Here is a 144,179-nt window from a genome sequence, read left to right as displayed (position 1 = left end):
GGTCTCTAAAAATTATGTGTGTGTGTGTTCTAATAGGAGCAACTATTCACTTAAAGAAGAAATTATGGTGCATGTGAAACCTAAATGTCTTTATCTTAAAATCCTCCTGTTCTCAAATATACTAGGTTTTTATTTGCATAACAGTGTTATATGTCAGTTTTGCAGCAACTAAATGACCATTCATTATGTTTTATTATTTTTATGCATTTAACTGGTATCAGAATTGACGTCAACCAAAAGTAAACTAATTTGAGGAAGTTATATCTTTTTATTAAGCCATCTGAAATTCCTAATACACTCAGATTATGTTCTTTGATGGTTTATGTAATGAAGGGGCATTATACCCAGTAAAGATCTATTAGATGGAGTACTTGTTTCAGTCCCTAAATCCATCCCAACTTTTAATGCTATGCACACAAGATTTTTTTTTTATAGGAAAAAGAGAGATATTCTGTGGCTTAAGTACTTGCTGAGTCAATATCTTTCGCTTACATTTAGGCAAATTAAAACCTAGTGTCCATATAGCTTCTAGTACCTAAAATTAACAGCTGACATGGCTCAATGCTTGTGAAGTGGAACCAAGTTATAGAGGCCTAGCCTTGTGGATATTTTTGAAATTTATGATTGTTGTCAGTTTAGGAACTTTGTTTCTATATTCACAAGATTGTAAGTGAATATCTGCTCAGATAACACCTGATTGACAAAGAAAGGTTAATTCAATCCCATTTAAGTATTAGAGAACAGATGATCAGGTAAAAGGCAAGCTGAAAAAGTTCATATCAGAAACTTCTCAGAGAGAAGGGGGTGAGTATAAGTCTGTTCATTCTCACACTTGTGCTCTGAACAATAAGACCTCTCTTACGATTTTTGTGTCTTTCAATTACATTTGAAGGATAGCTCGGATCAGAAGAGAGCTCATGAGCTCTCCAGTCCAACCTCTGGCTCACAGCAGGGCCACTTCTGAGGTCAGACCTCAAGTTGCTCAGGGCTTTGTCCAGCTGGATCTTGAAAGCCTCGAGTTTGGGGACTGCAAAACACCTCTGGTCAGACTGTCCCACTGATGGGCTGTTTCCAGGGAAAAAAAGCTCTCCCTTATATCCAGCCTGAACATCTCTTTTCTCAGTTCATCCTCATTGTATCTCCAGCCTGCCTACGTCTCTCTGAATAGCAGTCCTGCCACCAAGTATATTGATACTCCCCACCCTCAGTAATTACCTGTATTATAAGTATATATCATTCCAGTCAGGCTGAAGCTGAGTTTATGTTTTCTGTGTGGATAACTTTGAGATGTTTCACACAATATGAGTTAACAACCTGTGAAATTGTCAAATCTCTCTTTGTTAGTATCACCACCTCCTTTCCCTTGAATGAGACCATTCCTTTCAATTGTGTTAAGATTTAATTTATTATTTCTTCATCCTTAGATTCCTTCAACAAGGTGACAATTTGGAAATTGGAAGGTATATGCAGGAGCCCAGAATTAAAACAATCATTAGACTTTCTGAAATAACCAGCTCTCTTCCAGTTCTTTTGGGACAACCCGTAAGATTTGCAAAGCTCGAATTAGGACATGACTTCGAATTTCACCTCAATTACTGTTTGGCAACATTTATTTCTCTCTTGTATATTTAAGCAAATTATAAAACCTTATTTCAACAAAAATCTTTTGATCCCTCCCCTACTAAGAGAGGGTCATGCTTGCAATTTTTCGCCTAAACTTTAAACTCAAAGGTTAAAATATGATGTTTAAATGGTGACGGAGAAGTCTCAATGAAGAAATTGGGGTCTTTGACCTCAATCTCTGCTGCTTGGAGTGGGAGGGAGGAGAATCTTTCTGTGTTTGCCAGCTTGAACCACAGTAACCTGCACCTGACAATTTAAACTATTATGTTTTGACCATTTTCAGATCACACCAGAAACATCAGTCTGTGTAAATAACACATCACAGTAAATTGTCTCCCATTTAAAAATAAAATCAGAAAAATAACTACTTAATTACAAAATTAAGTACACAGACTGTCAGAAGTTATGTATAATGTATATTTTTAATAATTTAATCTCCCAACTCCTAGATGAGTCTCATTGTATTTCCATATAAGATTTGGTTATCCTGTGTGTGGTCAAAGGAGACCTGGCAGGGTAGTGATTAATATCAGAAGAGTAGGCAAGTTTAGACCAAGATGAGAGGATTAAATGATTACATGGAAGTCAGGAGCGAAGTGAAACTCTTTGACTTGAAAGCCATTAAAATCCCGTTAAACTTGTGGAAAGGGTTTGGTATTTTCAATATAGTTGTTTGGCAAATGTTAGTCTTTGTTATTTGAAGTGTAGATAGTGGAAACTCTGAAGTAAATTCATAACTTTAAGACAAATCATTTTACCAGTATACTAAATTATGTATTTCTAGCAAGAAAATTGCATAATCCATGCCTAATTTTGCAGTCAGACTGTTGTGAATTAGAAAAAGTTGTGAATTAGAAAAAAAAGGAGGAAAGACAGGCATTTATTAATAGCTAACTTTGCTTCCAAATACATTGAAATGTATTGAAATACATGCTATTACATTCAATTATGTTTTGTTTTTCAGAAAAAAATGTGAATTTAAAGATGAACATTTCAGCAAATACTTTCAAAGTTTTCTAAATCCTGGGTTTAGACAAATTTCTTTTACAAGCTTTCATGACATCTCTAAAATCAAGTTTGGCTACTGAATAAGAAAATAGTAACTCCCATAGCAAATGAATGATTTGCTGGAATTCTGCTGTGCCTCAGTGAGAAGTAAAGGCAATTTTTTAAATAAGACAATACCTAATTTGTTTTCTTTTGTGCAGCTTTTCTCAGTAAGGTCAAAATTAAACACATATTGTGGTACAATAAGAAGTCATATTTGATGATTACTTAATTGTGCTTCAAGGCTTTTTGTAGCTCCAGTTGACAGTTTGTACATATTTGGAAGGGATGGTTTTTTTCTTTGTTCTAGTTTCTCTTCAAAGTTATAGCTGAGGTCTTTTGTCACAAGTCTCCTTGCAGAGAATCCAAGCTGCTCCCTTTTTGTTTCCAACACTTCATTCATGCTTCCTACACAGCTCAGAGGTCAACAGGTTGGGGCACAATAGTTAATGAGACAACAAAGAATAGTTGGGACTTGTAGAGGAGACCACCTTAAGAAGTTGCAGAAGTAACTGGAAATTCAATACCAGAGCCAAGTTATTATTTTTTCTGTTGTACATTCATTGATTAAGATAATTTTTTGTTGTTGTTTTTTTGTTGTTGTTTTGTTTTGTTTTGTTTTTTCCAAATTAAAACTCATTTGAAGTATCAATATCTTAGGAATAATATTCCTCTCTCTAATGTCCTGAAAATTTTTTTGAGTCATCCTCTTAAAAAATATGTGAAACCAGTGCACGATAATTTTTAAATTATTTTCTAGCTTGAAGCATAATTAGCAAGTAATCTACATGAAGACATACTTCCTTTGCTCTAAAATTCATTAATAATGCAGTCACATATTCTTCAAGGTTATATATGAGACTTGAAAATTGTGTTATCATGCATTTTATTTAACAAATGAAAACAGAAGGAGGTCATAGTTCACATAAAGTTAGACAAATATGAATATGATCAGCATTTCCTTCACTGCACTTTTTTCAAGGAAGGGAGAAGCAGAAAGGACAATGTAAAGAGGAGCAGAATAGAGCTGAAGAAGAACAAAACAGGCAATTTTTTAATTTTTTTTTTTATTTTTTCTAAAAAAAAAAAAAAGGAACAGGTTTTGAGGAAGAAGAGAAGTGGAGAAAATTAGGTGCTGCCATGGTTCATCTAATTAAGCATGTTAGTCACTGAGGATAGTAATATGCGTTAGAAGGTATCATCATATTTACTTCCCTTTACTAAAAGACAAAAAGAAAACAACTGGTCCTGTGTTACAGGCAACAAAATAGGAGGTATAGGTCCATACTGTTCCACAAAGAAGTAATTCATAGTATATCATTCAAATTCACAAGTCCACATCTCAGGTCTGATCTGTTGCAGGATTTTACTGTAGATCTTCTATTAGAGAATAGAAATAAGAGTGCAATTTGAAGTCAGCATCCTAGGGCATTGAGGAGAGATGAATTTGTTTGGATTATTTTCTACCGTTAGCCAAATGTCTTTGAAGTGATAGCATTTCTTCAAATTTCAAAAATTAGAAAAAATCAAATGCAGAACTTGAATACAAGGGGGAAATCTGACATGTAGAGAGTATTACCAGTACTATTGTATCATCGCTAAGCAGTCTGCAGTTGGACATCTCATTTTTTAAGTATTGTAAACCTTTGTTTAGAGCAATAGTGGCCAATGTTGTCTAATTACTTAAATGATTATTTCTATGTTAGAACCTGATATAAAGTCTTGCCACAAATGCAAGATTTTTTGATGGCTTCCTTTCCTGTGTTTTTGTAGTATGAATGATACTTTACAAATATTGGTGAAGATAGGAGGAACAAAATAGCTAGACAAAAACACTGAGACTATAAATCACACATACTAACAAAATAATTTATTAACCCAGTCAAGAGTTCCCTGTGGACATCTTTTCTCTCACCAGGTGCAATACTGATGGACACTGAACAACTCTACACAGAGTAACAAGGTACTGTCTGCATTACATACAAAATTCCCTCAAAGACTGGCAGAGAGAATTATTTGATTTAGACAGGGAAGTTCATCAGAATGCTTTGCATGCATTCCAGATACCACAAGCCATCATACTGTAATTTGTTCTTCACATGTTCTTTCTTGACAATAGAAGCTCAAAAAAAAAGGACATTGTTTGGCACCACAAGATTTCCCTAATGAGCAAAGATCTATGGGTTGTACTCATATACTAATTGAATATGCTAAATTGACAATGAGAATATGGAAACGGGTATCACTACCAGTACAAAATGATTCAAGCAATTTTGGAGTCAAAATGAGAAATATTTTTTAAACCACTTAGACCTTTGCAAAGTGTTTACCAATATTTTTAATTTTTGACAGATTTAGTTTTGATCACCTGCTAAGGGTATACAATGGGTAGTTTTGGAATTCCTTCTTGGGTGTATATCATCCTAAGAAATGCTTGTTCACCAAAATGAAACCAAGATTATTATTTCCAAATACACTACACTTCACAGTTACAGTATCCTTTCAGGTATGCAAGTAAATAAATAAAATAAACTGCACTGTCTAGAGCTTTGTAAATACACTTAACTATCAATTAAATACAGGCTATATTGCGTTGTTTGTATATTGAAGAGTTAATTCCTCTTTGTGTATTGTTCTACTAGTGTGAAGCTTCAACTAAAAAATTAAAACTCAGTAATAAATTAGTCTGATAAAGAATCTACAGTCTTCATGTCTGTTGTTAGTCCATAACACAGGAATACTGCCAGGTGATGGAAGTCTTTTAGCAAACTTGTTCCTGAGCTGAAGCACTACTAAAAATGTGTAAAAATAACACCTAGGTTTCCAGTAAAGTAAAACATTATTGATGTCTGGTTTATCTGTCTTTTACTAAACAAACAAACAAATAAATACATATTTTCCACTGAATAAAGAATAGTGCAGCACAGACTAGAGATCATATGTCTGTGTGACTATACAAATAATATGGATGGACAAATGACCAATCAAATGCATAACAGATTTTTTTTTTCAAATAACTCCTTAAGAGGTAGTCACAATATTAAGTAACAAGACTCTTCTGAATGCACTTATGGAACTCAGTGTGATTTCTAAGAAGCAACCAAAATGAACTTTAATAAGTGCCAACAGCTTGGCAAAGAAATAGAGGTTCCTAGACTATGCGTGCAGTAAGTGAAATTTGGGGATTAAAGTAAAGACTTTACTGACTTGAAGGGATGTTTTATTCAGGAGGTGAAGAAATAAGAGCAAAGTTGGCAGAGCAGTTTGAAAACTAGGTGGGAATTAAAAAATTGATTATCTAGCTCAAGAACTTAGTAAACTACTACTAGATCATGAAGGATTCAATTATAGAGGAGACTGAGAAATGCTATGACTCAAAATGTTATGTGTATCTACTCAGAACAAGATAAAAAACATCACATGAAGAGGTTCTGAATGAATAATTGTTACAGAAAAGAGTAATTCAATCATTGACACAGAAAAAAAAAAATTGAAACAATATAAAAATAACTCATTAGCAAAGATGACATGTCCAGAAGCCTCCCTCATCAAGAATATGTTTAAGAATGAGAGAACAAAAGCTATAGAAGCAAATACAAAAAGTTTGAGACATAAATGTTAAAAAAATGATAAAAGATCAAACAGGACCACAATGAAAGTGGAGTCAAATAAGGGATTAAAAATACTTAGGTCTGAGATAATATGGATATAATTCAAAGAACCAGAAGCAAATAATAATTTGTATTCAGGATTCAGAAAGAAACACATAAAAAAATGTAAAACTAGGAATTATTTTACATAATTCTGTCCAACAGAGGCCAGGGGCATGGGGAATGATTATGCTAAGTTTATAAAATTTCACATTAGTTATTCGTAAAACTTTGGGGAAAAAAAAAAAAAGAATAGAGCAATTAAAGGCACAGAGGTAAATGGAAAGTAGAAGGCAATGCAATATAGATTTATCAAAGAGAGATACTGCTAGATTAATCTAACAAGTTTTCTTTGGTAAAACAATGACATTTTGAGTCAAGAACTTCCAAGAGAAGTCATTCACCTAGACTTAAGGACTCTATCATATTGGCACAAAACATGTAACAGATCTTGAGAATTTAAAAATTCATAACATCAAGAAGTATCATTAAGAAGGAAAGTTACAGATTACTATAAAGTCCTCGAGAATCTTTGTTTTTTAGTATATTTTACTTACAACTATGATACAACTAATTAGAGTGAGCAGATTAAATTTGTTCAGGGAACAATAATAATATGTGGGGTTTTTTTCCCAATACAGAAGAAGCCTGGGATATCACCGGCTAAAAGCAATGTCAGAGAAATCTTGGCATGCAGTAGAATCACTATTAATTTCAACAGTACACAACATTCCTGGAGGATAACACAAATTTTAGCTGTAAACTAGGAACTAGTAACCTGAAAAGGACCAAGCAAGAAAAAGGCACAGGTTTGCTACCTGAGTATAACATGTCTAAAAAAACATAAATGTGATGCATGCAAGGATAGTGAAATATTTTTGTAGGTTGTTGGATTAACTTTTATAGAGATAGAAAGTAGTTTATTGTCATTTTATGAAGTGGCATGGGAGATTTCATCTGGGCTATAGTTTATAGTAGTGATTACCCAAGACAGACGCTTAAGAAAGTTGGTTTTACAGAATTGTTAAGCAAAGGGTTGTATTATCATGAGAACAAAGTACTTGTACCCTCATAAAAAGGCCCTGAAGAAAATTAGACTGGGAATTAGAAAGTTGAACTCTAATATGTAAAGATTAATATACAAAAGCTTATGAAAAACAAACATATATGAGATTATACTTGATCTAAACAAGAAATGGAACTGACAAACAAAAGGTCCCTTCCAGTCCTTTGCTCTTGTTTTCCCAACAGTTTCACTCAAGGCTTTCCTCCAGTTTTTTTGCATTACTAAGAAAACTTCTACTGGCACTAACTCTGGAACTACATCATGTTCCTATATTTCTCGAATCTATTTTTTAATAAAATTAATGTGTTATTTAAGAGTATAGCCCTGCACTATAACTCTATTTGTTTTCCAAGGTATGTTCTAAATTAAAGTTGCCTTTCCTTAAACACTGTATCATTGAATCTGAACATTCTCTATTAATTATATCTTTCAAGTTCTTTACATGTCATTCTCCTTTTACAAAGACATTCAGACTTCCCAAGAGTATGGTAAATAGGAACAATTTTCCATGTTAAAACCAGTTTAATTTAGACTAACTGAATTTTCTGTCTTCCCTTTCATGATGTATGGAGTAAATTTCAAATCTCACTAAGCAAATCGGCATTTGTCTAGTTCATGACATTTTAAAATTATAATTGTTCTTTATGGTAATTCATTTTCTGGAAACTTTGCTATGTTTATACACTTTAAAATGTCATGACTAAAATATTAACATCATATGCATTTTTATTCATTATTTCATGCAAGCATCCACATGGGGATTATTGAATCCAGTAAAACACATCCACTTGTGTCTATTCAGAGTGCTAGCAATGTGTCTCAAATGAACTAAAGAAATTCAACATTACAGTCCTAACCTGACTAGTATTGTACTTACTTGATGAAATATTCACAAATTTTATGCTTCAAATGGTTGCAAATTAAATGCAGCAGTTACAATTTTTTGAACAGAAAATTTCTGAATGCAAGTTAACTGTTGTTCCTTACTCGTGACTCCTGAAAATGAGTCCACTAAATACTGCCTATTTTCAATCAAAAGTCAGTCTTACACTTTCACTTACTAATCCCTGACCCATTCCTGCATTTTCACTATTTTGATTACATTAAATATCCCTCTTATCTAAAAAAATAATATTACTTATATGAAATTACCTAAACGTACTTGAATATAGTGTCATTGGTCAAATAACCTTCAGTTACCATTTAAAATGTTCTTTTTCCCCTCATAAGAACAGCCTATAAGAAGATAAGAAGATAAATTTATTTGTCCTTCAGGAGTTGCAACTCTCAAGTATTGTCTCCTCCAAAACAAACCTCATAAGGACTGAATGAACATGCACAGTTAACAAATCATGTTACAGAAAACATTGATTCTAACCTTCTGCATTAGTACAATGCATTATGAAGTCATATTTGTTGGGGTAGGTAATGCAGAAAGCAAGAAGGAGACAACAAAGCAATTGTTGCATTACTAAAGGCATAAACTTGCTGAGGAAAGAAGAGAGATGGTCAAGGAGGGAAGCCCATGTAGAATTCCAAGTTCATGACCCACAACACTGATTAAGTTAATGATATTGGCAATATTGGAATGCTGAATTAGATGACAAGCAGACAGAAAGTATTTTCCAGATATGATTGTGATTTAATACAATTGTGATTCCTTTGTAGTTCTCCTCTACAGGGGTGAAAATAAAATTCTTTGATGTGCTTGACTATTGATCAAACATGAGACAGCTTATGTGTCTTGTCTTTTTCCATAGACAAGACTGCATTGATGTTTGTGCCAGGCTGGCAGAAAACTGTTACACTGTCCCCATGGTTATTATTGACTAATAGCATACTTAAATCAGAAGAAAAGTTTCAGTGACTTCTCATTAACTACCACTATAAAAAAAAAATTAATTAATTAATTAATTAAATAAATAAATAAATATAACATCTATGCTAGCTGTTATTATTAAACTAAAGTCTATTTCTTATTGAGCTGTGGATCCTCAATCTGGAAGGTCTTATATTCTCTTAAAGCCAGTTCCTTTAAGAAAGGAATATCTATCTTCCTTGCTCAATCAATTTTGCTTAAACATCAGCAAAAAATAAAATTCTTCATTGTGCAATTAATATTTGATAGACAGTTTTACTCTTACTCAGCCCTAAGTGAAAATGAACTAGTGAGGAAGAAAATGATCAGAAATTATGAGATCTGAATTACATCATCAAAGTACACCTTTCTGCACAACCCATTTGATTGTAAGTTCAGGAAAAAAAAAAAAAAAAGAAAGTTAATTAACTTGAATACTGTCTGAAGCACGTGAACATTATGGAAAAATCTTAAGTTTATATCCAGAATTTCACAGTCATTTGCTACTTTCTTTCTAAAACAATTACCTTGACACTAACAATTTTTCATTAGTAGACTAAAAGTTAATAATAAAACTAAGTTACTATGCAGAGGCTGCCGTATGACTATCTAATGCTTTGTTAGGATTTTAGCAAACCAATATATTTCCTAATTCAACAGGTAAAGTACAGGAAATATATCTTTTGCATATTTAAATGCATCATTCCCTCTGTGCCACAAAATGCTTTACCATTTTTTTAGAGAATTAGAACTTCTGGTTTTGTTGGCACAAATGTTTAGTTACTTTTTTTCTATATTAAAATGACTTTGCAGAATGACAGAAAGATATAGTAAGAATCTTTATAATAGCAACCAGGAACAAAATGCATGATAGCACATATGAAAGCAAGTGAATTATCATCCAGAAATACAGAAAATCCATTGTCTTCTTTAATTACAAATAGAGTATTTTTTCCAACTTCCTTTCACAAAAACTCAAAATGAATAAATATTTTTAGTGTATAGTGCAATCAACATTTTATCAGGAAAATTACTAACAATATTACCTCCCTAGTAAATAACTTTTTATTTTAAAAAATCAACTCAAATACTTTCCCTCCACCTAGAGTTAAATTGTATTTTAAATTGTATTTTCCAGTATACATACTTCCTGTATGAAAATCACTTCTGGTATTACTCAGAATCATAATTGCCCCTCAAAGAACAAGTTTAATAATCCTTCTTGGTGGTATTTTAACAATACAAAATCACTTGTATAAAAAGACTTATTTCTTATTTTTTATAGGAAAGAAATGAATGTATGTTACCAACCAGCTTCACAGTTCATGATGGGAAATTGCTTCACTGTTTATGAATGCCATGGGCATTAAATATCATTTGGAGCCATAAATTTGTTTAAATATTTTAATATGTTTTTGAACACTGAGAATACTTTTTTTTTTTTTTTTGGGTTCTGAAACATCAACAGCCATTTAGAAGACATTCAAGAGGTTAGTATGTCTAGGTAGAATTATTAAACTGGAGTTAGATGGAACAGACTTTCTGTAATACAGATTCAGCCTGTAATGAGATGCAACATCACAGCCCTCTCTCTCTTACAGAGACTAACAGACATCCCTGCCTTTAATAAAACTGAAATGTTATTTTGATTTCAAAGTATTTATTTTAACTTAGCCTACCTTGACTTTACAGAGGTTTAAAACAGTTCACATTCACCCCCTATTTAGTAATGTTACTTGTAAAATGTAGGTATTGCTTTTCTTCAACATCCCACTTTAGCAGCGCCTTATAGCAATTAGTAAAATTAACATAACAGTCTGTTTTGATTTTGTAAACACATTACCGGAGACATTCTATCTTTATATTCCCTTTTCTTTCATATTTCTTCATACATTACACAATGACACACTGTGCATTGAAAGATAACAGGTAAACTATAATTACATTTCAGAATTTATTTTTTGGCAACAAATATTTGTCAGAGTTACATTTTGTCATTATGTTAAATATATCTGGATAAAATCCCTGGAAAACACTTATGAGCAAAGCTGATTAAGAACTTAATTTTCCAAACACTGAAATTAGAAGTTAAAATAAAAACTGCTAGATGGTACTTTTTTAGTGGAATTCCTATGTATAAAATAAGCATGTCACATGCAGCTGCTGCCATAATCTTGCCATATCTCTGAGCAGCATGTATTGTAAACAGCAAACATAACAAGCAGATATTAGAAACAGTATCTGCATTTTACTGCAGGTTATAAAGACAGTCTACTGTAGAGCTACATAATTGGTACTTTTCATGTTGCATTAAAAATAATGTGGTGACTACAAAAAGTGAGTAGCATCAAGCTAGTAATTGATTGCCCTAACTATGGTAATTGCCTGGCATATGTTAGCAAATGTTGACTTTATTAATAGTAACTATTTAAAAAAAAAAAACTAAAACAAACAAAATCCATATCTTGTACTGTCCTTCACTTTGTGTAGCTGTCATCAGCACCATGTGAGTAAAATGCAAATGTAAAATTGCTATTAAATCAGAAATTTAGTGTTTAATGTTCACCTTTCAACTATTTGTCATAGTGCAACAGAAATGTCACAAGATAAAATATAAATATGAACCAAAACCAAATAGACAGATTCTGATTCTCTATAAACTCCCTGTGACCAGCCCTCCCAATCTCTATGAACTGCATGCTAAAGTCTTCCATCCACCAAAAGCCATAGTACCATAAAATAAGGGAATTTTACCAGTAGCAAGGAAATGAATGACACCTCCTTCTGTTCTCCTGTAACATGGAGGAGCCTGCGTTGGGCATATAGTTCGATTTTAATAACCCCAGTAGCATCAGTTTCAGCACCTCTTGCTAGTGGGTTTCAGCCCATAACTGGGGATTTGGGTTGCCTACCTCACTGCTTTTGATCCAGGTATATTCTAGAATCAGAAGGTGGCAATGACATTCTTTTCTTGTTTTTCACAATCTTTGCTACCCAAGAAGTGACACAAAGTTACTATTATCAGGCTGTACCTTTCCTTTTTCTTTTTTTTTTTCCCTCTCTGTGCCATAAATCCAAGTAATTTTTGATGTTGCGCTCCACTTACTCGCTTGGAAATTACATGCAGAAAGCCAAATGAAAAAACTCTTCCCACCTCATACTGTTATGTGCAAATAGTTGATTCAAACAAGGAGTAGAGACAAATAACAATTCCCAGTACAGTATGAAACATGCTACAAATTGTTACAGTTGTTACAAATATTATGTGTCTGAGAGGGAGGAATGCATATAATAGAATCATAGAACAATTCAGGTCAGAAGAGATCTCCAAAAGTCACCTCCTCTGATTCTCTGCTTAAAGCAAGTCTAATCAAACCAAGTTGCACAGACTTGTGTACAGCTGATTCCTGAACACCCCCAAGGCTGGAAACACAACATCTCTGGGTCTCTGTCCCAACACTTCACCACCCTCAAGGTAAAATAAATAAAAAATCAAATAAATCCAAATACATAATTAGAATTCCCCATGTTTCAGTTTGTGTCCATTGTCTTTTGTCCTCTTGTTTTGCACTTTGAATAGAGTCTGCTCTGACCCTGCCTGTGCCCATGACTGAAGTAGTTGCTGTCAGTAATTCGGCCTCCCCAGAGCCATCTGTTCTCCTGAACAGGCACCTCTCCTCGTATGCCATGTGCTCCAGCTGCCTGACCAGCTTGGTGGCCCTCCACTGGGCTCATTCCAGTACCTCAGTGGCTTTCTTTTGGTGGGGAGCTCAAAACTGCAAAGAGTTCTGTAGAAAATATTCCCAAATGAAACATCATGTACATTTAATTTATTTAATAATTTGACTTCATGGAACTAAAAATAATCTTCAAATGCCTTCAGTTTGAATTTGAAAAGTGTAATGTTTCCAGCACTGTAGATGTCAAAGCAATTTCACTGGCTGATTCAGCTTCAATTTTGGCACAATCAGCAAACTGGCATCTTGAACACTTAGAATTCAACCAGAATAAGAAGAAGGAACAGCTTGTTAAGCAAAGATAATTCGAGGGCAAACAAGCTCTGGTGAGGCAAGAATAATTTTAAAATTGCTACTGAACCTGCGTGGATAACAACAGAGTGAGCTGAAAAAACTGGTAAATGTGTTGAGCCATCCCAGTGTTATTATTTAGGTATGTAGAAAAAAAAAAAAATTGTCCTCAACAGTATTAGAAAACCAATAAGAAACATAAGTAAAGATAGTCATTTACGTGTTTGTTTTAGACAGATGAAGAAATATATAGAACCACTTACATGGCTAAACTCAAGGGCCACAAAAGCTATCAGAGGACTGGAACACCTCTCCTATGAAGAAAGGTTGTGTTGGGGTTGTTCAGCCTGGAAAACAGAAGGCTCTGGGGAGACCTAATTTCAGCCTTTCAGAATATAAAGTTGGTTAATAAGAAAGATAGAGACATTTACCAAGGTCTGCAGTTATAGGACAAGGAAAAATGTTTTTAAACTAATAGAGTGCAAATTTAGATTGGACACAAGGAAGTATTTTTTACAGTATATTCACTGGAACAGGGTGCCCAGAGTAGTTGTGTATGTTCCATTATTGGAAGTATTCAAGGCCAGGCTGAATGGGGCTCTGAGCAACTTGGTCTAGTTGAAGATGTCCCTGTTTATTGCAAGGGAATTGGACCAGATGATCTTTAGAGGTCATTTCCAACCTAAACCATTCTGTGATTCTATGAAATGTTATTATTTTGCTTGATTGTGATCTGTCAGGGCAATTTAAGTCCTGGCATATATAACAGGAAACAAACTAGGGAAATATAGTAGTTAGTATTAAAACTTTATTATGTATTACTGTTTATTATAATATAAACATTAAGGTTTCTCAGTTCTTTGTCCTTGCCATCAGCAGATTCCTAATCCAGAGTACAGTTAATTTACCACTAATTAAAAACTCTTTGATATAAATTGCAACATGAGTAGAATAATTTCATTTCTTTCAGTGTTGCTCTTAATTTAGCTAATCCATCTAACACTACTGGACATAGGAAAGACAGTGGGATAGTAATGGTTTAATTACGTATCGAAAAAGCCAAGTAAATCAGAATTTTTTTTCTGGACAGCAACGAAAGCCTAGATCACCCAGTCAAACCAGAGCAGCTGAAGATAGCAGACATAACGAAGAATGGGAGACAACAGAAGACCTGGGACACCCTAATATGTATTAGACATAGCACAGAAAGGCAAAAATACAAACTCTCAGTGCATGCCAAGATTTAAATCATTCTGGATCACTTCCTCAGAAAAATCAGCTCCACTGACAATCTCTAGAACTGGTCTGAGAATCCTGCTGTTGAATAGCTTGAAAACATGGGACTTGAAAATATGTATTGTTTTACTAAGATTACATTAGATAATGTCTGTTCTTTCAAATATTTATTTTCTTCAGGAAGATCGCCTAAAATTAAGATAGTATATACAAGTCAGATTATTAAAACACCTTAACAGTCCAAATAAAATAAGGGAAGTAAAACACAGTGCATCTTCAAAAGTCATATTGAATTTAAAAAAAAAAAAATTAACCACATGTTTAAGTTAATTCCATAATATCATTAGTGTGAAACATCTTAACTAAATGTTTTATTATCAATCAAATGTGTCAGTTAAATTGTTTATTGAAATATGAACAAGACAGGGCAAGGTTTTGTGATACATCATTCTTCTTTTCAATTATAAGAAACATTAAACAAGTAAAATACTTTTGAACTGTGAGAAGAATGAATTGTGAATGCTAAATGAAGTGAAATATGATACTATGGTCTTTGTAAAGAATAGGTCTATTGGGCTAGAGATTATGGGAGGTCTTGGACTTTGGAGGCCATTGGTTTTGGAATGATATACTAATTGATATTGTTCAGTAAAAAACTGCAGCAGCAAGTGGAGAATTCAGAAGGAGACACAGCAAAAATTAAGTCTATCAAAAAAAAAAAAATCTGTTGTGTATCTTAGAATTAAAATAAATGTTCTTAGTGGTACACAGAAAAAAAAAATCAGCAGGGCAGATAAAAATATATGGTTTATCTCTTTTTGGTCTTAAATTCTCAAGCTATCACTAATGGTTAATATGCAGGTAGCTCCAGATGTGCTTTATTCAGCAATTCTGAAGTGGTCAAAAAAAAAAAAAAAAAGGAAAATGACCCATAACACGAGGCTCTGTAGAAAAAATTCTGAGAAAACGTAAAAAGGTTCTGCTTGAGTCATAGAGGTCATTTGGATTCAAATGCTTTAAACAAATGGATTAGCATAAATGGATTAGTTAGCCAAGATTTTACACCACTTTGAAGATATATAGGCATCATACTTGTTCCTCAGTGGCCTGCATAAGTCATGCAGAAAATATTTTTCTCTGGGTCAGTTAACAAACGAGATATGATTCCATTCTTGACTTAGCTGTTACATGAATTGTGTGACCATATGTGCATAAGTGCATGGGTTTTTGTAAGTGATGATTATGTATTCATATAAATATTGTGATTAATCTATTCTTAACATCTTTAGTTATTGTTATCTTGGTCTGCTAATGCTTTCTAACAGGTAACACTGCATAAATATTTAAATTAATAAGCACATCTTTAGTAATTGTAAGATTCACTTTTATGATGCTTTCTATTAGCATGAATCAACTGTTTAGCTGGAAATGTCCAAGTCCTAGCACATTGCAGAATCGCTTTATACTAGTCAAAAATAATGTAATAATATAATAAAAAAGGATGAGACGTTTCAACAAAACTATATATAGTCCCAGATAATTAATTTCATTCTGCAGAAAAGCAGCAGAGTTCTTAAGTTAGCAAGACTGAGACCAAAGGAGGAGTATTTACTGTCTTGCGATTTCCATTTGGTAAGCATTCAAAAACTAAATTCAGTTCTTAATTTTCTTAGATGTTCTTACAAACTTTTTTCAGCTTATTTGACCCTTCCCTGTAGCAAAGCTTTCCAATGGCAAGAACATACTTAGCAAACAATCTTTAAGCAGTGCATTCTCTGTGTATCATTTTTTCATGGATTTTCATTTCATGTTTTGTATGCCATTGACTTTCACCTTGTAACTAGTGATAATAAATGCCACAGTCCTTTTTGACTGCATCATACTTCAGGACATACCTTCTGAGGGCATCTCTCAGATGCACATTGCCAGTGCATTATGTGTCACACTCTTGTGCCTCTATTAGCCATGACAGAGAAGGGAGTGAAATTGGACCCCAGAGAATAGTTAAACCATTGTCTTATGTCAAGAGAAGTCAGAGGGATTGTACTGGTGACCTGACACCTTGCATGTCCACAGAGCTTCAAGGTTCCTGCTGAAGGGACAAGGCATTGAGGAGACAATAAAGTGACACTCTGCAAGAATGCAAATGCTGTTACATCAATGACAATGGTTTGAACATTTACAAGCTATACCTTCATTCTGGTGACTGGATTGCATCCACTTCTGCATAATACCCCTGTAAGGTTGTTTTTTGGTTTTTGGTTGTGGTGTTGTGCTTTTTTTTTTTTTTTTAATCCTATATTATTAGTGAGCCTCATTCTGATTATATGTTACAGCGATAAATCAATAAATCATCAGTGTTCTGCTGCTCTGATGAGGTGTTGCTTCAGCATGCCATTGAAGCTGTCATGCAAATGACATATTAACAAGGCATACTGATGTGTGTTCTGAAAAAGATGGAACTGCCCAGAAAACAAAGGGTTTAGGAATGTATTCAGTATGATTTCAAGACAAAATGTCAACACACAGCATGCTAGGAGCTGATTTCCCAGCTACACTATATAATCTTATTTTTCCAAATTATTTCTGGCATTATGCTTTTGCAAACCCAATTTGCAGGAAAGAGACAGGGGAAAACACTTTTGAAAAGTATTATTTCAATTGAGATAAGATAACCAGTGTAAAAACAGCTGCTTGCTTTTTATCAAGGAAGAGGTTTTAACTTCACTGTACAAATAAAAGGGTAGAAGAGAAAGTACACAAACATTAATTTAGTTCTATGATGTAGTTAAATAAAGGAGTAGAAAGCTGCTTTGATAGATAAGAATGTTACATGCATATTTAACTTTGTCTGTAAGTAATAATCACAAGATCAAATCAGTTACTGTGTCCTTAAAATTATGTCTATGGTATAAGTAATGCCATTAAAAAAAATCTTAGAAAAATGATTAAATCTCTACCCCAATCCTTCATTTTAATCTAGTTGGAATAGAACAAAATATTGTAACTAACACTGAAAGAAATCTGTGAGCTTTGTAAACATATTGCTAAGTATTAAATTATAATGACAGATTGAAGGTCTTCTCTTCTAACTTCTCTTGGATTTTACTTAAAAAAGAAATCTTTGACTATCAGATAAATTCAAATTCTAAATATTTTGAAATACTTTCCAACAGACCATACTGATTGAAGCATACATCTATAGCAGTTAAACTCAGTTTAAAGAAACAATAAATATTCCTCCAAAATTGTTGAAATGTAAATTTGGAGCCTTTTTATCTGATTTGGGAAAGAACTATGTAGAAATTTTAACTAACCAAAGTTTTTGTGAAAGAATATTTCAGTAGTCTTTAGATTTTGAACTTCACAGAGTTTGTCAGCATAAAAAAAACCCCAAAAACTTACATTTGACAAGAATCTGGTATTTTGTCAAAAAATATTGAGTTTTGATATAGGCATACTATATTATTGATAAAAAGCACCTATTTTGGATTACACATAGTACGAGATCTGAAAACTAGTGATAAGAATTGCTCATACCATAATTATATAGCTAATACTGCCCACAATAGTGCTCTAGAATGTTGCAAATATGGTAACGTGTTTTCAAACTAACAGAATTTTGAATGCATTTAGTAACACATATATAAAACATAATTTTCAGTATTTTCTCAAGTGAATATTTCCTGTTATTGATAAATTTATGTTTTGTTCTGGTACTTACCTCCCTCTTTCTTGTATGATTTATTGAGTTCATTTATTTCTATATTTCTGTTTGTGCCAAGTTTGAACATTTATAGAAAAGTCAGAATAAAGGTCCAACATGAAAAATTTGTGTGTCTGACTGTTGTTATGACTTCAAATAATATATTTTCAGTGCAGCATGAGAACTAAATATACAGAAAATTTTGAAGATAAACAAGTAAAATAAAATACATCCTTTACCCTAAATGGAAATGTTTTGATTTTTGAGTTAATTTTTTCTTTTTTTTTTTTTTTTTGCCAAGGCTTGAAGTGTACTTTCCTATTAATATTAAACATTCTCTGTGTGAATGCTGAACACATACTTTTTGGAAGGTAAGTCAGTCTGACCATTTTTAAGTTTTCTGTTAAAGAAATCAATATCAAATTCGAACAAAGTAAGGACTGAAGGAAAATTTGGCTCTGCCTGGCCATAGGCTGGACAGCTCACTGGTAAATATTTAAGAGTATGAACTACCTTTGCAATGTATGCTATTCCAAAAGGCTAACAATTCATAATAATCATTTTCTGAAATTATCTTAATCCTGGCATTTAGAAGAAACAGTGATTTCTTATAAAAATCCCTCTGCAATTTTGCCTTTTTTTCCATTTAGTAAAATTTAATATATTTTGCTGACAGTATAGCACAACAATATAAAGAAACTGGAATATGCATGACAGTTTCTTCTCAAAGAAAATAGTTGCTTTCACTTCAAATCTAATATAGTAAACCAAAAGGCGTAAGAATTATCAGAAATACCAGAATACCAGCACTGAGAAGACTATAAAACAAAACATATAGACAACTTGAAACAAGTTTTATAGGGAAATGATCTTTCACAATTTAAAATGTAAATTTCCTACTTAAAGAATACAAAGTAGAATGTTTTGACAATATTAAATTTCCTTTCAATTTTTTTTAACTGAGTTTTTAATCAAGAGAATAGTTTTCTGGGAATAGTTTCAGTTTTGATAATTCATTTACCGTCAGAAATATTTCAGTGAAAAATTTCCAGTCAATCATTGATAAGCTCTCTCTTAAATGATAGTATCTAATTTCCCCAAAAAATGGTGTCCATCAAAAACATGCCTGATTTCTCTCTTAAGCCAAAAAGCAATATTTTTTTTTTCATAAAAGTTTCAAGATTAGTCGAAAATTCTCTAAAAGAAGATAGTTTGCTCATTTTTCACAGTTTAGAGATCCATGATTGGCTTGTTCTTGTCTTATTTTCCTACAACCTAATGAAACCAGTAATTGAACGATCATAGCTAGTATATAGCCTTGCTCCAAGGAAGTAAAAAGAGATTTGGGAAGGGGTAGATAGTTTCTCACCACTGAAAGTATTCCACATACTCATGAAGTCAGTGCTTCTCCTGTATTCCAACTCACTCTAGAAGGCATTATGAGTAACTGTAAACATTTTTTTCAGGAGCTTTGTACTAGAGAAAAAGCATTACTATCCAAGAGAGAAATACGAAAATAGTTGTTAATAATATCTTAGGAAGTAATTAAAATATTGGGAATTGACTAGACTAGTTAATAAAGAAAACAGAGCCAGAACCACAAAATCACAAATCTGAACATCTTTTCTTATGACATTCTAAAATTTGGGGAGAAAAATGCCTAAGTCAATTTCAAAAATACTTCTAAAAAGACATTGGAAAATAATATCTAAAAACAAAACAAAAAAGTTTCATTTTAAAAAATGTTGGCAAAAGTTCTTTATGTAGTTAAATCTCTCAGACTCTCAACTCTTTAATATTTTTTTTTTCTTTATTATTGTTTCATCAGTATATTGGGAGATACAGACTATCTGGCCAGGATTCTGTAGCAAAGGGCTTAGAAAATCAAGGCTCTCCAGATTTTCAGACACCTTGCTGCAGAGTCAGAAACATAAATTCTGAAAGCCTCACTGCAAGCTAGTATCCATCAGGATCCCATGGAGTCCAGCTGTGCTACAAGTGCCCTGCCTTGAGATAGCTTAGATATCAGGTCTGTTTTGCTGTTTCTGACAATGAAAACTGCAGTTATCCAATTCAAGTAATAGTTTAGCAGAATCTGGATGTTACTGAAACCTGTTTGTGGCTAATTAAGAGTCAACAAATCAGACCAACCCATGCAAACTTTCAGTTATGATTACCTTATATTTTCTAGCAGAAAACTACTCATTTGAAGAATTACAAAGATACTCATATTTTGCTATTGATTTTACCCCTACGATTTGTGTTCCATCATATAGTAGGAAGTATTTAGGGAAAACAAACAGCTAGAAAATAATGCCTAAAGAGAATCATCACCAAGTATAAATCGTACATGAAAGCCTTGCACGAAACTCCTAGAAATCAGTCACAGTATGCTTTCCATCTTCTTGTTGCAAAACTCAGGCCAACCCTCACAGATAGAAAACATCATCTTTTACTATAAGGACTAGTACAGTAACATTTAACATCACACTGAATGGAACACAAGGTCCGTGGGCTGAATCCTGAAATTACATTCAGCCCTTTGAAGGCAACCGCAAGGCTGATGTGGCCACCCTGAAAATAAGTTTGACACACCTGCAATATGGAAAACATTTCTCCTTTGAGGGAGAAACGAACAGCCTTTCTCTGCCTATTATTGTTTTGGTGAAATATCTTACATACACTAAAATTTTCATAAGTTTTGATTGACATAATAGTGCCAATACCGAAGAAAGATCTTAGGATGCAAATTAGTCAGAAAAATCTCCAGATTCTTGGTCCATCAGACTAACCCAGGTATTTGGCAAGATTTTCCAAAAGTGAACATTTTCCTTTGTTATATTTATGAAGCTAAAAAATATTATATGAGTCCTCACTATGATACTACTTTCTCAAGAATTTTTTTTTTTCTTCATTTTTCAAACAGCAAAAAAAAGAGAAGAAATATATGTGGATGAATACTGTTTCTCTGTAATTGACAAAGCAGGTTAAAAATGTATATTTCTTAAGAGCAACAATAACTGTTAAAATTATATTTTGGAAGAACAATAACAATCAGCCTCCATTGAGCAAGATTCTTATTTGTTGAATAAAAACCACTTACATTATTAAGTGAAAATAATTGTTTTTCTATCTTAGAAGATGTTGCTTATATATCCATAAGAATATTTTAGATGTTGGTGAAATATAAAATGGTTTCCATTATGAGTGTGTAAAGGAAGACAAAAAGTTGCTGAAGTTTGCTAATTCTATGGCAACCAATTTGTGTGTTAATTAAAATGTTTTTATTTATCTTTTGAAAAACACTTTTCATGAAGAGAATATGACAATGATGGATTGCATCTCTGCAGACATGAAATTTATAAATATATGTTATAAATGTAAAGGAATAAATAGGAATTTATTATAAAGTTATATTCACAGAATATCAGAATGTTAGGGATTGAAAGGGACCTCAAGAGATCACCTAGTCCAATCCCCCTGCCGGAGCAGGAACACCTAAATGGGGCTACATAGGAATGTGTCCAGGTGGGTTTTGAATGTCTCCAGAGTAGGAGACTCCACAACCCTCCTGGGTAGCCTGTTCCAGTGTTCTGTTACCCTCACCGAGAAGAAGTTTCTTCTCAAATTTAAATGGAACCTCTTGTGTTCGAATTTGAACCCATTACCCTTTGTTCTACCATTGGTTGTCACCGAGAAGAGCCTGGCTCCATCCTTGTGACACTCACCCTTTATATATTTATAAACATAAATAAGGTCACCTCTCAGTCTCCTCTTCTCCAAGCTAAATTACCCAGTTCCCTCAACCTTTCCTCATAAGGGAGATGCTCCACTCCCTTAATCATCTTTGTGGCTCTGCACTGGACTCTCTCCAGCAGTTCCCTGTCCTTCTTGAACTGAGGGGTCTAGAACTGGACACAATATTGCCGTTGGCCTTCCTGGCCACAAGGGCACAGTGTTGGCTCATGGTCATCCTGCTGTCCGCCAGGACCCCCAGGTCCCTTTTCCTTACGCTGCTCTCTAATAGGTTATTCCCCAACTTATACTGGAACCTGTGTTTGTTCCTACCCAGATGCAAGACTCTACACTTCCCCTTGTTGTATTTCATTAAATTTTTCCCCGCCCAACTCTCCTGCCTGTTCAGGTCTCACTGGATGGCAGCAACAGCCTTCTGGCATGTCAGCCATTCTTCCCAGCTTCATGTCATCAGCAAACTTGCTGACAGTACACTCTATTCCGTCAACCAAATCATTGGTGAATATATTGAATAATACTGGCCCCCATTACTGACCCTTGAGGCACTCCACTAGATACAGGCCTCCAACTAGACTCCGCCCCATTGACCACGGTTCTCTGGCTTCTTCCCTTCAGTCAGTTTGCAGTCCGCCTCGCTACCTGATCGTCCAGACCGCACTCCCTCAGTTTAGCTGTGAGGATGCTGTGGGAAGCTATGTCAAATGTTTTGCTGAAGTCAAGGTAGACTGCATCCACTGCTCTGCCATCATCTATCCACCTCGTTATGTCCTCATAAAAGGCTATGAGGTTGGTGAAGCCATGTTGACTGCCTCTAATGACCCTCTTATCCTTGATATGCCTTGAGATGGCACCAAGGATAAGTTGTTCCATCACTTTCCCAGGGATGGAGGTGAGGCTGACCGGTCTGTAGTTACCCAGGTCCTCCTTCATGTCCTTTTTGAAGACTGGAGTGACATTTGCTTTCCTCCAGTTCTCAGGCACCTCTCCCATTTCCCAAGACTTTCCTATATCATTTTTCCTTTAATAACTTGAACATAACTAGTACTAGAATCAGAACATTAAGATTTGCACACTGTCTGTCTCTCTCACTCCTCTCTCTCTGTCTTTCTCCCTATCCCGTTCCCGCTCCCCTCTCTGTTTCTCATTGTTTGAATGACAATGCTTGGCAGTATAATACTATCCAGCAGGCAATAAGCGACTACGAGATGTCTTTATCATGTGATCTGTTGTTCACATTTCATAGCTACATTTCATATAAATATTCCCTGCAGTACAAACATATGATTCTATTTAGCATACAGTAAAAATATTAATTATTTTAAAAAAAAAAAAAAGTCCTCTTTAGACAGCTGCTATCCCTCACTGCAAAATACATTTACTTTGATTGATTACTAATGCAAGGCTGGAATTCAGGTTTCATTCTCTCTATCTGTGCTGATCTCCCTCTTCATATATTGAGGTGAAGTAAAAATCATTAACATGATGCTGACAGAGATGCTGATATGACGTGTTTTAAGTGAAAATTTTTAAATTATTAACTGAACTACAAAGACAAAACCAGATGATTCAATGGAAGTTGGGATCCTAAAAAGACCAGAAATGGTTATTAAATTTTAATGAAGTTCCAAAGTAACACTGAAATAGACCATTTCATTTGCGATTAACCTTTTTGATATTCTGCTCTTTGGACTTTAACTTCTTTAATAAAAGGTGCCTCTTAATGACAAGGACAGGTGACTGTTTAATTTAAGTGAACACGCTTAACTGAAACATGGTAGAGGAGTTAAAATCAGTAGGGGTTAAATATAAAGGGATATATCACCAAAGACAGAAAGGGGAAGGAGGAGCTGTGCAGAAATAGGTAACATTGGGTCTCCCAAAGAAAAAAAGCACACTCCAAGCCAGAACAAATGTGACTTCAGCAATAATAAAAAGGTCTAAATGACTCCTCTGAAGAGCTGCTGAGAAGTGTCGGTCCTTAAAGTTCTTCATGTGCACATACGCCTACCATCAATAAGGCATATGTTTAGAGAGCCATATACCTAGTAAGCAATACAGTTTAGACTTAAACTTTAACACAAGCCAGGGGAAAAAAAAAAACTTACATTGTTGGTGGAATGCTCTTTTACTGAATGAGTACAACATGGTTAAGTTCTTAAAGCAAAACTGTAGGGATTTTTATGAAACTTTATAAGTCAAATTACAAAGGATATTTCAACAATTGGTATAATTATGAAGAGTCTTCACTGCATGAAATTTTTCTGAACAGAAAACCACCTAAGACTTCAACTGTTCCCAAAGACCTGTTTCACAGTCCTCTGATTTCTAGAGGAAAGTCTGTTGAACCTGTGATTTGGGCAACTTTTGGGGATGATTCTTTTCTTTATGGAAAAGTCATGAAAAACTGATGACAGACTAGTAAGAAAAGTCTTACCTGAGACTAACCTCTGTCCTTCAAAATTGTATCTATTACAAGATATTTGCTGCTGCTCCTTCAAACTCTAGGCAAACATACATAGCTGTAATCGGCAGCACCAGAGGCAGCTTATTTTTCCTTCTTAATCACTGACTTTAAAAAGTATCCTGTCATCATCTTAGGCTACCTCCAGTCCTTCACAAATGAACGTTTTGTATTCCTTCATTTTATATTTGGGTCACCATCTCCCAAATCTTTTCATCTGGTGTCTCTGGGGAAAACTTCTAATGCTTACTTTTTTTTTTTTTTTTAATTCCCTCTAACAATGTCCTGAGAAATGTTATGTTTGTTATGTTCATTCCTTCTTTATTCTCCATATTTTGTCTTGATTCTTTTGTGTACATTTTCTTTTTCCCTTTTCTTCCTTTTCTAACAAAATACTTTAATAACACAGAAGAAAGTTATATTGGAAAACTGTCTCACTAAACTGCTGAGGAATTAAGTTCAATTTTTATTTTCTCTATTTCATTCAATAATTCCAGCTTTTCTTTCTTTGGAGAATCATAAATTCTTGACCTATACTGTTTATACACGTTGTAGTCTTGCTGATGGATTTCAAAAACTTAGTTTCTCAAAAAGGACAAATAAAATTAAATTTTCTACAACAGATGTGATTAAGAAAGAATCTAATTTTTTTACATGGATACAATTTCTTACTCAATATTAATGAACAGAAATAGAAATAACCATGAAGAGAGTCACTACTGGAGGTGACTGAAAGACCAATTGCTATGAGATGCATTTGGAAATAGAAAGTTTGGAAATTTGGAAATAGAAAGGAGTGATCAAAGTCTATTTCCTAAGGTCTCCTTTCCTCTGTGATTTCTTTTTTAATAGTTCTAGATCTCATTGTGCACGTGGAGATGAGATGTAAGGATGGATTAGTTTAAAATATCCATATAAAATCAATTAAATATTTAACAACAAAAGGATTTTAAAAGGTCTTAATCTTTCTAGGAACACTGAATCAGAGCATTTACAATTTCTGACCAGAAACCAGGGTAAGTGATACAGAAGGAGAATATGCAAAATGAGGAGAGGTTACGAGTCCAGAGGTCAAATAGAGGAGGGATTCAATCACAAATATGGAGTCATCCTGGCTTATAATTATTATTCACTCTCTTCAAAATATCTCTTGAATATGGTTTTGAAAAACTATCTGAACAGTTGCTAAGTAGGAGAGATTTGATAGGAAGTCTGTAAAATTCTGCACTTGAAATCTAACAATATTAACACTTCCAGTAGGTGTTTTTAATCAATATGCAGTTACATAAATATCTCTTGCCGGAATTTACTACAGCATCTAGACACAGGAAACTTTATTGTTGTCTTAAAAGCTAATGCTGCCTAATAAAAACATTTATCTATCTTACATCACTTTTACAGGACATCAATATTTAACTATTTGCATAGCGTTCCTTTCATTGAATAGCCATATGACCCTTATCCAGAAATGCTCCAGTTCTGATTCAGTTACAAAGAACATGAGAACTGCAGGGTGCTGTTAAGAACATATGTAACATTCACAGCTTCTACACATTTGAACAGGAACTGTTTTGTAGGATTTGAAATGTAACAAAATTTAACAATACCTTCTCCAAAACATGTCTACATTCAAATATGAGCACTTTTATTTTATAAAAAAATATTTAATGCCTTGTAGGACTGTCAAATGAACAGCGACTTTTTTATGTTGTTAACTAACAGGAAGTCAGAGGTAACAGTAAATAAGGTAGGATAATACCTGCTAAAAAGTCCAAGAGGTAGCATCCTCTCTGCTCTCCACATGAGCATATTGCATCTTGCAACCGGAAAGTGAAAATTATTAAAAAGCATGACTAGTTACACTTACATGCACCTTTCTCACTTTATCATCTTTTGATTGCTTGCACCTAGAACAAACAATAACCTCTCTTGCCAGCCTTAAGTTATTTAAAATATTTGTTTTTTGCACCTAAAAAGTGTCATTGCCAACAAAACTGCTGCATGTGACCATGTAGGAGGATGGTTACTCTCAAAAGGAGGATAGTTACTTGTTGAAAGGATGGACACCTGGAAAACTGGTGCCCAAAAAAGAGGATTTGTAGTCTTGGGCTCCTGACTGTATTTACTGTCCCAAACAAATGGCCTGCCTTCCAAAATCTTTGGATCCCATGATTTTACTGGGAAGTACAAGAAACCTAATTGTTAAATTTGCTGAAGATTAACATTTATCCTATACCTTTTACTGAAAAATAAACATAACACTGATTTCTACTAATTCTATATTCAGTGAGGGTTTCTTCATACCTAGACCATCTGTAAGAACCTCTTCAATATTTATCTATAACAATGGAAATGTGTCTTTTTTTTCTTACATATCTTTAGGAGTGCAATGAAACATTCAATAGATAACTGCTTTGTGTGGTAGGGTATGAAAAGACACAAAATGAGATTACTTAATATTCTTGTTTTGGGAAATAAATTAATGGGCTCTTTCAGGCTTTATTTCCCCTAGCCTAATTCTGCAGCATATTTGCTCCAATTTTAAAAAGGTTTATATAGTAACCCTACACTGTGCTTTACGGGTGTGTCCCAAAAGGAGAAGCCAGTAATGTTCTTTCAGGATTGCTAGGGCTTTTAAAGGCTTGTGCATTCAAGGGGTACTTGATTGTTTGGAAAAGATAGTGTGAAAATGTAGTTGAAAAACTCACAGAAACATGATATTGAAGTAATGAAAGGGGAAGCCTGGTGCAAAAAATACCTGCTGTATTGCCTTCCTACTTACAGTGTATTCAAAAGTATGAAACTTCTATGTCTGATGTGGAGAGAAAAGCACAAGAAAATCAATAGCTTGTTAAGAAAATGGCTAGGATGTCAGTTAGTTTCCCAAAGAATAATTCTTTAGGAAAGATTTGTGAATGACAGCTGTTCCTGTCATCAGCAGCTGACGAAATGGAGGTGGCTGCTTACAGAACGGTAATAACAGTATTAGGGTCAAAGGAAGAAACATGGCAAAATGTAAAATACAATTACGGAAGAACAGAAGGAAAAAATGAATACGTTTACTAACTATTAGTCTCAACTCTTTCTATTCTTGTTACTTTTTAAGAAAAAAAAACCCAGTGTAACAGATAAAATGTCAGACAAAAAGCAGTAGAATTTCAGTGAGTCATTTAAATCTTGAGATAAAAATAAATCAAAAATAGTGAAGGTCATGGGGGTTTGAGAATGAGCATTAAATTCACTACTGAACAGAGGTCTGTCCTCATCAAGTTCATTATAATTCATAGAAATGTAGATAAATCTAGGTTCAAAGGAGACTCTGAAGCCCACCTAACCCAGCCTTCTACTGAAAACAGGGTTATATTCAAACTGAGATCAAGTTGCCCAGAATTTTGTCCAGCTGATTTCTGAAAAACTGTCAATAATTATAACAATAATGGTAGTAGACAGACTTGGAAATTCTGAAACTATAAACATGAATCTTTTAACATTCTTATGTACTTCTATACATTTGGGGTTTTTTTGTTTGTTTTGGTTTTGTTTGTTTGTTTGTTTGTTTGTTTGTTGGTCAATTGAGGAAGGTTGGGTGCTTAGCTCACATTCACCAGGCTACTATACTTGTAATTCATCTTTAAAAGGGATTTGGTTAGCTTCAGCCTGTACTGTGTCATAAAAAGGCTTGTGCCATACAACTAGGTGTAGTAATGCTGAGAGTTATGCTGACGAGGGCAACTTTAAATGTGCTGTACCTGACACTATATATAAAAGAAACAGAAGTCCAGCGGCGTACCAGCTGATTGAAAGAGAGGTTCTGACTCAGAATGGAATTTGGAAAATAAATTAAAGGAATAAAAAGACAGGAGAAAGTAATTTACACTTTAAAAGTGAGGAAGATCTCATGAGACAGGAAGTATGCAACAGAGAAAATTCATTGCTCAGACATCTCAAAAAGTTACTAAGAAACACTCCATGTTCTGTTGCCACCAAGGGTACGACATGAACAACAGCAGCTGGAGAAAGATATTGAATATAGAAAAAATAAAAAAAATAAAAAAAATAAAATAATTGTGATGTGCTAATCCAGAGCCAGATTTGGAAAACTTTTTTCACTTTTTAAAAAAATATTTTAAATAAAACTTTTTTTCCCATCAACCTTTTTTTTCTTTTCCTTTTATTTCTTCCCTGAAAATTAACATTAAAAATCAAAAGATAAACATGGCTATTCTTTTATGCTGTATGCATTTTCCTTCATCCTTACTCCTGTGCAGCTGATATTGTTTCTCAGATGATAAATATCTCTCCCTGTTCTGCAGGCTAAAACACTTTTCTTACTGCTCCCATACCTAACATTTTGTTTATGCTCAATACAAATCAAGTCTGAAAACATGTAAAAACAGTAAATATGAGCAAGTTAAATTCAGGGTGTGATTTGATGTAGTTTGTTCCACATTTGTTAGGTCCCAAGGTTTGTAACTGTTCTAGATCATTTGACTCATGTGGTTTATACTTGTGACCTACAATCATTTACTGTCACAGCTGAGGAACCCACAATTAGTATGACTGACCCTGGAAAGGAAAAGTCAGGGGTACGAGAAGCCAGGGCCAGCTATATGAACCTTAACAGTCACGACTAGCCCAGTTTTAGTCTAACGTCTGCTCCTTCTCTTTTAGATACAAAAAAAAGATGATGGGTTCAAAAGTTCTCACAACTATATTATTTTTTCTTAATTAAGAATATTAGTTGTTACTACAGACTTGTCTCACCTTCTTCCACTAAGAGTTTTGGTTTAGAAAGTGTTGTCTTCTCTTCCCCAATTTTAATTTCAGAAAAAATATTTTAATTTTTATTTGCTAAAATCCTTGCTGGAAAACAGAAGAATTGAATGGTGTTCAGTTGTTAAAAGTAAGGAGGACAGATTTCTCATATGGTTATGGTTATGTCTTGGCTGTACTTGGGTACTCATAATTAAAAATATAAAAATGTGTTTGCTATCAAAATTTCTTGAAACGTAATTTCCCAGAAAGCTTCCTCTTCTGTATGTGAATTTTATGGAGGTGGGGGTCCCTGAGCTGAGATGATGACCATAAACTGTCCCTGTTCTGCTAAGTCCCTGGGGCACATGGACATTCATGGGGAGCAGCTACCATGCTCGCATAGGCTAGCCTTGCCTTGGAAATCCAGACCCTCCATAGGTGGAGGAGAAGAAATGGAAAAAAGGAATGCCAAAAAGGGGATACCCAAATCAGGGATGGAGGGCAGCCTGCCTGGACCATGAGTAAAAGACCTTTGGACAGAAGTACCTCTCCTTGAAATGGTCACAGCAGCATCATTCAGCAGGGTCCAGAGCACAGGGCCCTGCCAAGCACTGAGGTCAGCTCAGAGCTGGCGTGACCAAGGGAGCCCTGTCTCTCTGAAACCTGGAGAGAGGCTCTGTGTGGACACTCTGGACTGGTCTCAGCCTGTCCTTGTCCCCACAGTCCTGCCTTGGGCTCCATCAAGCTGGACACATCCATAGGCTCATGTCCCAGCCCAGTCTTGTTTCACCATGTCCCCAGAGAGGTGACTGATGCCCATGGCTAGGGTTGCCTCAGTGCTCCTCCAGCTACTGAGGTTGTGGAATGGGTCCTGTCCCCAGAAGACTGGTCAATGTTCAGGGCTGGGACTGTCCCAGTGCCCCTCCAGCTGCCCTTCTCCTGGCTGAGGTGATGGGATGGGCCCTGGCTGCCATCTCTGCCCTAGCATGACCTCCAGCACCCACAGTGCCCTGACACACTTCTGCAAAGAATCAGGAATGAAACTGCAGCTCACTTAACTTATTTTCAGCCTGTGCATGAACTTACTATAGCAATAACATCAAAATTAAATAAACGCAGAAGAATTAGATGAAGATGGGAGTTACTTAATTATTTTCAATTAATTTTAGTTGCTGACATTTTGAGCAGCAATTTAGTTTCCTGAGCTCTCCCTTCCCTCTGTCAGGATGGCACTGGGTTTGCTTTGGGTTCCTTCAGTGCTGTTTGCAAAAGAAGAGCGCTTTAACAGGTGAAAAGTTTAAAATCTGTTTTAGTCAAGTGACTACATGGAGGCAGGATAGCATTTAAAAGCTTAGCAGTTTATTTCAGGAAGCGAAGAGGGATAAAAGGAGCCAGCTCATCAGCAGTATACTGAAATCCACCTCGCCAGTTTTGTGTCCTTATGTTATATATAGCCATTGCAGTCAGGCACACATCATGCATTATACAAAAACAGCCTTTGGAACCATTTGGACTAATAAAAAGAAAGAGATTTGTCTGGCATAAAAAGGCAGTTGGTTGTTTTTCTTCTCTTCGACTGCTGCTGCTGGTGCTAAAATAGGACAAACATTTTAAGGTAAATCTTATTAGACAAGATGGAAGACGACCAGCAGCCAGAACTGACAATAAAAGGCATGTGGAGTTTTAGATACCATAATCCATTTATAGGTATAGCCATTTTCAGATGAATATTTCTTAAGAAGCCACTTGCAAACATTTGCAAAACTCCCTGCAATTGTCAGCTAGATTGATCCCACATACTCTTCTACCCCTCCCTGTGTAAATGCTGACATCCTGCTTTTTTCTTAAATCCATGAGCCAATACTTGCCTTCTGCCTCTGAGGTACCTTGGTGACTATAAGTTCAAAGTTAACCATCTTATCTTGGGGATTTTGCTGCTGTTGTGGTTGTTTGCAGATAAATAATTGAAATGTTCCACCTATCTAACTGGGATCAATGTCTGTGTTATATTTTACCTGTACAGCTCCACATTGCTGATAGATTTCTTGGTACCGTGTTTCCAGCATTATGACCAGCATAATTGTTGATTATGTACATTAACCATCATGATAGAAAACTATAAACTTTTTTTCCTGTAAAGACATACTACTCAACAACAAAAAAAAACAACAAAAATAACAACAACAACAAAAAAGCCCTTGTGGTCAAAAATTGATAAATAGTCAGTGACGAGTTCACCAAAAATGGCAATGAGTCATATTGATTTTCCTGAAAGGTATAATTTTTCTGTATTAAAAATAAATATATAAATAAAATTCTGAACATTCTTATAACTTAATCCTGCATTTTAACAGTTACAAAATGTTTCTGCCAAATGTCTGTATTTATAGAAAATGGTCACATATTGTACTTAGATAAAAGCACAGCTGGATATTTATGAGGCACCAGTTTTCTATAAATATAGAAATTCGGTAATTATCACTGTTGTGCAGTGGTAATAAGCACAGCTGTGGAATTCTGATGCTGTTGTTTCATTGGCTACAAAGCTAAATTTCAGACTTGCGGGTGTTCTCTTTTTCTCATCTACTTTTTTATTCTGCATGGAAAAAAAAAAAAACAGCTCAGGACATCAGGGTTAAATCTGTGCCTGGTCCATACATCTGGTTGTCAATGGCATGTTCCAAGGCAAGTGGAATCAGTAATACTGCTTCTGTGCCTTTGGATCAAGCCAAGGACATTATTCAGAACTGAATCGCTGAAATGTCTAAGCAAAAAGCTGAAACTGAAAACAATGGTACTTCACATACATTCCCTCCCCCCCAATATGTAAGTTTCCTAGCTGTTATAAATTTAAATCTGGAATTACCTTATTGCTCTTAAATCTTGCTTGCTTGCTTCCTACCCTTGTGTTTTCTTCCTTCTTTCCTTTCCTCCTTCTTTCATTTTTACTGAGCAATCAAATACCAGTGGTTTTGAAACTAACGGGCAGTATGGTATGGAAGAACACTAACTGTACAGTGATAAACAGCTAACCTGAACTAATATTCAGGAGGCCCTAATTACTTTGAAATTATCTGGACATGTAGGCAGCTGCTGGCTAATATTCCAAATTGTCACCTACTAATTATATGTGAAACATTCATGTACAGACTTCATTTATAGCTTGTAGAGCCTGGAACTACCTGACTTGATAGAAATTGCAGTATAGCTTAAAAAAAAAAAAGAGAAAGATTTAATTGAGGTTTTTTTTTAATTCCCTCTCAGTTTGGACTTACAGACTAATATGGGACTGGTGTCTTCTGTGCATTCCTGCCAGCATGGTGTGATACTTTAGAGGGTCAGATAGTCCTTTTTTGGAGTACATCCTTGATGACCTGATACAATTGGAACAGTTTTTATGGTTTTTACTTAGTTTTTAAGCAAACCATGCAAATCAGTAGGCATTGCTGTCTGGTCAGATGTGACAACTGAAGAATATGAGCAAACTCATAATGATCTATGGTTGTCTGACTAGTAAACTGATCATTACCAAAGAATATGAAGTCCCTGAAGTGTAGAGTGTTTATACAGTGACTGTTTTGAGGAAAGTGAAATCTGAGTGGGCTAAAAGTCAAGAAGAACATATCTACCTAGAGATGTGAAAGCACTTTCCTCTCCCAGATTTCATCTGAGTAGTACAAAGAAGAACATATCAACTACCTTGAGTCCTGGAACTGCAATTCCCATCTCAACCCTGGGAAAGTCTTTTGAGAACAGTTCAGCACATCCTCTCCTTGCTGGGTTCCTTCTATATTAATTTTCCACTTTTGATTACAGGGTCTTTAGTCTGAGCTATGGCCATTCTTATGTTCTTGTGGATATTAACCTCTTAATCTGTCCTGTGCCCTGACATGCCTCTCCAAATTTTCAAGGCTTCTTTGAATGATGTCATCTTCTTCTTACCTAAAATGCTGATGTAATATTTAAAATTATTCACATAAATGCGTTGTTATTTCTCAAAAATACAGCAGAACATGGATACTGCATATTTTCTGCAGTTCATCTAGACTACAATTATTGCTACATAGGAGTGAGAGTGTGTGAGGGAGAAAGAGAATAAAACGATGGAAGATTAGCCTCCATTATAGTGCTGAAAGGCAGCTAGTCACATCTCCCTTGACTGTAGGCCTCTGCTTTCAGTCTCTGAATGACAAATGCAACTATGAATGAGAAACAAATAGTTAATTACATAATGTAAAATGTTTTGTGGGACCTCATGCAATAACAAGCCCATAAAAGCCATTACATTCGCAAATCTGCAGTCCTTCACTGTAAACCACCCTTAGAGTATGTTGTAAATCAACTAAGGTACAGCAAAGTATACTTAAGATTAGCAAGTATATGTTCCATATTCATTCCATGCATTCTTAGATATTTTAGTCCACTCGCACTCTGAGCGAAGTACTAATGGGTACATTATAGCATACGAAAGTAATAACAGCAGGAATCTACATCTCTAAATCTGTGCATAAGTTTTAAATACAACTTCCACAGAGATGATTAGCTAACAGTTTTTACAGGTGTGCTACAAAATTGTAATTTTAAGTGGGTTTGAATACATTGGTAATCCACTGGAAAATTTTATACAGTTTGAATATTTTAGCACCTGCCTGAATTCATAATTAAAAATTGATGAATGCTATTGCAAACATTGGGGGGAAAAAAAAAAAGGAAAAACTCATGAAAATGCACGTGTTTGTTATTCTGTATTTTCCCACTGAAATATGGATCACAAAGAAAGAGTCCTCTTCCCTGTCTGTCTTGATCTGATTCCACACTGCCTTAGGTAATCGCTATCCTATGTACAAAGGAGTATGATCAGAATAGTGGTATTTTACACGCCCTCTGAAAAGCTATAAGAAATTACACAGGCATTAGGCAGTAAAGAATTGGGTTCCCTGCCTACAGCACATTGTACACCACTGGCTAGTGTCCAGTTTTGCAAAGCTAAAAGCTGCCCAAAAGATTTATAGACAGCTGTTCTGTCAGGCAGTGAAGCCATAATCAAATACTCTTTCTTGCTTTTCCTGACTTTCTTATTAACTTATTTTTGTTCTTGTTTTTACCTACATACAGAAGCACAGATCACTCTACAGGAAGCAGAGATAGAGATTGCCAGAAGACTGCATTTATTTTCCTGGCAAACTTTTGCTTAGTGACTGTATAAAAGCCTGTGACGAGGAAAAATTCCCCTAAAATAACTAACTGCTGGTGTCAGAAATGTTATGGGTCTGAAAGCCTTTCTACACTGACTCATCCCTTGAATGTTGCATTTGCTTTTAGGAATTACTGTTCAGAAAGGCACATTGTGTTACCTCGGAAACAGCTGTGACTGCATGTGTATATTTAGATAGAAGGTATTTCACTTCCTTCACATTTCTGTCTGATATGCCATTTACTTTTTATTTAAGCTATTCATACAGTCAGTCCTTTGCTATCATATCTGCCCTGTTTTACTCTTAAATCTACCCAGCTGTAAATGTTGGTGCTCTAAGGAGGTACCTCTGGTGACACATCGAAAATTTCTACAAGGGAAAGTGTAAGAGAATATTATTAACATATTTAGGACAAGAAAGATAAATTCTATGCAGTGTCTTTAGAGGATTCAATATTTCATTAAGATAGGTCGGCTAATAAAATCACACAAGGTGACTTCATTTCCTTTCATTTCACTACTCTATTGAGAACACGGGTATTTGTCCATAAGACAGGTGCTTGGTAGGAATGAGGTCTACCTAGGAAAAAGGGAGACTTAAATTATGGAATCTTGTTTTTGTTACTGGAACTGAATTGTTTTGTGGCCTTGCGTAAATCACTTAAACTATCTATGCCCTGATTCTTAGCTGCTTCGGTGTAAATAGACCTCTAATACTTGGCTAAATGCTATTAAGCTTGAAAAACACTTTGAATTCTTCACACACAACACATAATAGAAATGTAAAGTTTTATCACTGTAATTATTATTCGCATTCTACACTGACCTTTCCGTAATTAGGGGAAACAATTACATTACTGATTTAAAGGTAGCATTATTCAGCTGTCAAGGAATCTAAAATTATAAGGCATTCTGCTTTCTGTAAATGAATGATATTTATTTCAAAAATATGTATTTTGTGAAGCTATTATGTATAAATTACTAAACACAACAAAAGATTGAAGGAAATATACCCTAAAATTCCCTGCTACTTTCTTGTCATGACAGAGCACAGAAAGCAGTGGAGAAAACAAAGATGAAGAAACAAAATACACTGTCATATAAGCCTGTTTCCATATTGGTTTATATTTCTTTATTTTTGCATGTAAAAAAAAAAATAAAACCTGCTAATTTGAATTATTAAAATCTTATGTTTCCTCCTCAATATTAAAAATATGAATTTCCCTTCACTCTGTCTCAATTTGTCAAATTTTTAAACTCTAACAGAATCTCTTTACTTGTTCCCCTATTTCTCTTCTAGAGCATTGTGCAGGAAAAATACTGGAGATGCCTACTGAATTTTTCGGTCTTTTCTATAAGAAGGTGTGTAGAGCACTATCGGTCATGATAACTGAGTGATAAAGACTCCTGTGTGCAAATATCATGAGGATAGAGCCTGTTAGGTTGAGATGTCTTTTCCCAATTAACTACTGGGAAAGTGGTCTTGAGTGACATATGGCAAGGGAATGATAAGAGGCAGTTTCAGATATTCATCCAAAAATGACAGAAATTGGGAATAGTGAGATAAGTATCAGTAGAGGGAAAAAAAGATAAGTCAATGTTGCTTGACTAAACCCAGTGATTTTGTAGGTATATATTAATACATGTTTGTTCTTTAAAATGCCAATCCTAAATTTTAAAATATCACATGGATTCCATCTAATCCCAGATCAAACTCATACCCATCCAGTAATACAGACCCAGAATGTTGCTTTAAGGCCCCAAAGAGCAAGAATTACACAAAATGTGGTACTACCTCTGTCAATAATACAGATTAAACTCATGAATAAATAAGGAAATAGAGCTCACAGGGTCAAAAATAAAATAATAAATAAATAAAAGCATTACAGCAATAGAGCCCAGTGTTCACCAGTTATAGATTAAAGAACATCTGTTTGGGTAGACACCAAAAATCTTAGCTGAAAGTCTCACAAGTCACACCACTATCTTCTCTCAACAAGCCAAAAACGTCAGTATTTCAAAATCACTTCAAAAGCTACAAAAATATATGGAAATATAACATTAAGGGCGTGGACACTGGCCCTGATTCCTGTAGAATGTGAGCATTTGCTACATGAAACCAACTAGGTAAAGACACTTCATAGAGGATTAAAACTTTTCCATGTTTTCTGCCAGTCAGTCTTTGGGATGACTTCCTCACTACTAATTTAATCATATGTGATGTTTGCTTGAGTATTTAAGCAAGAAATACCATGTAGACACTTGATAAATGCAAACCTGTACAGTAGCCTGTGACCAGCTTCCCAAGTGCTTTTCGAAATGGAAAGTAAAAAACAGAAAACCAAAAAAAAGAGCCAATTTCTTGATCTAGGAGGCAATCTCAGTAACATGTAAATTCTGTGTGGTACCAAATACATATATTTTGGTCAATGAAGCTATTTTATTTCAACAGCCTTTGAAAATTTAAATGAGTTGAATATACATAGTCTTTCATCATGAGAATTAGGATTGATGTATTTTTGTTTTATGTGATTCCCTCTTCCATAGTATTTTCAACTTTTGTGTTAACGCCAGAAACATTAGAAGGGCTATCCCAAGACCTTACTTAGAAACATCTTTCTAACTGCCATGACAGAATTATTTTTTAGATCATGCATAACACTGTCTTCTGAAGCAGATCATCCTTGTCCTTTGCACACTTACAAAGCAAGCAATTATCTCTCAATATTTGTTTCACTGTCTCTTCTAACATTATTTCATAGGGATTTTTCTGTTCTCAGTCATCCTTATAGTCTTGTACATCCAATGCAGGTTAATTTCCTATATGTACTGAGAATATCTTGCTTGATGCATCCAGGATATCATTAATATTTTTTATTACTCACAAATGCATTTATATTTTTTCTTTCCTTTGCGACATACTATTAATGTAGTTTACACTTACAGGCTTAAATTCTCATTAATTCTGAAGTATATTTCTTTATACTTTGTAGACTGGACTGACTTGACTATGATGATCTAATAGATCAGTTGTCAGAAAATGTGCCTATATATATATATGTTGAGTGAATCTAACATGCTATTTCTTTAATACAGTTTTGTAAGTTACTCAAGGGTCTGCAGAGTTCTGTGGACTCTAAACTCTCAAAATGTCCTCTAAGACATTATGGATCACTGAGGACTGTTATGTACATACATCTGATATATATGCAGTGTTGTATTTGCTGTTCTCCATTCAGAAAGCATTGCCATCATTTATTCATAAGACTGGACTTTCAATTGCAAGTAAATTTTCTTTTAAGGAACAGATTCTTCAGGGATAGAGACTGATGGACTATCCTGATTTTGTTAGAATATGCAGTCTAATCTTTGATTCCACTTCAGGTATCCTTATTCCTGTTACAATTTTTTTTAAATTATATATTACCCTTATGTTTTCTGTATAGCAGCCACATTAAAAAATATCTGAGCCAAAAATATTCCTTTGGCAACTGGAATAAGATAACTTTGATCTTTACTCCTTTCTGAGAGTGTATTAGTATCATTTTTCTTCTGTTCCTTATCCCTGCTCACCTTTTTTTATTATATTTTTCATTGACAGTTGTAATTTTCTATAAAATTTTGACTTAACTGCATTTTGACTATTTTCATTTTGTTTCTGTATTGCCTTGCAATGGTGTCATAGGCATCATTCTTGCAGATTTTTTTCCTATGCTGTGCACTTGCTTTCTTAATATCCTTTTGGACATGCTTGAGGTTGTTTTGTTTATTTGTTTGGTTCATTGATTTTTTTATTATTATTTTTCATTCACTAACCCTTGTACTTCTTTCACATCAGATATTTTGCCCTCCTGCATTGAAGAAAAGATCATGTTCAAATTTGCCCTTTCTAAAGAAATATTCTTTGCTTGTTCCACATTCAAATCTTTGTGTTCTTCATCCAAGCCAATCTACATCACCAATCAGAAATAAGAAACTAAAAAGTCAGGGGTTATTTTTGTCTTCCATTTCAATACATCTGTCACAGGCTACTTTCATGGCTAATTCTGCTATAAAAATACTTTCTGATCTAAAAGAATTTCTTTTACTGTTTCTTTTCAGTATTTGGTAGAGATATCTAGCAGCTCCATGTACAATAACATCTTGTCCCTACAGTTATTATAATTATTTCACATTTGTCTAGAAAAATATAGTATTTCATAATTATATTACTTATTACTTCCAGAATTTTACTGAGATTATTACATACTGAACACTGAACATCTGCAATTTAATACAGTATAAAGGAAAAAAGATGCAGAAAAGAAGAAAGATATTGGAACCTTGACAAAAATTGAATCTAAATACATACCTGGCTTAATGATTTTTTTGGACCTGATTTTAACATAACTGTAAAAGTTTTGAAAGTTGAGCATGGCAGATGACTAAATATCAGAAAGGTACTATAACTGACTTTAACTTGAATTATCTTTGCTTAGTCAACGATTTTATTTTTAATGCTATTATAAAAATGCTGAATTAACAGTCCATTAACATCTGAAGTTTTCTTGATCTTGTTCTGTGATGGCTAGTAGAGGTTTTCTTCACCAGTGTGACTAAAAAAAAATGACCTGAAGGGAAGATTTTGAAATCAGATGGAAAGCAAGAGGGTATTTCAGTGTGTGTGTTAATCCAGTACCTTTCGTCTTTTCTGAGACTGCCAACAACTATGTTAAACTAATGGTCAGCAGTTATGTGAAGACTTATTCTCTGTGACCTGGTTTCAAAAATCAATTCATTTGGCATAGCATCCCAAACAGCCAGCTGACAGTAATGTAATGTTTTTTTCAATATTGTTGACTCGTATCTCCTGCTCACTCACAGCTCGTTACAAACTTCCTGAGACACGAAGTCCCTTTTTTCACTCTGTCCTTTCCTCCACACAATACCACAGTTTCTAATATTTTTCTTTCTTTTCATTTAGAATTCATAGAATACACAGGCAAAAGCATTAGACATCAGGTAGTGCATTGGTTTTATGTCTTTTTCCTGTTTTTTTATATGAAATAGGCAAAATCCTGAATGAAAGTAGACACTGGTAGAGAATTTTGTTCTCAGTGGATCTAGACAGCAGCACTATGAGACGCACCGATTAAGAAACCCACTGCTGCAATCTAATTTTGTAACCCAAATAGTGAGAGTACCTGGTACATATTAACCTTTTAGAAATCGAGAGCCTGTACAATAAAATAGATTTATTAAAGGAGGAAAGAAGTGAAGGGGAATGAGGTGAGGAAAAGTAACAGAGAAAGGTGAAGGAGTGTGGGCGTAACAGCAGTCTATAAAATCATGTGATCAGCCATTTGTCTTTAAAGCTGCCAACATGGCAAACCTACAAAATACTGATGGACTACACTACTAATTGACCTTTAAAATGTATGCTAATCTATACTTTATATATATTTTAGAGCCAGGAGAATCTTAAATTTATTTACTTGAAGACTATAAATTATATCTTTAGCCTCCCATGTTCAATTGCTTTTTGTGAAGTGCAGTTTAGTAATTCATACTTAACAGCTCTCTGATGAATGCACTCAGTTGTAAACAAGATGTCCTGTTTCTAAGTTGAAGTTGCATCCTTCCAGTACAACATCATGTCATCTTACATATTAGTCAGTATTCTGCTTGTTGGCTGTAAATAACATGAGTTTCTAGCTCCTTGGACTATATGTATCAAAACTATTAAATTTTCTCTGTGCCTTCTAATGTAAAGGTCAGTAGGATTTTAGTTACAGAAAAAATAATAAATATTAAAAATAGGATGTTTCAGGAGCTATTACAGTTTTGTCCTAAGCCCAGTGAGCTTGCTGTTCTCCTAAACACAAGATATTCTGATTCTACACTTCAGCTCACATTGAGTGTCAAAAGATCAGATTCTGTTTTAAAAAAAATAGACCTACTCTATGGTTCTTCATGCAGCAGGTTGAGAAAGAAGGCATAGCAACTGAAATTTATTTAAAATTATAATTTGAAATTATTAAAGTCTTCACTGTGAACTATCAAAGATTCCCAAGAAAAATCAAGGAGTGTTTCTAAATAATTTAGTTAATGCAGTTTTAATAGGAATTCTGCAGATAAAGTTTCATGCAATGCTTTCATCATTTACAGATAGAAGACTGGTACAAACTCTCTCTCGCTATAATAACAAAATACAAAAAGGTGAAAGTTACATGTGACCTTTTTTTCTCTGATAACTAGATTTCCTAAGGAAGAGGGCCATGTCCCATTTCGCTGTACAAAGAGTGCTGTGCTCAGACGTCTGGTCTCCAGGGAATTTAGAAGATGAGGGAACAGTTCTGATCCTGGACCTTAGCAAAATTTAGCTGCCACACTGTCATTGATCTTATGCCTAAATACATTTGAAGATCTGAACCTGGCCTTATTCAATGAAAGATACCTTATTCTCTGGGACAATTCACTGCTGCTCTAGAACAAAATTATTGCTACCATATTGCACAAATTCTGAACTACTGGATGACAAATAAAATAGCTGCTGTAGTTGCAAAAAGTCCTCTTTGAGCTCTTTGAACTTTTATATCTTCTGTTTCCCTCACTTTTTTCATTCAAATATGTTGAAATCAACCTGAAGAACACATGTTCTGTGAGTTCCCATTTAGTTTAGAAAACAATTTTGGTATCAGAGTATTTGCATCCTTTTTAATTCACTTAGCAAAATTTGAGTAGTCCAGCTTTATTGACCTGAAGCTTGATAAATTATTTCACACAGAATATTTTTGCAAAGTATGATCAATTGTAAAATTAATAAGGTATCAATTTTGTCTGTATTAATTGGTTTATATCATTTCCATCCACCATCAAATTACAGAAACAAAGTGACAGAGCAAAACCTCTTTTGTTACTGAAGCTGATGATAGCTTACCTGAGCTAACTTCAATTTCATTTCTAACACAGCAATGATTCTTGATGCATATGACAGATTATCCAGTGATGTAGACTGTTCAAGATATTTGATTTTCCCACATTGCTTTGCCAGTACAACTTGCTAGTGAGGGAGTCTTTAATTTGTCTTTTCCAAAGGGAGGACAGATTTTTTAATTTACAAAAACATTGGGTTTTTGTGATTAAATGGCAAGAAGGATGAATTAACTTTCCCTCCTCAGATAGAGCTTCCATGTTAATAAACTTTATTAATCTCAGATTAGTTGAGCCATAAGGTTTACAAAGATGCATGCTTTACTTTATGAATAGATTTTAACAAGCTCCAGCTGTCGAAGTAAATTAGCTGAGGGCGATATACATTCTCCAAACCTTTCTTCATTACTTGCAAATATGGCTTCTTCTGTATTAAAACATCAGTTAAGTGTTTACCTTTATCTACTTGTATACTCTATAGAGGATATAATACTTTCTTTTACCTCATAACAAAGCGTACTAGCCCTTCAATACATTTATACACCACTGTTCATTGTAGGTTTGAGGGAACACCTACTTCAAACACAGAATTAATAAGGAAATTAATTCAATCTTCCTTTGTCTGAAACTCTATGGAAAACAAGATGTATGAAATGAAAGTGTTGACAGCTTTTGTTTTTTTTTGTTTGTTTGTTTGGGTTTGTTTGTTTGTTGTTTTGTTTTGTTTTGTTTTGTTTTTCCTACAACATTCTGTCCCATTGATATGATTATCATATTGCATTTGTGTGCCTTCTTAATGCCAAATAATTTTCTGGAATGCACGTTGTCTCTTGATGTTCCCTTGACATCACATATACAACAATGAAATTATGTTGTTGCTGACATTGGCTGAGGAATGGTTTACTCCAGACTATGCCAGGAGTGAATTCTATCCACAAATATAATTCATATTTTCAATTTAAAAGAGAAAACAAACAAACAAACAAACTCTTTTACATAGATGTTAACATACTATTTTCATTCTCCAAAATATTGAAAACCCTGTTCTTTTTCAGGTCTTTATATCAGCAGACCACAAAAGACACATGAATCAACCAATGTCACAGAACAGATCAGTGACAAAGCTGGGCAGATGACCTGATATTCTGATTCCAAGATCAACAATGTCTCTTTTCAGTAGCATTGTTAATATTAGTAGTTAGAGTAACAGTAGTGCTGCTGCTCTGTTTAGAAGGCCTAATCATCATCTGTGACCAATTGCGTGAAGCACCACACAGAGAGAATTCAAAAAGATAAAAATTTCCTCTAGGAAACAGCAATTCGAGAAAGAGATGAGCAGTGGATGTTTGCAAGAAAGAATGAAGAATGAGCCAGCAAGACACTGTCATTCAGCATGGTCTCTGTGTGCCATCAGTTTTAATGATATTGCATGTGAGAACAAGACTGCCAGTCTGCTGCAGTTTTGGTATGTATTTGCTTTGCTTCTTCATTAGTGCAAATTCACCAGAAGACAACAGAAACTTTTTCAGCTTCTGAACGTGTGTTTTTTGTAGTACACAAAGGTCAAACTACAGTAAGACAACTCTTAATACAGATTATAATAATTGACTAAACAAGACTGATTGGAATGCATGCCATTGAAAGATGCCTCCTCTGCTTGTGTCTTGCTTTCATTTGTAGTCAATTGAATTTATGTATATATTCACTACAGGTGTTAAATTCTAGAAAACTTCCCCTTCCTGTCTTCTCTCTGTTTATCTACCTCTCCCCAGAAGGACAAGAAGTCTGGATTGTTGATCACCTCTGTTTATCTCCAAGGAACTGTGGTTTTTGAATGCTGAAATAACCCTCCCATTTCACAGTAGCTATTAGAATTTAAAACCCTTCATGAAACTGCTTTGTGCATAAGCCAAGATGATCTATGTTAATCTTTGAGTCATAATAAAGTATACTGACCTGTGCTAAACCACAGTAAGAAAATGTTATACATAATATAATAATATTTTTCTCATGACCAGCTGTTACTAAGCATCATTATTTCATATTATTTTATTTTGTTATCTTATAATAATTTGCACTGAAAGATAAATCATAGTTCTACCTCAAAGCTAGTTTGTCAAGGTCATATAAAGAGAGTAGCAAACTATTTAATCTTTTTCTAATTCCCAGGCTTTGACTTTGACACTGGCTTGTTCTCCATTCACCTTCTACATGTGACTACTACAAAAGATAATGAATGTGTATCCGAAGCATCAAAATGATATATTAGCAAAAGCTTTAGTGCTACATACTATCTTAGAGGGGACAGAGGATGGTAGGGGAGAGTAGAAGAAAAAGGGGGAGATAAAATGTTCATCGTTTCACTAACCTGGTTTAAAGAAATTATTTTTTACAATGCTTGAATCTTCATAGTGTCCTTGGAGGTAACTAGACTGTATCTTTTCATAACTGTCATTGTTTTCTATATGTTACAGTCAAACTCTACTAGAAACTGAAGGGGAAAAAAAGTATGAATGAACATTCAGCCAGAAATACTAACTGCATCAACAGGTTGTATGTCCTATGAGAGCTCCAGTCATGTATTCATCGCATATAAACTAGGAAAACATAATGTTTTAATAGCATGTCTTATTAAGCTTATCACTTAGTTATTTAATCATTCTCCTTAATAGTTCTTTATTTGTATTTCAATAAGAATATGAGGCCAGGCCAAGTACTGTAGATTGTTGGAAGTCATTGTTCCACCAGATGGAAACATTATTGGATCAGAGTAGATTGTATTCCAGTAGTATCTGGTAAAATGTCATTTTTCACATCATTAAGTCATACATGAAGCAAAAACCAACCAACAAACAAACAAAAACAAACAAACAAACACACACAAAAAACAAACACCAGGAAAAGCTTGGTACTCTTATTCTGTCTGTCATTTTTTTGCTCCAGCCCCTTTCTATGTTAATAAAATCTCAAGCACCAGCAAGATAACAGACTCCAAAATAACATTTTGATCCATTTGGGTTGTATCTACAGTCACAGAAATCAGTAAAGCTACGAATGGTCACACAGTCTGAGACAGTACATAATAATTTGATTTTATAATTTGGAAATTCTACATTTACTTAATTTTAGGGAGAAATATATTTATTTTTCTGCCCTCAGTATTCCACCATTGATACTTCATCAAGTGTAAACCTTTTCTAACACTGTCTGTGTTTGCATGTGCACAGAAATGATCTTTGTGAGCTATGTACCGTCTGTTAAAGCAAGTTTATATATATTCTGCTGATAGCAAGTAGCTTATGCCATTAAAAAAATCATATTAAGCAACTTGCATTACCATTAAAAGATGCAGATTGTGGTTTCTAGAAAGGGAAAGTCAGTAGAAGACCTACTTAAAAAGAAAGGGTATCCAGCTCAAATTAATAGTCTCTCGTCTGCTGTAAGTGGTCATTTATCAGTCTCTCCTAACAATGTATAAATCTTGACACCTCTTGAAAACCATAGGGACATCTGCCAAGTACTTCAACATGATCGGAATTCCACCTAGCATTTTTAGGTGCATCAGTAAAAACTTCTTTCTCCATACAATTTCAAGAGTGTGATAATAATAAAGAATATTTTGGTCATTAAAGTAATATAAGGAAATTAAAATTCAGACTGACCATTCTTGTCAGACTTGAATGGTTTAATGTGGCTTGAATGTCTGGCTTAATATCACACTTATCCTAATTGATGAGTAGTTAGTCCCAATGAGAGGAAAAGCTATCAATATATTAGGGAGAAGAAAGGCAGAGCAATAATTAAAACACTACATTAGAATTCAGTGCACATAGAGGCATTTTATACTTGTGCTGTTTTACTTTTGTTACTTTTCCCTCTTTCTTTTTGTACATTAAACCCATATAAATAATAATGATGAAACTGAGCTACAGATAACAAACCTTGGCAATCGTAAAATTTGATTTTACTAAACATGTAAAAAATGCTGATAGTAGTGCCAGAAAATGACAGTATATTTTAAAATTGTAAAATTAGACCCATGCCATCATTTGAATGGTGCTAATGACAGCTTAACTATAGTGTTTGTGAGATTGTGTTTACAGAAAGTGACAGATTAGTTTCACTGCAGTCTGTTGATGCTATGTTTAGCTTTTTCTCTATAGCTTCTTGACATCAAAGAGAAGGAACATCTTGGGACTTTCTTTTGTGTTATTAATAGAAGAGAAAAAGGTAGGTTTGAAGTCAAAACTGAAGAAAAGTCAGGATATACCTGGCTGGCATCTTTTTGACCAAAGAAAAACAAAAATCCAATTACAAAAGTTAACTCATCCAAATGTAAGCTTTTCACTAAGAATACCAGTTTTAACAAAAGCAAAAAAGAAAGAAAATAAACAACTTCACAGGCGTCAGCATGACCTAGGAGTCAAGACATGATCACACAGGAATAATTGAATAGAATGATCTCGTAAATAGTCTTGTCTTTGTGAGGAGAAGACTGAGATCCAATTTCCTAATGTGTCTGTCTTGGACTAAAGATGATTTTGCTTTGATGTACAATGAAAAGAACTTCTGACTTTGGCAGAGATGGTGGGGAGTAGAAGAAATATATAAATTCCTTTACTTTCTTCTAGTCCTGGTTCAGCATTCAGATTGCTGTTACGATACACAACAGGTTTATGACTGCCACAGAGGGACTCTGAAGTTAGTCTTAGGTGGACAACCAGGTCCAAAACAGACCTTTATTCTGTCTGGGAAAGCCTGGGAAAGTCTGGGAAAACAACAAATGAGAAATTGGGTTTATACAACCAGTTATTCCGGTAACATAAAACACAGATTTGGATATCAACTTTGAGGAAATTATTGGGGTACAGCAAATAATAACAATGGAGATCCACAGCGTGCATACATGTGGCTCAGCAAAAGCAATGCCAGAGCTGTCCCTGACTCCAGGAAAAATACACCCACATGTTTAGTGAGAAATTATATTAAGGATATACACTTTCCTGAATCTGGCAAGGAATTATTAAGTTACCACTCACCCACACGTGGAGATGAGGCAGTTCCATTTTTCTTTCGGGAGGTTACCTTAGATGGTGTCCCGGTCCCTGGAGGGCTCTCAGCAGCAGCATTTGGCCCGCACTCCGAGAGTACCACACAAAAGGCAGCCTCGGTGGACTCCATTTATAGTCGTGTCAGATCTGGCTGTGGGCAGTCTAGAAGCTTCTCTATTCCCCTGCTTCTCTGCTGCCCCCACTCTGGCTATGGGCACCCAGAAACTTCTCGGTGCCCCGTTCTTTGGCTGTGGGCACCCAGAAACTTCTCAGCACCCCCTACTTTGGCTGTGGGCACCCAGAAACTTCCCTACTCTCTGGTGCCTCTTTCCTTCTCCTAGCTAACTGACAGACGGTTAAACAAAAGGAGCTGTTAACTTGCCCCATAGCAGGAGAGGTGGGAGGTGTTGGGGAAGAGGGTGGGAGTGTGCATGCACCTTCCACACCAAAAAAGGGGGGCGGAAGGGAGAGAGAGGGGGGTGTGCAACTGCCACAATGACATTAGTTACTCAACCAAATTTTAAACTTCATTAAACTGACAGCATTTCTAGGAATAGGAATTTCAATTGGATACCATTTTATTCTAAAATAACCTATGACTTTAAACCATCATGGAAATAGCAGTCCTCGCAACACCTATTTTGCGTCAAAATATGGTTATATGTGGGGACAATCTTAAAAGTTTTGCCTGAATCTAAACTATATTTTTCTAAGTCAGACATTAATGGAAGTAGACAAAGTGTTTGAGAGTAAGGTTAATTTTTTAGATACTCTTTGGTTAAATAAGGTATTTAAAAATAAATAGGGTGTGGGTAGAATGTTTAAAAATACATATGGTTTTAAGAAACGTGTTCACATGAGATAAGAGAAGCATGCATCTAATACAACACTGCGGCTTCAAATCAAATTTTCTTCTGCTTTCCAAGAAATTCCTATGCTGTTTTCTGCTTTTATTGTGCTTGATTAGATACATAAAGATTCCATTGAAATCTTGTGTCATATAATGCTTGGGTAAATCAATTTTCCCAATTGATATATTTCTGTCTGGAATTGCATGGTCTAAGGTTTCACACATGTTTTTTGTACCTCATGGAAAGTTTTTATTTTTCATTTCCATGAGAAATTATAAACTACAGTTCACAAAGTAAATTATCACATTCATATATGGATTTTTCTTCACTCCTTTCATCTAGGAAATAGATTATTCCTGTAGTGTACTGTGATTCTTGGTGTGGAAGAGATGGTGCTGGCACATAACCATATCTCAGGATAGATCTGGGAAACTCAGTGATGCCATAGTTGAGACTGAAACTTGTAGGCTTATGGTTATCTTGTATCCTGTTTCTGTCAAATAAGTAAAATGGCATTTCTGTCTTTTAGAATTCACTTTGAGAGTCACAGACCAATAAAAATATACTTGACCCCATCTAACTGTCACTAATGAGGTGAATACAATGTTGCTGCAAAGCAGTATTACTTTGCATAGATTGTAAAGTAGAGAAAAATTCTCCATATAGAAAAATAAAATCAGCCACATAGCAGGCTGAAACCAAGAATTTAATACCAGGTTTAATATAGATAATCATGTTCACCTTTCAACTCTTTAATGATCTTAAAAGTCAGTGTAACTGTACGCTTTATAGTATATTTATTTCCTTTTTCTAGAATGACAAAATACTATTTTCCTTATATAATACAAGAGTACTTGTCCATAAAAATAAGATACTGCCATTTTCTTTTTCATCACATGCTCTCATCCAAAATCTCTGAAAAACAAAAAGGACAGGAAATATTTTGTTATTGATGACTGCCAGCACCTGAAGTTACATAGGATAAAGTAACTGAGAAAAATCTGTAACTTTAAAGAGAAATTCCTCTTTCAAAACAACACAGAAAACAAGTAAAAAATGAAGCTTTTTTTCCCCCCCTAAGTCTTAGGGATAAGGATAGGTTTCGGTTGGTACCATCAAATTTCATGAATCCTGCAGTATTAACCCAACTGTCAGAATTAGTAGGCTTAGGAAGGCCTGTGCTGTGCCTTACTGGGGATATAATTTAATAAAGTAAGTACACTAAGTATATTCTTTTGAATAAAAAAATATATCAGAATGCCCACTGTTTAACTTTCTTGAATTCAGTAGATTTTACATTGGTCAAAGCAGAGTAAGGAGTCTTGCTTTAAATCTTCAAAATGTTTGTCTTCATGTGGGTTTTTTTAGTAGCTCACTCAGAACCATACAATTGTCAAGGGGCTTGGAAATCTCAATTTAAAATAAGCCTATTCAATTGTCATATGGTGGAAGAAAGGAAGTGTTGGCATTTCACTATAAGATGGGAGTGGTTTCAATGTCTGACATAATTTTAAGGAGCATTTATGGCTTCTAGTTAGATATTGGAGCTCTTCAAAAAGTTAAATAAAGAAATAAAATGGGAAGTCTATTTAAAAGGTCTTTCTAATAATTTTGCTCAAAAAATTTCATAGCCTTTCCAGGGAAGAGAAAATATTTCTTATATTTTACAGTATGTAGTCAGCAGAATATACTTTATGACATCAGGCTATGCAATACAAACAACACTTAGAGAAAGAATTTGCATCAGATTATAAAGTGTGAAAACCTATAGTCATCATATCTTATGGAGACCATTATATAGTATCTGCATAATGCAGACCACATGCATATACTAAAGTAACAATTGTCATCAAATGTAAGGGACTTCCACCTTCGTTTCTTACGATGATAATATAATCAATAGGTAGGCATATGTAATACAACAACAAATTCATGTGATTATTTTAGAGCTGTGCAACAGAAAACACATCTATGCAAGAGTTTTTATAGCATTAAAGAATTTGTTCCACAGAAAACACAGCAAAAAAACCCCTCTAACCTAGTTTCGTAACAGGGGATCTGCTTTTGTTTTTACAGTTCTAGAAGGTGGAAAATCAACAGAATTGTGCTGTTTACTCTAAACCACATTTAAATCTCCTTAGAGTGTTATGTGCTAAAATCAGCATTTTTGACATCTTAATCCAGATGTATGAATTATCTTTCCACAAACAACAAGGAGATTAATAAAAACTGTTCCCTCAGCACCTTGCTGATTTAATACCTGCTTAAATTCTGCAGCATATCTTGCTCCCATTACATTTCATACACACAGTTATTTTTTTATTATTATTATTTTTTTTATTGAAAATCTTACATGTATGACTAAAAGTCATGGGCGATATCTTTCAGTTCCATTACAAAATCTGTCATATATATATATATATATACCTATATATATATATTTAATACAACTAGAAGCAAATATACTGAATTATGAAACAAGGATTGTCTACCAAAATGTAACTCAAATTAAATATGTTGCAGATGATTAAAATTATTTTGTTTTCCTTGATGGAGCTGAAGGCCACTTTCACATAGTTAATTGATAATGCTGGGTTGCAAAAATTACAAAGCCTTAATGATAGGTCCCTGTCACCCAGCCTGCTGTAGGACTTTAGTACAAGGATCCTTCTTGTAGAAAGAAGTACTTTTAGAGTGAGCATCATCCTCTATGGACTACCTTCTACTCACAAACACAGTCCTGCAAACAATTCTGTATGCCTTTCAGTAATCACAGGCAAGACAAGTAATTCCAAGTTAGATACAAGCAAAAAGGTTTGCAGGAGCAGAGTCTAACTTAGGAACTCATCTACAGTTTATCTAAAACAAAACAGTCTGAAATAATGTTTAAAATCACTATTTTACTTGAATATATACCTTGTTATCTAGTAATAAATCATGAAAGATGAAGTATAAATATTTTCAGAATAATAAAAAAGTTCTTATTCTAAGAAATCCTACTTCAAAATTGTACAGTATTTTGACCAACAGCACTTGTCTTTCTATTTTGGCACTCCTGAACCAGAGTAGAAATTATGAATAGTGAGTTACCAGCTTTGGGGAAAAAAATACTTTTATGTAGCAGGATCTAAAGATGATTTCTGGAGTTAATAGCATTACATTGCTTAATACAAGAAAGAAATTGAAAGGAGTTTTTTACTGTGATTCATCAGCAGCAAAAGAGAAGGGGAAGGAGAAAAGCAAGGCATTTACAGTCTTTGAAGCATATAGCATGTTTAACCTCGAAAATTAGTTCTTGCATTAAAGACACTCCCAGCTACCTCTGTAGTCCTCTTTCCAAAAATTCAACGTACAAATATTTTATTTAAATGTCTCAGACTTTGTAATGGCTCAGAAGAACAACTGCATGTCCTTGGAGCTACTCACTTTTCTGAGAGATGAATGACAGGTGAGATTCCTTTACTGTAATTTCTCCATTTCCATGCTTTATTTCCTACGTTTATCTGAGACTGGAGAAAAATCAGCATGTTCTGACACGTCTAGTACCATTAGGCAATAAAATGGACCTGAATTTAGTGGAGATTGGTGCTCCAAAATAAATATAACACTTTATGTCAAATAATAATAAAAAAGAATAAATTCTCCTGTACAAATCAGAAGATACAATAAAAAATAGCAAATAGATAGCAACATCTTTTCTATACCTACATGGGCATCACAAAACTTTTCAATCATAAGGATAAACCTCCATATTTCTCATTTTATGTGGTTTGTTAACTACTTCGGTAAGTTGATGACAAACACTGTGGAATTTCTTAGTACAAACAATAATTTTCCATAAAACTATCCAGAAATTACAGGGACTTCCAATTAAATAGCTCTGGGAACAAACAGGAAGAAGAAGAAAAAAAATCTGCTGGGCTTTTGTTTGTTTTCATGTCTGTCCTTCTGCTTTTGGCCTAGCAAGCTGCATGCAATGTAATAAGGAAAATTTGTTCAAACGCCCTTGTATCTGTAAATGCTATATACTGTAATGTGGTTTTGAATTATATTTGCAAATTTCTTTTTATTTTTATTACACTTATCTCATGCCAGAGACTCTGCGTTTTAGATATAGCAGTACTGCAAAGGCATCTGCAGAATGTCATTGGCTCATTGAGGTCACAGTGCATAACATACTCTCGAAAGTGAGTTGCCTCTGCAGGTATTTGAGGGTTGCTATCTATTTGAACGTGGCTGAGCATTTCATTTTATCAAAAATGCCACCAAATGCTCATAATCTGTGTGGTCAGTGCAGTCCCTAAGACAAGTCTCATGAAGGTATGTTCCACCAAGGGAAGAAAACCTAAAAGGTTAAAAATGGAAAAATATTTACAACTTTCTTCAGTCCGTAAGGTTGAGTTTTCTGTTTCAGTATTCTTCAGTGCATTTTCAGAGAAAGGTTCCAAGGCTATGAGTACAAGCAGTCTGGTCCAGTCCCATACATATCCGCAAGCCTTTTAAAGCGAGGGCCCCAGTCACTGAGGTAATCGTAGTTCTGGTCAGAGTTTGAGCTGATTGAATCTAAAGAACTGAGTGACTCTGCCACTGAGCCATTCCCCTCGAATGCATACGTCTGCAGGGAGTCGTAGGGTGGTGCGCAGGGGTCCACATCAGCTTCTTTTAGTCTTTCCCAGATAAATTCCCTAAAAATGACATTATCTGGGATGCTTTTAAAAGTTGGTCTGCTCAAGAATTGAATCTCAGGTGTCACATCCCTTCTGGTCTTGGTGTCCCGGATGATGTTGAGGTTTCTCAAGGCAGTCATGTCAAAAGCCTCAGTGTCTTCTTCTCCACCACCCTCATCATCATACCTTACAATGTTCTCTCTGATATCTCTCTCTTCATCAAAAATGAGGGGCTCTTTTTTCCTTCGCCTCATGGTGACAATCAGCAAGACAAGGACTGGAAGACAGAAAGACTGGAGTTTTAACAATGCTAAATTTTCCTCATAATTTTCCTACTGGTGGAAATACTCATTAACTTATATGGCTCAAGGAAATAGCAGGCAATTTATTCAGTTAGATTTGAAACCTAGCAGGTTCTTAAACAGCTTTTAAACCACAAGCTTTTTAGAAGTTAAAGAATCTATTTCCAAAACCATTCTGGATTAACGTCTTCATCTCTAATTCTATATACTATGCTGTCTGCTAAACATAAATTTTAGGACTGCTACAGTCTGACTAAAACATTCTCACAGCTATGAAATAAAAAGGACCTTTTCCTGAACTCTTAATTGCCCAAGTGATAAAAGCACATTCATAAAGTAACCGAATGGCATTTAACAACTGTGGTTTGGGAAGTGACTGAATTAAAAAATATGGCAAATCTCTGCTGAAAAAAAAAAAAAAGTAAATTGGAGTACACGGACTTGTTAAGCAATGTGTAAAATAAGACTATCCTAGTTCATGGATTAAAAGTATTTCTATGCAAGACCTCAGTTTCCTATAAAGTGCAAAGTACTGTACTCGAGGTTTATGAATTCCATCTAATGAAAATGGCTAGTGCTAGATCAACCAGTGCTAGAAATGTAATTATTTTTTTAATTTTAATCCTTAAAATTTCTTTCATCTTAAAACCTAATATTAAACTGTGACAGTCAAAAGAACCAGGAGAAACTAAATCAAGACTGCTCTTGTTCAAATACAGTTTTGGTAAAGAAACATCATTGCTGACACACAAAATATGGAACCAGTAATATGAATATTGCACCCATCTGCGAGACATGATGGAGTGTGAATCATCCTCCTCGAAAATGCTTAACACTATATTGTAGCATCTGGATAACATTTGCTGAGTTAATGATACTCCTACAAAATAACAGGCATTGCTATGGCTGTAAAAATAACAGTACATTGAAAAGTGTCATTCCACATTCAATTGATCTCTTCTGATTTTATGTTTATTTTTAATTTTAAGAATCTGTGATGATATGAATTCATATGCCTAAGGTTTACAATCTTTACTTACAGTACTTTGATATGCCAACTAAATGCTGTATAAACATCTGGGAAAGCAAAAGCTTATATAGGTAAAATAAACTTGAGCTACCCAGGGTAGACTCAAAAGTGGCCTCCATAAATTGTGTGATATAGGACTGCCATTCTTTAGAGCCCTTTTTCCCTTCTTTTCAGATAGGAATTTTTAAAATCAATATCAATCTAGACATCATGAGACATGATTTAATACTGGAATCACTTGTTCAGAACAAACCAGTCATTCAGAGAATGTGCATGCAGAAAACTGTATCATACACATACAGACATTATGGTACTATTTGGAATTGGTTAAAGCATGAGATGGCTTTAAAGTAAAGGTGGACTTTCTGCCTTTTTTTGTTTTGTTTTGTTTAAATTTATTTCTTTGGAGTCATATATGTCTAAAAATAACACTGGAAAAAGTTCAATATTTTTTCTAAACTTTTTGACAAATATACTAGGGAACATTTTTTCCCCTTTTTTTCAGTAGCTACCAGGCACACATCTAATGATCCATTTACTAACAGATGCCTTGAGAGTCTGCGTTACCGGAACATCAGCATCATTGTTTTTTTGCCCCTGGCATTGCCTTGATTCATACTTTATGTCAGGGGTATCAAACTCATTTTCACCGGGGGCCACATCAGCCTCACAGGCGCCTTCAAAGGGACAAATGTTATTTTAGGACTGTATAAATGTAATTAGTCTTTTGAGGGCAACCGCGAGGCTGATGTGGCCCCTGGTGAAAATGAGTTTGACACCTTTGCTCTATGTACTGAATTCAGAATCTATTAGTTTGGGGCATTTTGCTTTGAACAATATTTACATAAGCAGTATGACAATGTAAGATTTTGACCTTTAAAGTGGCTTTTGTGAAATTTCAAAACATTCTAATATTTGTATAACACAAATTGAGCTGTAAATTACACAGCAGAGAACATAAAATTGTCATCAAAAAGACTCTGAATGTTTTTCCTTATTATAAAACATATTTTAAAATGAAAGACAAATTAGCTCGTCAACAGTACAAATATACATTTAAACCACAATTTGTATTGACACAACTTTTTATATTGTTCATTTTAACATTTACTGCCACATTTTTATTGCCATTTAAGTAAGCAGCTAATTTCCTTTACTCAAGTGTAAATGCATTTTAACATTATCATCTCTCTAAAAATATTTCATTTTGAAGGTTAAATACCTGCTAAGAAGTGAAAAGTATGAAACTTAGTAGGCAGGTCTGCCTAAAGGTACGACAAAAATCAAGATACAATGAATGTTTTATATAGTATTCCTTGTACATGCCACACTTGCTTGAAGCCAAGAAAAATATGGAGTCTTTCTAAAGGTTAAATATTTTAGCATTTAGATGGCTTTATGAGATTATTAATTTCTAGTCCTTCAAATAGCTATGAACAATGAAGTTTAACCTCTAAATGAACACAGCTTTAGCTGCATTGCAGGAACTGCTGGGATGAATACAAGCCCAAAACAAATTTCACTTATATCTAAATCAGGTGCAAATAGTTTTAAACTATCCATTTCTCAATAAGTCATGGTGGGGTTTTTTGCTACATTTATCACAAAAGCAGAGATTAAGTCCATCATTAGTGACTGGTCAAATATCTAGAAAACCTAATTTTATTCTTGTTAGAGAAGAAATAATATAACAGAAAAGCTTTAGGGACATATGCATTGCACGTTGAGGCCACAAGCTGGGCTCCATACTGGTACACAAAACTCATGCTAAAGAGATGAAATAGCAATACTGATTTCATATGTGATTTAACAAATAAATCAACCAATCAATCAATATTAGAAGAAACTAATTATAAAGACTAAATAACCAGAAAAAGTATAATTTGCATTTGTATTAGCTGTGGTAATATGTGTTTTATCATTGTGTCAGTATAAATTTAAAGACAATATCAGTAGTTTCAGTTCACCTAAATGAGTATTTAAACAAACACCTTTCAATGTGAGAGTGGATTTTTGCTTTGCCATTTTACAGTGTGTTTGTGGAATTATTAGGAGATTTCCATTTTCATTCGATCTGCTAAAAAGTCAGGTTTAGGTCACTTGAACATATTTCTCTCTTTTAGTATTAATATTTCCTTTTGTACTCAAGGCAACTGCAACTTAATGGTAAGGAAGCCATAAAATCTCTGAGACAACCCAAGGGAGACTAGATGCAGAGCTATACAGCAAGGGACAGACCTAAATCACAAGCATTAACATGCCATGTATATGCTATACCCCTAAGCCTAGCATTTACTATAACAATAAGCCGGATCAGCTGCGAGCAAATCTGCACATTGGTTTATGCCTTAGGTGTGTCATGATTCATAAAGCTGAAGATTGGGGATGCCCAGCCATCTAAGCAGCACACTAATAACCTTTTTAGTTATACCTTGCAGTTGCCAGTACAGTCATATGAGATCTGAGGATTACAGAAACCAAGACTCAGGAAACCTGCAGTTAATTCCCAGTTAACAAGCTTCATATATAACTGTTGTTTGATCAGTTTAGATTGATATTTGCAAAGTGATTGTGACCTTTAAATGCCCACACTGACTGACCCTAATAGGCTCTGTAACTTTCAGAAAACAGCTTCTGCATTGCATACTCAACTGCCTTTTAAATGACTTAATTTGGATACCCACAAATTAGAACAGTTATAGATCTGTCATTTTTAAAACTGCAAGACCAAAACCCACACATACTACATAGTCACATTCTGTACACATTTTGTCTATTTAGAGAAGAAGATTCTTATGACTAGGACTGTTTCTTCTTGTTTATGAATCACAAAATTATGTGTACTGATTTAATTGGGTTCTTGGTATTGTGATATGATAATAATAACAAATTCCTCATCTTTCAATGAAAAAAGTAAAAATTTCTCTGTATTTTGAAATTTAGTCAATGCATCATTAACTTGTAAACTCTAGTAGCACACTAACAGGAGGCTTTTTATGTGTTTCTAAGAAAATACGTGGTACTACTAGATTATATGCAGAAGTATGGAAGATGAAAATAATGAAAAAGCATTATGTCAATCTATCTTTCCATTGTTTCAATACAAAGAAAGTCTTTAACCTCTCAAATATGATTGGGTTATCTACAGGTGAACTTTCTTCTTTTTGTATGACTTTATGTACAAATTGCATGCTAAACACTTGTTATAAAAGAAATTATTGTGTCTGGTAGATGCTAACTGAAAAACAAATTACCTTGAATTATATTACCGTATAATTTTCAGAGGAGTTAAAAAATAACTACTTACTTCTCTAAAAATTATGTACAGTCTAAAAAGTATAATAACTAGCTTTTCATATGCTTTTTATAGAATAATTTCCAGTCTTTTTTTAGGTTAGTTTAGTTTTGTTTTGTTTTTTTTCAAAACAGAGCCTCACTGTAGAGTTTGTGATTATAAAGCTCTCTTGAGTAATTAACAAAGTATTGGAAAATTCTTGTGCAATAAAATTCAGAATTTAATCTCCATCACTCAATATGAGGAAGTAAAATGATTCTAGTAAAACCTTTTTAACATTTAAAAATTATTTTAGTTTGAAAAAATAGTGTACACCATGTTATATGCAACTATAATGAATTAGTATGATTTACAAACGTTCTCCTTCTTAGCGCTACTGAAAACATTGTGCTTATCTAAAATTGATTGGTTGCTTAAGTAAAAATAATAACACTAACACATCCCACTGAGACAATCTAAGCCCTAGTCAAGACAAATGGTTATTTATTAGACAAAGGGATGTATAGGGCATGAACAAATATTAAAGTATATCATATTAATTTTAAGAAGGTAAGAGCTTGTTGAGAACTCAAGATGCTTGTGCCAGGATGCATGTGTTCATGATATTTATGCAAATCTCATGCATCCTCTGCTTTATAACTAGCACTCACATTGAAATGACATTGATGAATGTGACTAGATTTGCACTGCATGTTAAACTTGGGTCAGAAAAAACTTTTTGATCCAGTAGCCTGTCTCCTCTTTTGACTCATAAACTCTTACAACAAAAGGAGCATCCCTTGGTCCCAGCCCTGGAACTACTTGCCAACAGCTGAAGCATATTTTTTATGCTGTGATAGCGGATCTTCAAGATTTTTTCTCGAGAATGGATGTGAAAAGAACAACGGTAAAGGGAGAAGGTAAATTCCTAGCAGTACTACTACAATTCAGCTGATCCAGAAATTGTCTTCTAGGAACAAATGAGAGAGAAAGAAAGGCTCTGGAACCAGAGAAGCAACAACACTTCACTAAGCTGCAGTGATGCTTAGGCACCTGATCCTTACGACTGGCACCAGGCAGGGACCAAAACAGTAGCAGGACACAGTATGCAGGACTCAAAGCCAGGGTTGGCATACAAATGCAGCCTAAAGTGTGCCTGCAGCTTTGAATTGTACTCAAAAGGAACAGTTTAGACTGGAAGTGATAACAGCACATAAAAATGTCTATTTGGATAAACAGCAGTTTTGCATTCAGACAGCTGAATTTGTAAGTCCAAGTTTTTGGCCAATAAAGTCAACTTTAAGGTGGCCATATGCCAGATTCCTCTTCAGTGCATAGCCTATTATTCAAACACTATGTTCAGAGATCTTATCCTCAATTTTTTACCAAACACTTGTTTGGCACACTTTAGAAATGATTGTAATAAAAAGCTTACGTTTCTTGATTTATTGGTTGTATATGCATCCTCCTGTACTGAGTAGAATAAGCAAGTTATTCCCTGGTAACACGCTATGTCTCCATTTAGTGCTCTTTAAGACATATGACTCTTATTTAAGAAAAGCTCATGCCCAAGGTAGGCTGCATTTTATATACAGTATTTTTTTATGTAATCTTTAGAAACTCCCTTTTCACATATAACAGAAATTATGGCATTTCAATTTGGCATGAAGTGAATTGCTATTGCTACAGAACTTTTCTTCTTAAGTACCTTGGACCAAAGCTTTAAATGGGAGTTTTTCCACTGATGTCAATGCCAGTTGATATAAAAGAATCTTTTATACATCTTTTTGAACTCTACCATTTAGCTTCGTATCCATGTAAAGTTCATTTTACTTAGTAAACTGTCTTTATCTCAACCCACAGGTTTTCTCACTTTCAGTCTCTCCTCCATCTCACCAGGGGGGAGTGAGAGAGTGACTGTGTGGTGCTTTGTTGCCAGCTGGAGTTAAACCACAACAGTCCTTTAGAAATGTCTGTAGCAGAAGGGACATTTGCTTCTAATGGTTTACAGTGAGGTTAATTCAAGTTGATAAGAAATCTATACATTGTTGAAATACTGCCATGAACAGAAGTGTGGACAAAAGTCTTGATTTGACCTATTCAAATTACTTGGATAACAGTGACAGATAAACCACCACTGAGATTGTATCAACCTGAGGAGGCTATGGCCTTCTGCTTTCCCTTAGACTTATGTGTATAGCCAGGGAAACAGAAAAATCTCTCCATTGATAATAATACTCAAGAAAATTCTTCTGTGCTAAATCAGTACCCTTGTTAGCATATGATCTTTCTGACAATAAGAAAAACTGTACTTTTGCTCACCTGTATCCTGCAGATCAACCAGATGCAAGTTTATCCTTCATCTTTACTCCTTGACTTGGGCCTTTAGTACCACCATGTAGTAATTTTGTTTAAGGACTAGTCATGAAATGAGAAATGCTAACCAAACTAGGGTGTTGACACTGTTGCACTGTTTTCCCCTTACTTTTATCTAGTTGCAGTTTCACTGCACAACATAAAATCCAACTGTTCTATCAGCAGCAGAAGCGACAGAAGCTCATTCTGTAGAAAATGTTCAATTAAATATGATGATTCCCATCAGCAAATTACATCTGTTGAATTTTCTGAATGTCTTTTGTTCTGTGCAAATCAATACATATCTATAAATAGTTATATCTCAGAAAAAGGGATACTGGTTATACAGTGGATATGCTAAACCAAATACTTCCTTAAACTGTATTGTCTATCTCTTAAATATTACATTTAATGCAAGTGATCTTTTTTTCTTTTCCTGTTATTTCACGTATATGTCTGGAGACAGCTTGACATATAAACAAGGTATCTGAACCTGAAAATTCCAAATTAGAAGTTTTGTGTGGCTCATGATACAAAATGCTGTTCTGCCTGGAATGTTAGGCATCCCTGTTGCGAGAAATTGGAGCCGGGGTGGAGAGGCAGAGGGCAGAGAGGGACAGGGAGGAGGGGTAAAAGGTGGTGTTGAATCTTATGTACATATGTATTTATCTACCTTTTGCTGCTATACTTTGATCAGAAAATAAGGGTAGTAGAAAGAAGACATACCTAGCAGTGTCAAGATGCAAGCCAATATTGCTATCAGGGCTCCAGTGCTAAGTCCTGCAGGCAAGATGTATGCCTCTGCATTGCATGTCTGAGCAACACCATCTGCATCACAATCACAGACTCTGATGGTAAGGGTATTAGTGCTACTAAGTGAAGGCGTTCCACTGTCCACAATGAATATTGGCAAGTAGAAAACAGACTGTTCCTGTCTTCGGAACCCATTTCTTTTGGTTAATACTGTTGCAGTGTTATCTAGATAAAGGAATAAAAAAAGATAAATATAAAATAGATGCCCTTTCTACAACACAAGCCTATAAATAATGTTTCACTTAAAAGAATTCATAAACACATTTATATAATTTCAATAAGTTTATCTTTCCCGGTCATACATTTTTGAAACTGCAGAGATAAGATCAGCTGAGAAATGTTATTTAATTAAAGAAAAAGGTTTCTATTTTCCATGAAAGACTGTTTCAAAATTGCAGAGGTATATTTGCTTTTAGTTAAGCTCACAGTTCCACACTCTAAACAGACAGTTGAAGATTAGTTCATTATTAAAAAAAAGATAAACATCTTATTTCAGTGATCAGATTAAGTATCAAGATACCTTCTTAATTTCCAAGGATCTATTTCAATTATTACAGATATAGATATTGTATTAATGGAAGAGATGAATGTATTAATAGGAGAATAAATTCTGAAGACCAATGAAATATTTTTTAATGCAAAAATTCCAGTTGGTGCACAAAGACAGGTAAATGCACATGTAACAGAGACACGCATTTTGTTTTGAGTCTCATCTGACTAATATAATAAATCTAAAATGTGTGGTCCAATGTTGCTCTGAGTTGGGAGATTAAAAAGTCCATGTGTTCCAGAAAATATGTGCAAAACTCACTGTGCTCAATACAGGCTGACAGCTCCTGAGAGGCAGGGAGTTACATCTCCTAAAATGTATAGAAAAGGTTGGTGGGCCAGGCTGCCTGTGTGTCTATCTACTCATCTATCTATCTATCTATCTATCTATCTATCTATCTATCTATCTACCTACCTACCTATCTATCTATAGACTAACATACAATAGTCCTGTAAAGTTATCTTATTGTGTCATCTGGCAAAAGATCCAAACACTTCTTCATATAGCATCACATGAGATACGCATAAAATTAATTAACGTCAAAAGAGGCAACTGCTGCTTTGTCTTGTAACTCCATTGATTTTACTGGCATTGCAAAAGTCTGTTATTACTTTTTCCAAATTATAAGTTCCCTGGAAGAGGGCCTGTCTTTCATTAAATACTTTACAGTACTTATAACAATGTCAGATTTCTGAATAGAGTGTTATTCTAATGCATTTTTATTATTTTGATCATTATTACTATTACAGTCTCTACTGTTGAACTGCAAACTGCTCATATAAAGAAAATTAAGCATGTCAGTAACAACATGCAGGGTAAGGCAATAATTAGCTGTGTGAGAGAACTTTATTAGGTCACATGTTGTACTTAGTGAATGTTGTTCAAAGCCTTTCTGTACAAACATTATCCTTTAGTCCACCATATGTCTGTTTTTCTTGTTGTATTAATAAGGGTGACTTTGTAGCTCTCGTTCTGTACTGATCCATAAAAGAGCAATGCAAGAGTAACACAGTGTCTATTTAGTTATATTTGCTCCAGCTAATATCCCAACTGACTGATATACGCCCAGCTGCCCAGCTGCCATGCTGTGCAATGCAACTAATGAGAACACTAATTAGAAGCTTGTTCTTAGATATTTTAACTAATAGAAACGTGAGGTCAACAGGAGTCTTTGCATAAGTCTTTCAGAAATAGTCATAAGAAGTCTCTATGAATATTTTAAGTAGCTTCCATTATCAAAAGCATTCTTCAATAGATGGTCTACTTACTGAAAATATATGTTTTTCTAAAAAAAAAACAAACAAAAAAATCTTGATTTACTATGCACTTATTTTTTATGCCCTGAGTGATTACTAACACAACATGCATTCCTGGAAATTTTTCAGTCACTGACCTAAAGTAAAATCTAATTTAGATAAAAACCTAAAAAAAAAAAAAAGGAGAAGAATGACTTCTGGGGAAAAAATAGAAGCTGCTCTGTTAGGCTCAAGGATTTAAAAAATTCACACAACAGCTTAATTTCTTTGACAAATAATCTAGAGATAAAATTATTTTCCAGGCTGATTATAACTTATGTCCTTACCAGAAGTTTAGGTAGGTCATAATCAGCATGATACATTCAAAATGAAAGGTGTTCGTAATGAATATTGACACAAACAAAATATCCTTACCTTTGTTGTCCTGCAGTGTAAAATTGTGGTTATTTGCTGCCTCTGCTGTTAAACTGAAGTAGAACTGATGGCCATTTGGTGGGTCATCTTTATCAATTGCACTGATTTTCTGGATCACCTGTTTTGAGATTCATTGGGGTTTCATTGTTTGGAATGGTAAGAAGCATAAACACATGTGCATCGTATAACCCCTCTATTACCTATCAAAGTGTCAATCCTCCCTTGAGCCTTGTTGTTATTGCTTTTTGCTTTTCTAATCTCTTAAGTATGCACAGACAGGATTAAAAGTAAAATGTGACTTTTTACTTTCCCTGTACAAACTTTATTGGCAAAAAGTAATGACCAGCAGGGCCTATGAGAAAGCTAGGTCCTGTCATTCTCCAGGGCTTGGAGTATAAACTGCAGTGGAAGAAGTGTATCTTCTGCTTGGACCTCAATGTAGTTAGAAGTGGCTACAATTGATGCTGTAAATTTTCACAAGGAGAAGATTATGCTTTTGGGCAATAATTCACTTACTTTTTTTTTTTAATATCATGAAAATAAAAACACAAGTCATAAGTACATTAATATCTCCTGGGATTTATTTTTTATTATTATAATTATTTTTCCAATTTAATTTTCTAAAATTTTGTCCAAAATTGCCTCTAAAAAGAGGGCCATCATTGCTTAAAATCCATAAGGAATGAATACCCAGAGCTAACAATTCAGAGTAACAAACAGGTATTCCAATAAGAGCATGCATATTCTATATTCTTCATGAACACAAGCTAATAATCTTAGTGTTTTCTGTTAAGGATTTAAATTATGTTGTGATTTTGAAATGTGCAATAAACAATGTCTGCCACAGGAAGGACAATATCCTGGGAAAATACACAAAAGCACAAAGTCTTCCAGGGAATATGTGGGATCTATGTGAGTGAAACATCTACTGTTTTTCCATGAGAAAAAAAAAAAAAAAAGAGAGAGAATGAGAAAATCTATACATTTTCTGAGGTCATACAAGGTAGAGAGGAAAAGTCCAAATATGAGAGACACCAAGGGTAAATAACACCAGACACTTTGAGTATGGGACTACTAGGGAGATATCTGGGGAGTTAAAAACCCCATGGAATATGGTAGGAATATATTTCTCTTGTGAAATGGTGTCCTTACGACACATACTTTCTCCTAAGGGAAATAAAAGTCCCTACTCATTTTGGGAATGCTAGTCCTTTCATCTCAGAATAACCTCCATGTTATGACTTTCCACTTCCTAGCAAAATTAGGAGGAAGTAAGCATTCTTAATATTATTCAAAATTAGGTCAGTTTAGCAAAATATGTAAGTTATAGCAGTAAGAAAGCCAGAGATTTTAACAGTACCTTCAACTAATAATTTTTACACCCAAGTCTTTCTCTTCAGAGATATGGTGAAGATGTTCAGATTTGATTAATATGTGCTTGTGCTGCACACCAAAGCGTAATTTTTATCGGCATAAGCTGGTTATATTTTATCTTAAAGCTGGCAGGCTTCCATAAGGAATGGCTGCCTATCTAATAAAAATAAACACAAAAAAACCCGATCAAGCCATACCTGACCAGGTTGAGCGTTTTCACAGACAGTTGCCTCATACTCCATGGCAAACTCAGGGGCATTGTCATTGATGTCAAGGATAGTGATGGCTACATACCCTCTCCCAATTTGTGCTGGATTCTCTATAGGAAAAGAAACCAACAAAACAATTAAAAATTGCTCCTTGCACGTTATTATCTGGGTCAGTACATTTTTCATTTGCATTTTTCTTTCGCATGTACATGTCAAATCCATTGCAATTGTTCCTAGAAATACATAGGAAGTTCTTGGCTTGATCTTGGAGAACCTCATGAGGTTCAATGAAGCCAAGCGGAAGGTCCTGAACCTGGGTCGGGGCAACCCCCAGTATCAGTACAGGCTGATGGAAGAAGGGACTGAGTGCAGACCTGCCAAAAATGGGTTCTGGTCGACGACAGACAGGACATGAGGCAGCAACGTGCTCTTGCAGCCCAGAAAGCCAACCATTTCTTAGGCCGCATCAAAAAAAAGAGTGGTCAGCAGGTCAAAGGACGTCACTCTGCCCTGGTGAGACCCCACATGGAGTTCTGCATCCAGCTTTGGAGCCCTCAGTACAGGAAAGACATGGACCTCTTGGAGAGGGTCCAGAGGAGGCCACCAAGATGATGAGTGCAATGGAATACTTTTCCTATGAGGAAAGGCTGAGGGAGTTGAGTTTGTTCAGCCTGGAGAAGAGAAGGCTCCAGGCAGACCATATCACAGCCTTTCAGTACCTAAAATGGGCCTATAAGAAAGATGGAGACAGACTTTTTACAAGGGCGTGTTATGACAGGACAAGGGGTAATGGTTTTAAACTAGAAGAAGGGAGATTCAGGCAAGACATGAGGAAGAATTTTTTTACAATGAGGGTAACAAAATAGTGGAATGAGTTGCCCAGAGAGATGGTAGATGCTCCATCCCTGGAGACATTCAAGGCCAGGCTGGCCGAGGCTCTGGGCAACCTGATCTAGTTGAAGATGTCCCAACCCATTGCAGGGGGTTGGACTAGACAACCTTCGAAGGTTCCTTCCCACCTAAACTGTTCTATGATTCTATGGTCTTCTGGACGTCGTGGAAACAATGATTTTTGTTTTCCAGCCACTTTAATTAAATTAAGGTTTTAGTCTCAAGGATAGACTGAAAATCTAACTCACTAATCACAGCATTGAATCACATAATGTGGAAGGATAAGAGCAAGAAGATGTAAAACCATCACCAAGGAGCATAGCTAGCCAGAACAGCACTATTAAAATCACAAATAGCATGGTTATTATGGGTTAAACACATTTTTGTTGTGATTTAGATTGATCAGCTAGTAAGAAGTTAAAACCAGAATTCCTTCAGTTATTTATAATAGAAAAAAAAGAGGAACCTGTGGTCCCAAGTAAATACCAAAGTATTTAAAGCGCACACACAACTAAATATTTCAACACTGTCATTAACGTGTTGAACACCTTAAATATGATTAATATTTTTAAACTGATGCACATTTTTAGCTAAAATATGAATCTGTTCAGAGTCCAGTGTCATCATTTAGTCTTATATAGTAGATTTTTTTATAAGCATAAAGGACATCAGCATGTGCTATAATTATTTTGCTAGAAAACACTTCTGTTTTGGAGTAGAGAAAAGAGAGATTGTATTATTTCTTTACCACAAACAGTGATATTAGTGATAATGTATGGCAAAATGAAAAACTTTACAAAGCTTCAAATATGTATCAGTCTTTTTATAGGGTATTGTGATGACATTTTAGTAAATATTGTAAGTATTTAAAGAAAATCATCCAAATGTAGAACACCAGGTGTTTTGTTTAGGTTTTTTATTCCACATGTGAAATACCAGAGGAGTAAGCAATTTTGACACCAACTGTTGCCTCTGCTCATCTAAGCTTATTGAAAACCAATCAGGTCACGAAGATAGATTAAAGCACTGTAAGGCATTACTTTTGCTCCCATACTCTCACTTGTGTCAAGTATGCCCCTTGACGACCTTGCCAGTTTTGGTAATATCCAGAAAAAATTTTGTTTTCCATGCTGGCCTCCTAGACCGAAATTCTACTTCTGAGAATGAAAGACAAATTCATGCAAACACTAAATGATAAATGTTAGCTTTCAGGTTAAACATTAAATTAATCTTGGTGAAAGCAAGAAGTAAGGATTTTTGAAATAGCAGGCCAGAGAACTGATAACTCTTTTATTAACACAGCCCAACAGAATAGTAATAAGAATGAAATTTTAAGCAATAAATTCTTCAAATATAAAGGCAAAAATATGTAGTTTTTCACAGAATGTATTCAGACCTGAACAAGTTTAGATTTAAACTTGCATTAACAAAATTCTTGTTGCATGTGTTCGAAGGATTCAGTTCTTCCAACACTTTTCATTTCACACCAGAAAATATATGAAGCACAAAATATTCTCTACAGTGGAAAGCACACAAGCCTTCACATCCCCTTTCCCTCATAACTCTTAAGAATGCTGTGATTGGCCAACAGCAATCAACTCTAAGTGACTGCCATCACTAAGATGGGCTAACTGCTCTCCTCTATACTCCATATCACTTTTTCTCTAATGATACCTGGTCTGAGACTGCTGACTTAAGACATTTCATCTTCTTTTGTACTTGTTTTTCAGAGGTCAAAAGACTACACATGGTATGAGGCAAAGGGAAGAGTGAACGCTTAATCTGTTTTTATCACACAGGTTTCTTTTACATTGAGTAAGAAGCTATTTTTACCTGTCATGGTTTGAAACTGTCATAATTTCAGTGCAGTTGATCACAGTGAAGCCTGAAGTTTTATAGATAAACAGACAATAAAATCTTTAAATTGTTACTTACGACTTTCCATAGCCAAAACCGTGATATTATGAACAGCATTAGTTTCCCTGTCCAAAGATTTGGCAGTTGTAATGACTCCACTATTGGCATCAATATTGAAATACCTCTCCAGGTCTGTGTTTCGATCTATTGAGTACCTAAATAAATGATGAAAGAAAACTTTTTATTTATGTTCAATTACAGCTTCAAAAATGTTTCATTGATTTCTTATTAGAGAGAAAGTGTTTCCACTATTTCCCCATTTTGGGCTTTGTTTTGTCGAGTTTCTCTAGGATGTTGAGAGAAGCAAAGCCATCACAAAGATGAGTTACACAGTGACGTTTGCTAATAGTGGCAGGTGACATTTCTACAGTGTCCTCTTAAGTGAGGCTACAGGTATTTCATTTATTAATGGAATAGCATCCTCCTGAACCCCAGCTGAGGACAAGGCAAGTTGGAAGTTTGCTACATGGTTCTACCAACCAGGCAGTGCCTCATGGGGACTGGCAGTCTGAGCAGAAAGCTTTCCATCACCAACAGAAGAGCCCCTACATCACCCAGACCTGCAGGATCAGGCAAAATAAAAGAGATTATGCAGAGCAGGTCAAGGGATTGCATGTGAACACTGTCAGCTCCTGGTGCTTTACTGACATTAGACAAACACAGGGTCGTGCCCATAACTCTTTGGCTTAACATATATTTTACCTCTAAATTTGTTTTAGGAAGGGGAAATACAGTCCTTAGCAAACAGAAAATAGCATAAGGGAAAAGGTTAAAATGCCTGTGGGTGTTTTGCTTATAATCCTTAAAGGGACAGGTGATTATGCAGGTTTAGATTTACAGCTGGAATATTCTTGACATTCGATTTAATATTGAGCTACATTTTTGCACTCTCATTTAGATCAAGTATGTACTCCAGTTCACTTCCTTACACTCAGGATGATTAGAGTGTCCTAATCAGACCAAGTGTGATCATTAAAATTACTGTCACACTGACAATATATTGGATTGTTGGTGTAAAATTAACCAAATCCTTTGAATGATGTGGAAGAAAAGAATTATAGACGGTAGTTAAAAAAATGGGACTTCCTGGATATAATTATCTTAAGACATTATTTGCTTGTTCTGTGTTGCAATATACCAGCTTCTACTTTGTATTATGATGTTTCTATCTATCCCTCCTGACTGCAAAATCTTAGAGCAGAGAGTTGTTACATAATTAGAATTGTTTTATCATATTATGTGACAGTGAGAGAGAGAACAGAATAAAGAATTGTAACAACAATAGTAACAGCAGTTTTCATGGAATAAGGCTCTCTAACACCTTTTTTTTTTTTTCATTTTATGTTACCTGTAGTTCACTTTTTATTTCATGCCAGCACTGTTGTTTATTTGGTCAGCAGTGCTCTTCAGCCTTTTTGTGGCTGACAGGCTTCCCCATGAGACTATGATTGTCACCTCTGATATGTCGTCAATCTTGGCACTCCTCATAGCTGGGATTCAGTCTCCTGCCAGCCCTTAGATTTCCCAATTATTAAGACTATCACTATGCAACATGAAGAGCCAAAGACCTTTCTTAAAAAAAAAAAAAAAATCGAAAGAAAGGAAGAAGAGAGGAGAGGAGAGGAGAGGAGAGGAGAGGAGAGGAGAGGAGAGGAGAGGAGAGGAGAGGAGAGGAGAGGAGAGGAGAGGAGAGGAGAGGAGAGGAGAGGAGAGGAGAGGAGAGGAGAGGAGAGGAGAGGAGAGGAGAGAGGGAGAAAAGAAAAGCTAACAATATAAATTGGACAACAGATTCTTATGAAGCAAGAAGAAAAATAATTTTTATGCATAGGAAGCAAGCAGTTTCCCTTAACGTATTTACAAGCATTGTATCCATATTCAAATTCTAAAAAAAACCCTATGTTAAATACTTTTAATCCTTTAATTCCTTGCACCCATTAATACTTGAAAATCTTGAGCTGCTGGACTTATAAATCCTTTATTTAAGCTAGTTCAAACGTCAGTAGTTCTCAGGTCCATATACAAGAACCTCTTATTTTCAAACTATTTATTACTTCTCTCTCCCTGCCCCCTCCCCCTGCCTCACCCAGTACTCAACATTTCTGAATTGTACAACAATTGCAATATTTTTCTGAATTGTAACAAATCTACTTTTTAATCTTTATCAGTATAATCCAATGTTTGGAATTTCAAATACTTATTTATATACTAATAATTTAAACTTCTTAAATAGATCATTAAAAGTATTATGTGTTAATTCTCCTTAACACATTCCAATTTTAGGTGAATTTGGCTCCGATATGCATCACAGCAGATGCAGGAGAGCTTTAAACTATAAGATCTGTCAGTACCTCTGACAATGTATATAGCAGGTTTGCAATCATATAGATAAACCCTCATGATTTCTTTCCTTCCTCCTTCTCAAATTCCAAACAACTTCAAAGCAGAAGAAATCATCAAGATATTTTTAAGCTGGTGATATAACTATTTTTTATGCTGGAATTGTAAAAATTAGCCAGATCGAGGCCTACAAACTTATCTTTATGCTTACGCAGGAATTAAAAGCATTCCGAGCATGGACTGCATTTATGGAACTATTCTACATGATTCTGCTGAACCAGATATTATTCACCAGATGCTGACATCCATGTGAGAAAACACTGCTACAGCAAAGAAACAGCTCAGCAAAGAAAAATTTCACAAGCATATCCCTGCCAACCATCCATCTAGGAGTTGTTTATACATGAAAGGATTCAACTATATTGAATAGGTTGCAAATGTATAACGAAAGAGAGAGTGAGAACACTTACGTCACTTCTAGGAGTGAAACATATGCTTTATTTTTACAACTTGAGATTGCTGCGTTAGAAACCACAGAGCTACACTAGAGCCCCAAGTTCATCTACAATGCATGAAAGTTAAAAATTTATCATCACCAAAAAAGGTGACACCTGAACGTGTTCTGTACCTGTGAAGTTCCTTTCTGTGTATGCCATAAATGAAACATAATAACAAATTAAACTTTTATGTTAACTTTAATTTAAAATTTAGTTGTGAATTGTGTATGTGTTCCTCCTCATGCAGATGTTTAAGTTTGTAAAATTCTCAAGTCAGAAGTATTACTCTCTAGATTCTTTGCATGTTCCTTTGACAATTACTATTCTGCACAAGGAAAGTAAAAAGTAACTCATTACTGGTTTAATTTAAGTTCTGAGTCTTTGTCATTGGCTTTGTGAGCTTTAACCTTAGATACAGGCAAACATAAGATTGATATTTTATGGTTTCTTATGGTTTCTTTATGATCCTGGACATTAGATTGTGGAAGACTTGCAGGTTCTTCACACACTGAAGACAAAGGAAGAGGTCTTTCACATTTTTATCTGTTCCCATTCAAATGGAAGATATTTGGCTGCAGCAAAATTTACAAATTCCAAAAGATTATTGCCTTTAACCAGTTTGACTAGGACTGGGTGTGTCTTGTCCTATTCATTTCTCTCATTTAAAGAGTTTTTTCTAACTTTTTTTTTCTGTGGGACCACAGTTTTGGTTTACCACGCAAGAGTCTATGTGCTATCACATGCTTGGGCATAGTGCACACAGAATATAAATGATTATGCACATACACACAAACACTTATATATATTATTTATTTATTTAGCAATTTATTTATGTATTTATTTATTTATTGGGGGGGGGGTCCCAGTTGATTTAAGAGAACATAATTGCTATAGATAATAATAGACTCTTCCTAAACTGAGAGAAAAATAGATGTTAGTAGTACGTTGAGTTCCTTTTTTTTTCTTTAGAATCCTGAAATTACATCTTCTCTTCTTTGTTTTACAGAGATATAAATGTATTATTTTTTTCAAAGGTTCTGTAGTTCATAAGTATAAAGGTCAAAATACACAAATTCTTAGAACATCTCAGTCTCCCTCTGCAAGGGGAAAAAGCTAACTAATTGCTTTCAGTGTAACCAAAGACCCTCCCACAAAAAAAATTAAGAACTTCAATACAAAGGCTAAATAAGTAAATAATTAAGGCATCTTAATTACCTGACAGGACTATTTGAGGCATCTGGATCGTGGGCTGCTACAGTTCCAATGATAGTGCCAACCTTTGCTGCTTCAGACACCACCATGGAGTACAAACGTGAAGTAAACACAGGCGGCTCATCAACATCTTCTACAATTATCTTCACTGTTGTCATGTCACTGAAGGGTCCCAGACTCAGGAAGCGAGGGTCAACATGCATATTGGCTGCTTCTATCCTCAGGGTATAGCTTGTCTTAGCTTCAAAATCCAACTCCTAGAGAGATAAAGTTATATGGAAATTTTATTATCCAGTAATGTTGCCACAAAACTGTTTCACTTACAAGTGTCAGTAAATACAAAATTAACTTTGCCTTTTGTATCCAAGCAACACTTTTGATTGACAGAATATAGTTGATGCCTCATTTTTCAGTTTTCTCAAAACACTATTTACAGTTTTTCGCTAGTGAATATTCCCCGTTGGCTTTAATGGTAAATGTAGTTTTACCTGTGAATGAAACAAGAATTCTCTGAGGTAATGGCAAAACTTCCTGTGACTTCTGCAAAGACCAAATTCTATCCTGTTATTTCATTACTGTCAATGAATCCTTCTTTTTATCTTATTCATATTTTAATTAAGGTAATGTCAAATACAACGCATCATACTATCCAGACATAAGAACTCAATGTAATATTCACTGGTGAAAACACCTCATTCAGAAAGTTATGGTTTTGAGGTGTGGTGGGTTTGTTTTTTGTTTGTTTGTTTGTTTGTTTTGCATAGCATTGGAATTGTCTAAAGAATTATTACTTCAAGCTCTGTAGAAATTTGTGTAGCAAATGTGGCAATTGGTTAAACTGCATTCTTTATTTGGCAATATTTTGTCTGAAGATGCAGTCTGGAGAGTGTTTTGTTTTGTTTATTAAACAAAAGGCACATTAATTTTCTCCACCTTCATTCTGCTTTAATATTATTTGACGAAAGTATAGTTTCTTTTGGAATAAATACTACATTAGAATTAAAATATTACCCTCCACAACCAAGGAGAAATCTGTGATCTGGAGGACTGTCCCATAAAGCAAATTATTTTGGAGGCAAAGTCATTTTCCCTTATGAACAATAATTGAAAGAAAGCATCACGTTAATATTAGCACCATATTTCTTTGCATTTCTAAGTTTAATCATTAAGAACAGAAGCAAAAGACCAAAGCATTTCTAAAACCACAGTCTGGTTACTCAAGTGTCTCTTCAAACTATAATTCCAAGTGTATGGAACAGATTTAAAAAGGTTTTCTGCCATTCTGGTTCTGAATACATCATAGGGATCAGAGATGTGCTTGCAAAATAACCTGACAGCATCTGCAAAACATGCCTGTAATCACTCTGAGGAGCAGTAGAGGTGAAACACACATCTGTTGACCTACAAATTAAAAGGTCTAAGTTCATCATCAAGTTACAGTAGGATAAATCCCAAATGAGCATCTTAAAGTCAGTGATTATGCTGATGTTACAATGCAGCTGTAAACAGTCTAGATTTAAAAATGAAAAATGAATTGTAACACTTCACACTCAGAAAGGCACTGAACTTTTTTAAACTCTATGTGGCAGCAAAAGGCTTCTCCAAATGGGAGTACATGTGATCCTGATGTTACGCAAATTCTTACTTCTTGCACAGAATCAGAGCTGTAGTATCCATAGCTCTCCAAACACAGATATGCCATAAAAGAAAGTTTGTCTGGATACCGGTCACTATACTGAATACAACTGGTCAGTAGCTACTACTAAAGCACATTTAATTAGTTTTAATTTTAATTTTGGTCTTATATTTAAAGTACAATATATGTTCTATGAAACAAATCTCACAGTCATAGTGCACATGTAGTGTGGTGTTAGGACGATTAAAAATGTCTCAGACTATATTGTGTCATGATAACAACCGAGAAACTGATATGATCAGACGAGCAGCAAGGTTAAGGAGACAACAACCAAGCACACAAATATCTTAAGACTTCTCATTTTCCAATAAAAGCATCATATTAAATAAATAACCTGAAGAATGTCAAGAAGAAAGGCTGACATTTGTAGAACTAAAACAAAACAAAAAAAACCCACGATCCCCAAATCAAAACCAAACTACAAATACCCAAGCCTTTAACAGACAGTATATTTTCAGTCAGAATGTGCAAAAATACGTAGTGGAGAAGTGATCACTAATTTATTCTCACTAATCAGTGATATCTTTTGAAATAGGACAATTGAGGATATTTCATCAAACACATGGAAATATATCATGAGACTGAAGACAAGATAGTTCCTTATGATATACTAATGTCAACAACACAGTCATCCTAAGGAAGAAAAAAAAAAAGAAAATTCTGAATAGTGAAATAGAGAAAAATAGAAAAAAATAAAAGTGCATAGAGCACATGTGTGTAATTGGATGAACTATGTACATTTTTAATTTGAATAGACTAAGCATAATAATGAAGAAATATTACTTAAATTAATTTTTAAAGACATTCCCATGTTTCTATACTGATTAAAGGAGACAAAATTAGAACTTTAATAACTGAAACCATAAAAATGTGTTTTCCACCTGAATGCTTATCACAAGAGCTGACATGCATATTTAAATAATCATATTTCATTTTTGTAATGTAGAAAGAGATCATTCTTTATTTGACTGGATTACAGGAGTGTTAGATAAGCAGGGAATACACGAATCTCACTTTCATTAGAAAGGTATTTCTTTATAGAGAAGGATGCAAAGTTAGCGATGGTGTAGATGTATATCCTAAACAGGCTTGCTTACTAAGACCAGGTTTCACCTACTCTAACTTGGCCATGTACATCTGAGAAAACCACCATATGGTGCTTACTGTGAGTGTAGCAAAATTCTTCTAGGGATGAAATCTGCTGGTCGACTTGTGAATGCTTTTTTTTTTTTTTTTTTTTTTTACCTGGCACTAGTAAAGGAGTCTCAGTAACTGGAAGAAGTAAACCTCTGCTTTCAGCATATGAATCCTGCCCTAGGATTCCCTCAAGTATCTTGTGGCATTCGGTGTTGCTGATAGGGCCCTAGCTATAAGGGTCCTTCTTAATGAAAAATAAATTTAAAAAAATCTAACATATGTATATATGCAGTGGGGAACAGTTGGTGTTTAGAAGAGGAGAAGTTTGGGCTGGCAAAAGGGTTTTATGACATTAATGTTATTGTGTTATAGAGGGGCAGTAATATTGTTTTATTTTAGTTCTTTGTATCAGAGTCTGTCTCCTGTGGGGTGTGACAATGTCGACAAAAGCTCTGGTTATCATTCTCAGCCTGTTCCTATAATAAACACGTGCTCAGATGCTATGGTGAATATGCAGGTACCAAGGTTTGAGGAAGAGTATAACCTGAGAAAAATAAACTAAATCTCTAAGATATGATTAGTGTGCAAGAGTTCATGACGTGGTGGAAATGTTTCAACAATTCATAGATAATAAAATGTAGGCATTGCATACTACAGACACTAATAAAAGACTGAAAACGCAAACTGAAAATATTTCTTCTTCTTTTTTTTCTTATCTAATTGCCACTGGTGTGTGTTATACAGAGACCATTATTTAACTGGCCTTCAGATCATGCCTTCATTATTTCCTGGTATAACAAAAGTACAAGATTCCAATAATGGAATATCAAGTCAACAGAGTACAAATCATCAATGTTGAAGGGTAAATGGACAAGGTATACTACAGTCCTTCAGTGGAGTGAATAGAGCCTGACAGCTTCATTAAAATTTGTGCATTAGTGTTATCTGATGAGATCTAGTGCAGGATCCATCCATCTTTCTCTAATATAGGGGGGTTGTGGGGGTCTTACTGTTTTTGTTTTTTTTTTTATCCCTCTTAAGGGATAAGAATTTTATCCTGTCTAAAGGAAATTATAAAACAAGTCATTTACAGTACAGAGGTTGGATATGAAGTTATCATTCACAGGAAGGCCATTTCTGTAATATTCATTTTTTATTGTATGGTAACTTTGTAAAAATAATGTTCTTTCCAGAGATGAAAATCCCATTTTTAAACTCGGTTGCAGTTTTACATTGTAAACTACAGTGCATCAAACAAATGCATATTATCTCTCAAAGGAACCATGGAAGTCTCAAGTTCTTATATTTTAAACTCTGATATAGAACTGAAAGAAAATTTTCTAGCTGCAAAAAAGTCAAATGTTAACAATAATAGAAGAATAGCTTTTCACTCAAAAGCTTATGCATAAATCCCCATTTTTATAATTGCCAGTATTACTCCTAGAATGAACTCAGGTTTTAGAATAATCTCTTAGCAGTCAATTCCTATGAGAAAGTACTTTGCAGCACTATTTTCACATTTTTCCTTCTAACATTCAAATTGGCTGGTGATACTGGTGGCAGGGCTGTGTATTCAGGGGAGAAATGAAGGCAAAGAGAGCAAGAACTGTACCATGGAAAATCTTCTTAATGCTTGTCACTTGCTACAGTGAGACATAACAACTCTATATTTAGAGTCTTCAGGCTTTTTTTTTGCACTTATGTCCACTAAAATCTCTCCACAGACTGCAAAATGGCTTGAATCAGATCTCATCACCTTCCAAAAAGTCACATATGATACACATGACAAAAATACACCTTGCAGCCTTTTTTATTATTAAATTACCATTACTATTTTAAACATCAAGTATTCGATAAAGGTGTAGGTGGATACAGATCTTCTATCGGGTTTTTATCTTAAGATGTTTTGCTATTGAGCTATTATTATTACTGAAGTTTAACTATAGCCTGCAACTTTGTGAATACAGTGAGATCTGTACTTATACGATTCTTTTCCGAGTGCACTATTTTTAGGAATAGTGCTTTGAATGCTACAAACAATACAGTCTTGTGTATGCATTTTGCTTAGAAAGTGAAGTCACGATTCCATTCCTGTGTATTACAATCAAGATTCTGTGAACAGTCAAGATGAATCCACTTTGAAATTGTACACACATAGGTTTCCATAGACCCTTCAGAATTTGTTGTATTAAATAACCAAATCGTTATTCGCTTCCACAAACGTTTCTTCAATTCTAAGGTTGCTACTTCAGAGACAAATCCAACACATTTTTTGAAACTCCAGTATATTCAGAAAAAACTACACTTCTCTTCCGAACACTCTCACCACTGTGAAATGCAGCTATGCAAATGATCTGAGTCCTTACTAGCAGAGTATTGATAGCAGAATGTAATTTACAAATGAAATCACAGGAAGGAATTGATCCTATTCTACAGATGGAGAATTGAATCACAGTGTGAGCTAGGATAAAATTTTCAAATACTTTGAAGAAATATAAATGCCCAATTCCTTTTCAAAACTGTACTTTTTTTTTTTCTTTTCTGAAAAGATCACTTAAGATGGACGCTTTCCTAAATCCTGTTTAAAAGTAACTTAGATATCTAATTTAGTTTCATATAGGAATTCACTACACAGAGTATGCCTATGGTGTGGAGAATAGGCAAATGTTCCCATTATTTGCAACATTGGAACTCTAGCATGAACTCTGAGTAGCTGGTATCTTTAGAAAAATACAGTAAGAGCTTTCCTCTGTTTCATTTGAAAAAAAACAAAACAAAACAAAACCACAAACTTTTCATTTATTTATTTTTATCATTTAATAAAAGAGAAAGTGGGAAAAGAAAAAAGAAATGGGAAGGTGACTTTAAGCTACTAGGCAACAAACACTACGAACATTGCAGGTCACAGGAAAAGACCCCCACTAGTTTTCCCACCACTTTCCCACCCTTCCTGTAAGCTGAGTATAATGCTCTGAACTGTGCTTATGGGTCCCAATCACTTGTTTCTTATACCAGCTTCTGGAAAACAAGGTTTGTCTTCTAGCATTTTTCATACCCTATTGCAGTTTGGAAACAGAGTATGGCATCCTAAAAAACAACTTACTCACTTTTACATACCATTCCAGATACATGCTGGATTTTTTTTTTTTTATATTAATTCACTCAATGAACTCAGTTAATGCACTGAAGAAGAAGGTAGACTTTATTTTTTAGTGCAAATAAAAAAGTAAATGGTTCAATACCATTTTTACTAGTTCCTGTTCCTAGATTATATTCTAGCTCCACTAATCTCACAAAAAATCAATTCCAGCTAGACATAACCGCCTGTTATTATTTAAAGCCATAAATACACAATCAAAAGTTAGTCCTTGTCCCAAAGACCATTTGGAAAAAGTTTGTTGCTTTTTTTTTTCCCTAGAATGAACTTAAGCAACTTGCTGGAATACATGAACTTCGCATCTCATTCATGTGACATTGATTCAAACATCCTAACCAAGACGGAAAAAAATGATGTCGCAAGCATGTGAAAAGCCATATAGCAACAACTATTGAAGAGCAGTACAGCATGCATGTTCTTTAGTTGTGCTGCCTAAGGTAGTACCATCCTGCTCTTTATTCTTTGGAGGTATAAAGACCAAGATACAGACAAAGTGTTTGTTCCTTGTCTGATTCTCTATGGTCAAGTGATTTATTATAAGGTGATTTATTATAAGGGTACCAGTCTATTGTCAAAATGTTACCTTGAACTCAGGTTTAGCCTAGTAGCTAGTATTTACTGACATTAGGTACTAGGCAACAACAGTACCAGGATGTTCAGGAACACATAATACCCAGTCCTGCTATTGCTATAAAATTATGACCAGAACTAATAATATTTGAAAAATAGCATGGTTCTCAAACTGTTTAAAGAAAGATCCACCCTGATTAAACAGGGCAAGCCAAAAAGATATCTGGATTTAGGACTGCAGAGGAGACAAAAATGAGGGAAGAATACACTCCGTATTTTGATGAAGATCACTGTTACAGTAAAACCACAATCAAGTTTTTCCTGCTGACTTTTGATGTTGTGAAGTCTCTGTGTCATAGGACACAGAGAATAAATGTGTTCAAATGTATTAGCCAAATCCGTTATATACAAGTAATCTTGGGAAATACCTTGTCATGTAACATTTTTCTCTTTTTAATATCATGATTGTTGGTATCTCTCTTTTGCAAAAAAGTTCATTTTCCTAAATTTATATATATATATAGATCTAGATCTAGATCTATAAATTTTATTTGTAATTTTTGCTGAACCTTGGGTATTTTCTTTCATATTCCATCCACTTGGAGAATACAAAAATTCAGCTTTGCTCAATGAATTCTTAAATCTTACTTCTCTTCTTCTCTTTTTTTAAATTAAAACTTTTTTTTGTTGGTTTTTTTTGTTGTTGTTGTTTTTTGTTTGTTTGGTTGGTTGGTTTTTTTTTTTTTTATTTAATACTTCTGATGTGTTTAAAAAAAGCCTTAAATTTTAGTGAGGAAGTCACCTTTTGAAGTTGTCTCCAAATGGTTATCCTTCTAAAAACAAAACATAAAATCCTCAGTTTGCATGTGGAACTCTGAAAACCAGGTGTCAATCTTTCCTCACAACACCCAGCACAAAAATGAATGGAGCAGTGACTTTAGCTGCTCAGCGATACTGGCAGTGGTTTTCATGACTGAGCTCCTGATTTGTATGTATGATTGCAGCAAAAGTATTCAAAGCTAAGGTATGCATTTGCATTTAGAGTCAAAGTGTGCCTTTTCAGAAGTCTTTGCCTTGGCATTTTACTGATGATGTGTACACAGGCATGTCATCTGAGCACATGAATACACACGACTTAAAAATGATGGGCATGCAATTGGAGGCTGAGTTGTTTCTCAGTGCCTCAGCTGATTTCACAGACATGAAAAGGAGAGAGCTAATTGCACTCAGAGGTCTACAGAGTATCATGTGCTGGATGGTAAAATATTTAGGCAGATTCCAGGCTACAGACTTTATTTCTTCCCTAATTCCATAATAACGAGCACACATCATCATGCAGGTACAATCTCTGCCTGACTCCATAGTGATCTGGCAGGTTAGGCTCTGTGGTCGATGCCCATTTAACCCACATACATGGTCATGAATAGTCTTCAATGTACATGTCCTTCAGAGAATAAAAAGGCACAGTTGCCTATTAGTAACTGTGCTTGAGCTCTTAATTTTCTTTCTTCCTTCTTAGCCAATGTTCCCTGATATTTTATCTGCAAGATTGACATGGAGGATCTTTCAGCTTTGGGCAAGGGACCAAGTTTCCTGGAGTCCAAAATGAAATGCCAGTCAGTGTGTGGACTCCCCTTTGGATACGGCAGGGGAAAGAAAGTAGATAACAGTAGATAAACGAGAGTAAAGTTCTAACACTGCAGAGAAAAAAGTCTGAATTCTGGTGTCAAAATTTAGCAGTATCTAGGTTTAAAAATGAGAAGCAAACTGAAGCATTTCATTAGGTCAAAATTATGTAATCTTTTTAGTGCAGTTCAATAGCTATTTCACAGAGCACTCCTGAGGACAAATGTTCAGTATTGAAAAGTCCAGTTCATCTCCCTAGCTAAACTGATTATAGAAATAATGAATGGAAATGATTTGGGCCACAGTACAACACTAGAATCAGGATATTCCAGGAACAAACACTGAGTACAGTAAAAATTAAAATGAATTAACCAGATCTCACGTTAGAACATTGAAGACCCTGACTGTTTCACTGTTGTTCACTGTGGCACTGATAAATGCTCTCCCTCTAGAACAGGCATATTTCTTCCAGATCTTTGCTTAAAAACCTAAAACGAGCAAACTGAAGGTGTCACATTGAATTCGGTTGTTGAAGAAAGACACAAATAACTTTTCATCACTTGTATTTCAAAGGTGCAAAGCAGAAATTAGCACAGTTTGCAAGAAGCCTTAGATGTATGTATTTGTCTTGAAAAAAGATGATTCACATTACACATACTAGAGCCTGATCTTTCAAGGGTGCTGCACATCTTCCATTTGCCATGACATCTATGGTTGCTTACCAGCTCTCAGTAGGTGTTCAGGGCATCAGAGAACTAGCTCATTTCTTTGCAACATCATGCAGAAAAGAAAAAAAGACACCCCAAAACCCCACAGAACTGGTAGGTGTATACAGGGAAGAAAAATCTGCTATGGAATCATATTAACTGCAAACATAGGTCCTTGTTCAGGAACATCCTCACACATATTCCAAAATGCCAAGTCAGTCTCACATTTTAGGAGGTATTACATTACTTACCAGAGTTAGGGACACAGATTCAGTATTGTCTTTGCCAAGCATTCTCGCAGTAAGAGTATAAAATTATATAAGAAGAGATTCTTCTGTCTAGGGTGTTGGGGTTTTTTTCCTGTTCTCCTCAAAATATAATTTTTCATGCAAAATATTTCAGCGCACTTTTATTTTGCAGAAGGATACTCTATAAAATATGTTGCAGCTAGGTAATAATACCGAGTTTTAATATTTTTACATAAACATGAATAGCTAAGAATAAAAATATTTATTTAAATATTTCATATTTAATAATATTTTTGTAATATATTATCTTGTAAAACAACTGTTCTTACAGATATATAATTTTAACATTAGTAATGTATGCCTCTGAACAGCACAACATTTGCCAAATACAGTTAGATACTTTTTTTAAAAATTATGTTTGGGATCCATTTTGTATTTGAAGCTTCTATTTTTACTGGAAGATATATCTTCACATTTTCTCTTTAATGCAAAGATAAATGAGACTAAAGCTTAGGTTCCCATCCAAACTTGTATGCACAGGAACTTTAAACAAACCTCATCAAAGCAACACAGCTATTGCCAAAAAAGAAAAAAAAAAAAAAGTCATTAAAAATCTCAAAATCACACACACACGCACACTGAAGTTAAGATGAAATATGCCAATAGAAACTTTTACAGCAGATAAGGCACTTAGAAACAAAAGCTCAAATTCTCATCATCTTGCATATATCCAAGCAGAATCAGTGAGAGAAATCAGACTTACCTTCTGAATTGTTATGATTCCCTCTTGGGTGTCTTTGTCAACGGAAATTTTAAACACTCCCAAACCATCACCATCCACAATCTTATACTCCATTTCAGCATTAGGTCCCACGTCTGCATCTGCAGCTTTTATTCTGGCCACCACAGAAGCCACTGGCAAAGACTCTGGAACATTATACTGATATGATCCTGTAAATTTAAAAGTTTAATGAATTCAGAGTCTTCTGGGACTGTCAGCTAAAAGAAAAAAAAAAAAAATCTAGCTTTCTAACTTCTTTTAAATCATATATTTGGTGGTTTAAAATACAATTGACCTTTTGTTGTTAGGTTTTCCTTGTGATGGACTCTACTTGAAGTATTATGAGCACGATTTCTTCCTACGACAAGAGAAGTACAAAGCAAAGGTGCAAAAACTTAATTCAAAACTTAAGTGTAGATCATGAAGTGAATGCCTGCTACAGAGTTCCAATGTAGAAAATATTTTACTTTGTTTTCCACAAAGGAGGAAGAAAAACAAGTAAGTCAAATCATACCAATATAACCTCTCATTATTTTATAGCTGTGTATTTTGATTAGGCAGTTTGCAATCTGAATATGACTCGAAACTGATATATATTAATTTATTTAAAAGTGAGTGTACCATCTGCTTTCTTGAAAATTCCAGCTTTTTCATTCAAGTAGAAAATTATATATATGCGGTCAAAAGCCTGAGTGCAGTCTGTAGCTAATAACACCCTCACCTTCAAAAATAACTTCAGTTATTTTTCTATTATTTCAAGCAGTTGGTGGCTTGAAATAACAGGAAATTTATAATGTACAGATCTATTTTTTATACCATTGGAGGTGAGGCTAGAATGGATGTGAATATATTATTCACATTATTTTGATTTTACTCAGAAAGGAATTTTTTTTTTTTTTTAAGAAAAGGCACCCCAGAAAGAATGCTATTAATAAACTGAACTCTTCAGCTTTGAGCATATAACTGTGTACTCCTTCCTTCGGTTAGGATGAGAGCCACCTTGGAAAGTAAATGGAGGGAGATGACTTTCTGGCTCTTCTGTGATTAACTCCTTATGAAACACTGCATGCACAAGAGAAATCCTGCTGAAATGCCAAAGGAATATCAAGGATTAAGAGTCAAGTTAAAGAGCTATGCATCCTGAAGTCCAGCTGGCTAAATCTAAGGATCTATTAGAGTCTGCCTTTTCTTGTCTTTTTATTCACAGAGTGCAAGTAAAATACATTAATACATGCATTTGCTGTACATCATAATTTCAACTGATCTGAAACATATTAGGTAAAGAAAAAAGGTTCTTCCAATGTAGTAATAATAATAATATACCTTGCTGTCAGTGATTCTTGAAGTATTTCACATGGAAGCTGAGAGCTTTTTGTTTAGAAATAGCATGACAAGTAAAGAAAACAACAATGTATAGAAAAAAATATTGCCAAGTCATATTTTTACAAAGTAACTCACGTCGTGGAAAGCGGGGTGGGTTATCATTAACATCAGTCAGGGTGACAGTTACAGATGTAGTCCCTGATAATCCACCATTCTGCCCAACCATGTCCTTTGCTTGAATTACTAGTAAGTATTGGTCCTTGGCTTCTCTATCCATATTCGGAAGGGCAGTCTTGATAACACCTGCAGTAAGACAAGGTATGTCAATGGTTGCTCAAGCAAATACATTACCATGAAACCTGAATTTACCTTTGAAAGGTAATGGTAGACCAATGACTGCAAGAAGAGGGATGAAATAATTTCAACATTAATATCACAGTTTTTGACTTGGAGTCGAACTGAAGTACTACAAGCTTATTTTAAGTAGTCACCAAAATCCTCCGATTTTTATTTAGTACGAGATTCTTTGGGTAATGCCATGCATGACTGTGTTTTCCTGAATATCTTGTCCCTGAACTTCAGACTTCATCATGTCTTGGCTAACACTCCCTTCCCTGGAAGATGTCATCTTCTGTGTTTAATTTCCCACTCTTACAGAGATAGGAAGAACCGAATAGTCTGCATTTATTTTTTAAGATTTCAAGGTCAACTTTCATTTCACAATGTCTTGAATAGTCTTTCACCAAATTAACTCTTATTAATACTGATACCACGTCACCCTCTGCATGTGTATGAAATAATCTTATTTTACCATATTTTTGCTGTAACAATACCTACTTCAAAAGCTTTAGTGTAATTCAGAGTATGTCATTTATTAATGGAAATACTGTAATATCTGAAGTAGTTTTTTGTTATTTCCATTCAATGACCTGCATATAATTTGTAATTAATTGATTTGAAATGAAAACCAGAAGAAAGCTCTATGTTTCATCCTTTCACTTCTGTTGATAAAGATCAAAAATAAATATGCCTTCTCAAAATGTGATGACTTTATGAATATTTCATGCTCAGTACACAGTACAGCTGCTAACTCTGATTTCTAGAGAGGCAACCGTTTACTCCACCAGCACTTAGTGTCAGTAGCAAGGGAAACATAAACAAACTAAAGGAGAGGCACGTTGGGACACATATCTCTTCATCTGATATTTGTTGAATGTTTAGTTAGAGTTTTATTTCTTTCTTCCCTTATGAATGCAGGACTTGTCATTAATCACCTCTGGGTTGAAACATTTATTTCATAAACAGAGTGTCAGGCACTATTTCACCCATTTTACAAGACATGTTAAAATACAATTAATAGACAATTTCATAATGTTGTTTCTACACTGGTTTTCTGTCCATCTTGTTTTTCTATCATAGCTAAATTGTCAGGTAATGTTAACCAATCATTTGGAAGATAATTATCATGCACACAGGAAATCTGAGTATCATATCGAAGTAAAAATGTATGCAAACATTTCAGTCTGAATCCTTAAAGATGTTGATTTAGCAAAAACTACCATATTATTGTTCAAGGGCTGTCTGTAGTCATTATGACAATGTATGTTGTAGCTATATGTAAAGAGAGAGAGAGAGAGACAGAGAGAAAACCACTATAAAGCATGCTCATTGGAGGAAAAAAGAAAGTGCTGTATACCCCTACTGAGGATGGACCTGTTGCAATATGAAGATAATTATATTACTTATTACCGCAAATTTAGATATTGTTAAATAGAGTGTGATCTTTCAGTTATAGCATTGGGATTCAGGTCTGGTTCTTATCGAGATTGTTTATGATCAATAGGCTAAAAAGTTTATTTATGTTCTGTCTCAACTTGTCCATCTCTGAAATGAAGATTATAACTTTTCTCCATATTGGTGTAAATGACAGCTCAGGCACCAAAGTGAACTGAGCAGAGCAAGAACCTGTTATCTTGATCTATAAAATGGTACAGTAGACTGGGTAATGTTTATTAAACCAACAGGTTATTAAACTTTGCATCTTGTTGTGACTTAAAATATTCACAAAATTACATTAAAATAGTAAAAAAAGTTTCACCAGTAATTTGTTTTGAAACTGGCAGCAAAATGTTATATCAGATATGGATAGGAAGCACAGTGCTTTCTTCTTCAAACTAATGAAGATACATTTCCTATCAAAAAACTTCAGTTTAAAAAGTAGGATGGAGAGGTGATCATGCAGTAAATCTACTTTTCAGGGAATCTGTCTATGTGACATTTAGATCTTTCTGAAACAAACATTTGCAAAAACACTTGCTCAAAGCATCTTGAAATTTTCATCAGTCAGAAATACAGCAACAGGCAGCAGACCTGGGAAGAAGTAGATTGACAATAATATAAAAATTCCCATTCTAGCAATTTCTGCTTATCACATAGCTCAGGTGTCAGGTTTTCATAAGCTATTCTGAAGAAAAACAAATTAAAAGATCAACAGAATCCAAATATATTCAGTTAACCAAGAGACAACATTAATAAGTTCCTAGCAAGTTTTAACGCATGTTTTCTTTTTTTATTTTTTTCTCAGCATTACTGCAGAGAGTTTATGGAAAATTACCTGTTTTGGGCTCCACAGAAAAGTAGGGTTGTCCTTGCAATATGCTGTAAACCACTCGAGCGCTGTTGCCATAAGTAGGATCGTCTGCATCAGTGGCTGTCACCTGAACCACAGAGGTACCTGCAAAATGTTTAAGGGACTATTGTACATAAAAGATCCAAATAGCTAGACTACACTTATTCAACGTGCTGCGCCAATATATATCTGGAACAGTGTGAGGTGGCTTCTTCATCACTGTACATAATTTCTGTGCTGATTCAGCTTAGAGTATAAGGTTCTCTTTGTAAACCAGTAGTATCAGCTATTACAAAGCTCTGTCTTCCCAAATAATCTCAGCCTTTGACTCACAACAATAAAAACCATCTCACTCAGTAGCTCCCCCTCTCTATCTCTGCCTGCGGATGGTGGAGGGTATGTGAACAATATTTCTTAAATGATGGCGAGACCTCAATTATGCTTAAGTATGACATATAGTAATAGTTTCCCTTTGAAGAGAAGTCTGCATGCTAAAATTGCAATTAGAAATCCAAACATACAAACATATGCAAGTATTATATATTTTGATAATTTTACAGATATTTATAAACATTAATTTTAGCCTGTAAAATTATTTATCCTTTTATAAAGAGAAGGCTGAGGAGCTTCTCTTTCAGCTCAGAGAAAAACTGGTGAAAGCTGTCTCTAAATTTCTTTTAAAAGTACTAATTTCCTTCAACAATCTGCAACACTTTAGTATCAGTTGTGATAATAACCTGCTTCGTAAACATTTTTTGAGCAAGACATCTCTCTATGTTGACAGGAATAAGAAAGCAGAATGTCTAACTGGCTGGCAAGAAGGAAATATTTTGTGAGAGTCTCATTCTGCATCCAGCTCCTATTCAGTATGTTCTCCACGCCAGTTCCCATTTGTTTTGTTCTGTACAACAGTTTCTATGATGTATGCTGAGAGCAGAATAAAACAACACTAGAGAGCCAGGGTCTTGGTCATGGTCATCACCCTTTGATAGCCAGAAAGGATTATTTTTTCTCACTGGCAGATTGTCTGGAACATTGAGACCTTCCGTTCAACAGCCCAGGGACCCATTTGGAGGCCAGGTTGCAAATTAATATTGTAGCAATTTGGCAGATGCCTAGTAAAGTTCTTCAACAAAGGATCAGATTCCTTCATAAACTGGATTTAGACACAAGATTAGAGAAAAGCATTTGTGAAAGAGAGTTTTAATTTTCCAGTTGAACACATTTTTGACATAGGAAATGAGAGTAGCTAGTCTAGAAATCTGTAATAGCAAGTGTGTCCCGTGTGAACTTAACCTAAATTGTATTCTGGACAGTTTTATTTGGATTTTTTCAGGAAATGGGTGGGAAAATTCTCTAAAAGTCTTCATGTTTGATATAGCATGTCCACCATTCACTTTTCTTAGCTTTTTAGTTCTCAGTGAAGTAGAGAATCATAAATGGGTCTTTGGACAAGCCTGAATGTTTGGAGAGTGACAGGATTAAATGCAGCCCTCCATAAAATGGCACAGATTACAAGGGACGAGACTTGGTTGAGTGAATTCTGACCAGAAATAATAATTAATAAGTTAACTTTATTAAGTTATGGCCTAGCTAACCCGCATTCCTGATCTCTCTTCCTGATATATCCATGACAAAGTATTAAGATTGCAATTCTATTTTAAATGCAATTTTTCTCTCTTGCAGACTGCCTAATATTTTTGGACAGAGAAAAGGTTATTCTCAACCTCAAATTTCACATGCAACTATTAAGGAGATGGAAAGTTCAAAAAGAAAATTGGTAGTTAATCCTTCAAGTCATTCATCAGTTTTGGGACTTAAAATACATCAATTTTCTGTTCACCAGTAACTAAGAGCTTTGATTCAGTATGTCAAACTGATTTTACAGATAACTCTGTAATATAATTTCATACAGGGACCTATTTTAAACTTGCCAGAGTCTCTCCAGCTTTTGAGTATAACAGTGTCAAAATGACTCTTTGACATCCTGTGTTCTTTGTGAAAGCCAGGCTTACCACATTTACAAAGTCCCTAAGCCCTGCCAATGAAGCTTACAATGTCTGCAAATATTGGCAAAAGTGCTTATAGACCTCACAGGCAGTTACATCTTTGCTCCTTGCTCTTGCCATTTTCAAGGACTTCAGACCAACACAAGATCAAACAAATTACAGGCTCTGCAACCTCAACACAGATATTTTGGAAATCCTGCAAGCTTATTAGAGCTTGTTTACTGTAAAAATCTATTGATGTAGCAAACAAACCCTCAACTTCTGTGAGATTAACAAAGTCAGTACCTGAATCTAGTTGGGTGTTTCCTAAAATGAATATTTGCCCATACAAACACATAGATCCTTTTGAAAAGTTTTTTTTAGGTAGAAATTCTTACACCAAATCTTTCTGCACTAATCCCACTCAACTATAATCAGTAACTAAAAAACAATTATACTTTTCTAGTCCTTTTGTGCTAATTAACTTTTCTCAAACCTCACAGGGGAAAGATCTTTTAAAACAACTGCCTTCATCATAATTTCTTTACCAGTTGCACACAAAAACTTCGAGCTTCCAGAAGCCCCACAGCAAGAAAGATGTTTCTGTACTATATATATATATATGTTTATATATTTAAATATGCAAGTTAACATAGGGTATGGTAATGATATGAAAAGTCCTGCATGTAGGAAATAATTTTTTTTAAAAATGTAACCAATAAAGCTCTATGGATACTCATGGATAGTCAATAAATCTATAGGCTAAGAAAAATGGGTAGTTGCATCATAGTTCCAACTATGTCATCTTACAAAAAGAAGAATTTGTGCTCCTGCTCCTTCCTTTTATTCCTGAGCACTTTCCCCTGCTTCATAACACAGACAGTCAGCTTTCATGCATGCATTGAAGATTAAGACTTACAGGTAACACGGGACAGTCAGCAAATGACACCACACCTTCACTCCATCCAACAAAACAAGTGTCCCAGTAAATGTAGTTATGGCAGCACTGTTCAGACCTGTAGAGTTTAGATGTAAACAGGATGCTAATCCTATCCAAGACTTTCATGTGTGACTTGTTATAACCTGTAGCTTCACAACTACAACTTTAAATACTCCTTACAGCTTGTGTATCTGATACAAGCTGAAAAAATAAATAGGGGCTATTTACTGAAAAAAGTGTCTTTCCTTCTCAGATATGGATTCCTCTATAATTATTTTCCTTTACAATTACGACTATGTGACAAAGCTTGAATATCAGTTCATTAAAAAGGATTCTACATGTAGCAACTTCATAAATTTTTTCAGCAATTGCAGGAAATACTGAGGGAAAATCCATAATGCTAATCAAAGGGTGTTCCACATATTTATTCATATTAGCTAATAACACACTGAATTTTGTGTGGTTGGCACAGATTTCTGGGTTTTTTTTCTTTGTTTGGTGTTTTTTGTTTGGTTTGGTTTGTTTGTGTGGGGGGTTTTCTTTTCTTCTTTTCTTTTCTTTTCTTTTCTTTTCTTTTCTTTTCTTTTCTTTTCTTTTCTTTTCTTTTCTTTTCTTTTCTTTTCTTTTCTTTTCTTTTCTTTTCTTTTCTTTTCTTTTCTTTTTTCTTTTCCCTCTCCTCTCCTCTCCTCTCCTCTCCTCTCCTCTCCTCTCCTCTCCTCTCCTCTCCTCTCCTCTCCTCTCCTCTCCTCTCCTCTCCTCTCCTCTCCTCTCCTCTCCTCTCCTCTCCTCTCCTCTCCTCTCCTCTCCTCTCCTCTCCTCTCCTCTCCTCTCCTCTCCTCTCCTCTCCTCTCCTCTCCTCTCCTCTCCTCTCCTCTCCTCTCCTCTCCTCTCCCCTCCCCTCCCCTCCCCTCCCCTCCCCTCCCCTCCCCTCCCCTCCCCTCCCCTCCCCTCCCCTCCCCTCCCCTCCCCTCCCCTCCCCTCCCCTCCCCTCCCCTCCCCTCCCCTCCCCTCCCCTCCTCTCTCCTCTTCTTTCCCTTTTTTCTTTTCCCCTGAATGTTTAAGCTATCATTTTTAACCTAACCTTTAATAAACATTGGTAGATATTACAGAATAGCAATAATCTGGGAACTTGACCTATTTTAGCTCTGACATTAGAGCAAAAGGAAAGGAATGGTTTTTGTAAGGAGGACCTTGAATTTAGAACATTATTTGTACTTTAATTTACCCAGGTCAAGATTCAGCAATGTTTCCAACATGTTGCAGAGATTAACATTTTCTGTCCTAGGGTTGGATAAAGGTAAACTGTTTGCTTGAGTTTGAGTTGGAGATCCTTCAAAGGCATCCTTTTTAAATGTCTGAGTTTATTGTTTCAGAAACCTATGCAAAGACCTTTTTAAAAAGCTTGCTAGTAATCTGTGTGATGTTTTACCAGTTTTTTAAAATTATTTTATATTAAAAATGCTTCTTTTACTTCCATTTTTAACATTGGTGAAATCATGTAATGCAAAAGTGGTTTCCAAATGTAGATGAACTTTAAAAATCCTAATTTTTGAAACTGCATAAACAGCCACATTAAGCAAATTAAAAATAGACCATTAAGGGCACTCAATTATTAAACGTGTTGACAATTAATAATGTGTAATACACAAAAAATTCCATGATGGCATCACATTTCTATGTGATATCAGCTGCTACTATAAGCATTAAAGACATTTACCAGCAAATTATTCATAATACCTGCTTAATCCTTACATGCAACAGCCCAGCCTGGTTCTGCCTTGGTATTTGTGTGCTTCTGACACTGACCCTCACCCAAAGCTGATGCAGCAATGCCTCTACAGCTTTTCCCCGCCAGGACTGTGAAGGAGGAAAGGCAGCACCTAGAGGCATGTTCTACCTTCTTCACCTCCTTCCTCTGCTCCCACAGATTCATTAGATTGCCCAAGACTGGTCCCAGCAAGGTCAGACAAAGAGCAGCAGAGAGAGCTAGTTTTGATTTTCGGTTGGTTGGTTGGTTTCTTTTTTTTTTTCTTTGGTATAAAAACCAACTGTTTCTGTCCATCTCAATCAGAAATACTGAATGTGGGAAGAAAGATATTTGCTGTGCTGGGAAACAAGTAAATTTGTTGATATGTCTGAAGAACTGAAGATTAAACAAAACCAAAACAATACTGGGTATTGGAATTTTTACCCCCAGTTCCCTTGGCTATAAGCCAAACAGATCAGTATCTCACATCAGCTATTTTTTTTGAACATCGCAGGAACACTCTTTTAATACTATTTTAATTATGATTTGAAATCTATTTGTTTGAAATATAACTGCTTTTTTTTTTTTTTTTAAGTATGTTTCTTATGCTTTTCAGATAAGCTGTATCCTATTAATAGATTTGCAATCCATCAAGATATCTATGCTATCCAGGATAATCAATATAATTGAGCCTGAACAAAATATAATTTGAACCTAACTCAAAGTAATTTCAAATAACAGAAAAGATTGACTTCAATAGATATAGATAATGTCCTAAAATATTTGTCGAATAAAATACAGAATCATACTTGCACAATCACTTTTCAGGTTAAGGTTATATTTCTCCCAGCTTTACAGTTAATTTGGATTTATAATCCTATGATCTCTTTCATTTTGCTTAATAATCAAATAAAAATCCTTGTCATGGATATAACTTTAAACAAAATAGCAGATAGATACTTTGTTACTCCTTAATATTTCATGAATGCTCTAGGTGATTAATTAAAATTGTATTATATGAATATACTATGAATTGGTGTAACTATGTAAGACGAGCTACACAGGCATTTCATGGTAATCCTTAATTCAGTAATACTGCAATATTTGGTAGTTGTGTGATACAAACCATGAAGATGTTTAAAACGCACTGTTTCAGGAAGCTCATGAAGATGAAACTGCCCTTACTTGAACAAATCCCAAAGAGTGCAGATGTCTGTTAATAGTTTTACACAATATTCCACCTAAATTGAATATATGATGCATTCTGTATGGGAGAGATTTTCTTTTAGTCATTTATGTGGCAAAGATTCAACAAGGTATGCAAAAGCAGCTCATTTTGAAATACAATCATTGTGTTCTGCTCTGCACACAGTGCACTCCTAACATATTGATTCCCAATATATGTTTGGAACAAATGGAGCATGGGTGAGTGGTAAAGGCACAGATTTGTGTGTGTAGGTAAACCTCATACCTATAGTAGTTGTCCATATGCCAATATGCCAGTACAGGACAAGACAGAGGTAACTCATGCAAAAGGGTTACGTGGAGATAATGCTCTTCAGGGCACAAGACAAAGCTACAAAAATCTCATCATTGCTGCATGCTACAGCTCACTTAAATAATCCAACTCTAAAATAAAACTGCAATTAAATAAATATATTTTTACAGAAGATTTTTTTTTAAGTGCTGAAAATTTACATTTTACAGTCTAAGATTATCTGATTATCTCTTTTTTTACAAAGCACATCAATAAACAGTTCTCAGCAATGTATTACAACTTCCTCTCCTCGCTGATGCTCCTCAAATGCTGTGATGTCCATCTTTCTTTCCAAGGCTACTATTGCCTCCTTAGCCCTCCACATAGCATTTGAGTGACAATGAAGAATTGTCAAGCATCAAATGAGAAATAGTGTCTGTGCTCAGTGCCTAGCAAAATGAATAAACAGAAAACTCATTAGCAATGTTTTAGTTATCTCCTATTGGCTTCTAAGTTGAATTTCAAATACAAAAGCAATGTTGACTAATGATTGCTGCAGAGCACTTAGGCAGGGAAGATTATTTTTTTTCTCTCTAGCTCTAATTTAGAGGCATTGTTTAGCGTCAAAAACCACAGGAAACGGCACTGAGGAAACTACATCAAATTCTATATGGGCAGTCTTACTGTAAGAGTATCAAACTTTGATACAGTTTAAAATCAGTCATGCAAAGAAAATCCTAATTTCAGTCACCAGATAACTCTCTTAACTTTCTCATACACGTATTTCCACTGAAGTAGATGAAGTTCTTCTGCTTTTTCAGCTTCATGCTTGCATTTATAATTCCAGGTTAAAGTAAAATTTACCAAGATGTCTCTGGGCCAAATTGCTATCTGGTCTCAATTAGCCAGCTTTCAAAAGAACAGTGGCACCTTACAACAGGATGAGCATTTGGTCTCTTCAAAATGAAGACATGGCAGATTTGATGTTGAAATTCTTTCCTAATTTGAACTCAGTAAAAACTAGTATTTCTTCTCTTCCAACAGAGAGTGTGAAGCCTCAAAAAATCATTCTTTCCTGACTCCACTGGAATTCTGAATCTATCTCAAGTTGTATTCCAGTCCCTGCTGCTTGCATATATTTCTCAGAGATCTGGATTTCAATATTAGAAAAGATCCAAAGTAAACTGTTACTGATATATGCAACTCTTACCAAAAAAATATATTCTATGCACTAGCAGACATTTCAAGAGTTTGTCAAGAATGGACTCTATTTGAACAAAATGAAATATTATCACCTCTGGGTACCATAGCATGGGTGTGAAACTTACTACTGTTAATGAGAATTATGAAACAAAGCCTCTGGGCATTGGAATGAGAAATATGCCATAAAATGCTTATCTGAATCCCTACATAGCTATTTGAGTTTCACAGCATTTTTGAGAGGGTAAATACTTACTCTAGCATGTTATTTCCAGTTAAGTCTTGAAATATCTAACTGTTGCAGGTGCCTCATAGATAATTAAGTAGCTTAGCACAATACAGTAAAAAATAATGAAAATTTTAAAAAGGCAATAGGAACAAATTTCCCACACGACCAACAGTGTATTTTGCACTTACCCACAGGAGACATCTCAGGAACTCCAGCAGTGTAAGGACCATCCAGAAATTTTGGCTCATTGTCATTGATGTCCTGAATCTTAATGACGAACTCAGATTCTGGTTCCACAGGTTTATTAGTCAGCCTATCTAGTGCTTGTGCTCGGAGTGTGTAGTAGGCCTGCTCTTCTCGATCCAGCCTCTTTGTAGCATGAATATCCCCCGTGTTCTCATCAATAATGAAAATGGAACTTGCCCCTTCGCCTGACAAGATGTATTTGATGGAACCATCTCCTTTATCAACATCAGAGTGAAGCTGGTGAAAAATTGATGAGAGATGAGATTAACTTACAAGAGAGTCAGTGGCATGGAGATATGTAAAAATAATTCTTATGTCAAGCAGTAGTACATGAAATTTTATTGTTCTTGGAAAGATAAGCTGAATGTTTATCATGCACGGCATGTGAGGGACCATTAGATTCTGTCAGCTCACTCTTTTGAGCAACATAATGTCATTCTTTCTTGCAAATAATCGCATTTTCAAATGCATTTGATATTGTCTTACAGTCTTGTCATATCAGAGTTTTACATAGCCACACACATACATACAGGCACACATATGATTATAATAGTGACTATTCCTATCTGAGTTTAATTAAATTGATGGTTTCAGCTTATTACCCTACTGAAGGGTGTGACTTCAAACAAATGTCACTATAAATGTAATGTCCGTGTGTGTTTGCTCCTGCGCATGTATGGGAAATGACATACCGATTGTTTACAGTGTAGAGCAGTAAAACTTAACAAATGAATTAAAGTAGACTGGTTGATAGATTACTATCTGATGGGCCATTTCCATATCTTGTTTTCCATTATCTAACTTCAGAAAAATGTGGAGTCTGAGAAAGAACAAGAAGTGTCTTACCACTGCCTGAACTACACAACATCAGAAGTCATGTGTAGTTTCCCTGGGACTACTTGTAGAGGTGCAGAACAAATGTACCACAGTAGGTCAAAACGTATCTTCCAGTAGAATTACAGAACAGATTTACAGAAAGAAACTTTCTTCCTCATCATGCAAGCCGTTTTATGTTACAGAGCAAGATTCCACAGGTTTTGTAGTTCTTGTATGTCTACTGAATCTCACCCTCCTGTTGCAGAATGCAGACTCAAATAATTCTTATATATTTTTCAAAATTGTATCAGAAATGTAATTGATTTGGATGTCACATTAAAGTAATACAAACACATGACATATTTAATATGGTACAAATGAAAAAACACCAGTAAAATTCAAAGTACTTGCTCACGTGTTAAAAAGCGCATTACTACTCATAAACAGCTGAGCGCAATGTTAAAGATGTGCAGATTCTTTATGTCTTTACTTTGTACCTGCTCTACTTCCATGTCATGTTGAGTTTGGAAGTAACTCTACTGTCATCATCATCATAATTTCCTCCACTAACATGTTTGTTTGTTTGCTTTTTTTCTCTCAGCTGGGGTTATCCCTGAGATAATAATCACTTCCAGAATACATATAGAAAATTGCTATCTCAGACATAACTTTGCCCAGCTGCAAAAGCTTTTCCTATTTCAGCAGGGAAGTATTAGTGATCAGTTTTGGATTTTTCAGCTGGATAAAAAGTTGCCTATTTATTACGCATTATTTTACTTACATTGTCTGGATATCTCATACTTACGCAATTACAGTGCACTCTCTAAGACGGAAATGGAGTCTGAGATTTGGACTGGATCAAAAAAAAGAGCTAGGGTGTCTAAATCAGATTAAGAATGTTATTTGAAAATGTGGCTCATCCTCATTCTGCTGCTACCTGACTGCTGAGATACATAAACAAACCTCAGATTTCTTTGATGGAGTTCTCCAAACATTCAAGTCCTACTCAGAACGCTCAGGAACAGCGAATGATGGCGCTGTGGGCAGATCAAGGTAAGATGTGTCTCTACATTCAGGTTCTTTCAAGATCCACAGCACTGCATATTCCTCATCCCTAATGACTGGTGGATTATTCAATAAAACATACCTCTGGTAATCTCACAAATCTGGCAGTTGGGGCTCTTGTTTTTTTTCAAACTTGACTAGAAGAAATACCCATTTTTCCTACAAGAAAGCTGTGGCCTGTGCAAGTAAGAATGTGTCTGGCTAGTGTTTGATTTTTGTTTACTTTTTTCTTTTTTTCTTCTTTTCTTTTTCTAAGATGTATTTCAGGGTGCATAAGTCTCCTATGTGCATTGTGTGGGTTCCTCTATCCAGCCAGAATCCTACAGTGTAGACTGAAATGATGAACATCACATTACCCAAGAACTGAAGTTATGGGATACAAAGATACAATGCCTTTGCCTTCTTGCGATTCTATTTTCTCCATATCCCATATTCTAGCAGAGCACTGGTCTTTCTCTGGCAGCTGAGACTCATTCTCCCTGTAAAAGTTATTCCACCTTTTGCGGCACAGTTAAGGATGTGCTAGATGAGAGAAAAGAAGGTAACACCAGCATACCCTGCAGTTCATCAGGCAGAGCAGTTTTCTGAAAGTTAGAGATGTGAGATTAGATTCCACATGTCATCTTTGCTGAGAGCAACACAGTGCTGCCTCATGAGGGTGGAGCTGAGCCCATCAGCACATTAGAGTGTGGCACCAACACCTGGGTCTCACACTGCAGGGCTGCACAGCCTCCCTTTCACCTTGTATGTAAACCCAGCCCTGTCCTGAATAACTTTCTAGCAGTGTTTTGAAAGACAGGAGACTTTCAGAGATGAGGCCAGAAGTGTAAATTCTCAAAGATGCATTGAGAAAGGCTTTCACATCCCAGAGAAAAAAGAAATTCTGTAGCTTCAGAATTTCCTGTTTGCTCACTCAGAGGCTTGCCAATTAACATCGTTTTTTAAGGAATCCCATTCTGAGGTCCATAAATCTCATCATGGATTAGACTACAGTGGCTGGTGCCCTGGAATGAAATACTGAACACAAACCACTTTTTTGGAGTGATGCCTTGGTAGAAAACTGCTACCAGACAGATGAGTAAAGTAACAATGACCTGTGTTACTCCAAGGTTGAGGGTCTGGAAGAGCAAACTTCTTTTATTAAAACTTTGTTCTACTAAGACCTTAACAAACAATGGTGGCCCAGGCGGAAGCACCATTCTCTACATACTTACCCCCACAAAGCTGATACAGCTCAGGATTTAGTATATCTTTGGCACTATAGTACAATCAATTCTGTGTAAAGCACTCTAAAGAATTTTTTTCAACATTTTTGTGTGTATTTTAGTGTCAATCTGAGATAACTTACAAGTATAATACAAGAGAACATGCAAAAATAAACTAGGCTACAGAATCCTAGATGTGTTTGATGTAGTTTTTAGATCACATTTATTCCAGCTCCCTGCAATATAATCCTTCCAAACAGTGATCTTCAAAGTCATTAGTGTAGAGGCATCAGTGTTTTTCAACTAGGAACAAAATTTTTGAATGCCATAGTCCCATACTATCTGTACTTCCAGCTATTTAGTTTCACATTCTGAGAAATAAGAAGTAACATTTTCCTTATAATGTTGGCTTTAGAAAACAGTTTGGACCTTGTTTTTTCTTTCTTTTTTTTTCCTTTTTTTTTGTGTGTGTTTGGTTTTGACCTTTTTTTTTTTCTTCTTTTTTTTTTTCTCCTTAAGGAGCAGAAGTACATTTAAAAATGGTACCTGGAATTAAGCACATATTGTTATTTGTTCTTGTGATTGATTTGGCAATAATTATACAGAATTATATTAGTCTCAAGGACAGTTGTAATTTACAAGAAGGCACCAGAAAGCAGCTGTGGGAGTGCCATTTACTAGCTTTTTTATCACTCCTCCCACTTTATGTACCTATCCATGTAGGAGACAGAACTGCAGCTCAGTCTATAAATGAATATGGGGACTATGGTTTTAGAAGTAGAGTGGATCAAATTTATCTTCCAAGAGACATGGAGAATTCAAAGATTCACTGGGTAAATCTCATTTGATCGCATTCTGGAACATCCCAGAGAAGTTTTCTTTCAGAGGCATTTTGCAATAGATATTGTAAATAAAATAATCTCTTGTCCTTGTGCACCCTACAACCTATTCTGTGAGAAGAGGGAAGTCTAGCCCACAGTATAGGGAAATGAGCTTCATTCCTCTCTCTGTTTTCTGAAATGGGAATGCTATAAGTAAAGGTGGTTGCATATTTCCAATTAATTTAATCCATTCTCATCTCCTTGCAGTATCCATGACGGTCTCTCTCCAGTTTTCTTGGCTTTCAAGAAACCTTATTTCTAACATGAGATTTGTGATCTGGTTATTATAAGCTGATTCTATTGCTTCTTTGTTACATTCTACATACATTTAACCTGGAGATTTTAGGTGTTCTGGCATTGAGTGTTCCCTGCATTACAGCATGTGCAAGAAAGAGTAGATGAGAACAGAAAAGGGAAGTAGCCAGCTTCTGCAGAGAGATGACGCAATTTAACAGGAGGACAACTTTTTGATATTCTAGGAAAGTAACAGAGAGTCAGCAAATCTAATAAGAAGTCACATTAGCTTTGTGGAGGCAGAGAGAGCCAGTGCTTACAAAAAGTGCACTTAAATTTCTTTCAGAAGAGGATTTACTGAGTGCCTTCTAATTGCCTGAAATCAAGCTAAAAAGAAGGCACCCGTATCTTCTTACGCCCAGCTCCTAAAACTCCTCTCAGTTTTAGAAAATTATAATTTAAACATACATGAGTGAAGGAAGCAGTCAGCTTCACTCAGTAGCAAAGTCACTATTACCCTAACTCCTTTAATGAATGCATTTTTATCCTCACTTAAATTTTTTGTCCATGCAGCAATAAAAACTCACTCAATGCATTTTTACTTCTTGGGACCTTTAGGATCATGATTATTCTATGGAAATGTAAATAATGCATTTATTTCAAGATCCCTAATACTCAGTATTTTCTAGATTTTTTCTATTTATAGGTACAGGTCTGTACAACCAAAGATGATGTCATTTTGTATCACTTGCTACTAAAGTATGCTAATGTAGTAATTCCAATAGAGATGGACATTTCTTTCTACCAGTAAGCAGAGGTACTGCACCGCACTAAAAGCAATTTAACTGGCCACTACTGATCTGTTTGAAGTCTGAATGAGAGGTTTGCTATTTCTCTCATTTTCAGTTCAGGTTCCCTTGAAAAAGATTCAATGTTCTTATGCCTCTCTTCTCTGTTTTTCTTCCCCAAAGATCTATCTTTGCAGCTGTTTTTCCCTGTGGCAGCACGGCTAATGTTTCACTGCATAGTCTACAGATCCTGGATGAAGAAGAAAAGTATGGAGGGAACACGAAAAGCTGCCGAGTTTCCAGCACCCGCAAGATCAGAGAGGTGAAGGTGAGAAAGACACACATAGAGCAAACATGAGATGCTTCATCCAACCTAGCTTACCGTAGCTCCCTGAGACTGCAAGAAATGTGCACTTGTCTGCAGAAAAGCTGAAAAGTTTTCTCAAGGAGGAGTTACCTTACCTGCACCTTTTCATTTCTTGCTGTGAAAGTAACTAGAAATAGGAAAAAGAGGAATGAAAATTGCCTCCTCATGGTGGTGCAGGCATCCATAGTTCTTGGTAATCTGGGACTAACGCAACTGCAGTTTTATTCCTGCCTTTTAATTAAAAGCAAGGAGGGACATGTAAGCAAAACAGGACAAAAGGAAGGAAGAATACCAAACCCGGAGCAATCTTCTTGTCCATATTATAAAAACAACTTACTATCACAACACAACTGTATTCATTGTGGTAGACAAGCACTCTTGTCTTCGTATACAACATGCCCCCTCCTGCTTTTGGGAAGACTTAAACAGGGAATCTGTCAGGTATATACAGATTAAACATGCAATTGCCAGAATGTGAAAGAAAGTACGTGATAAGAAACAAAGAATTAATTTGGCTATTTCTGTTAAATCTTGCTCAACTCAATGGCCACGTTCTTAAAACTTCTGTTCATGGATTCAGTATTTACTGTGGTTGCAACTAGGTGGTTTTGAAATTCCTTTCCCCACAGATTATTACTACTAGTAAGGGTGTTAAATTGTGATGACTCAAAAAGTAATAGATATTTGTAATTTTTCTTCTTTTTTAAAATTTAACACTACATTTGTTAACTATCAGGATAAATAAGGGTTCAATGTTGTTGATCTGGAACAATTTCAATGCAAATAATAACTAATATTTAGAATTCAACATAGACAATGGAGTTAACATCTAAATAAAATCCAATATGCACACATACCACACTTCTGCAATGTGTAAGGGCCTCATAAACACATTAGTTACTGATATGATTGTTATTTTCAGAGTGAGCTGTGAAACTTGCAGTCTTGTAAACTGTAACCATATTTCAATATCAACAGCTTAAGACATCTTTTTGAATTTCCTTTCCAGTCTCATTACGAAAGTCTCGTGGGACAAAACCAGGTTCCTCAACATATTATTGATGTCAGTAAAGGCCTGTGAATCACATAATTGACTTCCCACCCAGGCACTAGTGAAAGTACTATTCAGCAGGTAATGATTTTCTTATAGAAGTCTTTTTTTCCAAGAAATGTTGAGAATGTGATAAAGGAGCTCCTGGAGGGCTTTTATTTGCTTTTGCTTTTATAAATTTATGTAAAACTATAGTACAAGCCTGGGCTCAGAAAGAAATAACGCTGCTCTATGTTCTGTGCTTTCAGCATAACAGATAATACTGTGGACAAGAGATCAAGTCAACATGAATGGCTATATTCATAACCTTAACATTTTTAATTAGAGATTGAAAAGAAGGAATACGCTTGTAAAGCTGCCAGAGTTTCCTCATGTCAGCAATTTTGTCAGTGTAGTAGGGAACAAACATAGATATCTGTGCCACAATTTGCCCCTTTGACATACTAGCAATTTCATGCACTGGTTTGCTGCCTCCAGACTTTCCCCTTGTCAAGCAAGCGCAGAGATAGACACACGGGAATACAACAAGGTCCCATGCCGCAGACCAGAATATAACCACAATATATTTATCTAACATAAACAGCTGGTGACAAGCTTGCCCAAAACCCAGTCAGCCTAGACATGACTTCTGTGTTGATCTAAACCCCCCAAAATTGTGTGTAGAGCACTCAGATCTGACCAAAGACCTGAGAAATGCTGAAACAACCAAGGTGAAAAATATTAGTGAGATTTCTTCACATCCAACAGTGTCCTTACAGGCTGCCTGAACTCAGACTTTCTCTTAATCCTTTTTTGCCTTGCTAAAGATAACACTATTAATAGAGTCCCACGAATGACCACAAGCCAATATATCTAGCCAGGATTGCCATGAAGGCAATCAGATAATGAGAAGTTACCTATCACGTGAGCATGTTTCACTTTCAAGGTAAAACCAGGTCATGTTCCTTTGGGCATACCAGCTGTGTCATCCCACGGCTTGTCCTTAATGGCCCTCCTGCAGGCAAAGTATAAGTCATTTGGTGTATTTTGACCTCTGAGAGTTCATATTTGACAGCGTATATAAAGCCAGTGAGAATAAAGTTCCATCTGCAGTCAAGGTATTAATGGAGGTGCATGATTAAGAAAGCACAGGATAAGAGAAAACAAATAAGGAGGATAAAGAGGGAAGAGGGGAAACTGGGACTAAAAAAACAAGAAGGTAAAAAAAAATCCACAAAAAAAAAAAAAAAAAAGGGGATGAGAACACAGTCAGGTCTGAAGGACCAAGAGACAACTGGAATGGGAAACAGACTGATGAAAGACCTTGAACTAAAGTGATAGGGCAGAGAAGATGGGGCAAGATGAAGATAAAAGAAAGAATGACAAGTTGAAATGGAAGAAAACAGCAAGGAACAATAAAAATAAAAGGTACAAATGAAGGAAAACACTGAAGTAGTAAGTGAGGCTGATCTTCTTCAGTGATTGACCAGTATTAGGCAAGAACAGTATTTGAGAGTAAAGCTATATAACTTTACCAGCATCTTCTTTTCATGCTTCATTTAATACAACAGGAATTAAAAAGGCATGTATGTTTCTGTGCCTAAGAAATTAAAATAGTAAGAATTTTTATTAACTTTCTCAGTCTTACTCTCTCCCATGACCAAACTTGGAATAAGCAGTTAGGTTTTACTGTCCCCTTCTTCCCCTGTGTTTTTCCACAGTAAAATGTTCAGTTTAATGAAAAATATATAGCTTTCACACTCTTGAGGACTGATCGGTGCTCCAGGAGGGTAATAACCTTATCACCTCAGCCACAAGAAGTGAATATTTAATTTTGATAACCTTTTGAAAAACGGGGGTGAAATAGGAGTGAAATGTCTTCAGTTCCTTGATGATTATTATTCAAACAAAATTCAAAATAGAACTACCAAAATTCTAAAACTTACACTTCATAACATTCCAGTTAGTATCTAAGTAAGCCCTCCAGGCTTCTAAGTGGAAGACAAAGTTCAGATGAAATGTTCCTCTAGGAATAAGAGATACTGTCATCTAAAGGCTAGTGAGTTGAATAATTAATAGGAAATACTGAAAACTGGATGTGATAAGAGCAACCATGTCATATTTTTATGACATTTTTTCTCTTAATCATGCTCAATTGTGTCTACAGTGTTCTCTCTCTCTGTACACTTATTTGATTTAGCTCTTTATATAGACAGTGATATAGTGATCATATATGCATACATGTAAGTGTATATATGTATCACACATATGCATATGCACACATGTTCATTTTCTTATTCTGTACTCTTCCGATCTCTGCAGATGCTGTACTCACAAATCTCTGCCTTCTCCCCCCCAGTTTTAATAAGAACATGAAATGCCCTGTGGCAACAGGGAATTGCGCAGCCAGTCCATTAAGACTAGTGCAGCTACAGGAGGAACGCAGAAGCAGCTGCTGCTGTTGTAGATGGAGCTGAGTGGGCATATGTAGCCGGCTGAGTATTCTTGAGGAGTTTTAATGGGCCATCATCATGGCATGTCACTCTCCAAAATGACTGTTTGTCATTCACACTCTTAAAAAGACAGCTTGGCAGCTTTGGGAGGTAAAAGCCATCTGTCTACTGTGCATCATCATGTGCTAATTGCATAATATTTATTGGGGATGGGGGCACAGCGATACTGTATTGTAGCACCACCAAGAGCCTGCAGGCAACATAACACATTTAGAACAGGAATGGAAAAAGAGACCCACTTTCCTCTCACACACACACTTCAAGTTTTTCAGAAATTATTTTGCTAGAATTTAGAATGGGAAAAACAAATTACACTGTTTATAAACAATATGCACATTGGAATTCTTAAAGACATCTTCCATATTCAGTTTTGTTGTGTTTTGGTTTATTTTCCCAAACCACTGTCAGTCCATCAATATTTATTCTTTGAAGTACTCATTCTGAGTATTTCAGAATCAAAATTACATCACTGACAAACCAAGCCATGATTTGATATCTGACTTACCATATAAAAACTGTTTCTGTTTTTACCCAAATAGATTTAATTTTTTATTAAAGGAACCAAAGACTAACCTAATTCATACAAGTGTCTAAAATGATTAAATCATGTGAAAATACCACTGAAATGAAATTCTGTCTACAAATTCCTGAGTGTTTATTCTTACTACCTGCATTTGGGTCTCTGCATTTACTTGTTCTCCAGGAAAGGGACTAAGTTCTCTTCCATACATACCAACAGTATTTTCAACATGATCCACATCTATTCGTAATGCACCATACTACTTGCTGTTATATACTAAACTAGCACATTTACCAGCCTAGTGATTTGATTTATTTTGTTGCCAAGAATCACTGAAGCTGCGAGACCAAATTCTCTTAAAGTCACTACTCTATTTCAGCAGTGTAATAAAATTGTGTGAGGATGCTCTCTCCCTGCACACCCCACATATGGTTTTTATGAAAGTGATCAGGCTTAAAAAATGTAGCATGTCAAATAAATACCAAAAAGACTAGTGTATTTCATAGTAGAATATCTCTGGGCTAGCAGATGGCCATGGTCTTGGAAAGTTTATGCACATGTAGCAGCTTACAGAAACAGAGCCTTCAAGAAACTTCACTCCTTCTTCTCAAATTACTTCTGCACTACACATGAAACAATTTCTGCTTGCACAATATTAATATAGATACACTAAAGAACTCTTTCTTAAGCATACACTTTTCTTGAATTAAATACTTGTATGTATTTATGCATAAATACATACATATTTACAGTGATATGAATATTTTCCTTTCTTATACCACTGTATATAGTAAAAAAATATTAATCTATTTAAGCTTTTTATTAATTATTTATGATTTTTTTAATGACCAGAGAATGCATTAATATACTCTGCTTTATGGTGCAGTAAAGAAAGAGGGGAGATAAAACAAAGACAATAGCAGATTCTATATACCTGCAATAAAACAAAATAAAAGTTTTTCTTTTTTCCCTGTTCTTGAAAATAGAAATAAGAAAAAAAGAATACAAATATGCTGATTAGAAAGTTGTTTCTCCCATATTGCTTTTTCTACTTAGCTATGATAATTCAGGCCTAGGATTTCAACCTTGGAAAATGCGAGCATATTAGAGGATCTCTGTTTTTGTATCTAAGTCTGTAATCTAAATATTATCTATAATAGCACTGAGTGGGAAAAATAATCATATAGACTTCTTGTTTGACTACCATATCAATAATACCAAATCTACAAACAAAAATCCATTTGGTATTAAAGTATTTTTCTGAGATAGGATATGCACTTACACTGAATGTCTCTATTTTAGAGTAGAAATTATACCTCTGATATTGTTTTTTCTTTGTCAAACTACTGATCTATAGTTTAGAGTGATTATCCTGTTTGTGCTTCAACTATCCAAAATAGCTTGCAGCATTGCTTGGTTGATAATGATTTTTCCCATAGGAACCTGCTTCCAAAGAACATTAGTAGCAAGGAATAGATACCCAGAGGGCATAGAACTTTTTTCTGTTGTTTTTGGTTTAGTTTTATGTTATATCAATTCCTCAAATTTCATCTGCTCTTGAAAGTTTAATGCTACTAAAAATCCACTTGTAACCTTAGCTTGTGTGTCAGTGGTAAGAGCTGAAACCTTGACAGACTAGAAGGGCAAAATATGTAACTGTGAAGCAGTTGAAGTAATTACTGTGACTAATTGTGTCTGCAGAAGCTTGTAAAGTACTGGACTAGAAAAGGCAGCATGATCTGATCTTTTTAATGATGAAAGATTTACAATTCAGAAAAAAACCCGTAATTAACAGAGTCCACAGCCACGCTAACCTGTAATTCCCTGAAAACAGTTAAAGACTTGTTAAATAAAATTTATGAAACTGTTAAAACAAAGCAGAGCTAACATGTTGGTCTACATTGCCAATTAAATGTATGTAAATTATAAATACACGTCAGGGCATCAGTGTTTGTTATTGTGATTTGCTTCTTAAAAATTAAATTCCTATTCTCTTTCTTTATTAAAGGAACCAATGACTAACTTCATTCATACATGTGCCTAAAACAATTAAATCATGTGAAAATACCACTGAAATGAAATTCTGTTTATGAATTCCTGAATATTTATTCTTACCACTTGCATTTATAAAGTTTTATTTGTTTGGATAAATGCAATACTTAGTGCTGATTTTCCTGAAAAATGTATAGTCAACTTGAAATTGAAAATTCTTCATATGATCTTATTGGTTATATGTTATCTTTCACACCACCCAGATATTTCTTGAAGTATTTCCACAAATCTAATCCTGTTAGTATTCCCACTAAGATCAGTGAGACTACTCCTATATTTAAAGTTCAAAATTACAAATTTGACAAAAGCCCCTATCACACATAATTAGTCCCTGGGAAGGTATATTGGGGAGAGAGTCATAACTGCTCAGAGTGGACAATGGGTCAAAGAAACAAAGCAAGGACAGAGAATTGGAATGAAAAATTTTGCTATAACATTTTAATGTAAATAAATTATTTCTTATGGAAAAGACAACAATGAAAATCTATAGCAATACACTACGATTTCATTGCTAGTATGAAAATAAAACATGAAAAAATAATGCAAGACCAAATAAAGTGCAGTATTAGATTTTTTTTTCTAGATGTTTGTCTTCTGTCTTAAAGGAGTTCACTTAAAAAGAGCAGAAGAGTCCAATGGTTAACTTGTCATCTCAAAATACAAGTTAATGTTGTCAGTGCGTTTACATTTAATTTAGAATCTCTCTGTCTGGCTTGATTAAACACCTGACACTTCTGTAGGTCTTTCTATTAAATGCTATCACTGATTACCAACACTGCAGTACAGTAAAGGTAAAACACTGAATGATAAATGAGTTAGTATTTTTTCAGTAGGCTATAGGACAATTTCTTTTTTTTTTTTTCCCCCTGTTCTTATGTATTTCACTGAAGATGGCTTATCACATTGGTTTTTAACCAAAAGTGGTTTTAAAATACATATCCATCCATCTATATATATTGGCTAGTTAATTAACAGCCCATTGTTCAAAATTTAGTCCAAAGAGTAGGAAAATTTAACCCTGTGCTACATCAAATTAAATTTCTGTTTCAGAATTCCCTGAGTTAGGAAATCATGCATGTACAGGACTTTCTTAAAGCTCATGAAAGTTGGTATTAGCTATATGCCTAAGCACCTTTCTGAAACAGATCCTTAAACCCTGTGCAAAGGAAGGATTCTTTAATGAACATTTAATAAATTCACACTGTAGCTGTTCAGTATTCAGAACAAGATGAAATAGGGTATGTGTAGTAAATACGGACATTTGAAAATCTGCCTTAAACTGTTTGGGTCATTTAAAGTGGTCCTTTGGAATAAATACTTCAAAAGGTTTGATTTCTTCTTAACTTTTTTTTTTTTTTTTTTAACCATTCAAATTTGCAGGTCTGCCAGGGCTTTCAGATACAACCAAACTGACCTCAAGATAATAGTGAATATTATGATAGGCATTTTTACTCCATAGGATTACAGGCTGGGAAATAAATGCTTTTAATGCCTGTGTTTTGTGCTGTTTTTCAGAAAACATTTGAGGGGGAGGATAATGCATTAGTATTACAAAACCATAACAAACTGCCTTAACATGAACAATACTAGGTTAATTGTAAAGCCTTCCAGTTTAGAAGGATTTTAACAGCTGTATGTAAAGGGCAATGCTCTCCTGGTGCATTTTTTTATTTTCATGAGTACAATGAGTGTTTAATAAAGACAATCTCATCAAATTCCTATGCAGTCACCACACCTTGTTTCCTTAAATCATATTTTGACATTTCAAATTATGAGAAGAGATATTTATAGATTAAAAATGGAATTCACTTTTTTTTTTTTTTTTTAAATACAGAGAGATGAGTTTTGCCATGTACAATGCTGATGCCAACTCAGGATTTTTTCAGCAGTACTTGGTGTTTTCACCAGAACACATTCTTGGTGTGTTTCTTACTCAATGCCATTAAATGCTGATAATACAATCAATTTATGTGCCATTGATAGAGAAATGATGAGAAAATACTGAAATAGGAGGTGTTATTTTACATTGGTCTTGCATACTTGCTGAACCTACATTAAAATTCAAATTGTGCAGACCTGTTTCTAATTCTGAAAGCCATCTGGATTCTACTGAAAGTGTTTTAAGTCTTCCTTCAGAAATGCATTTCTGAAGGTTCCAGTACTTCACATATATTGAGAACTTTCAATGTACATAAAGACCCCTCTGATTATCTGAAATATGTCCTTTTGCTGCTATAAAAGACATTGCATAGGGTACATAATTCAAATTCTTAGATGATTGCTGATAAATTAGAGCCCTCTTATCTAATGATCATTTGCATGTTTTTCCCCTTTGGAGTCAGCTCTTGTTCAATAGAGTGTACAATGTGTTCCTTATGAGAGTACTCCCCATTTCTGAAGCATTGTGGTCAACATGAAAGTACAGGAGTTATAAGTATCGTGCATTCCATTAACTGCAAACAAGATCAATCATATGAATTTACTCTCATCTGCTTCAAGTGTTTCAAATCAGATAACTGTTACCAATTTATCTATCATGCATCTTGTGTATACCATCAAACATCTCCTAAAGGGATCTTTTATTATAGTATCTGATTGTTTTATTATAGTATCTGATCAGTTTTATAACCTAATCCAAAAACAATGAATTAATCTTGGAGATTAGAGTTTAAATCACTATAATACTTGCCCCCAGCACTCAAGATAGATCTGCGCTAAGTTTCACTTGACACAGCTTGTAAACTTCTCTACCAGATTGTCTGAGCACTCTCAAAGCTTAATTGATCCAATTTGCATGTCTCATCCTGGAAGAATTGTGCATCATTTCTATCCTCTTGGTCTAAGTGATCGCAATCAGATACAAAGCAGATGGAAAGTTTCCAGCTCCTTTGCTATCCCCTTGCATGCATCCATATTAAAGCAATTCTAATTCGACAAGCAATCTGATCTTTCTGTATTTTTATAGGATTACTGTCTCATTGATTGGCCTTCTGTCACCAATTGTAATGTTCAGAACTTTATACTCAAGGCATTTTCACTTTTGTCTTACACCTTCTGTGTGGTCCATTAAAATGATCACTTAATTTAGCAAACTATGCTAAATATCCTCCCTTAGGGAAGTTCTGTACAGTTTGGTGTAAATCAGCAGAGTTCTGTGCACTGGAAGGGGAGAGCAATTTCTATTCAGTGAAGATCTGCTTCCATAATTTTAAGGGGGAAAAAAAAAAAATATATATCCCTATTTACAAAGTTCTAGGCCTTGTATCAATACATCAATAGATACTGCCGTAAATTCTGTGTCTTTCAGAAGGAAAATGTTATTTTAAATTCACTAAATAGTTTCCAAATAGTAACTGTTTCTGCACATGAAACAGAAATCATATTTATTTTATTTTTCTGTACTTTTTCCCTTCAAAAATGTGCAAATTGTCATTTGAATACAATGACAGTTTAGTAAAAAGTTATATTACTTATGAATAGACGAAATCTACCTTGTAAAAATAACATAAATATATAAAAGCTTCTGAAAAGAAAAGTCACAAGCAGATCAGTCAAACTAATGAAAATCAAGAATGTATAAACTTCAAATATCATTAAAATCAAACATTCTGAAGTGAACACAAAATTCTTTCTAATCCCATTTGTAGTTCACAGCTGGAATTTATATTATCTATCTGCCACACATTTATATACATCTCCAAAGGTCATTGTGTTTCTTCAGCCTTACTCTCCCTCACATTGCTAACCGGTGAATTCTTTGTCCTCCTAATGGTCCCACAGATCTGCTCTTCTGGGAGTCTGTGGGTGGCTCGTATTGTCTTATTTTTTTCCTAGATACATTCTTTTCTATGGCTTCTTCCTCTTCTGTTTTCTCCATTAATCTCTATTCATATTTGCTCAATTAAATTAACAAGAAGGCAGAAAGATTGCTTGTTGGCTATTTTATTTTAAATTTGTTTTCAGCGAAGAATACATGAGAAATTCTAATGCATGTTCTCTACAGAAGTGATCAAACATTTGTGGTCAGTGCTCATCACAACACAGGATAAGGAATACCCTTCAGTCTGCCCTGCAGCTACTTTTAAAACACACAAAAACAATGGCTGTATAAGATAATAAAGGAATCAGAATGCGCTATTAGATTCTTCAATTTTAACCAAAGGGAAAGCATGCCAGTTCAGTAATGTTTTTGTGCCTATATATACACGAAAATAGCAGTAAAAGTGGAAAGCGAGTAGTTGATCAATAGCAAATCTAGTTAATGTTAACTGGAAAAGAACAAACTGAACCAACCAACTAAACCAATTTGATCATTAAAAAAATAAAAGGCATTAAGACACATTAAGACAATAAATAGGCTTTTTTTTTTTTTTTTCCTGCATGCTAAAAAGTAGTAGTATAGAAGTAGCAATGCCTTTCTGTGACTTGCATTTCAAATAGACTTAGTGGACAAGTCATCAGTAAGTTGCTTGTACTGCAACCTTGACTGAGTCTTGCAAAGGCAAGCTTTTTATTTCCAGGACATGATTTATGCCTAAATAAAACCCCTACTACATTCAGATTCTGTTCTCATTGTAAAAATGTATGGTCCCATAGCTTACAACTGGGTTGTGCAGGTGTAAGTCAGTGGAACATAACAAACACATCTGTGGATGACACTCAAGAAATAACAGAATACAGTTTGCTGTCTCTCAGCTGTGTTAGCTCAGCAGGACTAATAATAATAAGTACAAAAAAAATTATCACAAGAACAGGCAGGTGTGACTCACACATAGAATTAGACTACTGAGCAATGAAGTATAATTTTATACAGTTGCTTTTAAGAGCAAATTTTCTGCTATTCTGTAAGCAATCAGACACATGTTAGAACATTGCATTGAAGTTAGTGAAGACACTCTGGGTTTCTAAGCCAATGTGAAAACTCATGGCCCTGAACTGCCTTTTTCATGTGGCAACCTACTGCTGCTTCTGACAGACCCATGCTCCTCCCTGAAGGCATTTCAACCTTCAGCTGAATTAAAAAAAATATATATATATGTATATAAAACAGTATTGAATGTTTTCCTTGAGCTCAACCTTACAGCAAAACATCAGGAAGAGTCTATTGATTAATGCGACACAACTTCAGGAGTACGAAGAACAGAACAGCTTAAAGTAATATTATCCTCTACCAAACAGTATTAAATAGTATCTTAATTCTTTAGAGCTCAAGAAAATCTTATTTTATTACATTACTTCTGTTGCCACCATCAAAACCAGAAGTGTACTTTGATTTTGAGAATAGATTACAAAAGCATTGAACGTAATGTTCATCATCACTTGTATTTATGTTTCTAGCAGATACAAGTAATTATGGGAGAAGAAGATCTGGTTTCACCCCGTTACTCTCTAGAACGACACTTCTGAGGTCATATTTGTCATATTCTATCACCAGTAAAGGCTATTTACAAGTGCAAGACTGTTTGAATCCAGGAAAATTTGCAACATTGCTGATCACTTTGTTCACTGTAATAAACTTAACTCTTCTGACCTTGATGGTCAAGCTGCAGCATGCTTCCCCTGTATCTTGCTAATTACCTTACAAAGTAATTTTCCGGAGAATTGAATCTGATCCACAACCTGTTAGCTCATCCTGCTACAGTCCAAATCTGTGTTCCAAATTGTTCTTTGCAGTTCAAGCATAGTACAAAGCACACATGAAATGGTCAGAAGTTGGGTCACTATATCTAACACAAAAAAGATAAAAGCAAAGGTGAATGTATTGAATTTCTAACGTAGTCTGCAGGTACAGACCCTTATATCTCTAAAAGTATAAGAAGGATCTCTCATCAAGGTAGACATCTTAATCTTTCTGTCATTCTCATAGACTCCTTGTCTGCTTGGCAGATATTTCGGAAGCAGTCTGTATCATCCCACATGTAAAGCAACAATTGATTTAATTGTGTACTTCTAGAAGTAAAATTGGCCAAAAAACAACATCCTGGAAAGATGATTTTGCCATCAGACTAGCAGAATGGACCACCATCTTCTACCTAGCTCTACTTACTAAAATAATAGAAGAAGGGAAAGTTTTGAATGTGATACTGTGGCTTACATAGTATAGAAAAAAATCTAGTCTTGATGGGACATTGAAATTAATCTGCAGGAAAAATTATCATGTAGCCTGCAAATAGCTTGAAGGAATCAGTTACACTAAATGATGAACGTCAAAATACCAATCTAGAAGGAAAGGAGTCTATTGAGTTTCTGAAAGACATAGAAAACCCACAACTGTAATTATTTAATCCCCTTAACTCCACAGAATCACAGAACATTAGGGATTGGAAGGGACCTCAAAAGATCATCTAGTCCAGTCCCCCTGCCGGAGCAGGAACACCTAGATGAGGTTACACAGGAAGGTGTCCAGGCAGGTCTTGAATGCCTCCAGAGAAGAAGACTCCACAACCTCCCTGGAAAGCCTGTTCCAGTGTTCTGTCACCCTTCTTCTCGAAGTTTCTTCTCAAATGTAAGTGGAACCTTTTGTGTTCCAGTTTGTACCCATTACCCCTTGTCCTATCATTGGTTGTCACCGAGAAGTGCCTGGCTCCATCCTCGTGACACTCACCCTTTATATATCTGTAAACATTAATAAGGTCACCCCTCAGTCTCCTCTTCTCCAAGCTAAAGAGACCCAGCTCCCTCAGCCTTTCTTCATAAGGGAGATGCTCCACTCCCTTAATCATCTTTGTTGCCCTGCGCTGGACTCTCTGCAGCAGTTCCCTGCCCTTCTTGAACTGAAGGGCCCAGAATTGGACAAAATATTCCAGATGTGGTCTCATCAGGGCAGAGTAGATGGGAAGGAGAACCTCTCTCGACCTACTAACCACCCCCCTTCTAATACACCCCAGGATGCCATTGGCCTTCCTGACCACAAGGGCACAGTGCTGGCTCATGGTCATCCTGCTATCCACCAGGACCCCCAGGTCCCTTTCCCCTACGCTGCTCTCTAATAGGTCAACACAAATTTACTCTATAAGGTGCAGTTTACCTTCCTTAGTGGTAGACAAGAGCATTAATCCTTTTGATTAGCAGTTCTTCATTTGGAAACGGCCTGGACACGGTCCAGTTACTGTACTAGCTGCTGGACATATTCAGAGTCATATATCCATCTGCTAAGAGCTCAGACTTGTTTTTTTGCTTTATTGCTTATGCACACTGTACCTTGACCCAGTAATTCTTGGAACCTCTAGGGATGGAAGGCTCTTTTTTCTTGTCCTATGTTGTTTGGCACCATGTTGCTCATGTTTTAGGCTTTTTTTTGATCAAATTCCAAATTCTCTAACCCTCTTTTGTAATGTTTTATAAGAAATATTTACTTCTATAATTTTCTACCTTTTGCTCCCCTGTTCCCAGAAAAGAAACATGAGATCACTTTTCTATTAGTCATTGTCTTCATGGTACTTAGTTTTGCTGCTGTCTTCTACCACAGAATACCTTGTTGTACATGGCATCTTCCTCCTTCAATTACAAATGGGCTTTACTTAGATTTTTGTCCCTTTTAATTGCAGCTGCTAGTTAACAGACCTGGTCTACTGCAGATTTCTCAAACCTGGGTTTTACTAGATCTCTGGTTAGCTGCCCTCCTTTCCCACCTGTGTTAAAATAACTAAGTCAGTTAGCACTGTTACCTACAAGGCCTTCTTTCTAGAACTGTGTGGTGGATTGATGTGACTTAAACCAGTGTATATCCCATAGAATCCTTAGCAAAGAGCAAAGAAAATCAATATCTATACATATGATTGTTACACCTTAATCTAAATTAATCTTTTCACTGATTGCTTTAGTATGTTCTTTTCATCTTTACAGCAGGCTCTGGAGTGAGAAAAACATAGCATAATGCTTCATCATTGTCACCATTTAAGCCTGGGCAGCAGCTAAACAGTAAAACACTACTCTTTCTTGCCTTTACTTCCATGGGAGAGGAAGGAAGGGAAAAGGAGGAAAAAACTCATGGCTTGAAATGGAAACAGATTAACAGAATAATAGTAGAGTGAAAAACAACGTAAATATCATAAAATATACAAAGCTATACAAATATACAGAGCCATACTTAACTGCTATAATACGGGCTCTCACCAATGAAAGACAGAGGTCAGACACTGCAAGGATAATGAGTCCAGCAAACACAGAGATCACAGCAGGTGTAGGGAAATCACAGGAATCAGACAATGGAAGCAGGAGCAGGACCCTTCATGGACAGAGGCCATCAAAGACAGCCAGTCCCCAGCAACTTCCTGCTTAAATGTGGAGCATGACATTCATGGTGTGGAATACTTTGTTGACAAACCTGAATGTCAGTCTAGGTGCTGCCCTACTATGTTGTCTTCCAGCTGCTACCTCGAACCTGCAGCTGTACAGTTGAAAAAGTCTTTAATCCCCTTGGCAACAGCCAAGATGTCTATGAGTTCTTACATTATTTACATATCAAAACCAAAACAGTGGAAAGTTACAGGAAGTGTTAACTCTATCCCAGAGTGCTATTCCTTTGTTCTCACACTAAATCCAAACCAAAGCACTGAGCTAGCTACTAAGTAGAAAAGATTCTAACTGCATGGAAAATTACCTCCATTTCAGGTGAACCAATACAATCATGGTCCTTGCATTCTTACATATACTCTCTGGGATGCTTTTTCTTCTCCTAAACCTTTTCGGTCTCTATTTTCCTGTACTAAAATTGTTAAGACTAGAATCTCTAAATTTTCTTTTAATCTTAAAATTAATCTGAGTTGAATAAATGTGTCAGTACAAGTGGGAATTATTCCTCAATGTAAGTTACCTCAATTTTTTCCTGTACATATACACAGGTACACATTTATGTATATGCTCAATCATTGCTATCACTCCATTTCCTGCTGGACAAACTCCTGCTCCACAAAACTTCTTTTGACATGACTTCATTCAGTTTATCAGCCAAACAGAAAAACTGAAACAACTTTTTAAACAACTAATATATCCTCTGCTCTCCAAATTTTTCAAGAGGGATTGATACACACTCAGGATTATACTTGATTCAGCAAAAAGAATAAAACCAAAAAGCAATAAGGCTTTAAGATCCTCTGAGTATTAATGGACATGAACTTGAAAAGAAAGAAACATGAGTTGCGCAATTTGACTCATACAATGAGACAGGAAATAACAGTTTCACTTGGCTTATTTTCTGTTTAGCTGAAGGTGTAATTGAGTGCTTTTGTCCAGGGTTTTTTATTGTCAGGAAGATATTGAAAAAATACGGAGAATGAATAAAAGACCAGTGAAGATGAACACAGGACTGCAGTGCTGTATTTTGTAAAAGCGTGAAATATGTATTGCTTGACTAAGCAACAGTTAAGTGGAAAAGGGTAAGATGGGTGGGGAGGACAGTAGTCTAAATATGCACGAAGATTATGAACATCTAGGAGCAAGAGAAATTATTTCACAGTTTTTAATGTAAACACTATGCAGCGTTATAGCCCTGCAAGTTAAAAAAGAAACAAAAACATGCCAAGTACTTTCCCAAATGCCTACTCTGCCCATATAATGTGTGTAAATTGTATAAGACAAATTAAGTACTTTGCTAATTTATGGCATGGCGTTTATACCATGAATATGGAAACTTAACAAATGACCATCTGCTTTTCCCAACTGTGTCTGAAAACTTTTCATTGTTAGGGAATAACAAGCTAAACTTTGCCCAACACAGCACCTGGCTACCTCATAAGGAAAATGAATTGCTTGATTGCCAAGTCAGCAGGGTTACAATTTGGTACCTCAGTATGAAAATGTTTAAGTAGCAGCTTATCATCCTTACACATGTATCCCAAGTACCATATTTTCCATATTTTGGAAGCATTTCAAATGGAAAATAACTTTGTGAGTTTAATCCTTCTCACACTCACTCCACAGCACCAAAATTGCATGTCGCTGTAGTCTTTAAGGTAATTTCTCATGATTTACAGAAATAGAAAAACTAAATGAGATAGTATGACTATGGTAACTTTTCATGAAAATCATGCAGCAAAAACTTGTATCACCTGGAAAATGATATTAAGTTTATTTCTTTCTACTCAGAAAGGGTCAAAGAATCCCATGTGATGTAGATAGAACATTATGTCAGACTGGCCCTAGCTGTTCTCAACATATATCCTGTTCACCCATATGAAACACCATAAAGCAGGTATCCAGTGCTCTAAGAATACTATATGACTATATGAAAGGAAGGCACTATTTTTTCACTGTCAAAATGTCGAATACGTTGCTACCTGTTGTCAATCAGTCTTCAGTATTCCTCTTTTGCTAACCTACAGAATAAAATATCAGCTAAAAATTCAGTTTTTAAAGGGCCAAATAGTTGTATTCAGAAATTAACACTTGCAGATAGTCTACTGGCGTGGATAATACTGATCTCAAGATTCTGGATTAAATCTTCAGTTATTCTGTGAACAGCCTAACTTAATAACCAACACATATTAAAAAACTTTTGACTTCTTCTCAAATGTTTACAACTACCTTCTTCTCTCCGAGGGGCATTCTGAAAAAGAAAGCCTGAGATTGAGCCAGTAACGGCATATTTTTTTATTTTCTGTTATATGAATAATTGTGCATGAACTACCATATGCAAAAGAGCTAAATTTGTCTTCGTATTCCTATTTATCTGAAAGATAAAATAAAGTTTATCCTTCACTATATTGTTGAAGATTTATAGAGTAAAACTACTGTACTACATGTTTTACACCCGCATAAATAACAATATTCCCTTTGCAACAGCATAAGGCTATAGCACCAGCAAGTAACTGAGCATGAAAGGAACTATTAATGGTAGTAAATTTTTAGCTAATTCAAAAACATCTGCAAGAATTAACCCTAGATATATTGTATTATTTTATGAGCAGATTGATTGATTTGGGTAATCGGTACCTTTTAACAATGTGTTCTTCTGTTGTCAATAGAGCTTCTTCATTGGCTAAGTTCACCCTTACCCTGGGAAGGTTAAGGTAGATCCCATTTATAGATATAGGTCAAGTGATGGATAGTTAGATGTTGACAACATATTTTTAATATCAAGTGAAAAATAGGAAAAAAAAATAACTGGCTTACAGCCTTGAAGCTATGAGAGATTATGCATTATGACATTCACAAACTTCTGCTTGTGGTGTAGGCTGGTATTCATACCATGACTATGGTTTGGACAGCTGGGACAGAACTACAGTTCTAACAGCATAAACTCCACTTTTTCTAAGAGTTACTTATCTCTAATTTACGTGACAGTATGTGCCTCTTCCAAAGCAAAACTGACAAGAGCAGATGCTGGTAGCATAATGTACCTAATAGTTATTCTGAAGGAAGTGAGCAATCTTGTATATTAACTTATTTCTTCTCTCAGCAGTTCCACCATTAGCACTTAGTTCGGCCACTTCTTCCAGGGAAATGCATTATGCTAGGAGAAAAAGATTATAGAACAGAGATTTTCCAGCAATTATCATCAGTATATTTATGTAAAAACTAACTTATTGGATATGAAGGAACCATTCTTTGATATTTTCAGGGTCTCTAAATAAGTTGTGCCAGGTAGTCTCCTTAACTGGTAAAAGCTAACACAGAAAACTGATATGTGTACACAGGTACTATTGTACTAAATGATTGCACACACCACAAAAAAAAAAAAAAAAAAAAAAAAAAAAAGAGCCCTGTAGTGTGGAGGAAGAAAGACATTGAGCAGAAGAATTGTGACAAAGCAGCAATAGTCCTGGTAGCACTTCTAGACTGTGACACATGGAGAATACTTAATACACAGAATGAATGCCCAATGGGTTGGTAGACAGACCATTATGTCTAACAGTACAGGTATAAGAAAAAAGTTAAGATCGAAAAGCTAGTGTGATAGTAGGCTACAAGATGTAAAATGTAAAGCATATACAGTTTGATCTTTTGAAAGCAATGGAAAAATATCCTTTATCTTCACTGGTCTGAAAGAAGAAGTAGTCTTGTAGTAAAACAGATATCAAATAGATCTACTTTATGAAATTCAACTAACTTGTCATCCGTAAAGGATTGAAAATAAAGGCAAGGAAGAACTCCCTGTTATCTCTTAATAATGTTCAATAATGTTGTATGAGTCTTATTTTTGTAATAAATAATATTCTATCTTCAGAGCAGAGAACAATAGTAAGTTATTGTTCTCAAGCTATTTTCTGGATGTTTACTAATGTTTCCATATTTCTTCGGCTTCTGTCATTGGTTTTTAACCCACTATTGCCTCTTGTCTTACAAGAACATTGCTTCAGGGCAGGGGTTGTGTTTGCTTGCACTGTGCCCAGCACAAGGGGAATTTGGTTCATGAATGAACTTCCTTAGCCCTAGAATAATGCAAATACTCACAGCTCTTGGTAGCCCTAGTTTTACTGCACTGGATTTCCAATGTCATTAATACACAACTGCGAGACTAAAGGACAGAGGTAAAACTGGATATTTAGTGACAGGCTATAGCATGAACTAGAGGACTGAAAACAAGTTCAGCAGATGAAAAGAAGGAACTCTGGAATACAGCTAAAAAAAATCAGCTAAAGGAATATGAAATTGACTGACATAAAAACTGTAGATCTCATGCTCTCATGAAAAGAAGGTATTTTCTTATGATGGTACCAAGCATACAGAATTGCATCTACGTTTCACTGCAAAATTAGTTTTTAACTCTTGTTTTTATATTTTGTCAGAGACCCATAAAATATTACTTTAAATAATGCCCAAAAGAAATTAGAAGCAGAACACTGCCAGCAGAGCCTATTAGTCTACTGAAATACAGAACTAGTATTACCGGATTACATAAATAGCATAGCTGTGCCATTGAAAAAAAGCTGCAATGAGGGCTACTTAATCTATGGATGTCGTTCTCACCTTCACTAACCTTCCTCGTCTGTAATGTCACATGTTAAGGATCAATGTTCTATATTGTACTAAAAAATCAAAAAGCTGCTTGTTCTGGTTCGGTATCCAATCATAAGTCTCTCAACTCTATTATCACTTCTAATAATGAAATTACATACAAATTGTCTTTTAGTGCTTGTGCTTGTGAAATTGTCATCACTTTAAATCCCTGGCATAAAACCCATTTCTGTATCCATTCAGCTATATGAGAAGACGACTTCCTACAAAGAGGGAAAGAAGAAATTACACTATAGCTGTGCAGGCTAATGAAATCAACCAGGAAAAGCAGTAGATTTTAGGTTATCCCTTTGGATAAATCTTCCTGTGGGCCTTAATCTCACCATTCTCCCCAGAGACACTTTAGCCCTGCATGTCAAGTAGGCAACATCGGATTGCCAGATTGTCAGTCAGCTCTCAGTTATTTGGAATAATTCAAATAAAGTAAAGCATAGAATAATGCAAAGCCCACCACAAAGAAAAGTAAAGAAAACTGTGTGCTACTAGTGACTGTGTAGTACAAGTTGAGATGGTAAATTCGTACCACTGTTGTACAGCTGAAGCATACTTTCACCAAGAACTGGTCAATCCACAAAGTAGGTAAGCAGCAATTGACTATTTTGTCTGTTCATTTGTTTCATTTGCAGCACTTGTGGAAGAAAAACACTGACAGGAATGGCATGTCCCATTTTACTTAAAAGGTCAACTGTTATCAATTTACATAGCACAGAACAATAAAGAGTTCCTGAGACAGATAAATATGAGAAATACAGCAGATTTGCTTTGTCACTTTCTTAAATGGCCTTTTGGGAATATATAAAACAAAAGCACTTCAAAGATTATGCTAAAAGTAAGAATATCATCAACAGAAAAGAAACAAAAAATATAACAAAGGGGAAGTTTCTCTTGGAGTTTTTATGACATCTTTGTTTTCCACATAGTGTCCACAAAGACAGATGAAGAATAGTCAGTTAGGATTGTGCTTGGCTTTTTTTGTTAGGTTAGGCACGTTCTTCTTTTTTCTTTTTCTTCCCAAAAGTACTTGAGGGGAACAACAACAACAATCTATACAGACCTGTAGCTACTCTCAGCTGAGAGTTTACTTGCAGAGCAGACGTGAACACTTATTCTGTGCAGGATACTTGGAGGGGCGAGATCCCAAGCTGGGCAGAGAGCACAGGTAGGTTGCCTCCAGAAGTAGTGGGAGGGACAGAACCCTCAAGAGAATCACACTCAACCCACCTCTTGCTCTGTTATCTGCAAATCAGACAGCCTAGCCTCTTTCACCCACATTTAACCTTAGTAATTTCACCCCATCTCCTCTCCATTTCCCAAAGTGTCAGTAAAACTCCTGTAGTGTAGTTTCTAGAGAGATGAAAAGCTATTTGGGCTGATTTCTATTCAGAGGTCCTCAGCTTTTTCATTCACAGATGAAGTTCTCTCAGTTTCTCAGCAGCTGATATTTCTGCATGTTGGTCTGAGTTTGATTGAGCGGTCAGCACTACCACAGTTCTTACCACCTTAAAGTATTTTATCCAAGGCACTCAAAAAGTCATTAGCCACATCTGAAAGTATCAGGCTATGTTCTAGAAAAAAAGCCTTATTTCTGACTGTGTCTTTATGGCTTGATATAGTCACACCACAGATAAATATCATAAGTGAATAATTCTATCATCTTATTGACACATTCACCAACACCTTTGAAAAACATAAAAGAAACACAAAAAAAGCCAGTATCCTTCCCTGTCTGACCTCCATCCCTCCAGAATTATGAGGCTGGAAAAAAACAATCCACTTTCTGTGGCAACAATAACATAACACTTCTTGTTATTTTGCTGCTTGAAAAACCTTTACTCACTCTGCCTTGGCACAAACCTGTAAATAACAGCTGCATGCAGGGCACCTTACAAGTTCCAAGTGTTATTTTTGAGAAGTACCAGTGAGCCTCCAAGTCAAATATCAACTTCTTGGGTTTGTGCTCAATCAAGGATACGTCTTTTTTATTTTCAGTCCTTCACATGTTAGTGAGGTTTCAGGAGAAAAAAAAAAAAGTTGAACTCAGCAAAGAGCTTGAGAGTGTCCCTGTCTTTAACTATACCTAAATTTAGAGCCATTGGAAAAGGAGCTTTGGTTTGGATCCAAAGGAAAAAAGTGAAGCTAGCCATCAAACGGCATCTCACATGGAGTTCACAGTCTTGTTTCACTTCTTCAGGTTTATTTGTGGGCTTTTTTTTTCTTCTTTTAATAAGAAAAATAAAAGCATTACTGGCTGAGATTTTATGTCATTATAACGCTTTTGGGGACACAGACACTTTTGCAGCAGAGCACTGGTAAAATGAAATTAAAAACTGAAAGAATAAAAAAAAACCAGCAATAACAACGAAAAAGAACCCCTCAACCCAAAACAAACCCTGAATCTCTGATAGTTATGTAACAAAACCAAAAAAGATATCAACAAAATTTTAAAGTTCTACTTGAACTGCACTCCTTTTTGCCAATGTGTACCTATATAGACCTTAATTACGTCATTGTATACAGCTTGTCAAATAGTTGATAAAATAGCATACACTTTTTCCTAATGTTACGTGTTTATGTATTGAATCATTTAAAACTGCTTTGTACTATTATTTTTTATGCCCAAATTGATTCCATTACATGGAAAATACAGAGTAAGGCATTTCACAAAACATTACCAAGCAATAGTAAATATTTTCCAGAAAGCAGAAGTCACCTATGCTTCTAACTAAATTAGCATCATAGTTAACTGCCTCATCTCCTACATGATACATCTGGAAAATAACAGTTCCTATCTGAACAGGTATATGGGCTAAACAGTGAAATGCTTCAGCCCTTTAAATGAACATAATATATGCTGTGCTGATGGACAGAAGGAAATTGTGTATAGTTCAGTCCACAATCTGATTACATGCTAAGTACCTCCCAAGAGGCACGCAGAATTACTCAGGATTGAATCCAATATGATTAAAATTCATACCATGGAGAAGAAAGAACTACATTAAAAAAAAAATACATAAACAAACAAACAAACAAAAACAATAAACCTAAGTTGCCTCTGACTCCTATTAATGTAGAATTAATGGAACTCCTCCAGAGGTTTCTCCAGAGTAACATGAGAAACAAGACCCTGCTGCCTAAAGATAATAAATACATCTTAAAAAACACAAACAAACAAACAAACAAAAAAGAAAAATAATAAGAAAAAACATTCTGCCAATAAATGGATTTCAAGGCTGCAAGAAGAAGGAAGGTTCCAATATATCTCAGTTATGGATCTGAAGTGTTGTTAAACAAACATGACAACACTGAAAACTTATTCTAAGTGAAAGACCCCTCTTTCTGAGGTGAATTGAAATCCTGTTACATTATTTAAAAGGAATAGAATTTGACCCTGCGTGATTATGCAATTAAAGTGTCAGGATGCACAGGCTCAGGAGAAAAGAAGTAATGCTGAACATAGAATTAACATTGGTATTTCATGACTTTTGAATGATCTGCCATGTAACCCTAACATTCTGTGAATGCTGCCTTCCAAGCAGAATTGCCTAGGGCTTTGTAAAATTGAATAGTGCCAGGGAGAAAATATTCCCTATTGCATCTCCATTTGCCTGAGTGTTTCTGAAGCATTTTTATGCTGCAGCCCTTAAAATCTGGAGGAAGGTTCCTCGTTCCTGGATGTGCGGTTAGACTGGCACCCTGCAAAGCATCCTGAATGTAAGGCAGTGCAGGACTGACGTCCCCAGGAGCAGAGCACTCTGCAGAACACAAGGCAGAGCCTGGTTGCTGCTTCCACTTTCCTTGATGAGAGAAGTGAGTTACACCAGCTCTTTACTTGCCAGAGCTTTCCCACCAAAGGGAAACAAATAAAATTTAAAAACAACCAACTCTTCTATCCAAATCTCAATCTTCTCAGCCCCTACCTGTGATACTGTTAAGGGGCAAAGAGGGGGAGGAAGGAGACTGCTGCTCACTTCAGAGTGGTGCTACACATAATATGTTAATACACAGACAGAAAATCACTTCTTCACCTCTTTGCTCCCCTGCGTGAGAATGCAGCTTCAGTCATGATTGCACTTCAGGAACCACACAGTAAAAAGCCTCTCCAGTGAGAAGGTTAGGAACTGGGCACGTCTTATCTTACAAGATGCTCAGCAAGGGCTCTGTTTCCAGGAAGATGGGCTCCCTTTTCCAAGTGCAAATTTTTATCTGCTTCTCCTACAAAATGAAACGCTGGTACAAATGTGAGTTCCTGAGCCAACAATTCATACTGCTGATACAAAAGCAGGCTGGGTACAGACTGTTTCAGAAAAAAAAAAAAAAGGTTTGCTTTTCAGAAGATAACTGCTTATGAATGCTGGAACTCCTGTAAAGGACGGGAAAGAGCAGACTGTAAAGCTAAAAATACCACATACATGCGAATATCATGTACTCTAGCGCTACCACAGCATCTTTGGCCATAATATAGCAAGTGAATGAATATGAGAATTGCTACAGATGAAAAGCTGTCTTCAGTCAAGTATTTAAAGAGACTTATTTTCCAGGACAGAAATGCTAAATCGTCAGCCACACTTCTCTTTTTATCAGTGGACAAGAATGCCAAATATGTCATTTTCCAGAAGCACAACAGAAGCTCCAACCTGAGAAAAATTTTGCCTAAAAGACAAAACTCACAAAGTGAAGCAGCAGCTGTAAGGCATCAGAATGCAAACTGCTACGTAACCTAAAACTTAAGAGGAACTTTCAGGACTGCTGCAATACAAAACGGTATTTCTGATTCCAGCACATTTGTCTTAAGAGCTTAATTGTGCAAAGTACTAGCCCCAGTTCAGAAAAGCACCTAAACACAACCATAGCTGTAATCATAAGAGTATTTTCTCATTTAGCTTGATTATTCAGTTGGCATGATTAAATACTAAGCGCTTAACTGTGTTAACACAAACATCAAGGTTTTGTCTCAGTAGGATGAATTAAGTAAGCTGAAATTGCACTCGTATATTTGAAGTGGTGGATTTCGGATTACTTCATCCCCTTTTCTGTAAGCATGCCATTTTGCCAAAAGCTGTCACTCCCTTGTTTTCTATGCATTTATTGTATTTTAATGAGAAATTCTATGTATTGATTCTGATATTACATAGAAAAATGGGGTTTTCTTTCAGTAAGATGATTACACGTAAATGTTACATAGAAATGTAAGAGTGTTTTTGTTTGGTTTGTTGGGGTTTTGAGGATGGGTTTTATTGTTGTGGGTGTTGTTTTGTTTTTTTTTACCTTTCATGGTTGCTGAAGGAGATGTACTACCAACCAGTACAAGGCAGTGAATGAGCTGAGGCCCAGATTCACAGCTGTGCTCAGTGTGCTCCACATGCAGCCACAGGTGGCCGAAACAAGCCAGTTGGGATGTGCTGATATAAGCGCTTGTTCTGCACTGGCCTGGTGCCCATCAGAGGGAAGGTAAGGCCACAAGGTTGTGCTATGCATGGGGGGGGGCAGCAAGGCCCTCAAAGTGCCAGTCTACCAGACAGGCAACATCAAAGCAAAGCAGTAATACAGGCATGCCCTCCATTTTACTTTTCACACCCCCAGACACCCAGTTCTTTCTCTCTTGGCTTCAGCAGTGATCTTCAGGGAGCAAAAAACACAACACAGAATCTCTATTTTCTGGGACTAGCTTTTAGGTCTTATAAAACAAAACAAGCAAACAAAAAAATCATCATTGTATTTCTCTGTTCCTATGTTAAAAAAATAGTAATCAAATATTTTGTTTCAAATACTATCAGTGGTGGTAAACCACTTTCATTACTGTACTCCTTTAAAGAAGCACAGGTAGCACATAGAGCTCTTAACGAAAATTGCAGGAGGAATTGGGAATATAATGTGTCGTTGGTATTAAATGCTAAACACTTTTCTTTTTGAAACTATGACATGGTCCCATCCTGGCTTAATCCAACCACACTAACAGGATTGTAGTTTTCAGGTTGCACAAAATAAACACACCAACAAAGAAGCATCTGCACCGTCCAAAGTTTGTTTAAATCCCCTACCTTTCCTACATAGAGTGGGTCTGTACCCATGTATTCTTCCAGCACAAAGAACTGATTCCACACCCAGCTGCGTTTCGTTCTCGTCCTCCCTGATTGAAAGTAGGGCTTTGACCTGGACCTGGAGATCTCTGCTTGATTCATCCCAGAAAGACACAGGAAAAGAGCTAGCATCTGCAGAAAATGGCAGAACTCCACTTTGCCCAACTTCATCGTTTTTTGTTTTGGGTTTTTTTTTCCCCTTGTAAGATAAAACCTTGATGAGAGCAGGTACAAATCCAGTTGTCTCAGTAGCTCTAGCCTCCAGCAGGATGTCAACTGGGAGTCCAGAGATAATAATTTGTAGAGTGGTTGATTGGAAGAAGTCACCACTGCTGAAGAGCGTTCACCAAAGAAATGTTGTGATAGGTACCTATCCGGGAAAAAGAAAAGAACTGTTGTCAGAACTTTTTTTTTTTTTCCTTTAAAGAATGCAAATTCTTTGCAGCTTTCACATAATGCATTGAAAATGTTTGCTTACTATTTTTCGCATCATCAGCACACTTGAGTTTACATAATAAATCTCAGAGTCTAGAGACCATCCTTGAATGGTATTACTCCTGCTGATAGCTCTGTATTTACAGTTATAAAATTTTCTCGTGTGTTCTCCTAATACACTAGTTTGCCCAGTACAAAGGCTGATATTTTTTTTCTCTTTAAAATAATCATAGCAAGTGTAGGGTTTTTTAGTTATTTGTTTTGATTTTTCCTCCTCTGTCTGCTACAATCTGCTTTACTTGTCATTGCCATGATATAATTACAAACCAGTAACAGGCAGGAAGTTATATTAATGGCAAGGACATATGATAGCTTAACTCTCTTCCATGTAAGTGAAAAGTAAAATAAAGAAGCATAAGATGAATCAGAACAATTCAATTGATTCTTAGTCACAGTACACCAGATGTTATAATTTGTTCTGATCTGAATCTGACCTGCTAAGAAGCCTGCAGTCTCTCTGCTCATTTTTACCACATCCCTAAAGCAAATGTCAAGGATGGTAAGAAGCATGTTAGACTAGTTTATATACTTATTCACAAATATGTTGAAAAAGATCACAGGATAACTTGATTTTGTGTTTTCAGTGAAACCTTAATTAAATGACAAATTATTTTTCACCACTAACACATACAATTTTTATCTTTTTGTGCATCTTGTCTATTTTTATTTAAAAATCTTGATCGTTTAATAACTGGCAGAACTCAATAAAAAAATAACGATTTATAAAAAACAAACAAACAACAACAACAAAAACAAACAAACAAACAAGAACAACAACAAAACACCTTCTGTGTTTAAAGAAGTCTTTTTTCCCACCTTTTGCAATTGTGAGCCCTCTTTGGCCAAGTAAAAACTTATACTTAATATCATGTTTTCAAAAGTGTAAGTTCTGTCACTCAGAACAAAACATAGCTTTGTGTTTCGGGCGATTCACCTGCATTAAACCCAGGTAAGCAATGCTCTCTCTGACATAGGCATCCTCCTTATCTGAGTGAGCAATGAGGCAGATGAGAATTATTTAGGAAGTGCCAAACTCAAGGTGAAAATGAGGGCAAAATTAAAACAGTAAGGCATTCATTTGAAGTGAACTGCTGCTACTTAGAAAGAAGGAAGATTTCATCCTTTCTACATTTAATTAATCTGAGAAGGCTAGACATTAAATCACATACACATTAAATGCTCTAGATAATCACTATATCCCTACCCACTACTATTAAAGCTGAGTGAAATGTGATCTCTGCTGTTTTCAGTATGTCAGGCTCTTTTAGCTGGAGAAAGCCTATGCATCGTGCTGCCAAAGGTACCTAGAGGGCAGAAACACGAAACAAATAAAAAGCTCTTCTGATTACAGACTGTATTTAAAGCCTTTTTATAGTAATCCCTTCTGTGGTACTGCCCTGTACAAGAAAGGCTTTGCTTAGAGACTGGTGGGATAAACCACAAACCCACTGAGCATGTTTGCTAAGCAGCAGCAATTTGAAAGCTTCCATATATGAAAATCCAGTGTCTCCCTACAGGCAAAACAAAGAGAACACACAATGTCTTACCTAAAGACTCTAATTTCCAAGACGTGATGCTATGGTTATAAAAGACGTCTCTCCGACATGGACCAAGATTCTTTTCACGGTAGGATTAACACACAGGTGTCATCCTCGCTAGCTTAGTTTAAAATTATTAGTCCCAACTAGTCCTAGCTCGGTTTTGATCTGGCCCTTTGTTTAAATCATGGCCACAGGACATAGTAATTACTGAGAGGGCTGCCTGGAGTGTTAGGGAGGGTGTCTCTGCTTCCTTGATGATACGTTCACTTCCTACCGCTCAGTTCAAACAAGGTAAGTGTTGTTTGTACTAGAGGCTGCTTATGCACCCTGTACTTTCCCTCTCTGTGTCGACATCGCATCAGGTTAAAGTCATCCGATATTGATAAACTGCCAGTTTATTTCAAAGAGGCAGCAGATTGTTATTTAACGGAGATAAAAATATGAAATGGATTTTCTTAAGAAATGTCAGTAAAACATTTACAATATGCTAGAGTCTTTCCGCTAAGCAGTTTGAAATGTCTTGTTCTTGCTCTGAACAGACATTTCTAACCTAGAATTGCTCTAACCTTTATCTCAAATAGTGTTCTCTTAAATCCTTTCTTTTACACCTGCAGGGAAGTATGAAAGCCACCATATGGAGTGCCATGGTCCCCAGCCACACACCACAGCACAGAACTGAAAAATGCACCCAAAATACTAACTGAAAACCAGCCCATATGCTAGACAGCACAATCTGATGAAAAGCAGAAAACTCACACCCCTTGGGAAAAAAAAAAAAAAAAACAACAACAACAAACAACCAACCAAACAAAAAAAAAACCCAGTTCCTATTTACTCATTCTCAAATACTTTCATCATTCACTCTCCAGAATTCCAATTATTTTTATTCAGCTGTGTGGTGGTACATTCTGCTTTGAAACATTTTTCCCTCCCTTCCTCTACTTCTTCAAGATAAGTCTTCATATTCTTCTTAGAGCCCTTTCTTTTTTGGTTTTTATTTATAGTTCTTTCAGCACATTGCCTTTTGAGTGCAATACTTCCCAAAGCAAAAATAAAAGTTTCTGGTATTTAAAAATATTTTCTGGTTTAGGAATAACTATTGATTAAATTACATTTTGCTAGCATTCTTACTGATATAAATATATAAATATATGTAAATTTTATGGTTATGTATTAAAAATAAAATAATACCTCTATTAAAGCAAAACTAGCATTTCAGCATCACCTGTTCTGTGAAGTCCATAAGTGCGAAGTTGACAAGTTGACATAAGCAACATCACAGCATTCATTAAACTGAAAACTAAAAGGTGCTGTTGGGCTTTTTTAATCTCATCAAGATGTAAATTCAATGTTCAGAGTTACACTTTTGCAGAAGTGAATACGACTAACACTGACAGCAATAGAGGGAATGCAGTGCTCTGATTCCAGTGCCTTCTCTGTCATCTGCATTTACAGGTTTGAGTGTGAAGGCAGACCAGATCTGCAATTATTTTGTAGTTTGTCTTTAAATATGCTTTTTTATAAAATAGTGTCACTTTCTGAATAAACAGGACTCAGAATACAGAAAAATGAGAAATATTTATGCTCGCAATTGATGTCATTAATTACCTTAGGCCATAAGTGCACCTTAGCATCTTTTTTCTGGATCTCCAAAATGCTACTCACCTCCCTGCACAGAAGCAAATGCGAACTTGTCTCCTCACTCACTCTTTGGCTACATAAAAATTAATTCAGGCTTTAAAAATAAAACTGCTTTGTCTGCTGGTATAGTTAAAGCACTAGGCTGTATCTTGCACTTTTAAGATTGCATTCCATATGTACTTTGCATACAGCCCTGACAATCACAAATATGAAAAATATAAAGTATATAAACCAGTGTTTAGTTCAAAGAGTATGTGCTCTGGACTGTGCACGTAGCATGTCTGACCAGAGCAGTAACGTGATGTCTCTGTGAGCAGCTATAAGAATACAAAAGAAAAACATAAAAAATAACCACTAAATACCTACTCTCTCAGGTTAATGTTCTTAAATTGTTGGTTGATATGTAAAAACATCTGACTGAAGAATCTACAGCTGAAAACATAATAACCTCCTTATTCAATACATACCATAAAACTTACATTTTCTCCCATCTACTGTGGGAAACTGAACTATATTTAAGCCATAGTTGAGTAGCAGAAGTGTTCTGTTGAACACTGCTAATCTTAAAAATGTTACTACTCTCCTTTGCCAAAACAATCTGCTAGTGTCAAAAAGACACTATTACACATTGTCTCAGAGGGGCAATCTTGATTTGTTGAAAACGTTCGGATCATGAATAAGATCCTCAGCTTTAAGGAGTAGTTCCCCTCTCTGTAAGCAATTAAGGGTAATTTACACCCACTGAAAATCTCTCTGAATATTTTGCTTCTCTCCATAATTTCTAAAACAACACATCAAGACTAGTCCTTGCTGTTTGTGTGTAGCAGTGAGAATCTGCAGATATGGACAAAATACATCTTCAGTCTCCTAGATATCCTTGTGAAAGCTCTCTTGAGATTCCCCCAGCCTTGCAGGGCCATTTGCTGAATGCTGTTGAAGTTATCTTCCTACCATCTAACCTTTGCAGCTAAAGTACAAATTCCTACAGACTTCCACTTACATATTGCTATCAGTGTTATAGTACCAGCCTAAGCTATGAACCACATCATTTGCCTATCAGCCTCTTCAACCCAACAGGGAATTTTGTCCTTCACTGTGTATTGTCTTAAAGTCTTTCCAGTGCACAAAATTCTTTGGGAAGAAGTAGAAATCTAAAACATTTTTCATTACTAAACTCCACCAGTCTGGATTACACTTCTCTGTGCTGAAGTCTCGCCGTCAGTTCAGGGCATCCATTTAAGCTGTAACTGAAAAGCTTTCCATTCCTATTGCCTTCCTTCTCCCCCTTCCCCGGCATCACTCTCCTCTCATCAGGTAGCTTCAGTTTTTGATACCATTGTAAAACCTGGACCTCACTGTCTCTGAAAGTGCAACCCAGACAATACTTGCTAGTAAATCTTGCTTTAGCTTGGTCAATAGTGCACAGTTATCTCATGTTTGGGAGTTTTTTTCCTCTGCTTTAGTCATTCAATAAAATAAGACCCTGTGTGTTGAGATAATTCTGAGGGTGACTGTTGCCACTGGATTCTGAACCATGATCCCTTAAACACAGTGGAATCAGCAAGTGAGCCCCCTGACAGCTGAACTACCCTCACTGAAGTATTTATGTTTTGACATTCAATTTTACAATGACCATTGGAAAGGGTGTCACTTTTCATGACAGAGAAAATTCCCCTTTGTTCTGAGCCTGCAGGTCCTCCATGTCACACATCCTAAATATCAGAGGAGACTCTTTCGGAGGCATAGGAACTCTGTGATCCTTGAGACTAAGTGTTTAAATAAGATAACATGTCTAATTATGGTATAGGTTGCAATCTCTGGTTATCACTTTTTTCAAGGAAAGGAAAAAAAAAAAGAGAAAGAAAAAAGGAGGGTGCCTTGGAGTGAGTGAGGTGAGGAGGTGAGGACCCTTCAGCGAAATGAAGCTCTGCAAGTCAAGGCAGTACAATGAAACCTATTAACTCCCTGTGCCAGATGACATTACAACTACAGACCACAGCCTCCTGCCGCTAACTGGCCCAAATATTCACATGGGAGATCTGTAAATGTAGTGCACATCCTGCAGTCTGCATCTGGTTATCAAGCAAAAAACTATCCCTGCTCCAAACATATGGCACTGTTACACTGAACCAACTCAAATACCCTCTGACTCAGGTGAAAGGAACTGATGAAACAACAGAAAAAGGCTAGGCACACTCCAATAAATTATATGGCTTCAGAAAATGCGTAAAGAAAACCAGGCAACAGCTTTTGGTCTTTCATTCTGCTCTGCAGTTGATCATAAGATTGTATGTGGCTAGAGTGCTAATTGTTTAGGTTGTTGGTAGGTTTGTTTTTTTTTTTTCCCCAAGAAAAATTAACAAAAGAAAGTTGGCTTTTTGTTTTTTAAAAATATTTCCTCCCTGAGAAAATGCTTTGTTGATTTTTTACCTTATCTTGGTACATTTAGATCTGAACTGCTGGAAAGGATTATGCTAATTTGATCAGTTATTGAAAAGAAACACCAGCAGTATTTGTATACCTGTGACCAATCAAGTCAAATATTTAAATTTCCACAAGCTCAAATTCTTCAGCCTCATTTAAGCTGAGGAACTTCACATAATACCTAGGGATGACGTTCTTGCAGAACCACTGAATTCCCAGAGGAGGCACTCCTGCATTACAGCTTAGAGTTAAGCCTGGTTTGACAAAAACTGAAGTAACCATCATCTCTTTTATGCACCCTTCCTCAGGTAGAATTTAATCATTTTTGTTGCCATAAGAAAACACCCAGTAGTAGCATGAAAGCATACATAGAAAAAAAAATGTGCATAATAAACTAAAGGGTTTAAAACTGAATGCCTCAGGAAGGGCCTTCACTGAAGAGCTGCTTAGCAGATCAGGTATTGAATCAATAGCCAAAATCATACATAGAAACTTAGTAGCCAACTTGTCACTGAAACTGACTTCCAAGTCAAGTTGAAAATATTTTCTGTTTTCATTTGACACTGGAGTCCATCTGTAAGTTGAATACCTTTGAGAAAACGCTTAGCCAGGTTTGTAAGAAAGTAGGACTTTAACTTAGAGTAGAACAACCTGAGGTTTTGCATTAATAATGATTTTCTTCAGTCAAGTCTCTGCTGAAGAAACAGAAAAATATGGACACAACACGCACACACACACAATTAGATTTTCACCTATCCTTTTCATATATATGTGGATGCTATATACATTCTCCTCATCAGATAATTCATGGATAATCTGCAGTTATAGAAATACATTAAAATTACCCTTTTATATGGAAAGATAAGAATACTTTGCTATTAAATCAATAGCAAATAATCAGGAGTGCTTTGCTATTAAATCAATAAAGGAGACCTAAGAGACTTGTGAGGCTGTCATCTGACTCTTAACACAATTCTAATGACCTACATCAGCCTTTAATTACAGTAAAGTCTCCCATTATAAGGGTGAAATGCTCTCTGATTAAAACTGCAATCTTTAATGGCTTTTTGCAAGAAAACAGTCTACATTACTGATGTTTAAGGTTTTTTTATTCACATTAACTGACAGGCACTTCTAACATGCAGTGGTACCTCAGATTATTACTTTTGATATTTCCCTAATATTCCAGGTAGCTTTTAATCTTTATTAAATACTCAAACCCAAGATATTTCACATACTTTACATTAAAATTGTCAGTCAGCTTTTAGGTCATTTGCTCTTCTCCCCTTGCTGTGGATTTTATTGTAATTGTTTTTTAAATCTTACTTAGCCTTTCTTCGTGACCCTAAAAAAGAAATGTGTCTAGATTAGATCCCCTGGTAGTTGCAGGTTTGAGAGCTAGAAAAGTGTGTACAAGGACTTCAAACATGATGTCACATTTGGTCCCTAGATAGTTCTTTTGGATTTGTTTAGTGGGGTTTTTGTTCTTTTTTCTTCCCCCCAAAGATGATAACACACCCGTTGCACTGAACCAGCTCTAATTAGGCACAGTTGTATTATTTCTAAACATCCTCACTTCACTTTTGCATCTTTAAAACTGTTGTAATATTGCTATGAGCAAAGCAACGTAATTTCCCAACTGATCTTTACTATTGACCTGTTGTACCGTCAGAAGCTATATTCTAAGCAAACTTAATTTACATATGCTACTTTCATGTTATTATTCTAACTTGCCCGTCTGAATAGCTCTTCACCTGAGATTATATAGCCCTATCTTCTTCAGAAACAGAATAAGTTTCTGGCTTTGACCAGTAACAATTCCCTGCAAGGAACAATTAGTAAATATAACAGGGGTAGAAAAGTAAAGTCACACGTCACTATCAAGGAGAGATTGTTTCAGAAACTGGCATTCTTAAGAGTTTGGCTCCTTTATTTACTCATCTGTCCAGGAAAAGTGATTTATTTTCTGCAAAGCTGTACAATCACCTATGTTTCAGCTGAAAAATGGTAAGGCAGTATGTCTTGTTAGAGAGACTATGAAGTATATGCTGCCCTTTCAAGTCTGCTTTAACTTGAGAAGTTTTCTATTGGAACACAAGATTTTATCCTTGCAATAGGAAAATATTAAAGTATCAGCATCATAGTTCCCAGAATCAGAGCGCCTCACTAGTGTCTGTCTCCCGTCCTTCCCTAAATCCCTCAGTTTGCCAGGGAAGACATTGCAGAATCCTGGCTCACCTGAACTACCTCACCTTTTGAAAACATGAATATAAAGGCTAAATCTTATCTCAAAAAGGGGTAGTTTTTCCTTCATTTAGCAACTAGAAGTCTGAGCATCCAGATCACAAATCACTTCCCGCCGGTGCACACAACCTATTACAGGAAAGCAGGACATGCCTGTGCGTGGATAGATGTGGGGACAGGGCAGAGGGGGAAGGGTCAGTATCAAACAGCCAAGCACTGCAGAGCTAGCCTTACCAGCTGAATACTAATCAATGAAATAAGCTCCCATCATTTCAACATTTGCAAACTCTAGGACACCCTTGACATAAAAGAAGGAAAGCTCTGGGAAATAACACGGGAAATTTCCTGGCCTCAGTAATCTTTTTCTCTGTAGCATCAGTGTCGGACTCTCAGATCAAACAAGACAGACACTTTGGCTTGGCAGAAAAGACCGAGATAGTCAGGACTTAGTGCTGCCTGTATTGTGCAGAAGTCTGTGGTCCTCCCTTCCCCCACTCCACCTCCCCGATCGTCTGCGAGACTTCTCCAAAGAGTCAGAGAGATGCTATTGTTCTCTTATGTTTCAGAAGATGCACACACGCATTTACCATTAGGGCTCTTACTTCCCACGGTTTCCCTGCCATACGTGGTGCCGGTGCTCCCGCGGCCGTTCCCAGCCACGCTGCCCGCAGACGCTCCCCGGGCCGCCCCGCCGGTCCCTTCCCCCGCTGCCCCCGAGCAGGAGGAAACCGAAACTTACCGCTGCGCCGCGGCAGCACTGCCCTGCTCACTGCGCAGAGCCACAGCCCCGCTGCCGAGCAGAAGCAGTTTAGGGACAAGGGTGAGAAAAAGAACCGCACGCAGCCCTTGCCTGCAACTACTCCGATCTGCTTGTACCTACATGGGAGGGGGAAGGGGAGAGGAAAGCAAGGAAAGGCACAGGTGCAGCCGGCACTTACCTGCTCCCCCCCTCCCTCGGCTGCCCAGCGCAGCGAGTATTTTAATCCTAAGGGCCGATGGTGCCTCCGCGGCGAAGTGCTTGCGGGATGCTCCCAGGCGGGGGCAGGGCTGCGGGCGGCGGGGCGCCCGCCTGGCATGGGGGCTGCGCGCCCGCCCGCGCACTCGCCCGCACCCGCGGAGGTAGGAGCGCCGCCGCCGCTCCTCCTCTTCCTCGTCCTCCAAGGCACGGCGCGGCACGGCCAGCCACTGGGCACACGGAGAGAGAAATGGGTGACGGTGCCAAGCCCAGCTCCGACTGGGTGCGGATCGTGGCTGCGGGAGGAGGAGGAAGAGGAGGGAGGGAAGGAGGAGGGAGGGAGGGAAGAAGGCAGGAGGTGGGGATGCTGCTCTGGACAAGGGGATATCACCGCTCAGCGGCCGGAGCCGGCTGCCAGCTCCGTCCGAGGGCGCTTGGAGGAGACACGGGGACTCTTTGTACCTTCCCAAGACCCAGCAGTGGCTATTGAGAAGGGATCCAGGGAGCAAGCAGCCTGCCTGGCCCCACTCCCCCCCCGCCGTCTCTTCTCCTCCTCCACCTTGACAGGATATACAGATGGAGTATTTTGGATAAAAATGAGGAGCCGGGCTAGGGGGTGGAGCGGGAGCCAATCTATCTCCCGATTTGCATTTGAAATGCGGAGCTCAGTGAGAGAGTTTAAGATTTCTTTTCTTTTCTTTTTTTTTTTTTTTTTATTCACCCTCCCAAATTGTCCCAGAAGCCGCTATAAGTTGAGCTCCTGAGGCGTGAAGGCAAAGTCGCAAAACTAATCCGAACTTGCGGGTTCCCTCCTTCACAGTTTTGCCCTTTCAGTCTCCCCAGCCTGCCCTACTTCTACTTGCAAAATCCGCACCTCCTTCCCCGGCCCGTTCGCTTAGCCGGCGGTGAGGAAGCCGGGGGGTACGTGGCACTGAGCGGACGGGCCAGGTTCCCTCTCCAGGTCCCGGCGAAGCTCTCCCGGGGCAAGACACGGACCTGCCACCGACCTACTCAAGGGACCTAAAACCCCGTAATCCTACTGCCCTCCGCCTCCCCAGTGCCGCTGTCCCTCCTATTCGACCCCCGTATAAACCGGGGAGATAGGGGGAGGGAAATGAAGGGAGGAGGAGAGGATTAAAAAAAAAAAAAAAAAATACATGGAATAAATAAAACAGGTGTTTTCATACAGTAAACGGTGGAGAGAGGCGACTGTGCCCATGCTGGGGCTCTGTGCAACGGCAGGAGGTGAAGGCACAGTGTCATGCTGGGACTGGTGTCTGGCAGCATCCACGCACAGCCCCGCAGCCCCGGAGCTGCCCGGGGAAGCCGCTCTGAGAAATGAATATCTGCTTTATTTGGACTTGGTTCGGCTGGGAAAGCGGCAGCACAAAGTTTCTGCCTCATTTCAGCACTGCTGAAGCCTTTCGGATCTGCAGAATGAAACAAATCTACAACTGAGACGTGACCAGCCAGGAGTCAGGACGCCTCCTGAAAAAAAAAAGTAAAAAAAAAGCAGCAGAGGTTCCAAGTGTTGGCAGAGCTGCTGAACTGACATTTTCCACGGACAAAAATATTTTTAACACCTACTGTTTTTAGAACAATGGATTGTACCAAGGGCAACTGTAAGAAATGAGCCTTGGCCAACAAAATGTCTTTTGATTTATAGTTTTACCAGAAAGGCATTCTCAACATACCATGAACAAACTAATAATGTTCATTTATAACTAACTTTAATTCCTATTACACATGATACATTATACTATGAAGTGTGGTGTCAACAATAATATAGTAATCTGAGGACAGTTACCTCTTTTAAAAAAATGAACAAAACCAATTAGTTTAGATTAGAAAATATTTTTTAAATCATTTTAATTTCTGAATGTGTTTGTAGCATTTGAATACATGAGTGCAAACATGCATGAGTATTTCAGTAAATGAAATATGTAACTCCTATCTGTTCCTCACTTTTTAGCTTAATTTTCAGACATGATTTTCAATGTCACCGTTCTAATCAGAAAGGCAATTCAGCATCATGGCATTTGTGAACTGAAGAAGTGATTTAAAGAGGGCAACTAGAAGCAATCTTCATTCTCCAAGTTATGGAGCATCTGAGTGCATGGTTACAATCTAATAAGATGTATTCAGGCAAGAAAATCCTGAAACATGATTGCACACAGTTGCTTAAGATTGTAATTAAGGATTCTTCTTTCCTTTGTCCTCTTTCCCCCAATCCCTAATTCATCTTTCACAACTTAATCAAAATAAGACTCTTTGCACTGATCCTTAGAGGACAAGGTTCAAGGACAGATTATCTTTTTTTCATCACTAAATATCACAAACACCTCTGCTTTATCTTCTTTCAAATTCGTTCTGAGACATAACCAGTACTTCTTGGAAACCTTATCTTTTCCTACTTAATTCAGTCGCTGTGACTTCAGTGGTGAAAATAGAACAGTAATGGGATTATATTAAAAAAAAACAACCAAACAAACAAACACAAAACACAACAACAACAACCGACAAAAACAACAACAAAAAACCACTAAACCACAAAAAAAACCAAAACCAACCAACCAGCCAAAACTACAAGGGGTAGCACGTCCAAACTCTTTCTGCTCCACAGATTTCAGATTCAAAATAGGGACTGAACAGTTTTACAGTCACTTAAAATCTATAAAGGAAGGATTCTTTCTCCTTAATTTTGGTTCTGATCCAGATATTTCTAATGTAGAATTGGAATAGCCAATTATCACCCAATTAAAAAACTTTCACGTGTAGACCTTCACAGAGTATTTCATGATGTTCTTACTAACTTAACAGACCTCTCTCAAGGATGTGCTTTATGTTCCAAAATCTATATTCTCTCAAGCAAAACCTTTCATTAAACTGTATGCCTGTGAAAACATTTGAACTTATTTTTACCATGTTGAAAATAGGGTAGATATTTCTGTCCGATTGTTTTTCTAAATGCTTATGCTGTCATATCAAAATTAAATGTATTAAACCTTTTGACTTCCATGGGAGCAAAACAGCCCAGTGTCTCCAAGCAAGAAGTGTGACTAAGCAGGCCAATTTAATTTCATTGCATAGGCAGTATAAAATATAAAGAAGCAATTATTCATAGTCACTTTTGGCAATCTACCATTTTGAGTAACATAAGCAAATGTATATTTTTTAATACAATTTATTCTTGACTATCTTGGTGGTGGGTTTTTGCCAGTGAGTCAGTCCATTCCAATACATTGGCTGGATAATTTTGGCTGAAATCCATACTTACAGTGCTGTTGTATTTCCTTCTAATATGTTTTGTGGTGCATTTAGTCACCTTGAGAGGTACAGGTGTGCTGTTTCTGGAGGAAAGTCTACAATTTGTAAAAACAAACACTGGACCATGCTAGACTGTCTCTTAGGTAGGCCCCGTAAAGACTGACTGCAGGCATCAAAGAGTGCACTGGTACTGGCACCTTTCCCAGCTTTTGACTTCTGAAAGTATCAAGGATGCCTCTTCACAGTACAACTTGTGATGCTGTTCTGTATAGCAAATACACAGACAGATTTAGGACCATAAAACCTGATCTGAAACATGCTCTCAAATGCTTCTTTCACAATAAGAACTTTCATGGTCACTTCCTAGGGAGAATTTTGACCCAAGGAAGAAAATGGAAAACTTTTACTATTGTCCTGAGTTTCCTGAGGCACTGACAGTCTCTAAACATCAGCATTACTATCTGTACCCTATATGTGTACAGACTGAAAAAAAGCAATGATCTCTGGTAATTGCTACCTGGATGCTAGTATCTCATTGACTATGTGGGCAGGAGTAACTTCCATTATACACTAATAAAATCATACAATCATTTCGGTTGGAAGAGATCCTCATGATCATCGAATCCAACCATAACCTAACTCTAGCACTAAATCATGTCCCTAAGAACCTCATCTAAACACTTTTCAAATACCTCCAGGGATGGTGACCCCACCACTTCCCTGGGCAACATATTCCAATGCCTGACAACCCTTTTCATGAATATTTTTTTTCCTAATATCTGTGGAGGGGTTTCGTTAGAAGGAGATGCGTTGTTGAATTAGTCAGGCCCAAAGGAATCTCAAGGCCACTTTGAGAAGCTGAGAATGAAATCTGCTGTGAGAAAGAGGGGCGTTTCTTCATTAACAGGGCCTCAGCACGGCGTGAGTCGTTGGACCTATCATCGGTGGGGCTCGAGCGTGTGGACTGCCCATGATATTCATTTAGCGAATCCATGTTTGGAGCGTGGATTCATGATTAGAGAATAGTTGTGTATATAAGGAGACGTTTCTGTAATAAATGGCTTTGCGTGATTCACATTGAATCAGAGTGCTGAGTCCTTTATCGTTCCAACAAATATCCAGTCTACACCTCCCCTGGCACAACTTGAGGCCATTTCTTCTTGTCCTATCACTTGCTACTTGGGAGAAGAGACCAACACCCTCTATGCTACAACCTCCTTTCAAGTAGTTGTAGACAGCGATAAGGTCTCCCCTCAGCCTCCTTTTTCAAGGCTAAACAGCCCCAATTCCCTCAGCCGTTCCTCATCAGACTTGTGCTTCAGACATCTCAGCAGCTTTGTTGCCCTTCTCTGCACTCACTCTAGTACTTCAATGTCCTTCTTATGATGAGCGGCCCAAAACTGAACACAGGATTCAAGGTGGGGTCTCACCAGTGCTGAGTATAGTGGCACAATCACTTCTCTAGTCCTGCTGGCCACACTATTCCTGATACAAGCCAGGATGCTGGTGGCCTTTTTCGCCACCTGAGCACACTGCTGGCTCATATTTAGCCGGCTGTCAATCAACACCCCCAGATACCTTTCTGCTAGCCACTCTTCTCCAAGCCTGTAGCATTGCCTGGGGTTGTTATGACCTAAGTGCAGGACCCAGCACTTGGCCTTGTTAAACCTCATACAACTGGCCTCAGCCCAACAATCCAACCAGTCCAGATCCCTCTATATGGCCATCTTACCCTCCAGCAGGTCAACACTCCCTCCTAATTTGGTGTCATCTGCAAACTGACTGAGGGTGCACTCAATCCCTTCATCCAGATCATTGATAAAGACATTAAACAGAACTGGCCCCAATACTGAGCCCTGGGGAACACCACTCATGACCAGCCACCAACTGGATTTGGCTCCATTCACCAGAGCTGTTTTGACCCAGCCCTGCAGTCAGTTCTTTATCTGTCGCAGAGTGCACCCATCCAGGCCATGAGCTGCCAGCTTCTCCAGGAGAACACTGTGCAATACGGTGTCAAAGGCCTTACTGAAGTCTAAGTACATAACATTAGCAGCCTTTCCCTCATCTACTAGGTGGGTCACCTTGTCATAGAAGGAGATCAGGCTGGTCAAACAGGACCTGCCTTTCATAAACCCATACTGACTGGGCCTGATCATATGGTTCTTTTGTATGTGCCATGTGATGTTACTCAAGATCACCTGCTCCATGACCTTCCGCAGCACCGAGGTTAGACTGGCAGGTCTGTAGTTCCCTGGATCCTCCTTCTGGCTCTTCTTGTAGATGGGCATCACATTAGCGAACTTGTGGGTGTCCAAGCGGTGCAGCAGGTTGCTAACCATTTCCCCTTGGATTACTGGGGCTTCATTCTTCATTCTACTCCCCATCCCTGTCTTCTGTCTCAGGGGGTTGGCTACCTGGAGTACAACTCTTCTGACTGTTAAAGCAACAGTTTACAGAAGTCCTTCAATATGAGAATGTGTTACCCTCTTGGGCAAAATGCTAACTCTTCCCTACTTTTCCAGAAAATGTATATGGATATTAGACTTTCATGAGGCAGGTAGGAGAGCTTGCACTGTAAGATCTTTTTTAAAGGAAAACACTTCTTACCACCATGAGCACATGTTTGCCCTGTGCAAGTACTAATGCCTCCATAAATCACTCTTAGGTAAGGACTTCTGCTGTACAGAGATATTATTTACAGGTGGCATTCGTTCTGATTTCTCACCTTCTGTATCACATGGGAAGTTACTGCTTATTGCTGTGGTTGCACCTGCTCTGATTAAAATCTAGAACAGAGGATTGCTTGACTTCAGTCTCCTTATGTTTTCATTTCTACAAATAGCAGAAGGAAAACCAAAAAGCCTATTGAAATTTCAGACACTCATGGCCTTTAAGAAGATACTCAACACAGGAATGTCTCTACCTTTCTGTATCCTCACAGTTGTGGCTTAATTCCCCATTCAAACATATTTTTGGAAGCAATTACATGGTTGTCTATATTCCAGGAGTTTTTCCCACCCCCTATGGAGCCACAGGGGACCTACTTAGTAATGCCCAACCCGTTCTTTAGAAGACATTTAGCAGAATATCCTCTTAAGATTTGTCATTGCAAAAGACATAATAATATGAAACAAACTGTAGCAAATAACAATAGTGGGGATTGAATTGGTGAATTTATGAGGTCTCTATGTATTGACAACAACTCATTCCACTTACGAAGTGCTACCTTATCAATTCATCATTACCATAATCGCTCCATCTGTTACTCTGAGGTTCGTCTGTAACTTCTCCTGAGTTTCTACAGTCTTTTGATTATGTATTTTGGCTACATATACTAGTAAAGATGGATAACTGGTATATTTGCAGGAATGGTATACTTCAGAAGTAAATCTAGTTAATCATCTAAGGCAACATAACTGTAAAAGTAATATGAAGTTGCTGTTGCCTAAGGTAACAAATGTGAATGCAGATAAAAATTGAGTTCATTCAGGAAGAACAGAGAAAGGCAACAGAAGGAGTTGTAGAAAAGGACCCTTTAAAGTTAAGAAACTGTAGATAGAAAATAGGCTCATTTAATCATAAGGAGGCTGCAAAATTAAAAGATTCTGCCATTGAGAATAATTTATTAGTCACACAGCAGTAAGAACAGCACAAGGAGGAATCAAGTGAAAAACAACTGCATGGAAAGAATTTTGAAAATCTCACAAGAAGCCGGTGGCACATGGCAGGTAGGCTGTCAGAAGACTGAAAATAGAACAGGAGTATTTCATTATGGCCACAGAGGAATGACTATTTGTACAAGCAAGGACAGATAGCTTAAAAAATCCCTAAGATCAGAACGTAGGTTGTGTGACCAGGCTCCAGATACTATTCATCATATCATAAGTGGATGTACCAAGCTGGCCAGCACTGAGACAGAACATGGCAGGACAAAGCTGGCAGTGCTGTACGCTGAGTGCTCTGCAAGAAATATGGGTTAACAATAGGTGGAAAAAAAAAAAAAAAAGGGCAAAAAACCAGCAGCCACCAAAGAAAAGTGCTAAGAAAAAAAAAAAAACAAACTAGAAGTAAGAGCTAGGAAATTATGTAAGACAATTGAAAGGGAGGAAGAATGCTTAAAAAGCCTTTTTTTTTCTGTTTCATTCAAGGAGATCATTCAAACAAAAGACACTAGGAGAGGTACAGCCAGAGCAGGAGCAGACGAAAATCTAGTTTCTGTGAAGTGCAAACAAAATGCCGACTACTTCTGAATCCTTGGACCTGCACTAAAATTGTAATGGTACTGAGCAAGTTCAACAGTAGCTCTATAACAGACCTCACATAGCTACATTTATGAGCATCTGTTGATGAACCAGCAAGATCCTGCTGGTGGAGAAGAAGCATCACTATTTTTATAATCAACACTCCTCTCTCTTTTGATGTATGCAGAAAAAAAATAGGTTAGATAAGTTTCTGCTGGATATTAAGCTCAATTCTGCAGGGCATTCACACTGTGGCACAAGTAAGGTCAGTTTTTCAGAGGAATTGCAATCTAAACTGAAAACATTTGTCTGATCCTATGGAAAGTCATACATAGGAAGTCCAATTGACTTCAGGGAGTTTTGCACGCTTCAGGGGGTGCTACTGTGTAGCAGTTGTCTGAAATTCTGCAGTTAAGTTACTTGTGAATAATGCCAATATATGCACAAATAAACCAGTAAATGCCCATAAACAGCAGGATGTGTCACATCAGGTCAGAGTCTATACTCTGCATCTATACAAAATTAATGTGAATAACTACTCCACTGACCTCTAAACCCAAACCACAATTCAGCGTTTCAGTGTAGCTTGTCAATACAAGCTTGAATACTTGCATGAACAAAACCAGAGATTGCAGCTGCAATTTTATAAGACTCTTCTGAATAATTGGCCCAAATTATGTATACTCCTGTAACATGACTGGTATTCAAGAAGCTCATAAGCTTCCCTGTGTAAACACATTAGCTAAGTAAGCAAATTTTATTTACCTGTACATTTGTCCAGGGACCACAGCAATAACTGGACAAGCTTGCTCTCTTTCTTTCAAAAAAACCTAAAACCAAAGACAAAAACAAACAGAAAAAATCCCCCAACCTCAAAACACTAAAGATCTAAAAACTGTACAATCTGACCATTATAAGCACAAGAAACAGTACAAGCAAGGAGCATGCCAGTGACCCTTGTTTTTCACCTTCAGGCAATCAAACTTTTCATGTCTGAATGTTAACCTAAATGCTAAACTTTTATACCTGAATATTTATGGAGTAAGAATTCTAAAACAGTATGTAAGCAGTTGTATAGGAAGCAGAAGGAAATATCTTCTAAGTGAGCTAGAGAAAGAATGTGACTATCTTCATCATCTTGAACTGCCCACTCTCACAATTACTTGGTGTAAGTGCTGAAGGAGGCATAATTTGATATGTCAATTTTCCACCCAGCTAAAGTATCCATAATTTTTTTTTATTCCTCATGAATGACAAATCAGACATTACTTTTATATTTAAAATGTTAAAAACATTATAAATCCCTTAATCCTATCCAATTTCTACCTGTTCTTGGGATAGATTCTGCATTCATGAAAATCAATGGAAAAACATCTTTTGATTCAGTGACAGAAGAATAAGTTTTATGGAAGATCTAAGTCATTGTTGGTTAGAAATCTAGCTCAGTATAGGGAGCACAGCGCTTTTTCTGACCCCTGCAGAAAGCGGTGAAAATGTTTGCTCATTGCTATGAAGATTCAGGTCCCACAGTGTTACACCAATGGTTGCGCTGAAAGAATAAAAACATTGGTTGATCAGTTCCTATATCCTCCTATTTCTACCCATACCTCTAAAGAGAAAAAAAAAAAAAAAAGAAAAAAGGCTGAGGGCAGGTGAAAGAAAATAGCAGTTCTCTGAAACCTCCCACACTTAGCAGGTTAATAGTATAGTGCCCTAGCACCAAAAGGAAGAGCGATTCAATCCCCTTCACACTGGCCTCTGGAGACATCAGGCACTGGTCGCTAGGATGCTGTGTCTAATCATTCAGCAACACTGACATTAGTGTTACCAGTCCTACCTGCCTTGATTTTTTTGACAGAAGTACTGCTTTTGTTTTCCTTTGAGCCACTGAAGTCTGTCATGTATTTCTGTTGTGAACGTTTTGAGACAAGTGTTTTTTTGGTCAATCATGGGACACAGAGAGAGTACAAGCATCCTGATCTCAGTGTGAAGTACCACCATACAGATAAATATAAATAATTTACTACATACATGCATACAATATACAAATAAGTCAGCTACTTTAAGTCATCTCACGTCGTTGAGCTTGTGTTCATCCACATATACTCATGTTACTTTTAATGACCGTGTCCTGATCAAACAAATTTCAGTAAAACTGGAAGCACTGCAAGATTTCTCCTTGAGGATTCTAGCACTATCTTCTGTGTCTAAAAGTCTGTACATATATAAAGCTTTATTGCTAATCTATGCAATTGAGTAACTACTAGACTTTTGAGTAGCTTTTATTCAATTTATTGTGATTGCCTTCAAAATAGTGGAAGGCTGAAAAGAATGGCTTCATGTATGGGATGCAACATACATCCTCAGTCTCAAGGGCAACAAAAGAATAGGTGCCTTTTGAGCAGCAGATGCCTGCAGGAGGATAGTATACCCACCAGTTACTCAGCTGCTTCATCTGTCATTTTTATGAAGGCATGTCATGGTTGGACAGAGCAAAATTGCCTGTGAAAAGCTATGTGAGGAAAAGAGGGAGACAGAAACAGGTAACTGCCTCTTTGTAAGTGCTGGATGAAATTAATATTTATGGCGGAGGGGTGGGGTTGTGGGGGATGGGGAGGGGAGCACACAGGAAAACAAACCTAACAACTTTACAAAATACATCTTCAAAAAATATCAATCATCGCAGCAGTGCTAAAATGCTGCAGTTCTATTACTAGTTGTTTTAAAAGATAAATTAATGTGGAAATTAGAAAGTAACAGATGTCAAAGATTCTTAAGCATAAATTCCTTCACACTTTTTATTAAGTGTGGTTAAGATTTCAGTTGTCAAACACCCTTTGGTTCAGAGAACAAAAGCAAACAAGGGAAAATTTAACTGTTCTTCAGTGTTCTAAGACCACTGAGCTCTGTAATTTGCTGAAGGTTTGTTTTCTGACACTTTTACCAGAAAAGGGAGAGAGGAGGGGGAATAAAGTGTTTCTTCAAAAGCATTCTGACCCATAAAAAGACCCAACTGTGTGTGTTGGGAAACATGTCCAAAAGCTTATCTATTTAAGGCTTTTTTCTCTTTCAATAAAATGTCAGTACCTCTTTGAATAGACATTGTCCTTGGCCAAGACCCTAGTGAAAGGCAACAGATGCTGCTAAGATTTTACCCAGGCTATCCTCTATCCTGTTTCATTTCTGAAAAGCAAAAAGAGAGAAAGAGAGAAGAAAACTTGCTTTAAATCACTGGACCATTTTGTACTTCAGCAAATCTGTTTGCACATGCTCGACTGGCCTTGCAGAAAAGGCTGAGCCTTTTGCATTCAGCCTGAGGTCAGCCCTAATGCTCTGTTCAGTGGTCCACACTCCTTTCACATGGAGCAGCTGCCTCTGATTGCTAGAACAAATTGAGGTGATTCAGGCCACCAGCAGGGCTACGGTACAAGTGCTTTTCACCAGAAAGGGAGGGAAAGCCTTAGAACAGGACCAACTGGGGCTGCCCACAATAAACCGTAGGATTAGATTTGATACACTCAATATTAAGACATGCTCTTGCTGAAAAGTAGGCCATAGTGACATAAACTACAAGACAGTTGGACTGAAAGAAGAGGGGAGAAAATGATGTTCAAACATTCATTATGTTACACCTGATTATTTAATTGGGGAACATTTAAAATAGTAACACTGTCAGTACAGGCTCGGGAACATCTTGCTGTTTAACCCTTGGCAGATTATTTTGGATGTGTGATTCAAGATCAGTTGTGTGTCACCCCCCCAACATTGTTTGAAACATTGTCTGCAAGTTCTCTAAACTATTTCTGAGATCGATTTACAGAGGGCAACAATCACCATTGCCATTTCCCACCACATTATCAACCTCTTTCAGTGAGTAGAAGCTGCTACATAGCTGTTTAAAAAGGAAAAAAAACCTAAAGAAAAATATGAATATTTGGTATTTACCTCTTTTCAAATTCTTTCTAATCTACCAAATGAGATAGGAGTACACAGCAGGTATTAGCAGGGAAAGATAAAGACACAACCTTCCACCTTTCCCTGGTGCAGCCTAGCTTCTGCAATTACTTGGTTCAGTCCCAGATATCAGATCACAGTATTTTCTGCTGTGTGAAGGATCAGACCAACAGCACACTGAGGCTGAGGCCAAACAAAACAATACAGTACATTAAGCCACGATACCAAGTACTTACCACTTCAAAAGGAAGAACTCTTTGATGCCTCTGAAAGAAAAGCAAAATCTCTACGGATATATAGGTAATTTTACCAGACCAGTCAAAAAATGGATTTTTATGTTAATTCATAAAACCATGGATTTAAGATCAGGGTAAATTAGGAATTACAGCATTTACTCCGGTTCTGCATTTAGATGGAATGACTGGGTATAATATGCAACCTTTGAAGTACAATTATTCATGAGATAGCTTAGTAAGCTGCAGAAGAAAGGAAAAAGATCTTACTATTTACTCAATTAATAGGTATAGAAATGGAAGCTAAGGGATAAGATATGTAAAACTCTTGCCTGTTGACTCAGAAACATTTAGGTGTAGAAAAGAAATAGTCCAAATGGTATGCTAGAGTCTCTGATACATGACTTCACCAAAAAAACCCATAAATCTTCTAACTCCTTGAATTACCTGCACAAAACTGAGGTACATCTCGATCCTTCTTTATTGAGTATTTAATTCTGTTACTTGCTACTTTTTTCACAGAGGACATAGAAAATAATGTTCCATGATCAAATAAAATTTTTAAAACAAAAGACCATGAAGAGTTTGTATCTTCAACAGAAAATTCATTCTTTTTCTCTGTAAAACCAAGAAGTAAATCAATATGTATCATGAAATTGCCTTCATAGTGCTTCTTAAAGCTT

At 36.0% G+C, this 144,179-nt stretch overlaps 1 protein-coding gene across 1 annotated transcript; it reads right to left on the bottom strand.

Annotated features, from left to right (window-relative positions):
• Positions 1 to 47,974: 47,974 nt before the first annotated feature.
• LOC136097924 (cadherin-7) lies at positions 47,975 to 132,290 on the bottom strand. Its single transcript, XM_065830831.2, has 12 exons — positions 131,782 to 132,290; positions 122,460 to 122,868; positions 91,936 to 92,230; positions 84,152 to 84,271; positions 81,673 to 81,840; positions 80,197 to 80,384; positions 70,296 to 70,549; positions 66,265 to 66,401; positions 63,427 to 63,548; positions 61,856 to 61,973; positions 59,549 to 59,800; positions 47,975 to 52,138 (listed from the first exon to the last, which is right to left on the bottom strand). Exons 2-12 carry the CDS (start codon positions 122,667 to 122,669, stop codon positions 51,645 to 51,647), a joined length of 2,358 nt encoding a protein of 785 aa, XP_065686903.1. The 5' UTR covers positions 122,670 to 122,868; positions 131,782 to 132,290; the 3' UTR covers positions 47,975 to 51,644.
• Between the last annotated feature and the right edge of the window lie 11,889 nt (positions 132,291 to 144,179).

This window comes from Patagioenas fasciata, chromosome 2 (assembly GCF_037038585.1).
Source record: "Patagioenas fasciata isolate bPatFas1 chromosome 2, bPatFas1.hap1, whole genome shotgun sequence".
Classification (NCBI taxonomy): Eukaryota; Metazoa; Chordata; class Aves; order Columbiformes; family Columbidae; genus Patagioenas; species Patagioenas fasciata.
Note: the sequence above shows the minus strand (reverse complement) of the source record. Positions and strands in the feature narration are given on the sequence as shown.

Excerpts from the sequence above, each read along its gene's own strand:
- LOC136097924 (XM_065830831.2), bottom strand. The coding sequence starts at position 122,669 with ATGAAGTTGGGCAAAGTGGAGTTCTGCCATTTTCTGCAGATGCTAGCT. Across the intron at positions 81,841-84,151 it reads TTCTGTGGAGCCCAAAACAG|GTGTTATCAAGACTGCCCTT; the intron begins GTAATTTTCCAT and ends GTCTTACTGCAG. Across the intron at positions 59,801-61,855 it reads TACACTGCAGGACAACAAAG|ATAACACTGCAACAGTATTA; the intron begins GTAAGGATATTT and ends TCCTTTATCTAG.